Source organism: Chinchilla lanigera, unplaced genomic scaffold (genome assembly GCF_000276665.1).
Source record: "Chinchilla lanigera isolate Chin_1 unplaced genomic scaffold, ChiLan1.0 scaffold00104, whole genome shotgun sequence".
Classification (NCBI taxonomy): domain Eukaryota; kingdom Metazoa; phylum Chordata; class Mammalia; order Rodentia; family Chinchillidae; genus Chinchilla; species Chinchilla lanigera.
The window spans coordinates 928,528-1,057,014 of record NW_004955505.1 but is presented as its reverse complement, the minus strand read 5'-3'; the positions used below and the strand labels follow the sequence as shown (position 1 = coordinate 1,057,014).

The 128,487-nt window shown below is 38.7% G+C and overlaps 1 protein-coding gene and 1 pseudogene across 1 annotated transcript; both read right to left on the bottom strand.

The window, feature by feature from the left end:
- Window positions 1-44,476: 44,476 nt before the first annotated feature.
- On the bottom strand, window positions 44,477-45,418 carry LOC102003470 (annotated as a pseudogene).
- An 11,557-nt stretch (window positions 45,419-56,975) lies between these two features.
- Window positions 56,976-123,761, bottom strand: Kif21a (kinesin family member 21A; the record flags this gene model as incomplete). Its single annotated transcript, XM_013505950.1, is given in 35 exon segments — window positions 56,976-58,255; window positions 63,574-63,773; window positions 65,091-65,261; window positions 66,719-66,836; window positions 68,162-68,326; window positions 69,834-70,014; window positions 72,074-72,210; window positions 75,902-75,940; window positions 78,157-78,285; window positions 79,617-79,724; window positions 82,680-82,894; window positions 85,301-85,355; window positions 85,782-85,842; window positions 89,990-90,010; window positions 90,500-90,665; window positions 92,382-92,483; window positions 92,867-93,061; window positions 93,216-93,369; window positions 93,520-93,734; window positions 93,842-93,910; window positions 96,827-96,934; window positions 98,001-98,200; window positions 98,676-98,864; window positions 99,274-99,388; window positions 99,790-99,880; window positions 108,953-109,156; window positions 114,500-114,563; window positions 114,905-115,094; window positions 115,505-115,700; window positions 117,998-118,113; window positions 120,109-120,276; window positions 120,894-121,028; window positions 121,709-121,858; window positions 123,228-123,410; window positions 123,539-123,761. Coding segments are annotated over 35 exon segments (4,927 nt in total), but the record flags the coding sequence as incomplete, so codon positions are not given.
- Window positions 123,762-128,487: the final 4,726 nt, after the last annotated feature.

The window sequence follows — 128,487 nt, the reverse complement described above, 5'->3', positions numbered from 1 at the left end:
CTCTCTCTCTCTCTCTCTCTCTCTCTCTCTCTCTCTCTCTCTCGTACACACACATTTACATATTTTATTTGGAAATGTTTATACCAACACAGTGAAACTAAACTTTAGACAATGGATGTCATTAGCTCAGCTGTCATTAGTTGCCTCCTTTGGCTGGTTTTGGCTGCACTCCTTTCAACCTATATTTGTCAAAGAGTTGAAGGAACTTTCTAAACATTTGTCCTGCCATGGTCTACTCTGGTCTACTCTGGTGCTACCAGATCGTTTATGCTTTTCAGCAGCTTCAGTTTGCCACTAGTTGGAGCTGTTATCGAAGAGATGCAAAAGTTTATTTACTACAGCCTAGGCAAATGCTGTTATAAGTGGAAATTTTTCAATTTGCAGCTCCACTGCAACTTACGTTTATTTCTCAGACAATCCAAGGCGAAGGTATTGACTCCAGCCACTCAGGAAGCCAAGCTGACAGAGACTATACTATCTTCAATATGTGGCTTCCAGAATTTCCCAGGGCATTGACCAAGGAAAAGCAGCGGACCTTTCATAAATAATACTGGAGCCAGGCCCTTGTGTGACCTTGTCACTCTTGCTAATTGGTTGAGCTCAGTCACGTGAGTACTCCTCTTTTGGGATCAGGATAGAAAATGGCTACTCCTTCCGCGTTTATGTAGTCAAACAATATTAGGAAGCAGAAATGCCTACCTTATTAGGCTTCCTACTACAGAAAGCTTAGCTTCTAATGTGATAAGAAGTATCATCATTTTTTCAATGGGATATTCAGATTTGCAGCATTACTCAAACTGATTTGTTCATGGTACTCATTTTAGATCATGATACGATGATCTAAAGTACACTGACTTTTGTGTGCACCAGACATTTCTGACTTGCGAAGATGGAAATTGCTCAGCCCCATCTCTAGCTCAGTAGGCGCAGGCTGGGAAACCAGGCTTCCACAGGATCATACAGGCGAAAAGGGAATTCTGATGGCTGGAGCTGAGGACACTGCCTGCCAGCCGCAAGCTGAGCTGCCGCTTCCACCATGGTTTCCGGTGCCTTCCAAAGCCCGGCCTTCTTGCTTAGGAGAAGCCACGGTTCCAGCGAATGTGTGTGCGCTACAGAATTTCATCCATTTAGAAGAGGTGTTCAGTGCTGTGAATCGACATAGCAGTTTACAGGAGGACGGAGAATGGAACACTGGGTCAAAACTGTGTGGGAAACTGGGTATGGTGGCACACGCCTGTAATCCCAGCACTCTGGAGGCTGAGGCAGGAGGATTGTTGTGAGTTCGAGGCCAGCCTGGGCCACAGAGTGAGCTCACGGCCAGCCTGAACTGCGTAGTGGGACCCTGTCTCAAAAAGACAAAAAAATAAAAAAATAATAAAATAAACCCAACTTTGTGGGAGATGACTCAGCGAATAAACCCTCTATGAGCTTTTACTCATCTTTTACCCTTTAACATTTTCTGAGCATGTGTTGGGAGCCTAGACCCAAGGATGTAGAGTCACAAAAAATCCCCTCAAGCATGTAAAGTGCTGATTCTAAGTACTGCAAGGTATGAGCAAGAACTACTGTGTTCATATGTTTAAAACTTATTACAGTAAATGACACATTACCACTAATCCCTCATAAAATACTCCTCCTTGCTCTGAACACACATCCCATTGCTCTTACCCCTTTTGGAAGCAGTTCTGAAGTTCTCTTTGGGGAGTGTCTTCATCTGTGCAGCAGTGGCTGCCTAGATGTCCTAAATCAATTCAAAACGTTTACCTTTCAGAGTCATTTTGACTTTGGGGAAGAGTCAAAAGTTGCACAGTGCCACATCTGGTGAATGAGAAGGATGAGGACATGACATCATTTCCTTCACAAGTCTGCCTTTCCTCTGATTGGCTGCATTAACGACCTTTTCTATCACGCTTCATAAAGACCCATATGAAAGAAGACTTCCAGAACTGCTTCAAAAGTGGCAAGGACAATGGGATGAGTATATTTGGAGTAAAGGAGAGTATTTTGAATCTTTCACTGTAATAGATCTTTAAAATTTAAATATTTACTATATATTTTGATCACTCTGTGAAAAAGCATACATCATTTTACTTACTTTTTTGTAGCAGGAATCAAACTCAGGACTTTTCACTTGTCAGGGAGGTGGTGTGCCGCTGAGCTAAATTCCCAGCCATTTTACTTACTTTTGTATTGACGTTTTCCTTCAAAACAATTTTTAAACTTTAAGATGATTTCCTTTTGGTATCAGGAATCAAACTCAGGACCTTGAGCTTGCCAGGCAGGCACTTGTGCCACCAAGCTATAGCCCTGGCTTACAGTGACTTTTATATGGTCTTTATTTTATTAATATTCTCCCCATCTGATTTTTAACAATTTTTTAAATTGTAAAACAGATGTTAAGATTTGCTTAATGTTTTTTCTCTGATTATTGACAAGGTTTCTTGTTGCTTTTCTAGCCCATACCTCCAAGACCTGAAAATGTGATAGTTAACTTCTGACAGTTAACTAAAACGTCATTGTGACCCAAGGCATAGTGTACATCCTCTGTCTACCACTTCCTTGGCTCTACCTCACGTTAGAGTTAGGCCTTTTGAGAGCAAGTATTGTAGCCCCCCACCTTGTGCTTCAGAGCAAGTACTCAGCAGATGTCTGGGATCTAATTGTTATGCACACACTTGAAAACCTAAGATGCAGCTATATTAGCAAGGTAATTTTTGTGAGGACAAAGCTATAAACAACACATCAGAGGGCTGGGGATTTAGCTCAGCGGCATGGTGCCTGCCTGGCAAGCGTGACGTCATAAGTTCAATTCCCGGTACCAAAAAAAAAAAACCCACATCAGAAGCATCATTCCCTTTGTCACTGTGGTAAGTACCGACAAACACAGGGGAAAATGCCTCCAAATTTTGCCATTTAGAAGGAAATTGCACTAAAGAAAATACCACCATCATATGTTCTTGAGTATGACACACATGGACACTAAATACCAATACAGATATGACTCAAGCTTCCCAAAGGAAGCTGGGCAGTGCCCAGTGGCTGAAAGAACACCTGTATGCTTAGCAAGATCTCTGTAGGATCCTATGGCAGCTCTGGCCACAGCGAAGCTCTTCATAGTACTCAAAGTGAGGGGATTTGAATCTTAGTCTAACAGTACACTGATTGCTCAAAGTCTCTTTATATTCCTGAGCCTTGGTCTTTCTGTCTGTAAATGAATGCGGCTCTGTAAAATAGCTTCACCAGGGAGCTGCTTGATCACAGTTCTCTACAATTTGAAGACACTAACGTGTGTCACCAACCAACACAGAAGCTTCTAACTCCAGAGTGTCTCTCAAAACTAGATTCCAGCATCAAATGGTCAAGTGACAGAATATGGTGCTGGTTTTCACTCTCCCTTTCTAGATTGTCCTGCAAAAGGAATCATCTTGAAATCAAGAACTGTGTGGACCAAAAAAATCAATACTAATTGCTTATAACCCCTAAGTGCCCATAGTAAAATAACTAGGTTAGTCGTGCTTCTCTAGAAATATGGGATGGTTCTAGAACAGATCTAGTTTTTCAGAAATTTTTCTGCTCTAAGTGAAGGTGTTGGTAACTCAGGCTCCACATCAAAGTTCTGGTTGCTATGGAGACCAAAGGACATAAATACTACCAAGTGAAATCTAAATCAACACTGGTGATCCCAGTTAGGAAGAATATTTGTCTTTTCTCTATAAAAAATGATTTTATAATTTCAGCAGTGGAAGAAGAAAAAGAGGGCCCATAAAACTGACACAAACCTGTCCTCTGAGAGTCACAGAGCGTGAGGATGAAGCAAAAGACTTTCAGCTTTTCCCCACTGAATGTGGTCGTTTTCTGTAAATTGCCTTTGTTGTGTCAGGGCAAGTTCCTTTCATGCCTAATTGGTTTGAGTTTTTACCTCAAAAGGGCACTGAATTTTGTCAAATGCTTTTTCTTTATCTGCTGAGTTGATCATTCAATTTTTTTCTTTTTTTACTTTAAAATTTAAAAACAGACTAAACAACAATAAGATAAAATCAAAACAGCACAAAAATAACAAAAATGATGTGTGACCTCATAACAAAATGATAGACATTTACAATGGTTACTACATTTCATACTGTTATCTAAAACAAAGTTGCTCAGTCCACTGGACATAGAATGTAAGATTGATCAAACAATCAAAGATAGTAACAAGTAAAAAGATAATAATAATAATAAATAATAAAAAGAATAATAATAAAATAAAATAAAACATTGGAGATGATGCAGAGCTTCACCACACAAGATGGTAGAAGTTCAATAATGGCAATCTTGCATGCCTATATCTCATTATATGTGCAACCATTTTGAAGATGACATTGTGTAGTATAACAACCATTGTTGACATCTTATTGCCATGTTTGAAATTCTGTATCATTGTTATTGTTCTCTATGCTCTATGTTTTGCTTGTGTATTTGTTTTTGCTATTTTGGGTTTTTTTAAATGAAAAATAAAATTTATATGTATATGTAAGGATAGCTGGAATAGGTGTATTGCTGATGTCTGTGATTTATTAAAAAGTCATTGCTTACAATTTTCTTTTTTCTTGACCAATTCTGCATGCTTGAATTTGGTAATCAGGAGGACTGATCTAAAAATAACCATGTGCAGTATAAGAACCACTGTTGGGGTTGGGGATTTAGCTCAGTGGCACAGCACCCACCTGGCAAGCGGGGGGTCATGAGTTCGATTCCTGGTACCAGAAGAAAAACAAAAAAACAAAACAAAGAACCATTGTTGATCATTCAATTTTTAATAATCATTTATCTATTAAGGTGGTGTACATCAAACTACCCATATGTGTAGCACAGGTATAACTCTTATTTATAGTGTGTGATTCTTTTAATCTGCACTTGCCTTGGGTCTGCTAGTAATGTACTAGGGATGTTTACTTCTCTGTTCACCAGGCTAGTGGGATTACTTCAAGCTATAAGTGATGGTTAGTCTTATGTGTCAATTTGACTGGACCATAGTGGCCAGATATTTAGCCAAAATTATCCTATACATTTCTGTGAGAATTTTTTTATGAGATCAGCATTTAAATCAGTGGACCTTGAGGAAAGTGGACTGTCCCCCATTATGTGGGTGCTTCTCCTTAGATTTTTGAAAAACCATATTTCTGATTTGAGGGACTTTGTGACCTAAAATATTGAAATATTTGAGTGGGTTCCAGAAAGAAAAGAAGGCTGCAGCAGCTTAGGCCGCTGTGAAAGTTGCTGGGTTAGTTGAACCACGTGATCCAGGAGACCCGGTGGTGGTTGAGGTGTCAGGAGAAAACAAGAATGCCACGTAGAGCTACTGCGGAATGTCCAAAATAACAGCAGCAGGACCAGCCCTGAACCTGTAATATAATGCATTTCCCACCTCAATCAGCCAGATACCTTTAGGCAGGTTGATTATATTGGACTATCTCCATCATGAAAGGGACGATATTTTTACTGGAATAGACATTCAACCTAGGTATGCACTCGCTTCCCCCCAGCAATATTTCTGACGCAACTACTATGTAGGACTAACAGAATGCCTTCCTTAGCCACTGTCATGGCATTCTACATAGCACTGATTCTAATCAGAGGGACTCACTACAGTAACTGGTGTATAGTCACAGGCCCAAGATCATAGAATTCAGTCCTAACATATTTTCCACCATGCTGGAGCAACTGGCAGATAAAACAGCAATGACATCTTCAATATTTAGTTATATTATTGGCTATAATTGTTGAAAGATTGGATCATATCTCCAGAAGATCACATATGTTCCAAACTGGCACCAGATGTGTGATGGTATTTCTCCCATAACCATGATTCATGGTGTAATGGTTTGTGTCTGGATGTCCTCCCAAAGCCTCATGCAGTCCTTGGGTGGGCTTTTGGAGTTTATGATTGAGCCATGGTCCAATGCTGGGATTATGGGTGTGAGTGCTACACCCGCCCCAGGGGGTTAGTTTGCACACAGTGTAAGGGAGGGAAAGAGGCTTGCTCCTCGCTGCTCCTCCCTTTTGCTCTTGCTGCTTTTGCTGTCCTCTGCTGCCATGAACTGTTGCCCTCTGCCATGTGCCACCCTGCCTTGGAGCCAGCAGAGTATGGACTGAAACCTCCACCAACTGTGAACTAAATAAACCTTTCCATCCTTAATTTGGGCATCAGGTATTTTGTCTCAGCAATGAGAGAAATGTAACCAAGACATATGGGTCCAGGAGTCAGCAGGTGAAAGTGGAAGTGGCACCCTCACCATTCCCTAATGATTCACTAGAAGTTTTCCTGTCCTGGTAACCTCATGCTTTGCTTGCTTTAGAGGTGTTAGTTCCAAAGTGAGGATTGCTTCTACCAGAAGACACAACAATAACTCCCCTGAACTGGAAGTTAAGATGTCCACTCGACTTCTTTCGGTTCCTCTTGCCTGTAAGTCAACCAAGATTGAAGCTACTATTCTGGATGAAATGACTAATCCTGACTACCAAGGAAAAGTTGGATGGCTGCTCCCTAAGGGAGGTAAGCAAGAGTATACCCGGAGTAGAGAAGACTTCTTAGAGCATCTATTACTCTTAGCAGATCCTATTATTAACATCAGTGGAAAACTATACCAACCCAGTCCAGGTAAATCTGATTGCCCAGGCCCTGTGGGTACGAAGGTTTAGGTCACTCCCCCAGGTAAGAACCAGGAGCAGCTGAAGTGCTTGCTGAGAGTAAAGAGGATATGGGATGAGTAGTAGGAAGAGGGGTAGGCATGAGTAGTAGGAATGAGTAGTGGGAAACATACGACCAGTTATAGAAATGAGCAGTATAGCTGCCATGAAAATATTTCCTACCTTGTTATGAGTATGTTCGTGCAGAAAGCAGAAGTGTCTTCACGCTGTCTTTTCTTTTTTTTTAGCTTCTTTTTTTATTTGGAAGACTGTAGTAAAAGAAAGAACAAAAAAAAAAGAACAATAGCAGCATACCAACATGCAAACATAAACAAAACAAAGCAAGAACATTAAAAATGATACAGGGTTGCAAAACAAAATGATAGGAATTAACAGTGGTTGTTATATTACATATTATTATCTGCAACTATGTTGTTCAGATTACCAGATGTAAGAATGGAAGTTGGTTCAAACCATTAAAGAAAATAATAAAATAATTATTAGATAAAACATTAGAGGTAATACTCTCTGTCTTTTCTATATCCCTTTACATGTAACATAAGGTGTGTTGATTGATTTTTTAATATCAGCATTTGAGTATTATTAACTTTCACATCATAGTATTTCAGCTGTAGGAGTTCAAGAAAAAAAATAAACTTCACCAAGGAACTTTGCACCTTCTTCTGGAGAAAGACTTAGTGAGTTTAGGTTGTATGCATAGTGTAGCATCATGTTAGGCAGATGTGTACCTCTAAAAGGTAACCAGCTGTTTAACACAAACAAATCGCAAGGGACGATGTGTTTACAGTATATGTAAAAGCAAAATGTGTATCAACAGCATCACAAAGGGTGGAAAAGACAAGTTAGAAATATACAGCATTATTGTATAGGGACCTCTAAAATTATTTGGTGGTAGATAACAATGAATTCAGTTTGTTTATTATAAATTTTAAAGAAATAACTTTTTTAAGGAAAAACTACAACAGGTTCAAGAATGTAGAGGAGAATCATATGAAATAATAAAAATAGGCACACTAGGATAACTAAAGGCAGAAAAATAGGGAAAAATAAATAACATTTAAAAGAAATCACCTAGTGAAATGGTATATTTTAATCTGACTATATTAATAATTACATTAAGTAAAAATGATCTAACATGTCAATTAAATGATAGCAATTAATATTAAAAATTATAATACGCTGTCTGCAAGAAATGCATTTTAAATAAATACCCAATTGGGAGAAAAGTAAATGGATAGAAAAAGTCAGCTGGGTGTGGTGGCACACACCTGCAATCCTAGCATTCAGGAGGCAGAGGCAGGAGGATCTCCATGAGTTCAAGGCCAGCCTGAGCTACATAACGAGACCCTGTCTCAGAAAAGTTAAAAAGACTGTATAAACAAACAATGGAATATGACTCAGCAGCAGCAAGGAAATTACTACTGGTGCATGGATGATTCCTAAATGCACTATGATGAATAAAAAGAACAAGGCCCAAAAGATTACCTACTTCCATTTATGACCTTCTAGAAAACACAACTCTGTAGCAATAAAAAGAAATCAGTGATTGCCAGGAGTCTGGGGTGAGGAAAGGGTTAATTATAAAAGTGTGTGGGAGAATCTGGAAGGCAGTGATTACTCTATATCTTCATTGTTGTGGTTACAAGAACATGTGCATTATTAAAAATACACACTAGTGTACACAAAATTGTGAACTAGACGGTTGAGTGTTATTATACATAATTTATCCCTGAATTTTAAAAAATGAATAAATATTACAAAAGTAGGGAGACACAAAATAATACAAACAATACATGATTTTATGACTCTGGTAGACACTGAAGAGTCATGAGCAAGAACAAAATTTATTTCCTTTTTAGTGTATAAGGATTGACATTATTCATTTTTGCTACTTAATAATTAAAAAATGTATCATTTCAAGGTATGCTTCTTGGTCTTAATATCAAGAAAACAGATATGACTAAGATTTTCAACTTTATAATATTCCTCAAAGGTTATTTTATCTGCAAGTAAATTATAATTAATAGTATTTACATTAAATCAATTGTGTTTTTAATAATCATGAGATGATTTCACAAAGTTGTGCGGTAGGTATTTTTTAACACTGCAGAAAAATCAATAAATTCCTTTAACTGGCTGAATTTTAACAATAATTCAGAAAAGGTCTGCATCTCATAGGATTGAGGCTTATTAGTGGTTTACAATCAAGCAGCTCACTGTACAATACTGAGTTATCCAGAGGTTGTAAGGTGGGGAACCTTACAACAGGGAGAGAGAAAGTTAGTCCTAATGTTCTCTTCAGCTGGTGACTTTTGGTCCAGTGATTATGATACAAAAATGATAGCAGAAAAAGCAACTTGTAGAGAAATTTATCTTTGCTTTCAGCTACCTTAACAGTGCAAATTTCTCAAGACATAAAATGGCATGAATAAATAGGACAAAAAAGGTTAGTTTCTAAAAGTTCTGGAAACAATCTGTTTTTCTTCTCTGACAGTCCTGTGGGGGTGGCTTATCTGGTTGTCTTTCTGACCGTCTGTTGAAAAGAAGCCCTGGGAGTCCCCAGCCACCGTTTAAAATCCCAAGCTTAACCGGGTACTTTTCTTGTGAAGCTCCCAGCTGAGGACAGCACTCAGTATGTTACCTAAAGGTAAACTTCTGGTATCAAGAGTCTCTCTGGCCTGATAGAAGCAAAGGATCAAAGTATATTAGATGCATGTATAAATCTGCCAAAAAGAAACCTGTTACTTTGTATAACCAATGTGCACTTATAAAATAGATACCAAAAAAAAAAAAAAAAAAAAAAAAAAAAAAAAAAACAGAATGAATGAATGAATCAAACGCAGCGCTGTGATTGACTGTCATAATAATGTTTAGTTTGAAGGACTCTGGGTGGGGGTTGACACTTAGAGATAACTGCTGTACCCATTCCTTGTGATCAAGCATCAAATGGTTTCTGAAAGTTTTGACTTTTAAAGAGTAGGAGCAATTTCTGACTAGGCCATTGGTAGGTGGGCTTCAAATAAAAGAGCTAAAGCCAAAGCAGTAAAATAAACATCAGTATCTCTTGTCCACCTTAATTTTAGGAGGCGCAAGTAAAGATTTGCTTCTGGCCATGAAGAAAGGACAGGGATCGGGTCTGTGCCTCCGCCAACAACTAGAAAGCAGAGAAAACGTAAAACAACACCTCTCCGTAGCAGAAACAGGCACACCTGTACCCATCTGCTCCCCACAGTCAGCAGGGCACAGAATACAGGGCAGGACCCCAACCAGAGCCAGGCAATATTGTTGAGATGAGAGGACAGAGCCCAAGGTGTACCACGCAGCTAGAATGTGTGAGCAATGCCAACACCTGTAAAGGGATCTCTTTGGGTTTGTTTTCTTTTGCTTTGTATTATTTGTGAATTGTGAGTGCCTAAGAAGACTACCTGAAACCAGACGGGGAGAAAATCCCGACGCTCGCACAGGACAGGGTGGAAGTTCCTGTAATGTGTGAGACACTGAGTAGAATCCCTGAAGTTATGCAGCTTTAGTAATGAGGGTCAGTAGCCCTGACACTTAAAGCTTCTCCGGTCCTGCCTAATAAAGCTTTAAAGCAAGTCTTGAGAAGGTCCGACTCTAATGAATTCAAGCTTATACAGAAAAACCAACACTCGACTGAAACAAAAAATGCAGCAAATTTTAACATTTTCAAATTCACATGTGAGGTATGAAAATTTATGTCAGATAGAAAAATATGGCCTGTAAGTGGGGGAATCAATCAACAGAAATATATCTGGAAATTATAACAGTTATGAAACTAGATGAGGACATAACAAGATTATAATAAATGTGCTTGATATTTTCAAAAATGTAAAGGGAAGCATCAGCATGATGAGGGCATAAATGAAAGATATACAATAGACCCACTGCTAGTTTCAAAACATGGGGGAGATACCTGAAATGAAAAATACACTTCAGGTAACAGCATATTAGCCACTGAATGTGAAAAGTCAATGAGTTTGAAGCCATATCAGGAACTACCCAGAATAAAGAGCACCTGTGTGCGTGCATACACACACACACACACACACACACACACACTGAAAAAAATTGAATGGGGCAAAAATATATTTGGAGAGAGAATACTGCTCTACATGCTTTTAAAAACTGACATATTGTGCCTATTGTTTTGTTGTTGTTGAGCTATGAGAGTTTTTCGAAACAGAAAGAAGACATGGCATATGGTCTGAATGTTTCCAGGGAAATCATATCCCCATTAATGGATAAATTGGTTATCTTCTCCCACCTCTACTAATGTTCTCCCTCTCATCAAAATGGAAACCCTATTAACTCAGAGTCTGGGAACAGAAGTAATATTTCTAAACTGGGGCTTCTGGCCACTGGGGAGGAGGTGTGGGTGGGTTTCTCATCACTCTTGGTGAATACCCAGGAATTGGAAGGACAGAAGCAGGAATGTAATGCTTCCAGGAAAACAGGGGGAAGCAGACATGCCTGCCACAAGTGTATCTAACTGAATTAATTTAATGAATTCTGTGTTAGCTTCATGGGAAATATTCTAACATTAATACTTTTTAAAATTACTTCTGTCAAGACACAAGGTAGTAGAAGAACTCAGTCTCCCCAGTTGAATACAGATACCTCAGAGGAGAGGTAGTGAGCTAGAAACATATTTTCAGGATTTGGAAAATGTTTGTTTTAACTTCCCGTCACTACCCAGTTACAGTGACAACAGCCGTTGAAAGAAAATAACATATATGCTTGTGTCTTACTACAAGTTTACAAGAATGTACATTTTCTAACTGCATTTACAAGATTATTCAATAAATTCAGAGCAAGAGGAGAGAGATAGCAGACCTTTTTTCTGTTGACGTGGTTGAATTCTTTATATATTCTGGATATTATTTTCTTCAGATGAATTGTGTACAAATATTTTCTTCCATTCTGTAGATTGTCACTTCACTCTGTTGATTGTTACTTAGCTGCACAGACCCTATGTAATCTCATTTGTCAATTTTTGCCTTTGCTCTTTGCACATTAGTGGGAACATTAAAAAACTCCTTGCCCAAACCAACATCCTCCTTCATGTTCCCTTTGTTTTATTCTAGTAGCTTTCCATTTTTTATTTAAGTCTTTGATCCTTTAGGTTAATTTTTTATGTATCATGAGAGCTATAGGGCAGTTTCTTTCTTCCCCGTATGGTAGATGGATAATCAGTTTTAATATTTATTGAAAAGACTTTCCTTTTTCCAATTTATTTTTTGTTGTCTCTGTCAATAAAATGTTGACTATACACATGTACATTTATCTTTGGGATCTCTACTCTCTTTCATTTTTTATCTGTCTGTTTTTATGCTAGCACCATGATGTTTTGGTTGCTGTAATTTCATCACATGGTGTGAAGTCAACTATTATAATGTTTCTAATGCTTCAAGAGATAGGGAAAATTTGACAGTATTAATTTCTCTAACACATAAGCATGGGCTGTCTTTATTTTGTGTGTCCTATTTCTTTTAGCAGTGTTCTATAATTTCCAGTATAGGTATCTTTCACTTCCTTAGTTAAATTTATCTGTAGTTTTTGTTTGATGGTTGGTTGGTTGGCTGGTTGATTTGTTTTGGTTTTAGGTGTGTGTAAGTGTGAATCTGGTTGCTTCCTTGATTTCTTTCTCGACAATTTGTTTTATTTGCTATTTTTTTAAAAAGCTATTGATTTTTGTGTGGTGATTTTATATCCTGTGAACTTACCTCAGTTGTTTCAGTTCTAACAGTTTTTTGTGAAGTCTTTAGTTGTTTTTATACATAATATTTTACTGGTTGCAAACAGGGATAATTTGACTGTCTCCTGTCATATTAATTTTATCCCCTCCTGCCCTTAATTTGTTTCTCTACTCATTTTGCTATGGGTAAGATTTCCAATACTAAATTAAGATTGGTTTCAATAAGCACCTCCCTAATGACCAAAGAAGTTAAACATCTTTTCATGTGTTTATTGACCATTCATACTTCTTTTAGAGGGAGGGAGGGCAGGGGAAGTGGATATGTAATCATTATGTGCCATAAACACATACTAACAAAATATAAAAATTGAAAAATAAAACTGGTGAAAGTGGGTGTTCTTTTATGGCTCCAAATCTTAGAGGTAATGGTTCTACTATTTCCCTGTTCAATATTATGTTGGCTATAGTTTCTAATTTACAGCCTGAATTCTGTTGAGGTATAATCCTTCTGTACCTTGTTTTTTGAAGATTTTTTTAAATCATAAAGTGATGTTGACTTTTATTGAATAATTGAATCTACGGAGGTGATCATATAGTTTTCTCTTTTTTTATATTGATATGACATAATGTTCATTGACTTGGGGGTGCCAAACCATCCTTGCATTCCTCAGTTAAATCCCACTTTATCATGGTGATCGTTTCTTTATATGCAATTGGATTCCGTTTACTTGCATTTTGTTGAGAACTTTTAAATTTATTTTTATCAGGACAATTAGTCTGCATTTTCCTTTTTTTCTGTGCTCTTGTTTTGGTTTAGTATCAGAGTAGTGCTGGCCTCACAGAGTTTAGAAAAATGTGTCTTTCAATTAAGTGGAGTAATTTGAGCAGAATCAAGAAAGTTCTTATATAAGAGTTTGGTAAAATTCTGTGGTAAAGCTATCTGTTCCTGGACTCTTTTTTTTTTTTTTTTTTTGAACTTTTCTGAAGATTTCTTATACTGATTCGATCTCTTTTCTTGTTGCAGGTTTATACAGGCCCTCTGTGTCCTCCAAGCCTTTAAGCTCATTATGTTCAAGGATTTTTCCCTCACTGTGACAAAATAACTGAGAACAATAACTTAAAGGAACAAAGACTAACTCACAGTTCCAGAGGTTTGAGTCCATGGTCAATCATGCTTTATTGCCATGGGCCTTTGGTAAAGCAAAGCATGGCGGTGCAGCATAGTAGAAAAAGCTGCACACTTCACAGCAGCCAGGAAGCAAACAGGCTGGGAAAGAAAATTAGGAGGGGCCAGGGCAAGATATCGTTCCCAGGGTCCTGCTTCTACGGCTTAATCCATTCAGTTAGGCACTACCTCTTAAGATGCATCACCCCACACACATAATCATAAGGCTATCAAACTGTGAATTCATCAATATATTAACCCACTGACAAAGTTAGAGTCCTTGTTTTCTATTCTCTGCTCTCTTTGCCTTCTTCATTAAAGGAATCATTTCCTGCAATCTTTACTCATTGGCTTTGAGAAACAAACAACTTTACCAGTCATCCCAGCTAGGGATTCTGAGGCCCTCCCTCTATTTCTGTGTACACACCCACTTCACGTCTTTTCTTCTTGAGAGGTTGTGGGAAACCTCAATCTTGTGTATCTTCTCTCAGTCCTACAAAGCCAGGCCATGTGCTGAGGGCTTCCTATTTGCTTTCCCTCGAGTGGGACCTGAAATACTGATATTTCTATGCCTTCCCTTAACTCTGTGGCTCTCTCCACAAGAAACTTACATTTGTGCTGTTCTCCTCAACAGCAGAATGAGGACAATTGGAAATATGTCAGGTGTGACTGAAAAACACAATGAATGTTTAGATGTTTAAAAATTATTACAGGAAAAATATTGCCATTAATTCCTCATAAATATTTCCTCTCTCTTTGAACACACTTGTCCCATACTTCTTGCCATTTTCTGAAGCAGCTTTGGATGCCTTCTTTCCTCATTGTCTTTAGTTGCACTATTGGGGCTACCTCAGTGTCCTGAATGGGTTCAAAACATCTACCTTTCATGGCAACTTTGACTTTGGGGAAGAGCCTGAAATCACATGGTGCCGGATTTAGTGAATAAGGTGGATGTGGACATACTGCAGTGCTTTTATAAGCCTGCCTTCCCACTGGATGGCATTTGACAGCAGCACTTTACTGAATTGTGTATTATATTTCATAAAGATACAAAAGAAGACTTCCAGAACTACTTGAAAAAGTGTCAAGAACAATGGGATGATATATTTTAAGTGAGAGGGAGTTTTTGAATGTGGTTAATGACAAAGTGCTTTCTACTATTTTTTTTAATTTAAACATTCAATGCATTTTCAATCACCCCTTGTTTAAAAAAGAAAAGAAAGACCAAAGAACAAACAGGAAAACTGACCGCACATAAAACCCAGATGATCCTTGGAAACAAAGAATATATTTGGTACATATGTATTCCCTAAGGTAAATATAAATTCCATTACAGCAGACTCTTTAAAAGTTATAGAGAAAAGTATGGAAAGAAATGTGGCTGAATAGAAGAGCAGCCATGTTCAGAGCTACTCAGAGAAATTCAACTAAAAACACAGGGTACTAGAAGAATGGGAAGGACATATATCCTGAAGCCAAAATCTATCTGAAATAAGAGACAAAACACAGGTGTAGGACTTAATAAAATGGCAATCCAGCCCACAGGGCTGCCAGTGGGTGTCCCAACCATGGGCAGAACAGGACTGCTGTTCTAGGAAACATAAAGAAGAAAAAGAAAAAAACAGACTAAAATAGTATGACTAAAGCAAGCCACACAGTATTATAGATGGGTAAGTTAGTTCTGTGAGGTATCTAGTAGGATTTCAATTGGGATCGCATGGAATCTGTATAACAGTTTTTGGGGTAGGGCCATTTTCACTACATTGGTTCTTCCGATCCATGAGCAAGGGCTATCTTTCCATTTTCTGATATCCTCTTTGATCACCCTTTTTAGGGTACTATAATTTTCACTGTACAGATCCTTTACATTATTCGTTAGATTGATTCCGAAGTATTTCTTTTTTTTTTTTTTTTTGGATGCTATTGTGAAGGATGTGCTTTCCCTGATCTCTCTCTCTCTCTCCGTTTGTTCCTTCTGTACAAGAATGCTATTGCTGGGGCTGGGGATTTAGCTCAGCGGCAAAAGCGCCTGCCTGGCAAGCGCAAGGTCGTGAGTTCGGTTCCCGGTACCAGAGAAAAAAACCAAAACAAAACAAACAAAAAAAAAACAATGCTATTGCTGTTTGAGTGTTGGCTTTGTATCCAACTATGTGACTGAATTTGGTTGTTAAATCTAGAGATCTTTTGGGTGGAGTTTGTGGGGTCTTCTGTGTAGAGTATCATGTCAACCCCAAAAAACAGTAATTAACTTCTTCCTTTCTTATTCCTTTCATTTCTTTCTCTTGTCTAATTGCAGTGGCTAATATTTCCAGAACTATATTGAATAGGAGAGGTGATAGTGGACATCCTTGTCTTGTCCTGATTTTAGAGTGAAAGCTTTCAGATTATGAACATTTAGTATGATGTTAGCTATTGGTTTGTCATAGGTAGCTTTTGTCAGATTAAGATAAAGATCTTTTATTATAGTTTTGTATAGGGTTTTTATCATGAATGGGTGTTGGATTTTGTCAATGCTTTTTCTGCATCTATTGAGATTATCATGTGATTTTTGTCTTTGGTTCTGTTAACATAGTGTATTACATTTATTATTTTGCATAAGTTGAACCATCTCTGCATCCCTGGTATGAATCCAACTTGGGCATGGTGCAGACACTAAGTTAGGTAGAAATACTGTAGGCAGTGAGACAGGGCGGGGCCTTCCAGAGGTCAGTGCAGAAGACAACTGTGGCTAGAGGTACACTCACTGAAGGCCAGGCTTTAAGAAAGGAGGAACTACTCACTCTTATTCTTCCCCTAGGGATGAATTAGCAGTGATTGATATTCTAAATAGACATCAAGCACCTTGGGGTGGAGGTCCAAACCTCCTTAATCCACCTTTTCCAGAAAAGTCCTTGTCCCTTGTAAGGCTACCTGACTTGCTTCCCAATTTGACCCATTTAATGAACATTACCTAAGCAGCTGTACTCATGTAATCTTGTTGGTTGACCACAGTTTTGCCCCATCTCACACCCACCTTGTGACTTCCCATTGGATCAATATTACCTGAGTGACTGTACTTGTAACCTTATTAGCTGACTAGCATGCCTCCCCTCATTGTTCTGCTCAATAAAACAGCCTTGAGAAGCAGGGTCAGTGGGCAGCCCACTTTCTGGGCCTCCTTGTGTCCCTCCTAGACAGAAGCTTTCTTTCTCTAAATAAATTCTTCCCCCTCTTCACCTCCATTGTTCCTAGAATTCATTCCTAATTTTAGAGAACACAAACCAGCATTTCATGCATCTAGCATGCTGGGAGTTTCTTTCCCCTATATCAACAGGATAGACTTGGGATAGAAGGTCCTCTGCCTCTTTTGCCTTCCTCCAAACAGAGGACACTGTAGCTTGGCAGCAAATTCCACCAGCACACATAGGAGCACGTGAACTGCTCCTTCCCCAGTGAGCAGCCAGCTCTTTTTTTCCTCTTCTCTTCTCTTCTCTTCTCCTCTCCTCTTCTCTTCTCTTCTCTTCTCTTCTCTTCTCTTCTCTTCTCTTCTCTTCTCTTCTCTTCTTCTTTTCTCTTCTTTCTCTTCTCTTCTCTTCTCTTCTCTTCTCTTCTCTTCTCTTCTTTCCTTTTCTTTTCTTTTCTTTCTTACACCAGAGCACTAACTGGATCCTCTTGGGGCAAGATTAAAGACATCAGGGGCAGGTAGTGAATAGAATATCATGACCGTTCCTGCCCTATAACCACTGCCTAGAGGAATGTGGACTTAAGCAGCCTTGCAACACAGGACTGAGCAGCTTGGGCAGTCTCCACATCAGCGGCAGGAGCAGAAAATCACCCCACAGCACTTCGCCCTACCTTGCCTGGCAACCAGAGGTAACAGACTACAGCACAGGCAGGCGGTGGTGGTAGTAAAGGTGCCAGTGAAAGCACAGAGTGGAACATGATTCCCCCCACCATGTGACCAGGGCTGGAGAGATGTGACACAGTAGCCTTGCATGGCAGACCTGAGCAACCCTGTGCGTTCCCCACAGCAGCCACAGGGACAGAAAGCCAGCCCGCTGCACCCCACCCCAGCTCACCCTGCAGCAAGCAGCAGTGGCAGAAGCAGTGGGTCATGGTTACTGACCGCGGCATAGATGGTGGTGGTGATAGTGGCGAAGGTGCTGATGAAAGCACAGAGTGAAACGGTGCAACCCATCCAGCCCTGCTATCAATAGCCTGAGAGACACAAAATTTAAGGAGCACTGTGCTGCACACAGCAGTGAGTCGGAGGTTAGTGCTCCCCTCTTGGGAAAGAAGATAAAATTGGGATTGAGCAGCCTTGGATGACAGCTGCAGGAGCAGAGGGTCATCCCACAACACACCACCCCACCCACCCCACCTTGCAACAAGTGCCCTGAGAAGACAGAGATGAGCGAATGGAAGAAGAATACAGAAGTCTGTAAGGACCAGGAGGAGCCATCAACGCATGGGACTAGGGGAAGCCCCTATCTCTGCCTGAGGGCAGCACAGCACCTGGGAGAGAGACACAGAGACTAACAGGGTAAGCAGCTGGTGGGCCACCAAGGGACATACAGAAAGTACTGGCTAAAGACTCCGGCACCGGCCCCCCACATCTGTAGGCCAAGATCAGCCCCACATCCAGCATTAATGTACTGCAGGATGGGTGGGGTTGCATAGTAGTTTTGAGCTCTCTGTTGCCACTGGGGTAATTTTGGTTTCTATTATTTTTTTCTTCTTTCTTTGGTGGTTTGTTTCACTTTCCTTTGTTTCTAGGTCTTTTATCTATATTGTTGTTCTAATCTAGTCATCTTCTTTCTCCATTTCCTCAATTATCTCTTGATTTAATGATATTTTTATGCGACTGAATACTCTTTCTAGTCTTTTTGGTTAGCCCAGAGCCCATATGAGGGAAGAAATTATAAAGATCAAAGCAGAAATTAATGCAATTGAGACTAAGAAAACAATATAAAGAATCAATTAATCAGAGTTGATTCTTTGAAAGATTAAATAAAATTGACAAATCCTTAGCGAACCTTATCAAAAAAAGAAAGAAAAAACTCAAATTCATGCATTGAGGAATGAAAAGTGTGAAATCACTAAAAGTCCTGTGTAAATTCAGAAGATCATGAATATCTATTTCAAGAATCTTTACTCTGATAAGATGGAAAATACAGAAGAAATGGGCAGATTCCCAGGTACATACAAATAGCTCAAGTTGAATCAAGAAGATATAAGAATTCTAAATAACCCAATATCAGTTAATGAAATTGAACATGTGATTTAAGAATTACCAACAAAAAAAACCCCAGGTATTGATGGATTTACTGCTGAATTCCACATGAAACTTAGAGAAGATCTAATGTTATTACTTCTCAAATTTTTAATGAAGTTTAAAGAGAAGCAATATCTCTAACTCATTCCTGGGGGTAAGTATTATCCTGATACCAAAACCAGAGAAACACCCAACCAAAAAAGAGAACTATAGACCAATCTCCTTAATGAACGTAGATGTAAAAATCCACAGTAAGATACTAGCACACAGAAGGCAACAAATTATAAAGATTATACATCTGGATATGAACTGAGATTTATCCCAGGAATGCAGGGATGATTCAACGTATGCAAATCAATAAATGCAATACATCATATCAACAGAGCCAAAGACAAAAATCACATGATTGTCTCCATAGATTAAGAAAACGCTTTTCAGAAACTCCAAAACCCATTCATGATTTAAGAAAAAACCCTCCTTAAAATTATAATAGAAAGTTTTTATCTCAGTCTGAAAAAAAATCTAAGACAAACCAATACCTAACATCATACAAAATGGTCAAAAACAGAAAGCTTTCACACTAAAATCAGGAACAAGATAAGGATGTCCACTATGCCTACTACTATTTAATGTAGTTCTAAAAACATTAGCCAAAGCAATTAGACAAGAGAAAACAATAAAAGGAATAAGTATAGAAAAGGAACAAGTTAAATTACCATTATTTGTGGTTGACATGATACTGTACATAGAAGACCCCATAAACCCTACCAAAAAACTTCTAGCTTTAATAACCAAATTCAGTCACATAGCTGGATACAAAGTCAGCACTCAAAAATCAATAGCATTCCTGTACACAAACAACAAACTCATTGAGAGAGAAATTAGTGAGACCACACCCTTCACAATAACAACCAAAACATGAAATACTTAGGAATTTATCTAACAAAGGAAGTAAAAATCTCTACATTGAAAACTACAGTACTATGAAAAAAAAAGAGATCAAAGAGGATACCAGAAAAGGGAAAGGTATCCCTTGCTGCTGGATAGGAAAAATGAACATAGTGAAAATGGCCATAGCTGCAAAATTGTTATACAGATTTAATGCAATTCCAATCAATATACTATTGTCATATCTCACAGAACTAGAGAAAACATTCATAAAATTCATTTGGAACCAGAAGGGATCTAGAAGAGCAAAAGTAATTCTGAGCAACAAATGTAAGGTAAGTGGCATCACAATTCCTGACTTGAAGTTAGCTACAGAGCTACTGTGATAAAAACATCATGGTACTGGCAAAAAAAGAAGATCCAAAGATCACTGGGACAGATTAGAAGATGCAGACACAACTCGAAACACACTCAGCCAACTTATCTTTGACAAAGAAGCCAAAAATATTACTGGAAGAAAGATAGCCTCTTTAATAAATGGTGCTAGAAAAACTGGTTTGCCACCTACTGAAGACTAAAACTAGATCCATGTCTATTATCGTGCACTGAACTAAAATCAAAATGGATCGGGGCTGGGGATTTAGCTCAGGGGCAAAGCGCCTGCCCGGCAAGCGCAAGGTCGTGAGTTCGGTTCCCGGTACCGGAGAAAAACAAACAAACAAACAAAAAAAATGGATCAAAGATCTAAATATTAAAACAGAAACACTAAATCTGCTGGAAGAGAAAATAGATAGAACTCTTAGAGTGATAGGTGTAGGTAAACACTTTATGAACAAAACCCCAATGGCACAGGAAATATCACAAACAATCAACAACTGGGATATCATCTGATTAAAAAACTTTTGCACAGCAAAAGAAACCACCAAGAGTGAAGAGACAACCCACAAAAAGGAAAGTAAGTTTTACCAGCTACTTCTAAAAGGATTATCATCTAGAATATATAAAGAACTCAAAATGATCAGACCTCCAAAATTTAAAGACCCAATCACAAATGGGTATCTGAAATGAACAGACACTTCTCAAATGAAGAAGTAGAAGTGGCAAGTTAATATATGAAAAAATGTTCAACATTACTTGTCAATTGAGAGATACAAATTAAAACAACACTGAAATTTCATCTCACTCCAGAGAAAATGGCCATTATCAATAAATCAACCAATAACAAATGCTGGCAGGGATGTGAGTAAAAAGGAACACTTCTCCACTGTTGGTGGGCGTGTGGACTGGTGCAATCACTGTGCAGATTTATCAAAAAAGTAAAACCAGAAGTTCCATTTGACCCAGCTATTGTGCTACTTGGTATCTTGCTAAAAGAGTTAAAAACATCATACCACACTGATATATATCCATATATTATATATATATACATATATATATATATATCCATGTTTATAGCAGCAGTCTGTAATAGTTAAATCAACCAGTGAATGGATAAAGAAGATGTGGATTTTTTATACAATACTTCTCCGCCATAAAGAATGATAAGCTTGAGACATTTCCAGGTAAATGGATGCACTTTGAGACCATACTCTTAAGTGAAGTAAACCCAACATACATGTGAAATATCGCATTGTTGCCAGAGATAGTGGTACTGCCCATAATCCCAGCACTTGGGAAACTGAGACAGGAGGATCACTACAAGCTTGATGCCAGCCTGGGCTACATAGTGAGTCCAAGGTCAGTCTGAATTACAGAGAGAGACCCCATCTCAAAAAAAAATTGCGTTGCTTTTCTGTTGTGAAAAATTGAAAGGTTAGATAAGGACCAAAGTGTATAATAAATATAAGAAACAATAAAATGTTTACATGGAAGAGGGAAAAAAGAAGGTGGAGGGGGAAAGGAAGCAAGGGAAAAGACAAGAGAATAGAAGGAAAAAATGAAAACAAAGCTTTTCTTATGGGGAAGGGGGGCTGAAGGGAAAGATGAGTTGGGAAAAAAAGACGAATCAAGATACATCATGTTCAGGTACAGACTCCCTGTGATGAATGTGATCATTATGTATCTCTAAAATGTACCAATGATATTGACTTTTCAAAAAAGAAAATAAATTGAAATAAAAGAACAATTCAAGGGTAAATGTACTTTTAGAAAGCCTATGGGCTGGATGACACAGAGTTTTTGAATTTAGTGCTATTTCTTTAAGAATTTCCTACTGTTTTCTAGTACACTGTTTGAAATACCAGACTGAAATAGAAAAATTGTAGTGGAGAGAATAAACCATGCTTCCTTCATCTTCAAGGTATTTTAGGAGCAAAGATGCAGGTTGCTTTTTCACTCTAAAGAACAAAGTCCATCTGCTCCATAGCATTATTGACAGCCTTTCTTCTACCATATGGGTTTTATTTTATGCAGCAGCATGAAACTACAATCCTGAGGTCTAGTGTTCTGCCTTTTATTTATTTTCTTCTTTCTTTCTTGGAGGAAAGAAAACACACATGCTGATTCTTAGTCAGAGGTTGAGTTGCTACTTGTGTTCCCTTCTACTTCTTAGAGAGCAGGGTTTTTCTCCTCTGAGAGGTGTGATGGATTTCTATTATCTACAGCCACATTACCAAGCAGTGTGGCACATCAAGCACAGACAAGGTATCAGAGGTCTAAAAAAATAAAACTGCAGAAAAGAAAAAAGTCAATTAAACTCTGCTATGAATGTATAGATCACAAAAGTATTCAGATCTTATTTTAAAATATTGCTATGTAGGGTTAGAAAACAACATTTAATGGACAATATAACTCAAAAAATAAAACATAAATTCTGACACAAGACTGAAAAGAGAAGCCATCAGTAGTGGGTGTTTTTAAAAAATGGGTTTTTAGTCAACCCAAGTAAGTCTTTCAGTCAACAAAGAAAACAGTATACTTTAGGCTTGACCAAGGAAAACACTGATGGTGCTTGAGGAAGTGTGTAAGGGGCTCATTCTGCTGCTGAGAAGATAATGTTTATCTGCTGACAAAAGTGGAGGACCATCAAAGATGAAAATACTGAACTAAACACAAGCTTCAGGGCTGGGGATTTAGCTCAGCGGCACAGCGCCTGCCTGGCAAGGGCAAGGCCGTGAGTTCGATTCCCGGTACCGGGGAAAGTAAACAAACAACAAAAACCCCCACAAGCCTCTAGAGGTCTGAGATGCATGAACACACTTCTGAAATGTTCAGCAAGAGATGAAACAAGAAGAGGCCTGCAGACCCCAGTCCTTGCCTCCAGTAAGGGGTGGGACAATGTGAGCAACTGCAGTCCGAGCAGAGAGGCCGCCCCTGAATAAGGTGTTAAGGAACATTCAAACCTCCTCCCCTCAGCAGTTCTGTACTGTTCAGTGCAGGCTAATGCCCTGCTGGGGTCACAGACGGGGGTGCTTCCCTCATCTCTCTCCCACGCCTTTCTTCACGGTTCCAGTCCCCATAACGCCCCTAACCCCTCCTCCTCGCACGCTGAGGCCACCGGTGACCTCTTGCTGGCCAGATTAAAGTCCAGTTTCCGGGCTTTTCGGACATTCTTACTCAGTTACGGTTGTTAGACATTCTGTGACATGGTTTCCCATTCTAGCCCCTTGAACTTATGTCCATTTATTTGTAAAACAGCTTTTTGAGGGGTTTACTACCCATACTAAGATCTCTTGTTGGCTCTGTGGATGCAAGAGAAAAATGAAAAGGACAACAGTCTTTGGTATCATGGAAAGCACTTTATAAAAAGGACATGGAGAAGTGAAATATTCAGTGTACTAAAAATGAACTCCACTAAGAAGAAAAGTAGGGTACATGTTTAAGTAGTTTGTGGTTATATTTTTATTTTTTTAAGTAGTACATGCTGTTTACTCTTGGGGAGTGAGTGAATATACATAAGGCAGCTTAATTCTTTTTGCAATCTCTTTCCCTTTTCCTCTCACCTCCCTCCTTCCTCCTGTAAGTCCCATATCCTTATTTTCATCCTTGTTAATATTATTAATCTTATCTAAATTTCTGACATATAATGTTTACATTCATTGAGGTTATTAGGTTCCTGTGCATGGCATCTCTTTATCCTACTTACTTCCACTTTTCCTTCCTCCTCTTCTCACCTGCAGTCTCTTAGACTGCTTCCCATTTGCAAAAGGTCTGTCCGTTTGGCTCTTTTTATCCATTTTTTATTGAGCTCTTTGTACCTAGCCATACTCAAATGTGAGATACCATGTGGTATTTAAACTTGTGTGTTTGGTTTATTTCACTCAATATTATATTTTCCAGCTGCATCCATTTTCTACAAATGTCACAAATCTGTCCTTCTTTAGCTGAGTAGAATTCCATCATGTATAGCTACCACTTTTTCTTTATCAAATCATCTGTTGATGGATATACAGGCTGCTTCTATTTATCTATTATGAATTGTGCCTCTCTAAGTATTGGTATGTATGTATCATTGTAATGTGATGTCCTTAGCTCTTTGGGGAAGATGTCAAGAAGGAAAATAGCTGGGTCATATGGAATTTCTAACTTTAGTTGTTTGAGGAATCTCTATACTGATTTCCAGAAAGGTTGTACTAGTTTACATTCCTACTAACAATGTAGGAGGGTTCCTTTTCCACTGCAGCCATGCCAGCATTTGTTACTTTTTTACTTCTTGATGATAGCCATTCTTTCCAGTGTAAGATGGAGCCTTACCTTTTCCTTAATTTGCATTTCTCTAATGACCAGAGATAGTGACCATTTTTTCATATATTTGTTGGCCATTTGTACTTCCTCTTGTGACAAGAATCTTTTCATTTCGCTTACTCATTTCTTAATTCTTTGAATCTTTTACTTTAGGTGATCTAATATTTTTTAATTCTTCCTATGTACTAGATGTTAGTGTTCTGTCTGAAAAAATAGCTGGCAAAAATGTTTTCCCATTCTGTAGCCTCTCTCTTTACTCTGCTAAATGATTCCTTTGCTGTATAGAAGCTTTTTAATTTTATGTAATCCCTTGTGCTGACTCTTGCTTTTATCTCTTATGCAACTGTAGTTCTGTTTAAGAAATCTTTTCTACACTTATGAATTCAAGTGTTCTGCCTATTTTAACATCCAGTAGATTCACTGTGTATGTTTTAATGTTCAGGTCTTTGATCCATTTTGGTTTTAGTTTAGTACTTAGTGACAGATACAGGTCCAGTTCCAACCTTCTGCAAACACATATCCAGTCTTTCCAGCACCATTTGTTGGCTGTCTTTCCTTTAACATATACTTTTTGCCCCTTTGCCAAAGATCAAATAGCTGAATGTGTCTGGGAGTGTTTCTGTATCTTCTATTCTGTTGCATTAATCGGCATGTCTTTTTGTTCCAGTATGGTGCTGTTTTATCACTATTGCTTTGAAGTATTGCTTGAAGTCAGGTATTGTGAGGCCTCCTGCTTTGTGCTTGTTGCCTGAGATTGCTTCTGCTATTCTCGGTCCATTCTGGTTCCATACAAATTTTAATATTGTTTTCTCTAGATGTATGAAGTATGCTGTTGGTATTTTGATTGGACTGTATTGAATCTGTATAACAGTTTTGGTAGTATGGCCATTTTGACACTATTGATTTTTCCCATCCAGGAGCAGGGGACATCTTTCCATGTCATGATGTCTTCTTCAATCTCCTTTTTCAGAGTACTGTAAATTTTTTGAAGAAGACTTTAACTTCCTTGGTCAGGTTAATTCCTAGGCATTTCATTTTTCTTGGTGCTACCGTGAAAGGTATTGTTTTCATAATCTCCTTCTGTCAGGGAAAGGGTTAAAGCGATGACAGTCATCTGGAATGTGCACATTCACTGAATTGACCTTGACTGCATGCCTTTCTGTGGGGAGCCTGGCTACCTCCGGGCAAAGGACTGTATAGAGATACCTGTTACCATGTGACGGACTGATCACTCCCAGAGCCTAGCCAAGCCTGTGAACAGTCCTTCCAGCCATGCAGGACTGTTGGCACCAAGTCACTTTCATCTGAATACAGTAGTTAAGGAACTGAAAACTAGGTGTGGTGCTGCATCGTCTCTCACCATCCTACCCCAGAGGCTTCCCTTCGCTTTTGGTGCTGTCCCCTCTTTGTTGAGGTGGTAAAATATGATTTGGCTATGCTCATATGTGCTGTCCTTTTACAATAAGCTTACTTTCATCTTTTTAAAATCATTGTGTAGCTCTTCTCTCTTTGTGCAGATCTGAACCTCAAATTCCTGTGGCCACATATGTGTGACTCCTTGCTCTCACACCTTCCCTTTGAGTTTATTGTTAGTGTACACAATGCTATTTATTTTTGTTTGTTGATTTTGCATCCTGCTACATTGCTTAAGTTACTAAATAATTCTAAATGTTTTTCGGTGAAATTCTTTGGATCTTCTCTGTAGAGTATCGTGTCACCCACAAATAATGTAATTTGAGTTCTTCCTTTCTTATTGTATCCCTTGAATTTCTTTCCCTGGTCTGATTGCGCTAATGTTGTGAGTACTATGCTGAATAGAAGTGGTGTGGGCCTCCTTGTCTTGTTCTTAATTTCATAGGGAATCCTTTTAATTTTTCCCATTGAATATCATGTTGGTAGTTTGTTTGTCATAAATAGTTTTTATCAAATTCCTTCTATGACTATTTTCTTCAGAGTTCTTTTCATGAAGACGTGTTGGGTGTCAAAAGCCTTTTCTGCATATAGTGATATAATTTTGTGGTGTTCGACCTAGCTTCTCTTTATGTGATGTATCACTTTTATTGATTTCCATATGTTAAGCCATCGTTGCATCTCTGAAATAAAGCCTACTTGATTATGATATATGATCTTTGTGAAGATGTGCTGCGTCCTAATCATTAATATCTTTTTGAGGATTTTTGCATCTGTTTATTAAGAAGATTGATCTATAGTTTTCTTTTTCACTTGGTTCTTTATTTGGTTTTAGAGTCAAAGTGATGCTGGCTTCCATAAATGAATTTGAAAGCACTCTATCCTATCAGTTTCTTTGAAGAATTTGAAGAGTATCGGTAATATAACACCCTTGAAGCTTTTATAAAATTCAATAGTGAATCCATTAGGTCCTGGGCTTTTTTAGTTGGTAGATTCTTTATTACTGTATCAATTTCATTGCTTGTTGTTGGGCTGTTCAGCAGTTTTGTTTCTTTTTGGGTTAGCTTGATAATTTGTATGACTCTAGTAATGTGTCCATTTTTCAAAAATTTTCCTATTTGTTGGAATACAATTTTTCACAGTAGTTACTATCTTCTGGATTTCAATGATATCTGTTGTGATTTCATCTTTTTATTTCTAATTGCATTGATGTGCACCTTTTCTCTTTCACTTGGTGATTTTGTCCAAAAGTTTAGCTATTTTGTTTATTCTTTCAAAAAGCCAAGTCTTTCATTTGCTGATTCTTGGTATTGTTTTTTAGTCTCTGCTTCACTGATTTCTTATGATCTCCCTCCTTAATTTTGCTTTGGGCCTGGATTGTTGTTTACTCTCAAGTGTCTTAAGGTTCTTCATAAGCTTATTTGAGCTCATTCTGTTTTCCTAAAGTGGGTTTTGATTCCAATGATCTTTCCTCTTAGGATTGCTTTCATAGTCACAGAGGTTCCATTTAGTTGAACAGACATTCTCATTAACGTCTAGATTTTTAAAAAAATTTTTCCATGATTTCTTCTGTGACTCAATGGTTCTTCAGAAATGGTATTAATTTTCCAATTGCTTCTACGTATTTCTTCTGTTGTTGATTTATACTGATTTATGGTTCCATTGCACAGTGGGCTGATAGCACACTTGAGGTGATTTCAATTCTTTTATTTTTATTTAAGCAGGCAATGTAGACTAGTAAATGATCTATTTTAGAGAAAGTATTGTATGTTGCAGAGAAGAATGTACTCTCTTTTAGTGGAATGGGATATTCTATAGATATCTATTAAGTCCATATATTCACAGATGTGGCTCGGCACCCACATTTCTTGATTTTGTGTTTAGTGGATATAACTCTTTGCGAAAGTGGGGTGTTAAAATCATCCACTATGATTTTGTTCGTATTTATTTGATCTTTTATGTTCAGCAGTATTTGTCTTATGAAGATATGTGCTCCAGCACTTGGTGCATATATATTTATAAACATTATCTCTTTTTGTTGGATTGTTCCCTTAACTAGTATATAATGACCTTCTTTGTGTCTTCTAATCAGTTTTAGTTTAAAATTTACCATGTCTGAAATTAAAATTGCTGCCCTTATTTATTTTAAAGGGTCCTGGTGCATGAAATGTGATTTTCTATCCTTTAAATTTTATTCTCTGAATATCCTTTTGGATTAGATGAGTTTCTTGAATGCCAGACATTGTTGGATACTGTTTTTTCATCCAGTTCACTGATCTGTGCCTACTAATTGAGATCATTAATGTTGAAAGATAGTACTCAGATATGTTGGTTATTTACTATCATTACACTCTGTTATGGCTTGTGCCTACACTGGTCATTTATGAATTCTATACAGATTTTTTTATTTCAAGTATTTATATCTGATATCTTTTCAAGGATTCCAAAACTTTCATAAATTTCTCATTCATGTTGTAACCATTTTGATCAACTCTTCCAAGATTTTACTTTTTTCCCCAAGATCTACTTTGAGCATTTGAGTGACAATTCTGTCAACTTTTGGTTCATTTCCCCTTTGAATTTGCCTAATTTCTTCATCTCATCTATAATCTCTTCATTGAGTTCTACTACCTGGTATTTGTTTTCCTCTCCTTTTGTGCCTCCTTGATCTGCCTTAGAAGAGTTGGGAAACCTTGGGAGTTTTCTGCTACCTTGCTTTCCCATAACCCTGTGTGTATGTATATCCATTTTTGGTTGTTTATAACCTCCAGGCAATCCAGATATTGGCATAGAGAGAAAACCCAGTATTAACCACTACCATGAGACCTTGGCTAGAGTAGTAAGTTCAGGAATATCAAACATCAACTGGATATTGACAGACCTAGGAACGACTCATGGACAACCCTCAAGTAGAACAAAGAAGACCATGATTTTAGTGAAGGCAAGTAGTATATAGTACTTCAGACTACTAATTTCTGCTGGATTTAAGCAGCAGTGCCAGCCCTCAAACACGCCACTGAATAGTACCTTTTCAGTACCACCCCCTCTGATGATCACACCCTCCATAGCTGCTCCCCTCCACCACAGAGTACAGGTCATGAGCCTCCTGGTCCAATCCAGAGGATCCCAGGAGATCAACGCTTAGCTCTCCCCCTCTCAGCCTATCTCCCAAGGCCGTCTTTCACCCCCTCTCTGTGGCAGGATAACCCCAGTTCTGAAGAAAAACTCCCCTTGGGTGTTGGTCTCTTCTTCAATCAGGTCAGTCTGTTGGATTCAGCTCTGTTGCCCTGTGCTGTGGAGACCCCAGGAGCAGGGATAGCATCAGTTAGGGGAGGAGCAGGTGAGTCTGGGGTCCTCTGGCTCCTGACTTGGCATCATAATTTTAGATACGTAGCCAAAAAAGGCAATATTGGAGAGTATCTGAAGGAAGCAAGGGAGTAAAGCACAAAGATTTCTTCAAGAAGACAAATCTAGGCAGAGAAAACGGTAAGTGCAAAGACCATGAGGCAGGCATATGCAGGAAAGGTTAGAAGAACCTCAAGAAGAATACCATGACTGGAGCCATCTAACCGTGGAGGTGATAGGTAGGCACTGAATAAAGATACATGCCTGGGGACAGATCCTATGGGATCTTTTATGAACGTTGGAAGTAGCTTGACATTTACTCCAACTAAAGTGAGACGTTATTGGGGGATTGCATCAGGGAATTGAGGCAAGGAGACATGATGTTTTCAAAGGATAATTCTAGCTACTCTATGGAAATAAAATGGAGTTCATGGGTTGAAGTGAAAAGATCATTTGTGAGGCCATGGCAATATTCCATGTGAGAAACGTTAGTGCTTTAATCAAGATGGTGATAGTGAAGGTAATAAAAGTAGTTAGGTTCTGCATGTGTTTTCTATGTAAAGATGATAGACTACTTAATTAGGTTAAGAAACCTTGAGAATGGAATTATCATTACTAAAATGGGAACGACTGCAGGTAAAGTTAAAGGAAAGAAGATGACAAAATATTAGCCGCTTTTGCTTTTGGATATGGCAAATATGAGATGCCTCAGACATTCAAGTGAAGGTATAGAATAGGCAGTTAAAATTCAAGGAAGAAGTCTGAGCTAGAAATATAACTTTGGAAATCATAAAGCATGTGTGGTATTTCAAGCCGTGATCTAGATAATCGCAAGGAGAATAACAATAAATAAAAAAGAGAAGATCTCAAAGGCCAAAACTCTAGGACAGCCCAGTTTTTGAAATTCTGCTCCTCCTTTGGTCTAGTACTTGGGAGGGAGCTCTGAGTTCTTTCCTCACGTTCCTCTCATCCAGCACCATGTTTCAGTTCTTCGGGACATGGGACCAGCTACCTTCTCTGTACTGTTTGTGTACCCTTCATCCAAGATGCTTTGCACAAGAAGTATTTCTGACTTTGGAGTTTTATAGATCTGGGAGTATTTGCATATGGCTTACAGGCTGGGCATCTTTAGTCTTAAAATGCAAAGTCCAAAATATTCCAAAATCCAAAAACTTTTTAAGCATTATGGTGGCACATTTTAGATTTTGGATTTTTGGAGTGAGGATGGCCAATCTGTGTACACAAAAAGAACTCTCAATATTGTTTGCAAACCAGCTTTGTTTTCTCATTTCCTATGTCAGAGACTGAAAGATCATTTACCTAGCCATTCAACTCAGAAGTCTGAAAGTCAATCTACCTCTTTTTCAGTATTCATAGCCCCTTAATCAGCACATTCTGCCACTTCTCCTAGATGTCCCTGAGCTTTTCCCTGGTGCTTTTGCTTTAGTTCGATGTCTCGATTTTTATTTCAAAAAGCTTCATAATTACTTCTCTTGATTCTATCCCCTTCCCTTCAATTTATTTTTCTCATTGTTTCCAAAATAATTCTTCTGCAAAGTAAAACTGATCCCATCAGCCATGTTAGATCTGAGATCTAACATGGTTCCTTTTGCCTCCCACAGGATTAAAACCTAAAGATCAAAGCAGTCTACATTTAACAGTTTGTCCCATACATTTGTTAAATAAATTTGAGTTTATTTCCAGCATTCAAATAGGAATACTTTGCTTACAAACCTAGATTTCTAGGTTCACTTGAAAAATTCAAATGTCTGATAAGAGTGGGCACAGATTTTCACATAGCAACTCCGTGGAGCAGAAAATGGTCTGCTTCTTGTAGACTGGGAATTTTTGAGCTGTAATTCACACACCACCTCGGCTCATATCATCCAAGTGGACTATGTGACTGGATCCACGGGCCTCAAAAGTAAATTTCATCATGAGGGAAATAAATCAGACTCACATGTGTAAACATCATATTGTCTCCCTGCTATAGAAACCTGAAAGAGTAAGTAAAACTCAAACTGTACAACAGATGATAGGAAAGGGAAAGAAATTGCTGAAAGGAAGGAACAATTGAGATGAAGGAAAGAAGAAAAAAGGAAGGCCATATATATATATGTATATATATATATATATATATATATATATATATAGAGAGAGAGAGAGAGAGAGAGAGAGAGACGTATATAGAATAGCTGGGATAACTGTACTGCTGATGTCTGATGGTAAATTGAAAGGAACAGTTACTGCTTAAAATTTTTTATATTTTGACTACCTGCATGCTTATATCTGGTAATCTGAGCAACTGGTTTGAAGATAACAATACGCAATGGAACCACCACTGGTGAATTCCTACCCTCTTGTCTAGTGAAACTCTGTATTATCTCTAATGTTTATCTAATAATTATTTTTTATTCTCTATTTTTAAAAAACTCACTTTAAAAAAAAAGTAAAACTTCAGATACCCTAGCACGGGCTCTAGGTCCCTCTGCACATGCTTCTGCGGCTGCCAACCCTTCTGGATCCTCCCCTTTCACACATCACCTCTTTCTGATGCCTCTTCCTCTGGCCTGACTATATGTTTTAATAATGACAAATACTCACTGTTCCCCTAATACATGGTCCATAGCTTTCCTCCAGCTGCACACACTACTTCCTCTCTCTGAAAGCCCGTTCAACTCCACCTTCCTCCCCAAACCTACACACTCACTTCTTTTTGTGTAGTTTAGGAGAGAGCAGGTTCAGCAGATGTCCATTTGCTAAACAAGAACTGGATGATACCAGCTTTTAGGATTCACAATGGCTGCTTTTCCAACCATGTCATTTTCCCACCCATTGTTGTATGTCATGAGCATGTTCTCTGTTTCTCTTACCCTATAAATTTGTAGAGCGTACGGACTGGGAGGCCCTTTCACCTGGAATGCTGGCTGTCACATATGCAGCCTAGAACTGATGTAGCGATTGCATGTGCTCTATTCACTCTATTTTTAATGGGGTCCTCTTTTTAATAAACATAAAACACATGAAAGAACATTTGTAAAATATATGCTAAAATACTGCAAGGAATTTAATATATCCTGGGCAAGTATTATCTTGAAATTTAAAAACCCCCTGTTTGATTAGTTATATTTTGAACATCATGATTATTGATCATTAGTTTCTGACATTTTGAATTTTTTTTCTGCTTACATTGTTAGCAGACAAAAATTTCTATAAAAAAATTGAAGAACTCCACAAAGAACCACAATGTCCAGGAGCTTCCAGTTTCATTGTATGCAATTTGTACTTAAACATTATATGCTAATTCCACATCCCACCACCCACTTTCTTTCATGTTGTCAACATACTCTGACATCTCTGCCACTGTTGTCAATAATTTGTGAGCTAGAAAACAAACCACTCATGTATTTCTGTTCATTAAATTGAAATGAACTGAACATTTGTGTTCAGTTTGTGTTTGTGTGTGTGTTCCGTTTGAGTTTGTGTTTGCCATGACTATGAAATTCATATTCTGGGGATGGAAACCAAGGCCCCAAAAGGAAAGATGTCTGTGAGTGTGAAGGGCAGGGGTGGAAGCTGAGACCTCTCCAGAGCGCGGTAGCCTGGTTCCTCCTTTCCTCCTTCTATGCTGCCAAAATCTGTGACTCTAAAGGGATGACACACTTGTCACAGACAGCCGATCTTTTCTGTTTAATTTGTAATGGCTGATTAGCATTCTGCTTAGAGAGAAGAGTAGTGATAGAGCCTTGCTTCATTCTGTGTGCCTCCTCCCCTGACAGTCACACGCTTGTGCATCTGTTTTGATTGGCAAGAAATATTCCTGCCAAAAAATTCATTAAAAAATTACAAAGAAACTTTGTAAAAAGAAACAAAGGTTGATTTTCTTTTTCCTTTTTTTTATTTTATAGAAAAAAGGTAAAACAAAATTTCATAAAAAATAATAAGAGACTAACAATAGTTAATACATGGCATATTATTATCTTTAAGTAGTTAGTCAGAGTGAAAGATATGGGCATAAAAATTCTCCAGCTGGTAGTAGCACAAACCTTCCTTTTCTATGAACTAAGAGAAACTAAGCATTTCACTAACTTGCATTTGTTCTCCCCTTCCCTTCCTTCCATTCCCTTCCTCCCGTGCTAGTTCCTTTTCCCTTTTAAACAACTTCTGCCCATTTCACAATATCCACTGTACATTTTAGACTTTATTTACTCTTTCAATTTCTCACACAAGGGAGACAATATGATGTTTACACTTGTGAGTCTGATTTACTTAACTTATGAGTATGGTCTCAAGTTGCATCCATTTACCTATGAAAGTCTTCAGTTTGTCCTTCTTATGGCTGACTAGTACCCCATTGTATAAAAATACCACATCCTTTTAATCCTTTCTTCAGTTGATGGGCATTTGGGTTGTGTCTATGACCTAGCTATTACAAACTATGATGCTATACACATGGGTGCACATATATCACTGTGGTACGATATTTTTGTTTCTTCTGGGAAGATACCCAACAGAGGAACAGGCGGGTCAAAGGGGACCTCTCCATCCTAGTTTTTGGAGGAATCACCATACTTATTCCCACAGTGGTTGCACCAGTCTGTACTTTCACCAACAGTGGAGAAGTGTTCCTTTTTCCCCACAGTGCTTTTGCCATTTGTTATTGATTTCTTGATGATAGCCATTCTTTCAGGAGTAAAATGGAATCTCAATATTGTTTTAATGTGTATCTCTCAAAATGGCCAATGATTTGAGCATTTTTTCATGTATTTATCTGCTATTTGCATTTCTTCACCTGAGACGTGTGTATACATCTCACCTGCCCATTTTGGATTGGGTCTTTGAATTTGGGAGGTCCAGGCTTCTTCAATTCTTTATATGTTCTAGATATAAATTCTTTGAGGGAGAATTTGCTAAAATTTGTTCCCATTCTGTGGGTTGTTTTTTCACCTGTTCATGATTTTTTTTTCTGTTCAAAAGTTTTTTAATAAGATGAGATCCCAGTTGTTGATTCTTTGAAGTATTTCCCATCAGTTTGGATTTTGTTCATGAACTCTCTACATACACCTATGTCCTTGAGATTTCTACCAAATTTCTCTCCCAGTAGATTTAGTGTTTCTATTTTAATATTTAGATCTTTGATCCATTTTGACTTTAGTTTAGTGCATAGTGATAAACATGGGTCTACTTTTAGTTTTTGGCATGTAGAGCCAGTTTTTCCAGAACCATTTATTAAAGAGTATTGTTTTGTTTTGTGTTTTTTTTGCTAGTACCATGCTGATTTTACCACAGTGGCTTTTTAGTATAATTTCGAGTCAGGTATTGTGATGCTTTCTGCCTTATCTTTGTTGCCCAGAATTGCCTTTGCTATTCTAGATCTTTTCTGTTTCCCAATGAATTTTAGGAATGCTTTCTCTAGTTCTGCAAGGAATGTTAATTGTATTTTGATTGTGATTGCAAATCAGTATAAGAGATTTGGAAGTATGGCCATTTTCATTATGTTGGTTCTTCCTATCCATGAGCAAAGAATAGCTTTCCATTTTCTGATATTCTCCTCAATCTCCTTTTCCAAAATACTGTAATTTTCAATGTATAGATCATTTACTTCCTTTGTTAGATTGATTCCTAATTATTTCACTTTTTTGGAAGCTATTGCGAAGAGTGTGGTTTCACTAATTTTTCTCTCAGTGAATTTGTTGTTTGTGTACCAGAATGCTATTGATGTTTGGGTGCTGATTTTGTATCCAGCTATGCTACTGAATTTGGTTATTAAAGCTAGAAATGTTTTGGTGGAGTTTTTGGGGTCTTCTATATAGAGTATCATGTCATCTGCAAACAATGATAATTTAACTTCTTCCTTTCCTGTCCTGATTCCTTTTATTTCTCTCTCTTGTCTAATTACTTTGGCTAATGTTTCCAGAACTCTACTGAATAGGAGTGGTGATAGTGGACATCCTTCTCTTCTTCCTGAGGTTAGAGTAAAAACAGACAGTTTTCATCCATTTAATATGATGTTGGTTGTCGGTTTATCATAGGTGGCCTTTATTAAATTGAGGGAAAGACCATCTATTCCAATTATCTGTGTGGTTTTTATCTTGAATGAGTTTTGGACTTTGTCAAAAGCTTTTTCTGCATCTATTGAGACAATCATGTGATTTTTTTCCTTTGGTTTTGTTGATATGGTGTACTACATTTATTGATTTGCATAAGTTGAACCATCCTTGCATTTGTGTGATGATTTCCTCTTAATCATGGTGTATAATCTTCATGATTTGCTGCATTCTGCTTGCTAGTATCTTATTGAGGATTTTTGCATCTATACTTATTAGGGAGATTGTCCTGTAGTTCTATTTTTGGTTGAATCTTTCTCTGGTTTTGGCATCAGAGTAATACTTACCTCCAGGAATGAGTTAGGGAGTAAAGTTTCGAGAGTAAGGTTTTTAAAAGTAGATATTGATGATCTTCTGAATTTCCACATGATCTGTAGTGATTTCACCCTTTTCATTCCTCCGTGCATGAATTTTAGTCTTTTCTGTCTTGTTTTTGATAAAATTGGCTAACAGCTTATCAATTTTATTTATTCTTTCAAAGAATCAACTCTTCATATTATTAATTCTTTGTATTGCTTTCTTAGTCTCAATTGTGCTGATTTTTGCTCTGATCTTTATAATTTCCTCCCTTCTTTTGTTTTGGGCTTGACTTGTTCTTATTTTAGAAGGTTGACGTGTAACGTTAGATTATTTGTGCTCATTCTCCTTTCCTGATGTGAGAATTCACCACTATAAATTTCCCTCTTAGGACTTATTTCATTGCATACCACAAGTTCCAGTATATTGTATCTGCACTTTTATTTAGTTGTACGCTTGATCTTAGCCAAAAGGCCGAGAAGCAATGTTGTTTAGTTGTAAATATTGTTTAATTTCTTCTTTCATGTCATCTGTGACCCATCGGTAGTTCATGGGGGTGTTACTTAATTTCCACGTGTTTGTGGAGCTTTGAGGTTTCCTTTACCATTAATTTCCAATTTCATTGCGCTATAGTCAGATAATATGTATGGGATAATTTCAATTCCTTTGCATTTACTTAAACATGTTCTATGTACTAGTATATGGTCTATCTTAGAGAACGTCCCATGTGCAGCTGAGTTATTGTGATGTTATTGGTTGGAACACTCTTTAAACATCTGCTAAGTCCATTTGTTCACAGGTTTGGTTCAGTTCTTTTATTTCTTTGTTGATTTGGTTGTCTAGTTGACCTATCTCTTTGTGACAATGGGTATTAAATTCCCCCACTACAACTGTGTTATTGCTTATTTGATTTTTAATGTCAATTAATATTTGTCTTATATAGTTGGGTTTGCCTGTATTTGGTACGTTTATATTTATGATTGCTATCTCTTTCTCTTGAATTTTTGCCCTAAAGAATATGTGCTAACCTTTTTTATCATTTTTGATCATTCTTGGTTTGAGGTTCACATTATCTGCAAACAGAATAGCTATCCCTGATTTTTTGTGGGTTCCTGTTGCATGGAGTATTGTTTTCCTGCCTTTGACTTTCCATCTGTGAATTTCCTTTTGAGTTAAATGTGTTTCTTGTATACAACATATTGCTGGATCTTGGTTTGTTTCTTCAGTCTGTTTCTTTTGATTGGTGAATTGAGGCCATTTACATTGATGGTTATAACTGGTTGGCTTATTTTTGTCATTTATTTTGCTGTTGTTTCCGTGTTTTTCCCTTCATTTAATTACTTGCCCTCCTGGAGATTCTTTGTCCTATTGTTCTTGGAAATGTGGTCATTTTTTTTCTCTCTCTAGAATGTCCATCAGTAACCTTTGTTGTGTTGGTGTGTTGGTCATGAATTTGTTTAGTTGTTCTTTGTCATTGAAGGATCTTAGCTCTCCATTAATTTTGAAAGATAGTTTTGCAGCGTATATCAGTCTAGGCTGGAAGATGTTTTCTTTCAGAGCTTGAAATACTTCACTCCATGCTTTTCTTGACCTTCGGGTTTGTGTTGAGAAGTCTGCCATGATTTTTATGAGCTGGTCTTTTATAGGTGATCTGTTTCTTCTCCCTAACAGCTTTTAGCATTCTGTACTTATGCTGAATTTCTGGGATCTTGATTATAATATATCTGAGTATAGATTTATTTTGGTTATAGCTAATTGGAGTTCCATATGCCTCACTTAACTGTATGTCAGATTCTGTTCCCATGCGTGGGGAATTTCCTGCTATTACTTCTGCAAGTAGTCTTTTTATGTCATTTGTGTTGACTCCTGCTTTTTCATTGACACCTATCAGTTTTATATTGTTTTTCTTTGCATCACCTTGCAGCTGTAGAATTCTTATTTCCTGACTCTTTGTTATTTTTAAGAGATCTTTCATTTCAGGATCATTAGCTGCAACCCTGTCTTTAAGGTCTGAAAGTCAATCTTCAGTTTTGTTCAAGTGGTTTTGCCATCTTTCAATGGAATTTTTAATTTCCTGGATGTCTGTTTGAATCCATTTCATGCATTCTATTTCTTTCCTGCTATCATTTCAGAAATCTCGGGTATGTGTCTTACATTTTCCTCTATCTTGTTGTCTCCTGGAATTGTTCTGGGTTGGGTGGAGGTCTGAGATTGCATGTTGCTTCTACATCTTATCATTTTCTATTTCAAAAAATTTTATTTGTTTTCTGTGTTGATCCTTGCAAGTTTTTGTGGTAGGTAGCTATATCGCTATTATCAAGCCCTCTCTAGGAAAATTTTGTTCTTCATGGATGTCTTCTGTGTGTAGGAGGTTCTTGGTTTGTGTCTGTTAAGCCCAGGATCCTACCTTGCTAATGAATTAAGAGTAAGATGTTGGTGTATATTTCATTCAGCCCCTGGTCTTTTGGTGCTGAGCTGTGGTAGGTTATTAGCCCGGAGCTTCCCAGTATTGTTACAGGAAGGAGAAAAACTGATTATAAAAGATATGACATCCTAACTATAGTAGAATAATTGGCAATAACAATAACATCAAGCACATTTTAGTAACTGATAAACTGTGGTAACTAATTTTGTACCTTAAACCATAGGCACAAAATCTAAAATTATGTTACAGAACCAATCATAAATTGGGGGCTTATATGTAAAGTGTTTCCCCTTGATAGAGTGGTTTTACCCTGTGGTGGGGAAGTTTAAGAAAGACAGTAGATAAAACAAAGATAACCGAAAAGAAAGTAGAAGCCAAGCTAGAAGATGACGAATGATCATTCAAGCTTTGGCAAACTGGAAAAGGGGGCAGAAGAAAAAGAATGAAGGAGTAATCAAGGGATTATCTAAACTTGGTTTCTGTGTTTGCTGGATGGGATTAGTTTTCTGGGCTGGGGTTCTCCCCAGCTATTTAGAAAAAAAAAAGATAAGAAAAAAGAGAAAGAGAAAAAAAAGAAAAAATGGGCAGCCCCACCCACCTGCTTCTGTTCTGCGTGTCTGTTCCCAGGCACAGCCCTGGTTCACCTAACTCGCCACCTGCTGGCTCACATTGCTGCTGTTGCTTCTGACAATTTCACACCACTCGTCCCTGCGTCCATCCTGTGCACCCTGGCTGGGGGCCCTACTGTGTGTGGCTGACCTTCCCACTGGTCTCTGTGTCTTCCTGCACTGTTCACCTGGATCCCAGCAGCCACAGTGGGAGGGGCCTGCCTCTAGTCTTCCCGAGGTGCTATTCACCTGGATCCCAACAGCCAGCAGGCTCTCTCTGGGCTTTCCCATGCTGCTCACCTGGATCCCAGCAGCCCCTATTAATTCTTTTACAATTCTCATGTAAGTTTTCCCCCCAATAAAGTGAACCCTAGCATTCCCTTTTCCCTTTGCCCTATCTTTCACTTTATTACCCTCTACAAATCTACACTGTTAATTCTCCACTAGTTTAAAAATTAGCTCAGGTGAGTAGGGACTTTGCCTGCTTTTCCTGCTTTAGCATCTCCACCCAGAACCATGTCCCAAAGAATGAATCTCAACACCTCTCTTCTTTTTCTTCATCTGGATCAGTACAGGGTAGAAATAATGGAACTTTACATAAGGCCTTTCTCCCAGCTCTTTGCCTACTGAGTACAGTAATAAACCTCCTTCTTTCATAACTAAGTTCAAATTCTGTGCTGCCAGATAAAATTGGTAAAGTAGGTCAAGCTGAAAATCTCTTCTTCCACAGGCTGCACTAAGCTGTGTAGGTGCCAGTTAAGTAGTAATGGATTTTTGTTTTCATAGCACTTAGAATGTGACAGTTGCAATGACTCTGAAAATTCACCGGAGCCATCCACTCACTTCTCAGGTATGGACTATGAAGACAAATGGGGTCACAAGACATAGGGTCACACAGAGTTAGTGGCAGAGTCAGGAGAAAACCCCAGACTTGACCAGGAGGGTTAAACATCTTTCCCTGGACTTTGCACCCACTCCCTTTCCACCATGATACTTTGATGGCTCCTTGGGTCTTGTGAGGGCCGTGGCCATTGCCCTTACTCAGGAGAAATAGCATTCTTCCAGCAGCCCAGTGTCCTCTGATAAGCTAAGGTGAATTAGCGATAAATCCCTGGAGCCCAAACTCATCAGCAGTCTGAGTTCTTCAGAGGTAATTTTTATGCCTTGTCCTCTGCTCTGCGGAGTTTGCCCCTGTGGTTCCCTCAGATGCATAGTTGAACCTTGTTAGGCTGTTGGATGGGAGCTGTAAGAATTACATCTTATCGTAACAACTTTGAAGGTAATGACTCACGGTGTATTAACTATTGTTATTCTATCATTCTACTATAAAATTTTGGGTTTTTTCATAAAATAACAAATTGTTTAAAAAAAGGAATTATGACTGTTCAGTCTTAATGTAACTAGCTCAATATAAACAATTGTAGCAACTGGTTTAAGCAGTCACGCTTGGTTAGAAGACTCTGTCCTTCTACAGATGCTATCTAACCACCCTATTTTTGCTGGAACTCGGCTCCAAATCCACCCTAATGTCCAGGGGCAGTCAGAATTAATCAATTCTTTTCATTCACACCCACTTCAAGTCTAAAATAAGAATGATATATTTTCCTATCGACAGTCATCATCGTTATAGAGAACACCACTGCCCCCTGGTGGAAGTACTGAAAACGCTTCCTGAGAGGGCTGCCCTCACAGCCTCTAAATCAAACCTTTCACGGGTAAGGACATTCCGCAACTTACCCAAACAAAATTAACTTGCTAGTAACCCCCAGATTGAAAGGTCATGGGATCCCAGTGAAGATGGGATTATCCTACTTCCTTTTCCGCTCCCTAATCTCTTAACCCCGAGATCGAATTGCTTAAGCCACAGACCCCTGGTGACCCGCAGGTCTCCAGAATGGTGACACTACAAAACTGAAATGCCCTCCGTGAATGGCCACTGAGAAAGAAGAGAAACAAAAAGAGAGAAGAGTACACGCAAAACACCAGTGATGCTGTGTGAAAAAGCAAACTTTGGTATTATCATCTGAAGTTGTTACACGGCTGTAGTTTATGGAGAGCCCTGACTCATGCATCCGCTGACAGCCTGGCTTATGGGCAAACTTCCTACATCTGCAAATCACCTGATGCCTCTCCGTGTGTGGTAATCACCCAGGCACCCTTTCTGTTGAAAAATTGCCTGAATGGAGTAAGTGAGCCTTGGGCTTTTTACTTTTCCCCAGGAGTACAAGATGTAGGCGAAGAGCATAAGAGCAGCTATCCCAAAACAACCCATCCCCAAGGACCGACATTACTCCTCTGAACTCGAGGACATAAATTTCCTAAGCCCGTAAATGCCAATCCTGAATCCTCATCAGAATTGCCTGGAAAGTTGTAATGTCATTGTTATTGTATTCTGTTTTTAAAATTTTTAATCCAGAGTCTAGAATCTTTACTGAATCATGATTTCAGAGAATGGGGGATTCGATTTATTTCTGTGAGTGATGTCTCAGTAAACTTTAACTTCTTGAAAACACTATTTCTTTTGGATTTGTTATATAACTGATTTCACGGCAATTGTTTCTCTTCTCTCTCTCAGTGGCCACCATTTGACTCACACACCGTTGTCCATGGGCTGTTGCTATGGACACAGTGTACAGAGCTGGTCTTCCACATGTATAGGCATCACATGCGTGAATTTAACCAAATATGGGCTGAAAATATTCAGAAAAAGAATTGTCCCTGTACCGAACATGGAAACACTTTTTCTTATCATTATTCCATTATCTGTACGATGAACAACTGTGTAAACCTCATTCACATTGTCTCAGGTGTCCTAAGGAATCTAGAAAGATGTATGTAGGCTACCTGTTAATATTTTACATAGCGGATTTCAGTGTTCTCAGATTTGGGTACTTGCAAAGAAGAGGGTCTCAGAATCAATCTCCTGGGGATCCTGAGGGACAGCTATACCCTGGGAACAGAAGAAGTGTCTTCCCAACTGTCCTGGATGTTACTTTCAGAGTAATATCCTCAGATACCAAATGTATCCGATATCCCCTGAATAGAATCCTTTGAGGACTTCCCATGAGGCATATGATAAAACTTCCTGTTCCTTGGCATGACATACATAAGCTATGCATCAACCATAACTGACCGCTTATTGCCCTGAATGTCCCACACTGTTTCACGCTATTGACCTGTGCTTAAAGTACTGCTTGGGATACTTTTCTCACCCCTACTCATTTCTGCAGGACATACATTTGTGGCTCAAGATTCTCAAGGTTTGCTTTTTTCAAAAGCATGTCTCCTACCCCTTCCCTCTCCCCAGGTCACACTGACTACAGCACCTATGACACGTGAGGGAGGTACTTCCTTGTGCATTTCCTCTGATATACTGCAACTGCCCTAAGGGTGCCAGATACATGTCTGAGTCATTTTTATATCTAGCAGAAACTGCTGTTGAGGGAATGCTTAATTCGTGCACAATTTCAGCTTCAACTCAGTTTATCAGTGCTTCATTTCCAACCTGATTAAAAAAAAAGCTTTGTGCAAAGTGATATGATTGAACAGACTTGATTTAACAGTCAGTACTTGAGAGTACACCTCCTCTGCTGAAAGGTGAAATCCATACTATATTGGATATTTAAACACCATAATTAATAAATCATATCATTTTATTTGCATTATAATTATACCAATATTTTGCTTGCCTTAATTATAACTATCACATAGTCATCTGATGTAAACCAATTTGATATATAAATGTATATTCCTCTAGTACAGAATAGTTCAGGACCCTGGGAGGGGAACGTTTTATTACTATTTGCTGTTAAATAGAATACTCAGGAATATTTATTTTCTAACAATTCTTAACCCATTCAAGGTAGTACATGCCTCTAATCCTTGCACTCATTCCCAGGCTGGGCTCCAACTTGTAATCATCCTGCCTCAGCCTCCCCGAGTGCTGGGATTATGGGTGTGTGCCATTGCACCTGGCTTAAGGATCAAGATAAAGTAAATATTCTGGAGCCTTGTATTTAACATCAAATAATAATAAAACATCCTCCTCCCAGGTTCCTAAATACCTGGGAACATAACATGTCTGTATTGACATTCCACTTCATGCATGTGTAAACTCTCATGAGTTATGTGCAGCTTTTCATCCTTCAGATAGTCACAGCTTAATATATTTCAATAACTGAGCAGTGGATCAAGAATTTCCATGGTCCCCCTCTCTCTATGTAAAAGAAAAAGGAGAAAGGGAAAAATAAATGAACTAGAAGGCAAAGTAGTGCAGATGTTGTCCTTTATGCATATTTGACACAGTTCTCTGGTCTCTTTAGTCCTAGGATAACTTTTGCAATCAGTCAGTTAATTTTCTCCCCCAGCAATAAAATCAGATCTAGCGTTTAGCTCAAAAGAAGAAAACATGGAAATAGGGAAAAAGGGGGAAAAGGGGGACTAACTACTTGACTTTGTACTATAAAACTATCCCTTCAATTTAAAAAAAGTAAAAACTACTCCACAGTGAATATGTCTTCATCAATCTGCATAAGGACATGCAAGGGACTTTTCTTTTTTTGTTGTTTGTTTTTCTTCCAGTACCAGGAATCGAACTCATGACCTTGCGCTTGCCAGGCAGGCGCTGTGCCGCTGAGCTAAATCCCCAGCCCTGCAAGGGACTTTTCATAGGTGAGGAACAGACGCCAAGCACCCATAGGTCCATCGGTTAATTGCCTTAATGGCCCAGGTCAGATCTCATTCCCTCTAATCCCACCATTTTCCTCATTTCAAGAAACTAGGTTTCATTCCCCATCTTTCTGGGTTCATTTCTGAGCAAATATTCCAGAAAAACTTCCCCCATTCTGAGACCCTAACCAAGGACTCATCCCCCGGAGGTGATCATGAAAGACCACAGCTCCTTATGGCAGTGCTGCTGGTCCAGGAGCCTCCAGCCACACGTGGGTGAAAAACTTCCTGAAAGACACAATCGGCCCAGTCTCCACCAAGAACACAACCTGGGTAAACCTGTATTCAAAAGAAGTTGAGTCAATACTACATTAAAGTTTGAAGTGAAAGACACCACCCAAATAGGTTCACTGGTGAATTCTACCAAACACTTAAGGAAGACCTAAAGCCAGTACTGACTGCTGTGAGGTTTGTAGCTTGTTCGTAGGTCTTCATACACTGTTAATGTTTCTCTTTATTTGTGGGAAATTAACTGTAAAATACATGGGTGAACCCATACTCTTCCTTCTATTCCTATCCTATTTCATTCCGATCCTATCCTATTCCTATCCTATCCTATATTTTCCTATGTCACTATTCCTTCATTTGGTTTTTTTCTATTGATACATTAATAGTAGTCACTGTTCAAGGTTTATTTGATACTGTAGTTGGTATGACACTTGATTGCACTGCTCACAGGTAGACCTTTCCTTTTTACATTACACGGCAATGTACACTACCGATACATATATAATACACAAAATGAAATCCTTTAAAAGAGTTATGCACAAGATAGCAATACTGGATTTGTACACTGGACCCTATGCTGTGACCAACTGGGGAAAAGCTCAGACGAGGCTTGGCTGGTGAAGCTGTGTAGCAGAGTAACACATCCGTTCAAAGGGCAACCGGAACCTGTGCGGCATTGCCCGTGGTGTCTCAGAGATATTGGGCTGCTTTACATTCATTGGGCCTATACACATGCGGTATCATCCAGCATCAGGATAGAACTGCGGAGCTCTGTGAACCATTTCTATTTCTAATTTTGGGAAGCTGATGTTTTCCCCAGGCCATCTTACTAGTACTGCCGCAACCACACATCAGATAAAAAGGACAGCGGGCACAACCTCCAGCTAAACCCTGCTGCAGCCTAGACAGGGATGTGGAGACCCGGGAAGACGTTACAACTGCAGCTCCTTCTGGGTCGACCACAGGGTATCTGCGCTCTTCTTCAAACTCCCCTCTTCCTCAGGAATCAGAGTCACCTTTATAACATGGGCGATCCCATTTTGTCCCAGGACACAGGGGCACTAAGGAAGACATCACCTTTATTCCATAGAGTCCCTTAATCGTGGTAGGAATTGGATGCACCCTCCTAAGAGTCTTCGTTATACCTTCTGCCAAATCTGCCGCAGAGAGTCCAGTGGCCCAGGGCGTGTAGCCTTTCAGTTTGATCACTTCGTAAGCACTGTCAACCACCTGTTTGCGAACTGCTTTCTAAAGTTCCTCATCCCCATCAGTTCCTAACTCGGGGTGCAGATCATTCAGCGCGACACCAGCAGCATTCACTCCGCTCCACACAGGGACGCTGGGATCGCTGTGCTCCCTGAGGATCCAGCCATGGCAGCTCAGTGGGTGAAATTCCAGGTTGCTACCACTTCCAGTAACACAGTTCTTGGGACAGTCACTTATCCTCCAAGCCACATAGGTCAAGATATCCACTGCACTGGAAACAAGCGACTGCACTCTACGGCATTAGGAGTGATGAACTTGAAGATGTGCACGTTATGCTGGACCAGATTAAGACGACTTTCGCCCTCTTGCTGACATGCCACAGCTGTGATAATAACCAGCTTGGAGTTTGTGGTTCCATTATAGTCTTTGCCAGAGACAATTTTTGGTGTTCTAAGGGAAAGGCTGGCATGTTGGAGATCCATCATCTCTCCCTGCAGTTTGTCTTCCATGACGTCAACAAGAGCAAGCTCGTCTGCCAAGTCCTTCATTAAGATGCCGATGGCACAGGCCGTGCCGACAGCACCAACCCCCACAACGGTGATCTTATTCTGGGGCACCTGTTCTTCCTTACGGAGATTCACAATCAGCTGAGCCTTGAGACTGGCCATTTTGTACTTGAAATCAAGAGGAACCAAGACTCAGTGGCAGCAGCTCCGGCCCCCTTATTTGTTATTGTTTGTGTTTTTGTTTGTGTTTTTGTTTGTTTTTACATGAATTTTACATAAGAGAACACGGAAGCAATCTTCTCATAACGTATGTATCCTGGGGTGATTATACGACAGATTTTTTGATATCCTGGCAACTGGCTCACTCTTTTCAACGATGTATCATAACTTAATTAAATAGAAGAAATTAATTCATTTGAAGTTGTTCCCATTACTCACTAGCAACTTCTAATCAGAGGAGAGTGCTGATCCTTTCATTTTTTATGGCTTGACTAATCACATTTTACAATCGTTTGTACATTTCTTTTGAATCACAACTCTTCTCTTCTGATAGTTTAATCATTTCAGTGGCAAAATTGAACTTTTTCTTTAAATTTCAGATGCGTAGGGGCTGGGGATTTAGCTCAGCGGCAAAAGCGCCTGCCTGACAAGCGCAAGGTCGTGAGTTCGGTTCCCAGTACCGGAGGGAAAAAAAAAAAATTTCAGATACGTGAAACCTCTGCCAGTGCATAAGCATTGTTCTTTGTAAAATATTCAGTTCATCTTGATATTTCTATTGCTTCAATTGAAAAATATCTCACTTGCAAGGTAAGATAACACTGGCGACTATTTGCTCAAATGTATGAAGCTCAATTGTAAACATTCAATGAGGTCATGTCACCTTGTTACTCATTTTTGATGTTCTGAACCTGCCGTCTTATAAGAACTGATTCCTAGGCCCTCTGTGAGCACCTAATACCCCAACATCCGAGAGAAAATTCATGAGCCTGACCTTAAAATAAATTTGTTCTTTTTTTCAGTGAGTACATATTGAAGCCCTGCTGTGTGTTACCCACACTGCTCCATATGAGTATAGGGCATGGTGGTGACACTGTAGTATGTGTGCTGTTATCACTGAAAGCTCTGAAAGGTTTGCTATCACTGGTGCAGCATGAACAGATCAGATAGGCTTTTCTCTCAAGAAGCTGGAAGTCAAGTGGGGAAGACCCCAAACCAAGTAAACACAATACCTAACACGACGGGCGTAAGAAAAGGACCCACTCCTTGCTGTAGAAGAATCTGTACTGAATTTGGGAGCCATGAGGCCTGAGGAAGTCATCCTTTAACTAAATAAAACCAACAACTTGGAGATCAGCAGGCAAGTGGAACCGTGTACAAGGATGCTGCAAAGGGCTGGACAGAAAGGTATGAGGGCTTCGTCACAGAAAATGCCCAAACCTTTTGTCTATTCCCGGAGCACCGTGGAAATCCTCTGAATTATTCTAAACAGAATGTGACTGAGAGGGAATTTGATCTGGAAAGAATCAGTCTGGAGAGCAGTTTGGAAGCACGGTTGGAGGAGAGGAATGGGGCCCAAAGCGCACGCCCCACCTGAAAAGCGCTGCTGGGAAAAGGCTGCGTTTGGATGGGCTTAGGCCCCTCTTCCCGAAGGAGGCTCCTGAGTCATTGTGGGGCGACAGAACAACTTACAACAGGGGCTGGGGATTTAGCTCGGCGGCAAAAGCGCCTGCCTGGCAAACTCAAGGTCTTGAGTTCGGTTCCCGGTACCGGAGAAAAAACAAAAACAAACAAACAAAAAAAAGAACAACTTACAACAATGCAGGCCCCGCCCCCATAGCACCTGCATCATCCGGAAAGTATAATAGAGGTATAAATTATTGTGAATCAGACACTCTGGGGTCTGAAACCAAGCCATCTGTCATTCCACCAAACCTCCAGGTGACTGTGATGCATGCTTACCAACGTGAGACCTAAGTTCCGAGCTTTTCATGGACCACATGGGCCCTGCAGGGTAGCCTGAGCTCTGAACTGGAGTTTGAGAATAGGACATGTCTGTGCGTCTTAGGAGCTACCTCTCCTCTCTGAGTTAGACTGTACTTTTCATTATAGTAGGAAGGCTTTAAGGACAACAAGAAATTAGAGACCAGCCAGTTTTCATATGTACATTATTCCCTGTCAAAGGCTCTGCACAATTTCTAAATACTATCTATACTTTTTTTCTGCCTTCTGCCTGAGGTAGGAATCTTCAATTATTCAAATGAGCTATCACGCTGCTATTGCTTGCGCAGTGATGGGACCAGTTGGCTCTATCCCATCCCGCCCCCCAGCCAACTCCTGCAGGGACTACCGGACCAACTTCCAGGAAACACAGGAGTGCTCACGCCCTAGGTCAGTGATGGTGGAATTTCTAGAGCTTTCATGGGTACAGACAACCCACTGAGGCATGCATGCCGTAGATTCACCGCCACTGCCCTGGGTGGTATTTTGCATAAATTGGAATTGATGAGCTGAAAGAGAAATCCAATTACAGTCTTTGTTTTATTTGGGATACAAAAACAATTGTTTCCGACTGATTTACTGAAAAATGAATATCAAATACAGCAAGTAAACAACAGTACTAAATGAAAATACTCTAGACAAGGGATTACATATGCAGTTATTCTCAATCCGCACAACTGGTCATTTCGGGCAGGACATAATAACCTTAACTCATAAAAAAGGAAAAATCTGTTTTGGAGGGCTGGGAGGTATGAGGGATTGAACCTAAGGTCTTTGCACTGAGCTACATTGCCATCCATTCTTATTTTTAATTTTGAGGCATGGTCTTACTAAGTTTCTAAGTTGCCCAGGATGGACATGAACTCAAGATCCCCCTGCCTCAGCCTCCCAGAGTGCTGGGATTACAGTCTGTACCATCACTCCTGGTTTAGGGGGAAGTCTTTGTTATGCAAGGACTTGGAATCTCAGGCCCTTTTCTGGAGATTTCTTCTGTGCCTCCCATAGAAATATGAAATAGATATGTCTACTTTAAGGAGAAGTTTAAAGTAAGTGTGTCAGAAATAGGAAAATGGCCGTATCTATAATTATTTGCTTTCTGTTGTTAACATTTGTGTCAGGTCGAGGGAGAGGAAGCTCAATTTGCAGATCTCCGTCATTCACCTCAGCACAACACCAACCAGCTCTACTCTTTCAGTCAGAAAAAGAATTTGCCAAGGTCGCTGGGGAAAGTACAATTCCCAAGTGGGCAGATAGTAAGCTTTTGGGGCTCCATGCCACAAACAATGCCCCAAAATCATAGCTCACGTTTTGCTGCTTTTTTCTTCACAAGGTCCAGACCCTGCCGCTTGCACAAGGAGTCTGACACCCAAAGTTTTTCCACTGCCTCCAAGGAAAGGGAAGGGAAGCTCCACCCAGCGGCATCAGAGGGGTGTAGGGAGGCCCTGGCATTTTTAATCTCAACTCACTTCTCAGTCTGTGGCGCATGGCTCTATGGACCAAGCCTGAGTCAACAGCACCCTGGCTGGGGAAGCAGGAAGAGAAATGAATAACCGGCATCTAGAGTTAGCCTCGCAATTCATAAGATCAAAAATACCCCTCAAAGAGAAAATCGGTCAAAGATACCAAGTCGTCCAACAGGATGGCAGATAGCTCCTAGATCTAGACCTGGGAGTGTTCATGTGTCTCTGCTCAGCCTGCATTTTATTTCTGGCCATCAGGAGCAGGGACTGAGGCAAGCAAGCCCGGGAGTCAGTGCCCTGTGGCCTCCTACCCTCTTGCTGTCAATGCCAAAAGCCAGTGCCTAATAATGCCCTGCCCTGACCGCCCCTGATGCCCCTTAGATTCCGGAGGCTAGGGAGGAAAATCTGAGGCAGAATTCTGGTGAGAAATTTCCCACATTTATAGACTTATGGGGTTACTAGTCCTAGAGAAACTCTTAATATACCAACTTGCCCACATCCTTCGGTGAGGTAACTGGAATTTTATTAATCTTTCAAGAAGCATTTATGTCTGAATACATGGTGCTTAAAATTTGGAATTTTAAACTAAAAACTACATGAAGCCAGACTTTCCAGGGTTCACATAATATATTTCAGGGAAGAAAGACATTATTTTGGAACTGACCTTACATAGTAAGGGCTAATTTTACTGAGGTAATGGAGACTAAAGCGTTTGCAACCAGAGTGGCTTTTACCAGGCACAGGTACCGTTGCAGAACTCAGAAAACTCACCCGCAGGACACACCTCTTATTTCCTTAAGCTGAAAGTGTCATAGCTTTAGGATTTGCAGAGCGAGATGGTGCAGCGCCACCTGCCTTACAGGTGTAGCAATTACACAAATCTACACGGTCTAACAGTAAGTGACAACTCGCTGGGCTGTGCAGGGAAGGTCAACCCCGGAGGCTGCGATTCTCTGTACATTGTGTCTCCACGTCTTCTCCGCACAGAACATTATCTAGAATATTCTTTTAAATCATTAATTACATGGATATTTGCCACACCGCACTGCTGTGTAGAAGGATCTTGAAGTTAGTGGCTCTCTCTCACCCCACAATCCAGAGCAGAAGCTGGAAAATTATAGCTTTGGGCATAGGCTGTTTTCATACAGTCCTCAAGGTGAGGAATTATATTTACATACTTAAACAGGAGTTTTTTGTTGTTTTTTTTTAAAGCAGTATGTGACCTCAACAGCCTGAAATAATTACTATTTAGTCCTTTACAGAACAAAATTTGCTGACTTTCTAAGTTTGATTCTCTAAGGCAGGGAGGAATTTCTGCTCTACCAGGCCACAGGAGGACTCAGGCTCCTCCTACCATGTCTTAGCACCACCGGAGGCTGTCTTTCTCTCCACCCCTTCCGCTTCTCTATCACAGTGCCGAGAAGAAGGAGAAAGTGAACCCAAGCACTTCTTCAAGAAAAAAAGAGTCGAGCCACAGGTTGCAAACACTCTTTCCCTTTAAATCAGATGTCAGAACTATTCCAGCGCTCAGCCATAATTAAGGGGCATATGCCTGGGTCCAGCGGGCCCATCCCTTACTTTTCTACTGTAAATTTATGCTTTAGCATTATAGTAGCTGCCTGTGTGTCTTAGTACCTCTCCCTGAGGCGTACAGGAATCTATGTGTTTACACACTTGGTATAAGAAATAGCAAGGAGTGTGCACATATGCAAAAGTAGCAAACTGGGATTTAGATCCACCTTTATGCTCCATCTAACTGGTTTTGTGTATGTTTATCCAAGCATCACAGAGGGTTCAATAGACCCACACCACTCCAGAATTGTTTTAAAATAGTCTTCTTTTTATTTTTCTGGTAGAAATAACCCAATTCAGTACAATGGCACCTGAAAAACCAGATTTGCAAGTTTTGGAGGAGGTCAAAAGTGAATCATCAGATTGCTCATTTGTGGATAGTGAAGATGATGCATTATGGTAAAATGGAAGCTTTCATAATAGAGTGGTATGAGTGTATGATGATGATGATTTTGATGTTGGCCCTGTGAGCCAAAGTTCCTGTAACATTGAAATGGAGCAAGAATTGACTGATACAGACACAGGGAGTGCAGACCTCCTTGATTCAGATGACAAAGAAAACAGCAGGGTCAGTACATAGTTGACTAGTTGAAATGTTGCAAAATGGCCACCTAGTCAGATAGAACAATCCAATGCTAGAACTAAGACCACAAAGATAGTGAGGGTACTGGCAGGGGTGAAATGTGTTGGAAAGAATACCAGCACTGCCATTCAATGTTGGATATTATAACAGACAAAGTGGTACAGGATGCTGTGAAATATGCAAAGGCTATAATGCAAGTAAAATGATCTATATATAGCAATAGCCATATTCAGAAATATATTTATTATGACACTTCACCAGCTGAACTGAAAGTGTTCATAGATCTGCTGTACTTAGCACAGATTTCTCATGGTGATCACAGGAATGTAAAAGATTTACAGGAAAGCAATGGGTCAAAATATGGAACAAAAATTTATGCCCTGTAGATGAGAAGGATTATTCTTTCAATTTAGACATTTATCCTGGAACTGAGTCATCAGGTCCTTATTCATATAGTAATAAACCAAATGAAGTTGTGTGAACAGACTTGTTGCTCTTGTCTCGCTTTTTTTTTTTTTTTTTCCGGTACCAGGAATTGAACTCAGGACCTTGCACTTGCCAGGTAGGCGCTGTGCTGCTGAGTTATATCCCTGCCCTCCATCTCCCAAACTAATTGGTTCACCAGTTTCCAATTGATGCTACATTTGCTAACAGAGCACACGTTGACCAGTGCAGGAACTGTATGCAGGAACAAAGCAGAAATTGCAAATGAAATTTTACAATCTCAAAATAGAGAATTGTATAGTACAATCTTTGAATTTCAGAAAGATATATAACATTGGCCTGATATATGGCAAAGAAAAAGGAACTGTTACTGCTTATGTCAACATTTTACAATGATTAAAATATTGATAGGGAAACCTCAGCAAAACAGAAACCTGAGATGGAAATTTTCAACAGCAAAATTGAAGGAGTTTTTTTATGAGTTATGCACCTATCATGCCACTTGAAACACACAGCATTGGCCAATGGTTGTATTTTATTTGATTCTAAACGTGTGGTATAGTTTGATAGTTTGCAAAGGAGATGACAAGTGCAAACTATTACAGAGAAATTTTCTTGGAGGAATGGGACTGCCATTCATAGGAGATCATTCACAGCAGAGGAAAAATAAAATGTTTCTGCCCAGGGAACTTCACACAAAAAAATTGTGGAGCGCACTGGTGAGCTGACAGGTGAAAAGCACAGCATCACAAAGACCTGCTACGACAACAAGAAAAAAAAAGTGTTAACCACACACTACAATAAAGTACAGGTAATAATACGTACATACCATCAGTGTAAGCAATAGTTGTGTATGGAACACACAATTGTCATGTGTGAAGACTGCCTTGGGTGTGACATTTGAAGGAAAGCTTATTTCTGTGGTAGACTTTTGTGTTTACATTGTGTTATGGTTTGTGTCTGAGTGTCCCCCCAAAGACACATGCAGTCACGGGGCAGACTTTTAGAGTTTAGGATTGATTTATGGGTGTGAGTGCTACACCCGCCCTGGGGCAGATAGTTTGCATATGCAAGAGAGAGGAAGAGGCTGCTTGCAGCCACTTGCATTTTTGCTCTTGCTGATTTGGCTGTCTTCTGCCACCATGAACTGTTGCCCTCTGCCATACGCCACTCTGCCTTGGAGCTAGCAGAGTATGGACTGAAACCTCCACAAACTGTGAGCTAAATAAACCTTTCCTTTCTTAATTTTGGGCATCAGGTATTTTGTCTCAGCAGTGAGAGAAAAGTAACCGAGACACACTGTAGTTCACGTAGGTTTTATTTCTGATGTTCTCTTTCAGGTTTTGTAAGTACACAGCTGATGTGAAAATGTCTACTCTAAATACACGATACATATTAAGAATTTAATAATTTATTTTGATATTTTATGTTCCTGTTAACCACACACTGTATAATGTTATAAGAACCTCCTGGGCTGAGGATGTAGCTCAGCAGCACAAGCACCTGCCTGGCAAGTGCAAGGTCCTGAGTTTGATTCCCGGTATCAAAAAAAATGAAAAGAAAAAAAGAACCTCCTGACAAAACTGCAAGACCACTGAGATGTCAAGGTCAGGAAAGCAAGAGGCATGTTCTGTCAGCGTAAGCAATGCATGTGTATGGAATGGGCTGCTGTCATGTGTGTGATAACTGAAATAAAGATCATTATTTCGTAGAGTGCTATAGATATTTTCATTGTAGTTCATATGGGAATTTATTTCTGATGCTCTTTTTTAGACTTTATACTCCAAAAATCAGTGATGTTGAAAATTTTGAAACTTTCTCAGCTAAATAATAAAAACTCAATACTTTATTTTTGTGATTTTTCCTGATAAGTACTCATTGTTTAATATAACTCATAAAATTAATAATTCATCAATAGAAATGTTCTGTAAGACCCACGTTTGTGCACCTTGGTGACAAAATTAGTCTTAGGCTCCAGTGGCTACCAGTAAGAGCAGTGGGAAGGGTAACTGGCAATCTGCCCAGAGAACTTCACACACACAAAAATTGTGGCCTGCGCTGGTGAGCTGACAGGTGAAACGGCAGGTGCCCAGCTAAAATCCCGAGGTCCTATTCCTCAAAAGAATCAGGGAGGAGCAGAAGGGGTGTCAAAAGCCTACTACAGTCATCTCAACTCCGTGGTTGGTGCTCAGATATTTTAATGGTTTAAAATCTCCCAACTGTGTCTACCTCATGTTTCACAATCATTCTGTGGAGTGGTTTTCCTCTGTGGGAATTCCCTGTCAACAACAGATCTGTTCGCAAAAATGAGCAAGTGAATGTGCAGGAAGAGCTAGGAGCGGATGCCTAGGGGTGGTGGGAACACACCGGAACAAGACTCTTCAGGGAAAAGGCAAGCATTGTAAGATCCTACAGTTAATGGCCCAAGTGGCGGAAAATCATATCAGTTAAGTTCCTCAGCTGCTGCCTGCGCTTCCCAAGGAGGCTGGTGGAAGGCACTTCTAGTTCTCTACCTTTGGCAGACTCTTAGTTATAAAACCAAGAGCTCAAGCACAGGATAAAACACTACCCAGATTCCTGGTACATGCAGGGGAATCTTGCCTCCATTAAAATCAGGCTTCCTGTCACCCTGCTTTTGTTTGTTTGATATGTTTCGGAGATGATGAAAAACGCTTGCAGTTGAGGAAGAGGCATGAAAATATACCTCTGATAATCTCCACTTCACTTTCCTGAGGAAAACTCCGGACAAGTTGAAAAGCTTAAAAAGCCTGTCTATCTTAACAGCCTGCCAGTCCCAGCAGAACCCCTGCGGGCCAGCGGCACCTCGAAGGCGTGGGTCTCAGGATGGATGTGAAGTCTTCCAGGCCCAGCAGAACCATGAGGCAGCTGCACGCAGCAGACATGGTTAACACCTGGGGACAGGGCCAGCAGGTGGATTTCCCAGATGACAGTATTTATAATTCCAGGCCTACCAGAGCAGAGAGTGAGCAGGCTGAGAAAAATAACAGCATGCCTCGCTTTGGGGGAAACAAGCATCTGCAGGGCAGAAGACAAAGCAGAATCATCAGTGAGGGTTCTCTGGAAAACAGAGAAAGGAGACAACAACTTTAATGAAAAATAGGACTTCCTTTGAGCATAAAATTTTGGCAACTAAAAGGCACGGTTTTCAAACAACTGCCTACATTCATGAGAAAGAGGATGATCACTTTTAAGAGCTGATCTGTGGTCTAGAAAATGTAAATGGAAGAAATTGTCCTAAAACACAATTCAAACACAAAAAGACCTGGTGTATCTTTTAAAATCCAGTTGCAAAGACAGGAACTACTACAATGGGCTCAGCAGAGAGCAACGTGCTCTAGGAAAAGACGAGCTTACAGCAGCAGGGGAGCAGCTGGGGTGCTGTCTCCTTAGAACTCGTTACCAAGCGACTGTCACCGCAGCTTTGGCTCCGACACTCCCATCCCAGCTGGCACCCGCACAGAGGCTGCGGCATGGGCTGTCTCTCAAACCCATAGCCAATAGCCAGCCAATGCAACTGTCACCACTGCTGCGGGACAAACAAACTCCGGGACCACTGCACCGCAGCTGACGCCTCTCCGCCCACCTCTCCCCTGCACACCTGTGCTCGGCTGATGCCCGCTGACATCGGCATGGTGAAGTAAGAGTCTGAGAAAACTGGGCTTGATTTTTCTACATCGAACATACATAGAGGCGTACTAGACAGAATTGAGAGTCATAATCTAACCTCAGATAGAACATTTGTCACTATTTTTGTCTGTTGGGGAGACTCATCCCGGATACTGTATTGTACTCAGCAATCCTAGGAGGTGCACCACTTTCTCACCAGTAAAAATCCTTGAAATCAGTGCTTGTGACCATGCATGGCACTGTAGATCCCCCCCCCCCCCCGCAACACACAAACTGGCTGGCTGTTACAGTTATCTGCATAAAAAGAGAAAAAAAGGGAACAATGGCAGCTGTGATAAACAAGACGTTGCGGATCTTATCATAGTTGGGAAACAGAGGGATGGTGCTTATCTTTCTCTCAAAGTGCTCCTGTACGTGCTTGTTCCAGCAGCACACACGCTAAAAAAGAATGCTCATACATAGTACTTTGTACATTTTGTATCTGTAATTTACAAATACAAAACCCCGATTATCAGCATATCACAGTAGCTGGCAAATCAAATCCCCAATGGAAGAGCAAGAAAACAACCTACTCTGAGGTTTGAAAATAGAATTTAAAATGATTTTGAGCTAAGGTATAAGAAATGCTTGGGAAAATAACAGCTAGCAGGGAGCAATGTGCTACATGTTGATGACTTCAATTTAAATTTTTATGAAAGAATCCACATCAGCTGTGAATTAATAGGTAAACATGGTCATATGGGACATAGCTAATTTAATATGGAAAACTTTGTCATTATGTAGCAAGATTTGGATGTGAAAGAAAAAGTATACCCACCCCCCAAAAGAGGCTATCTATGTGTGCACAGGAAGAGCAGGCATATATTTAATACATAGTGAGGAATAATTAATTTAAATTTCAGAAGTACAGTTTTAACTGTCTTACAGACTTGTGTGAGCTTTCTGAATGGGTTTCTTATGGGTGCCGAGTAAACATTATGTTCTAAAATGTAAATTTTTACAGAGAATCACCTCTTTAATGGGGCTTTTTTGCATTAGGTAATTAGATTCACACTCAACAGCCTCCAGTGCTGACAAAGTGAGACAGGCCCTGGGCTTCGTGATTTGTACTGGAGGTGGACACGGAGCCTCTGGGCCTCTGGCTGTCCTCTCAGGATGAGGAACCTAAGAGCAAGATGCTCGGCCTTTCTCTGAGCACGTCCGTCCTCTTTGGGAAGGGCTGCCCTTTTCACCCCTCTCCCCTCAGTGTGGGGTTTTTTCACCTCGACCTGACCCTGCATGTGCTCAGTGAACATCTACCAAATAAACTGTCAAATTGATGAATTACTAAGGAATAGCCCTGCCAAAAGGTATGCTCTAAGCACCTTAAATCCAAAGCAGCCTTGACGCTCTGTCTATCTCAGGTCTCAGGTCCAGCCCTTTAAGGAAGGAGGCAAAATTCCAAAGTAGCTGGGTTTGCCTTTATAGGAAAAATATCTTCCTTAAATTTTTAAAAAATATTTTTGCTGTGAAACATAGCACACATCCACAGAAAAGGACTGAGAAGCACGTCCAGTTTACCACGTGTATATAAAGTGAGCACTTAGGTAACACTTAGGACCCAAGATAAAAACAGAAAGAATAGTGTCAGAGCCCCAGAAGTGCCCGCTACGCCTCCCCTCTGCGTGCAGCTCACCTCCAGCTCCCAGGACACCCGCCAGTCCCTTTCCACGACTTCGTCTCTCCAGTCAGCCAAGGTCACTACTGCCCTGCCGTTTACGGGGATAGTTCTGCACTTGTTTCATCGTTTACGTTCAGATCCCTCAAATACATCACTTGGTGTAATTTCTTTAAATAGAGTTACCATGGCTCATCAGGATAAAGTTACAGTTTAAACTTTTCAAGAATTTCATGTCTAGCGAGCAAAGAAACTGCTGAATAAAAGGTGTCTTTCCTTCCACCACACAGATCCAGCGGTTCGACCAGCATCTGCCATTTTCTTACCATTATGGAGGGAACAACAGAATACAAAGAATTCGTAGCAACACGTTTATTTAAGTACAAGCTACACTTTGATTTACAAGCAAATATTTTTAGGGAAAAAAATCACAAAAGACAATATTTTCCAATATTATACTATCTACATAAAAATTAAACTTGCAGAATTTACAAATTAATATTCTGAGCAGACAGATAAATTATACATCCTTTTGCAAAACCCAATCTACAGCATTTAAAAATTCATACAGGCACAACGCAAGATAGTCTCTCTTTACAATCTACCTATTTATATAGCATTCCCCACCACAGAGGATAGTAATTCCCATCGTAGCTACCAAAGTTTGCAAACCCAGTGTATTTAAAATATATTTAGCAGCATATAAAAAATTAGACAAAAGGGAAAGGAAATACTACAATTAAATTAAAAAAGAAACTAAAAGGTGGTAATAGAAACAACTCCATAGGAAAATAGATCAAAATATCTTTCTGTTAGGACATCAGAAATGTTTGCCATCACAGAATGTATGCACAGCACTAATAAAACAAAAAATCCAATCGCATTTTAGTCCTGAGCACAGAATATAGCATAACTGCAAACTTTGGTCAATGTAAATAAATGCCAATATTTAACACAAACTGTTAAACATTCTGTGTTAGTAGATTTGGGTCAATTTCATTTAATGAGAAATCAATAATACTCTCCTTAGTTTCCCATTATATTAAAAGAGCTTTGAAATTTGGAAACGTCCTATAGACTGATACGAATACCTGACAGTGGACCACAACTTGACAAGTATTTCCAGTATGCTTAAATACGCAAATCATCTCAACAGACCACATGCAGGAGTTCACAGCGAGCCGCGTTATATTCCAGGTGTGTTTTCTGACTGTCACAAAAGCAGACATGTTACAATTCAAATAATTTGAAGGTGTCTTTTTATAGCTAGGCACAAAAATCCAGCCACAGTGAAAGTGCGAACCAAGCCATATTTCAGTTACATGATACATATGTATTGGCAGATATTAAAGTTAAGCACACAGGATAGTACAGAGAGAGTTTTGTTAGAATATCATTTATATTTAGCAGCTGGATTCAGATACATTTTCCAGTTAATCCCATTCATAAGTTTTTGCCTAATAAATACAGGATAACATTTCCCACAAAGAACACATAGAATATTAATCACAGTATTTAGGGTATGGTTTCTCTTCACTCCTGTTTAAGTACTGGCAATATCTTCTCCCAGGTCCCCTGTGTCAGAGATCTGACCGTCTTGCAAATTGTGAGCCTTCCAAATTCTCACAGTTCGATCACTACAAAACAACAAAATTAGAACAAACATGAACAGAGGCAGAAAAGTAAAGAAACGGCTCTTAGAATTACTTATTTTTTTAAAGAGAGAAAAAAACAATAAAAACTATACAGAATTTCAAAACTCACATGATAGGAAATTAACAATGGCTGTTATACTGCATATTGTTTTGTTCAAAGTAGTTGTTCAGATTACCTGATACAGGCATGCAAAATTGATCAAACAATATAAGCACTAACTGTTCCTTTCAATGAACTAATAGAAATTAGTAGTATAATTATCTTAGCTATCCTGGGTATATACATACCATTTTCTCCTTTCTTCTCTTCTGTTTTCCCCCATCCCAGTTCTTTCCTTTTGAGCAGTTTCTTACCCTTTCATAATATCTATTGTACCTTTGGGACCTTATTTACTCTTTCAGTCTCTTACACTAGGGAGACAATATGAGGTTTAGACATGCGAGTCTGATTTATTTCCTTTATGAGTATGGTCTCTAGTTGCAGCCATTTACCTATAATAGCCTCAAGTTTATCTTCTTTATAGCTGAGTAATACTCTGTTGTATAAAACACCACATCTTTTTTATCCATTCCTCAGTTGATGACATTTGGGTTGTTTCTAAGATTTAGCTGCTATAAACATGTGTGTACATCTATTGCTGTGGTATGATGGTTTCATTTCTTCTGGGAAAATACCCAAGAGGGGAAAAGCTGGGTCGAATAGGATCTCTAATCTTAGTTTTTTGAGGAATCTCTACACTGACTTCCACAGCTCCCCACAGCCCCTCCAGCATTTGTTATTAGTTGATATCTTGATGACAGCCCATCTGTCTGGGGTGAGATGGAAACCCAATGTTGTTTTAATATGCATCCCTCAAATGACCAATAATGTCAGACATTTTTTCATATATTTATTTATTTGCCATATGTTCTAGATAGAAGTCGTTTGTCTGAGGGGCAGTTGGTTAAAATTTTCTCAATTCATGGGTTTTCTTTTCACTCTGTTGGTGATTTCTTTTGATGTGCAAAAACTTTTCAATAAGATGAGATCCCAGTTGTTGATTCTTTGAAGTATCTCCCATACAGTTTGGTTTTTGTTCATGAACCCTCTGCCTACACCTATGTCTTCAAGATTTCCACCTATTTTCTCTTCCAGTAGATTTAGTGTTCCTGTTTTAATAGTTAGATCTTTGATCTATTTTGACTTTAGTTTAGTGCGTGGTGATAGACATGGTTTTAGTTTAGTTTTAGTTTTAGTTTTTGGTACATGGAAAACCAGTTTTTCCAGCACCATTTATTAAAGAGGCTATCTTTCTTCCAGTGAATATGTTTGGCCCCTTTGTCAACAACAAGGTTGCTAAGTGTGTTTGTAGTTGTGTCTCTATGTTCTGATCTGTTTCACTGATCCTCAGGTCAGTATTTTTAGCAGTACCATGCTGATTTTATCACAGTAGCTTTGTAGTATAATTTAAAGTCAGGGATTGTGATGCCCCCTGCCTTGCCTTTGTTGCCCAGGATTGCTTTTGCTATTCTAAGTCTCTTCTGGTTCCAAATGAATTTTAGGAGTGTTTTCTCTAGATCTGTGAGGTATGCTAATGGTATTTTGATCGGGATTGCACTAAGTCTGTATAAACATTTTTTAAAAAATTGGTCCTTAATAAATGTAAGTAAAAACATACACTGCCTCATAAGAATAGCAAACATGTATCCATCATAACGACAATGATACTAGTTCATACTCTGTTCCAGGCCTTGTTACTATGTGCCTTTTCCATTCATGTTAACACATTTAGTTCCCTTTACGTACTCTTAGAGACAGGTAGGCTCTGACACACCCACAACCCCTTGTTTTCTTTTTCAGTTTCTCACTGTGTTGCCCAGGTTGGCCTGGAACTCCTGGGATCAAGCAATTACTCTGCCTCAGCCTCCTGAGTAGCCAGGACTGTGATATGATGGTTACTAATGAGTAACTGGTAGGCTAGATCACAGAATAAGTGGCAGAGATGATATGCAAATACAGTAAGTCTAACTTAAGAGCCTTGTCTCTTAATGGAGCTGTTATTCTGGAGAGCATGTTCTAGGACATAGGGCCAGCGGTCCTCGGGCACAGTACCCCGGAGCAAGGTCACAGTGAGGCATCTGGGCAGGGAGGTCAGGCTCAGATTCCCAGGGAGCTGGGGACTCTGGTACAGACAGGGAGAACTATTTTAGGTAAAAATGGCAAATAAGCCCACAGAAAAAGCTGGAGATGTGGGCTAACATGCCTCTGACTCGAATGTCAAAGATGAAAATACTTTCTGACAACCTGATGCATATAAAAGTAAAATACAAATTAGAAAAGAAAAAGTGTTTCTGAGACAATTTGTTCCTGTTCATCCAGCATGTAGATATCCAGATCAGTTATTAGACAATCATATTTCTTACCCTGTCTCTCCCAGCTTAACAGAAATACTTCTTTTCCCAATTTCAGGACAACCCCAAAGCAAAAGAAGGGTTTCAGTAGAATTTTATAGCTAAAGGGCACATCAGAAATTCCATGGTCATTCTAAGGAGAAAACCACGTAGGAATATGCCCAGTGTGGGGGAAAAATAGGCAAACCTTTGAAAGCACCAGGCTTTCTGGACTTTAATCATGGATCTTCTCACCACCCTACACACACTGCCAACAGCACAAGATGTGTTCATTCATCTACCCATGCAGTCCTTCCATTTACTCACTCAAGCAGCCACTCAGCACGTTACTGAGGACTACTCTACGCCAGGTACCATCCTAGGTGCTTGGGATACTTAAAAAGAAAAACCCAGCTCTGCTGGCATTGTAGATCATACATTTTAACAAGAAGAAACTCACAGTAAAACATAACAGATAATAACAGTAAATTAGGATGTGACAAGTACTACCGGAAAAGAAAAGGCAGCACACAGGAAGAGGGTCGGAGCACTGCGTGACAGGCACACTGTCCAACAACGCGCGGCTGAGATTCTCGCACTGAGAAAGACGGGAACAGGGTCTCAGCGGGAGAAGCATCCAGACAAAGGCAGCAACGGGCAAATGGACTAGGGCAGGAGTGAGCCTGGCACGTTCCAGGACGAGCATAAAGGTCAGGCAAGTTGCAGGACAGCAAAGAAGCCAGAGGGCACAACGCAAAGGACGTAACAGACAGATGGTCAGGTCAAATAGAGCCTCAACTCTCAGAAGTGTAAGGTTTTAAGAAAACAAATGCAACTTGACTTCCACAATTTTTATGAAGGATCAGATATGGAGCGTACAATAAAGAGATGAATGAAGAATTCACCTGAGCAAATAAAAGACAAGCCATCCACTGAAATGATAAAAGCAGTGGGATGTACAGATTTCTTATGAGAAGGATCAGAATTCAGTTTTTTGGGGGGGGAAGAATTTCAGTTGTTGGATGTGCTAAGCTTCCGACGATCAAACCTCCACCCTCGGTGATGACAGATACCATTATCAGCTCAGCCCTTGTACTGTACATGAAGAGAAAACTGGACAAAACACCTGAAACAGCCGATTCCAGACACTGGTGAGTCAGGACAGGACGGTGATCCCCAAGCAAAGGGAAATGAAGAGGATGAACTGTAGCAGCTTTGGCTGCTTTTGGAAGCATTTTCCACACTACAGCCTGGGAAAGAGGAATCCGAGCAGACAGGCTCAGAATACTGAGCTGAAGAGATAGAAAATGAAATCTAGAGTCTACAGTAGTTGGAATTTACAAAACCAAGAAAACAAGGGGAAAGGTCTCTTCAGAGAAAGCACCCTATAAATCTCCACAGGAGTCCCCAAGCCTTTGAATGTTAAGTTTCCCACAGTTGAGGCTGTAAGACCAGAAGAAAAGCAACAGCCAGGGAACTACATGCTGAACAATGCTCGGAGCTACTTGGATCTGCCTCAAAAAGCTTAAAAACAAGTCTCAAAAAGATGAATCTGAACCACAAGTAATTTAACTACCTGAAAAAGCCCAACACCTTTACAGGAATAGAACATCAAGACTCTCAAACTGTAGTCCTATAATATCTAACATCCATTAAAATTTTACTGGTATCCGAAGAAGCCAAGAAAATGTGAACAATCAGCACAAGAGAAACCAACGGATGATAGCAGAGGCAGAAATGACAAAAAGGATGGAATTACTGTGTGAGGACCTTAAAGTACAAAGGTCTCAGTTTTGCCACCTATAATATGGAGACTATAATTATAATACTTACCTCTGAAAATTATTATGAGGACTCACTTAGAACAACACCTTGCAGACAATAAGCATTGTAGAGATGGTTGACAAAAACAGGCCTAACTAATTTTAAAACAGATCCTCTGGGAGAGAGCTCAGTGGTAGAGCACTTTGCCCTGCCATGAACAAGGCCCTGGGTTTAATCTACAGCAAACTCTCCCCAAAATCCTTTGATTTTACCAGCTATTTTCCTAATTTTGAAAATTCATAGGGCTGGGGATTTAGCTCAGTGGCAAAAGCGCCTGCCTGGCATGCGCAAGGTCATGAGTTCAGTTCCCGGTACCAGAGAAAAACCAAAAAAAAAATAAAAATTAAAAAAAAAATAAATGAAAATTCATGCTAAATATATTTGCATGTGATGTACCTTGGATAAACTGAAAGTTTAGCTTAGTTCCTCGAAAGTGAGATCATATTATGAAAGAGAGAGAATATGGTTATTTCACACATCAACTCCTACGTCTCAGTGACACACAATGGTAGTCTTACACTGAGGGTCCCACTACATCTTTGAGTGTGTTATTTTCAGTATCAAGGACACACATTTCCAAGGAGATAAGCAAAGGTGGACACTTTTAAGAAAGTAGTGGATCTTGGAAACACTGAAAACAGTGAAATCAAAAGTAATTAACTCAGGAAAACAAAATTAATTTGCTTTGATGGACCTTAAAAATGATAAAAAAGTACTACTCTATTCCCAAGAGTCTGGAGCAGTGCCAGCCCGAGCGATTCACTGTGAATTAACAAACAAACGCCTCTATCAGCCCAGCCACCCACAAGAAGGAGAAAGCAAATGTTCTTATGTACTTCTACTTTAAAAGGAGGAAGAGGCACAGAGATATTTTTAAGAATTTTGTTAGAAATATGAAAAAGGGCAAATGTGCTGTCTTTCTGAAAACAAAAATCTTTAGAAATTAGTCATCTATGAATTTTTTTTAGATATTAAAACCATCAAGGAGAAATATGGCAGCAAACTCACTCTCACAAGCTCATGTTTCTAGATATTTACAACTGATAATAGTTATTAACCCTGAATACAAATAACCAATAGGGCAACATCACATGGGAAAAACTTACTCAGCTGCAGTGAACATGTGGGTGGAATTAACACACACAGCATTGATAGGACTATCGTGGCCTTTCATCTCGCCAATGGGCACACAAGTGTCCATGTTCCAGAGTTTCAAAATGCCCCCTCTGCAGCCGCTGAGCAACACGGGGTGGCCTGGCACCATTCCCAAGGCACAGACCCAATCTTTATGTGCATTCGGAACTTGCTGAGAAGAAAAAACAGAGACAGAGAGAAAGAGTGAGAAATATCATCAGCTTCATGGGAACTTCCCGAACCAGACATTTTCATACCAAATGAAGTTACATTTTCATTGATAAAGCACAACATTTGGAATGCTGAATGGCATAAAAATCATACAAGTTCATGTTCTATATAATAAATCAGGGATTTTAAGAAGTAAAACTATAATTTTCTCCCAACTTGCCTCATTAATTTCCACCAGTTATCCATATTAAAAGTCTATAAATGTTAAAAATCTATAGAACTGAAAAAATTCAGAAAGTACCCAAGATCTTTCAAATATCACATCCTACTCAGGGGCAATAATGTCTCACCTTTTCCAGGGACATATTTCATAAAATTAGTTTGAAAACTACAACCTTATATGTAGACTATGAGGACTGCCAATAAAATCATGAGTTTCAATGTTTTCCTGGAGAATATAGATGCTAAAGGTTTTGTTTTGCCTTTGCAAAATATCAGATGTAATCTATATATTTAACAATGAACAAGCAGTACTTACAAGACCATATGGCTATATTTTATGTACGAATATATTTATATGTACAATGTATAATCACAACCATGAATGTATATCTATAAAAAAAAGCTTCAAATACAGTATATGCATCTGTTTCCAAGTTTTTTCTATTACTGTTTATTCTACTTGTTCATTTTCATCTGCTGGTTGCAAGTAGGAAAGTGGTAGCAAATGCAGTGTGAACACGTGTACATATGCATGAGGATAATATGTGCAAGGAAAAGCTTGAAGTTGTGAATAATTCTATCTGTCAACTAATTCCTTTCCTGGAGAGTTAGCAAAAGTCATCAGTATTTAAACTTACTGACACAACGCTTCAACCCAACTATTGTTCAGTAGGAAATGCGCTACCACTCCTAGATATATGAAAATGCTCCTATAGATGAGGACTCCTTTGTATCACTCTTGACCTCAGCTAGACTTGATACTCTTTGGAACACAGGTGCATTAAAAAAAAAAAAATGCAAAACTGCACAACTGCTCTCCTCCAAGGTTGATTCTATGTAAAAAAACACATGTATGGAACAATTCCAGATCTTTCAACTCTCAGCAGTATCTGTTCTCCTCCTATCTAGCAGGTGTTCAGTACTGAATGCTTCCTTTCTTCCAGCTAGTAAGTCTGGTAACTGATAAACCACTCTTTAAGAGGAAGTCCTAATGAACATTCTCCTTAAGAAAAAAAATACACAGAAGCTCTAAGTTCCTATAGAAAACACTGAGTGGTTCTGAAATGCCTATATGCTACAAAAGGTTTTGCATTACCTGAAGAAGGTCTTTTTGAGCTATGTCCCATTTCTTGATTCCATTATCCCTGGACCCACTGAACAGGCTGTCCCCTTGAATAGTCAGTGCTTCTATTCCATCGTAATGAGGGGGTTCAAAGTTGTGCGTGGGACTCACAGTTCCAAGAGCCCCTTCAGTTACATCAAACATCTAAAAGCAAAAGCAGAAAGAGAACGACTGCCTCATTTAACTTTCAAGTAAGCATCTGTGTATGTGCATTCACAACAACACGTACTGGGTTGTGTTGATCTGACATGGTTTGTTTTGTTATAATCTGTTGTCATAACACTGCGCCTCCATTCTTCGGGGGCTGACGCGCTTCCCACTTTGCAGGGTTCTCGTCTATGATCTGATTCTAACTCCTCCTGCCACTTTCCTCAATTTAATGAACCTGAAATGAACAACCCTGAGGATGAATCTGAGTCCTGCTTCACACCAGTTCTGCTTGCATGGCACGTGCTTTCCTGTCTGCAGGCTTTTAAGAAAGACAACCAGATCTTTTCGTGTCTGTGTACAGAAATGATACGCTCAATAATAAAAATATTACGTATCAGCCCAGGGGAAATTCAAATCAACAACATGATTATTACTTCATCACTGTTAGGCAGCTCTGCGGTCCTGGAGGTCATCTCCTGTTTCCCAAAGCTGCTGTTCAAAACTGGGTCAACTTCTTAATTGCTCTCATCTCAACTGGCTGAAGGCCTCACATTTTCCTGGGAACGCTAGAGTGATCCAAAATAAATACATGGGCACTCCACCCGAAAAACTTCCTTTTACCGTCAAATAGCTTCCTGCCATCTTCGGAGACTCATGTGTACTTACTCTTTGCAAGCCTCACATCGGATCTAACTTCTACCCTTTCTTCGGCAGCCTCCACTTTTCCTTTGCACCGCACCCATTTTCTAGGCATGTAAACAGTTCAAGTCTTCTGAACATAAATCCTTCCCCTTACCCATTTTCAACTCGTTCATGTGTCAAGCAAAGTTTCTAGAAGAAGTGCTTGTGCTTTTCTTCCCTCTCTTTCTCCCCGTACCCTCTGTTACTACTGCCTGCCATGGGCATTCCCCCAGCACTGGCCTCACATTCTCTCTCCTTTGTCATCAACTCTGCCTCCTTGAACGTCTGCTTCTGGGATGCTCCCAAACCTGCATCTCCTGTCACAGCTTAACTCAAGCTCTGGACCAGCATTTCTGCTGGCCTGCATGTACATATCCTATTTCAACCTCAAATGTAACACTTCGGGAATCAAACTATGTGTCTTTCCCCACCTTATCTGCTAATTTCATGCAATTCTAATGGCCATGAAAAGGTGATGATGATAATAGTGGTGGTGGTGGTGGCGGCGATGATGATAGTGATGAAATTCAATTATTCACTGGAAGGCTAAGCTAAAAGATCTTTAAAAACTCTCCCAGTCTATCTCTTATAAAAAAATGGGAGTACATGACTAAGTAGTAGTGCAACCAGGACCTACAAATGAGGAAAAGATCCAAAAGAAAAACATGTAAAAAAGGAACAGGTTAAGGGAAAGGGTCCTGGATGGGTCTGAGTACTTCAAACCTATCACATAGTAGGCAGAGATGACTCAACAGCTCCATAATACACACTTTGATGTAATGATCCTTGGAGCCAGTGATGATCAGGTCTTGTCCACTGGAAATCTGATCTACAGTAAGGCACATAACAGGGCCTAGGTGTCCCGTTAACTTTCCTGTAGACTGAAACCTTTAAAAAGAAAGAAAAATGACTGAAAATATTTCTCAGAATGATGGGGGATAAGCCTCACCGTAAAAGTAACCTCTATTCTTTCATAACACTGTTCATTTTCTTTTTGATTTCAGCTCCATCCCTATGAAACTCTATTCAAATTAGAGTTTTAAACAACAGCCGAACCAACATACCGCACAATGGAAGTTTGACAGGCCTAAGTAAGTTATTCTAAAGCCGGGCAATTTCTTTTACGTAGTAAAGCAGCAAAATTCTCAACAAATGCTAACTGCTAATATGAACTCCCCCATATAAACTTTAATATGTTAAATGTCCAAAATTGTGACAGATATATGACTAATATTTTTGATCTTTGTGTTTGAAGAAAGCAACAATATCAATGATTAACTACAAAGTCAACAAAAATATGGATAGATTATTTTACTGCAGGCATGCACACATTTTTACATATACAGTGTACATATCATACATATACATGTACACACTCATCTATATGCATAAACCAGTGTACACACATATATGTGTACATCAGAAAGTAGGTGGTCCATTGTATCAATTATTATAAAGATATGAAAATGACTAGGACAGGGCTGGGGATTTAGCTCAGCGGCAAAAGTGCCTGCCTGGCAAGCGCAAGGTCGTGAGTTCGGTTCCTGTAAAAGAAAATGACTAGGACAGATATTGGACTGGAAGAAAAACATGTGATGTCAGTTGTCAGGGGGTGACAACAAAACTATTTCACACTTCAACTTTGAATCAAGCTCAGCTAAAGTGTAAGACCCCATACTTCAGTGCAAATAAAAATCAAAGAGACAACAAAAAGCCTTACCAACTTTATCTTTTCAATACCTCACAGTTTACATCTATTTCATTATTTTACATTCATAAAAACCCTGCGAGGATTTATATTGTTATTAAATTAATTTTACAAACTGAAAAAGTTGAGACAAACGGTGCTTCAATGATGTTAAAAAAATAATTCTTTCAAAGATATTAGTGAAACTTAGACAAGAATACATATTCACCTTTATCTAATACAGAACACATTTGCAGACAAATGGTAAGAGATTATAACACAAACCATTTGTATATTTCCTCCATGTAATTTTTTCCCAGCAAAAGAAACTCTAAGGAGGGAATACTGTGAGTTTGTTAGTGAGGACAGAAGAGACATTCAGGGTGGTTGTGCTGGCCAGAAAAACCAATGACTTTTACACTAACTTCTGTGATTGTAAAATTACATTCCATAAGAATAGTATGGTAGTAATGTCTGGAGTTTGTATTTGTGCTATGCAAGAGGTCTGTTTTTTTAAAAGTTCTACCTTTTAAGATCCCACATTCTGACAGCATTTCCAGAAGCCGCATAGAGGAATGTGCCCGTGGGGTTGAGCGCAATTTGATTGATTTGGTTCTCTCCAGAAGGAATAGCTACGATCCGGTTTGTACTTGCTGAACAGACATCTCCAAGGTTAACTTGACCAGAGGACCTTCACAGACACAAAGCAAAGCAAAACAAGTCCATTTCCATACATGAAGCAGGCTCAGCGTCTTGGATCCCTAGGAAACTGGCTTGTAGGCCACAAGAAGAACTTTGTCCATTTGTCACCAATTACACAGAGAACATACAAATGTCTGCTGACTAAGGAAATGAACAAAATAGGACGACATGGTTTAAAACTCTTACTTTGATGCCTATCACATGTTGTTAGTAATGACTAAAATATCATTGAAAAAAGATTAGTTATAAAAGATAAAAACTTAGCAAATGATATAATTCCATAAAAGTGATTTGCTTTCCTATGGTTTCAGAAGTTCTCTGTGGACTGGCCTTACCAAATTCCTTCGGTGTATAAAACTTGCCTTTTTGAATTACAGGCATTGGGGACTTTTTAAGTTATTTACAAGGGGCTGGGGATTTAGCTCAGTGGCACAGCGCCTGCCTGGCAAGCGCAAGGTTGTGAGTTTGATTCCTGGTACTGGGAAGAAAAAGTTATTTGCAGTTTTTCTTACTTTAACTCAAATACAGATAAGTATCTACTATGTGTTAAAGTCTTAACCATAGCTTATTTCTACTACTTCAGATAGATTCTAGATGGTATTTTAAACCATTTTTAAACACTTTCTCAGCTAACTTCTAAAATATTAAGTTACAACCAATCTTTTCAAATTTGATTCTAGTGATTCACTTGAATTGGTGAATTTCTAACATTATATATTTATATATATATTTTTTGGAAGGTGCTCTCTTTCTATATATATAGTTCTTTTCCTACAAAACTTCTTTCAAGAGACTTATATTCAATATGGTAAATAATTTGTAGTTCTCTAATTATAAATTACTCAAAAGTTAATAGTCCCTACTATATGAACTGTACAAATTAGTAGAAGTTAACCTTTGCAATTCTCCCATTTACTCATTTACAGAGCTCACTCAATTTTAGTTATACAAAACGATTCTCCAATCTCATGGCAAGAAGAATCACTGTTTTAGATTTTTAAACACGTTTATAATAACACACAGTGAAAAAACCTCATTCTCCAATTGTCCAACACAACCTACAATTATGAAATTTGTGCCAACCTCAAAGTAGTCTCAGACCTAAAATTATACTCTGTCATTCAATACCTCTTAATTAAAGGTTACAAGTACTTTTTACAATGGTAATTATAGACATTTTACGAGTTTTGCATTTATTTGAGGCTAGTAATATAAACCCCTTATCCAGTGGTAAATAGTACGAAAATGTAATATCTTCATATCTGAGAGGGAGAAAACAAGAAATGTGTATTTAGCAAATCAAATACAGTTAACCTCTTCCTGTTTACCGTGGACTCACTCTGTCAATCTGTTTTTTTTTTTTTTTTCTCATTTTATCTGGGTTTTATTATTGTGAACGCTTGCAACAATCTGTGATGCATCCACAGCTCTGTATTTTCCTGTTGTTTATAAAATAACTATTTACCCCTTATGCTATTAGTTTTGAAGTTACTTACGTCAGTGTTCGAATGCACTTCGCTGAATCTCTGATGTCCCACACCTTAATGTAAGATGTTGACACCGTGAAGACCAAGCTTGTGTAGTTACAGTATTTTACAGACACAACATTGTTGGGATGACCCCCCAGGGACATGATCTCCTGCCCCGTCACTAGATTCCACACTTTACAAGTGCGATCTAAAACAGACAAAAAGAGAAGAACACTAGTAATATGAATGATTTATACATTCTCTTAATAATAAAAAATATTTAAATAATTTCTCCTGTCTGAGAAGAAAATGAGAGTAAAATAGTAATTATTCAATTAACACGTGTCAGGCTTCTTCATCTCACCCATGAGACTCTGTGGCAGGTTTATAAGTAAGGTAGGTGTAAAAGATCGGTGAAAGTCACGGATTTTGGTTTACACCTCACACACTATTAAAACTATAGGTGTAACAATTTTTGAAATAACCGTACAAGTCTTGCCTCAAATTATCCTGAATTTAAAATGCCCGTCTAGAATCAGCTTCTTCAAAATACTGCATTCTGCTTCGAGTACTCCTCACGACCCACTTTTATAAACACATATACCTTTTTGCCCTCAGGGGACTGATGGATTTTATTTTTATTCTGACCCAAAAAAATAATCACCAAACTTTTCTATTTTGTTTTTCTGACATGTTGAGTAACTAAGTACTGTGGAAAGATAAATCTGAATCTCCAGAACAGTATATTTTCATATAACAGCTTTGTTTCATTGGAGAAATTTCTTGTCATTATTCTCAAAGTTCTGGTTTGTCATACTTCCCTTATAAATAACGAGCAACAAATGTTTGCTGATTAAAATGAATCTTGCAATATCACTAAATTCTAAAAACTTTTACTAGCTTTTTAAATTCTCATGCATGGCTTCATTTTTATGACTCTAACCACCCTGACCACAACTTCTCTTGCTTGTATTCTTCCTTGTATTCTGCCTGGTATTCAGCCCAGCTGGACTTCATTTCCAAACATACTCTATTTTTACTTCCACTTCTGCTAGTTTTATTCTGTTGTCCTGATCATCAATTCTTACAAATCAATATCCAAATCACCCCATAAAGTTCATCCCAAATGCCTCATAGTCAAAGCCTTCCATGGTTCTTAAAACTACACATGATATCTCCCTTTGCAGAACCCCAAGTCCTTTATTCTAGAACTCTTTGAAGTTGTTTATAGCTGATTTCTAGTTGCTTGCAATTGTACCAAAGGTTTGAAGAGTGCAGAATTGGAAATGCTGGTTTTTCTACTTACCTAGCTAAATCTACTTGAGAAAATTTAATGTCTTGAATCCTGAGTTTCTTCATCATTAAAATGAGGGTAAAATATGTAACTCGTTGCAGTTGTTATGGAAATTAAGTGAGATACATCTGTATAGTGAGTGCTTCAAAGTCTCCCACACAGTACAGAAATGGTGCTTGCTACTGTCTATTCTTTTTAGCAGAGTATATATTTTAATGGCTTTTTGCAAATCTGATATTAACCTGCATTATAAAATCTAGAATCTTACATTCAGTAAGGGCCCAAATTGTGGAGGGAGATGCATTCTCTCACCACTGCACTCACCAAACATCAAGAAGTTCTACTTTCTTCCTAAATATGCATTTGTTTTTGTTATGGTTGATACACTGTGTCAACCTGGGGAGTCTACAGGCTTGGCTAAGTGACTCAGCAGTGCTACATCCTGGGGTGACAAGGACATGCCCTTGCTGCTCTAGGATGTTGTTCACTGTGTCAGTGTGAGTTCAGAAGGTTAACTATGTGATTCAGCAGGGAGCAGGGTGCTTACTTTGTACTCATCCTGAGCCTGTGCAGGAGGAGGGCATGGAGACGGTGTGAGTGCTACACGCGCCTTGGGCGGGGTAGCCTGCTTACAGCATAAGGGAGGGAAACAGGCTTGCTCCTCTCCCCCTTTTTGCTCTTGTTGCTTTGCAATCTTCTGCCACCATGAACGTTTGCCCTCTGCCATGCGCCACTCTGCCTCAGACCCTGCCAAGTATAGGCTGAAACCTCCACAAACTGTAAGCTAAATAAACTTTTCCTTCTTTAATTTTGGGCCCTGGATATTTTGTCTCAGCAACAAGAGCAAGGTAACCAAGAGAGTTTTATATTTTATATAATTCAGAGATTGAACCAATGATCACATTCTTAAACAGCCTGTCAAAAAGTTAACCTTAAAACAACTATCAAATATTAGCCTTATAACTACTGGTACCTTTTGATCCAGTGAAGAGAAGATCATCAGTAGAATCCACACATAGCACAGCTTTTGTGTGTCCTTCGGCTATGTGAACACACTGCAGCGGAGCTGCTCTGATTCCTTTTGAAGCGGGAAATGGGTTGATTATGCCCCTGAGGTGCAGAAACAAACAAACCAACCAAGATTCACTTCAGTGGCTCTATTATGGGAATAGGTTTCCCCTGGTTTTAGAAAGTTTTTATAAGTAATTAGTAATAAAAGCTAGACTGATCTCTTGGTGCTTTTGTAGGGAAAAGGACAGAGATGAAGTGTGAAACAGTGACAGCACTGATGCAGTGCCTCGACTAATTAGGCACCTGCTAGGAAAGCTGATGAGATATTGGGGTTTTTCCTATTAACAGCTTCAGCTCTCCAAAGCTTACAGAAGCAATACTGGCAGCGATTTGGTGCATTGCACTCTGACAAATTAGGAAGAAGCATAGAAGATGAGCACCGGGAAGACATGGCTCTGTGTCACGCTGGAGTGTAAATCCACGTCAAAAAGAACATGATGGAGAGCATGACACACCGCCACTGACACCACTACGAAAGTAGTTTTCAAGCAAAAACTGAAGAAGACACTAGAATTACAGCACACAGAAAATACAGGGAGGATTATTCAAAAAGATAAGAAACTTAAAGGAAAAAACTCTAACAATCTCAAAGAAGATTTAAAACTAAGAATTTTTTAAAAAACATAGAATTTCTTTTAATTTTTTTTTTAATTTTTTTTTTTTTTTTTTGGTTTTGGTTTTTCTCCGGTACCGGGAACCGAACTCACGACCTTGCGCTTGCCAGGCAGGCGCTTTGCCGCTGAGCTAAATCCCCAGCCCCAAAACATAGAATTTCTATAGGGTACTTTCCATAAGCTTCTTATTGCTGGAATTTCTGCTTTGTGGCACAGCTTGTACTATGGGGATATATATATTATCAAAATATTGTTCCTCCCCTAAAGAAGCTTAAAATAGGGTCTAAGTTAAAATAATTGTATCAGGAAGGCTAAAGGTGAAAAGGAATTAGACATGGTAAACCTACAACTTATAGGAAAAAGAAAAATTATGTTGAAATACGTCCATATAAGGCAGATGGTGGGGCTGGGGATTTAGCTCAGTGGCATAGAGCCTGCCTGGCAAGCACGATGTTGTGAGTTCGATTTCCGGTACTGGACAAAAATAAAATAAAATAAAATAAAATAAAATAAAATAAAATAAAAAATAAGGCAGGTGGCATAATGCCAGTACAAACATAGGATAAAGCAGAGCTAGTGTGTTTCTGCCTTCTTGGTGAAAGAATACTCTTCAGAAGAAAGGGTGAGGGACAGAATAGAAGACCACTAAGAAACAGGGAGCTAGCAGGGGCATCTGGAGAATGAGGCGGAGGGGAATGAAGGTGACCGGATGGAACCCCAAGCTGAACGTGGTCACTGTGTATGGCAAATGTGCTAATAAAAACAGAGGCAGTGGGCAGGGGCAATTAAGAAGAAATACAGGCTCAAGACAAGTGAGACCTGACAGTGAGTGGATCCTTACTCAGTGAGTTCAATATTTGTTGTTAAACTACTATGTCATGGGGTTTTGAAAGGAAATGCCATGCTAGAGGCAAAGTCATTGCCAGCACCCTCAGAAGTCACAAAGATCACTAAAGGAGCAGAACACATAGACCTGATTTTCTAAGAAGCAAGAAAAAAAGATGTTACAGCTGACAGACAGGTAAAGCTTCTTGCTGAGTCTGACAGAGGAAGATAATAAATCATTATAAATACTTCAAAATATATACTCATGGGGATGTGGCTTGGTGGTAGAGCGCTTACCTAGCATGTATGAGCCTGGGTTCAATCACCAGTACCACACAAAAATAAAATATTTTTTAGAAAAATGTTCATTAGTAAAAGAAAATGTAGGCTCACAGATTTCATGGGGAAAGTTTTTTTATAGGGTTGAAAGGCAGCAAATTAGGGAAATGTCACAGTCACAATATAAGTGGACTCCAATAAAACCTATGTGATAAGCTTTTCGAGTGATACCTTTGAGGACAAAGTAAACATGGCAGTGCTGTAGTAAAGTGATTACAAAGCTGGCTGAGGGTCACAGCTACGGAAGGAGTCAATGTCATTGTCAACTTGGAAACTCTTCTGTACCTAGCCAATCTCTTCCTGACCTGACATATTAAATGGATATATGAAAGAGCTGGACACTGTACTGTGCTGCTGGGGGGGAAATATTACTGAAAAAAGTTCATTTGCTTTACGTACCTCCTAAGCACTCAAATAATCACTGCATAAAATTTAAACTGAAGATTTTAATCAAAGACAGAGCAGAATGCTCCAAGTAGGGGACAGAGTCATGAGTGACCTAAGTCTAAAATATGAAAAGGGCTTTATTGTTGAATATAAGACCAAAGAACTGACAATTTACGCTTCCTCCATCAACATTACACCACTTCCCAAGGCCCTGGGCTCAGCCACTACTGCTCCTAATGACAGTAACAGAAACACAGACACTGGGAGTCATGGTATTTCACCCTCTACCAACATTAATCCAATCAGATTCTGAAATATAAGAACGAGCTTGAAAATAGGTTTTTAAGTTAAAAACAAATATTACAAATTTGAACAACAGACTGAGCTGAAGGGGGAAAACGCTTACTTTTGCTCCAGGCCGACCACTGAAGCAGTGTACTACCGAGAATAGGATTAATTTCTCTCCTTCCCCCTGCCTCCCTTTTGGACGATGTTATGGTTTGTGTCTAGATGTCCCCCCCCAAAGCCTCATGTAGTCATAAAGAGTTTTTTTGGAGGTGGTGAATCTAGTGTGATTAATTCATAGTGCATTGCTAGGATTAAGGGTGGATGACTGCTGGAGCAGTCAGCTGATTGGACTGACACCTCCCCAATCCCGGTAAGCTATACAATATAAGAGACTGAACGAGGCTTGTCTCACACCCTCTCTTGTTGCTTTTGCTGTCTTCTGCCACCATGAACTGTTGCCCCTCTGCCATGTGCCACCCTGCCTTGGAGCCATCTGATTATGGACTGAAACCTCCACAAACTGTGAGCTAAATAAACTTTTCCCCTTTAATGTTGGGTGTCAGGTATTTGTCTCAGCAATGAGAGAAAAGTAACTGAGACAGAAGGTCTGCTTATGATCAGCAAACTGACAATAAAACAAGGGAAACAAGTGAAAAATGGGGAAGAGATGGAAGGGTAAGTGTGGAGAAGAAACAAAAGAGAAAAAAAATTAAAGGCCTTCTCAAAATCTAGGAAATACCACTATTTTTAAAAAAATGTATGTATTAGTGAAAGCTGTTTTTGGTAGTAAAACTCCTTTAGCTTCATTTCTTTTTTCTATTTTTTAATATGATAGTGTCCTTTTCTATAGTATACCTTTATCACATGACATTTTTATTTAAAATTGCTAACCCACCAAGAAAAAATAGCTTACCTACCCCCCATACTTAGCAGCAACTGAAATACTTAACGAGTGAAAGCAAGCCTTCTTGATACCAACATTCAGAAAGCCTGATTTGTTTTAAAGAAAACATTTAGATTACAGAGAGAAAACACATACAACATCTTACACTATGATACAGTTCGCCAGTGCTTTATCTGTAAGGTATGATCACAAAAATACATTAAAATTAATACATTGTAAACTATGAGTGCCTTTAGATTACAGACAGACATTAGTGCACTACAGGCTTATAACAAAGCATGCAACAAAAATGAAACTTGCTCAGAATTTCTAGAAAAGGCATTTGGGGACACAAACGAGATGTTAGAAGGTAGGAAAGATAGGAAGAAAGTACCTGTGTACCTCCGACAGAGAAGAGTCACTTTCATCAGACCTACAGCGAGAGAGTTAGAATTATGAGGAGAAAAGATACGGATGTCAACAGGTACAGACACGGACACAGGACTGCAAACCAACAGCAGGAAGACAGAACAGCACACACTTCCTGCACGGTGCGCTGCTTTGCTACTGGCACCAAACGTCAGCAGGTCTAAGTCGGGAGACCATCTGACTCACGCATCCTACCACAGTGCAGGGGGCCAAGCTTCCTCTCCATTACTGACCCACACAGTCTACTGTATCAGCACTTCTAACATCTCCATCCTGGAGAGGAACAGAACCAAGTACAAGGAGTACACCACTGCAAGGTTTCTCCCGTTAATGCGACTAATACTTAGGGGAAACTTCGTCTCAACAGTGGCTTTAATTCACCTTGGTATTTGTTACTGCGGGTGGAGACTCTCCGGTCGAGGTTTCATAAACACACTGTATGTCTGCGTGGAAAGTAAACCATTTAAAATTGTAATAACCCTAGTTTAACTCTAAGCAGGCCCTCAGTAGGCAAGAGACTCCTATTAGCACTCTTGGTGGTGAGTCTGACCACGCTGAGCTCTATTTAGAGTGCTAAGAGGCTCGCGCAGAGGAGGGCAGGCTGAGTGCTGGCCTGGAATGCGAGCAGCACAGGAGCGGGGTGGAGCAGACTCAAAAGGAGCTCCAAAGAAAGAGACACAAAAGACATGAGTTTTTGAAAGTATTAAGTCAAATATTCTAGGTGTTAGAGAGAGGACAATAGAGGCAAGTTATTGATAGTTCATAAAATATTTCAGTAAAAATATAAAACTATGATAGGTTGTCAAGGTTATCAAAAGACTGACCAAAAAAAAACCAAAAAAAAAAAAAAAAACAAGAAAAAAGGGCCAGCACTATAGCTCAGCAGCACAGCACCTGCCTGGCAAGTGCAAGGTCATGAGTTTGATTCCTGGTACCAAAAAAAAAAAAAAATCAAAAGACTGACAAAATTTTGTTAAGTACTATTTATGCATTATAGATGAACTATTATAATTCTTGATATAACTAGTAAAAATGGATTTCCCCAAAATATTTTTAATATCCTATTTTTCTGAATTAATGAGAGAAATGATTAAGTATTATTAAAAAGTATTTTATTTAATGATACGCAAAAATGTTTACCTCTCCAGATCAATTTGAAGAACACGCCATCTACTGATTAAATTATATCAATGTCTAATGAAGAATACATAAAAGAATTGATCCATACAAATTACTTCAAAATGTTAATTTAAGTTTATAGCGCTTAGCACAGTCTAAACATGCCAGAGAGATCTTAAAAGGCATCTTATAAATTCCAGAGGCCTTTGATATATACAGGGAGAAAATAGCACAGAAAACAAACAGGCCTGGGAATGCAGCTCAGTAGAAAGGCGCTTGTCTAGCATGCACGAGGCCCTGGGGTCAATCCCCAGTACTGCAAACAAACAAAAAAAAGCAAAAGAAAAAAGTCACAATCAGGGTGGGGAGGACGGGCCTCAAGCACATACAGCCACACGGCAGTACTCAAATTCCAGTTAGAGTTAATGACTACCTTGTGGCAATACTGTTAGTACTGAATTCTTGCAAGAGAGATTCTGGCTCAAGGTGGGGTACTTTTAACATCTAATTTAATGAAAATGACATTTTCCACATCCCTCCAACCTCCCCTCCCCTACAGCCTCCTCCTAGTCCCCCCCCCCCCCCGCTCCATCTATAAAGGTGTTCTTTTTTCCAAGAACATCATTACTGCTGTTTTATGGTGTATTTTTATAGAAAAAAAAATATCAAATAACACATTACATATATAACAGTGGTCTCTGAAGGTGTTGAATCTACCAAAAGTACAAAATGTGCCTCTGTTCAACTCAAGCTATCAAGAATAGAAGTGTTTGTAGGTTCATAAAAGCTGAAGAATCCCAAAAAATTTAACCTTCAAGTGGTCTCCGAGGTTTTTCCATTCTAATTTCCTTGCAAAAGAAAAGGTAAGACAAGTGGTGAAAGTATAGCAATGCAATCTATCACAAAGAATAATGCTCAGCAGGAGAAAAATTTTCTCTCTTGTGGACTACATGGTTCCTTTCCATTAGATAAATACATCAAGTATGGCCTGCGTGCACAAGTCTCACTCCATCTCCCACACTGAGACGGCTCGAGCTTTCAACAGGCTGCATCGAAAGGCTCAGAATGTTCTGGAAACAGTCATTTTCCATAATGACTTACTTATCCTGCTGAACTGATGTGTTTCCCTGAGAAACAGTAAGACGATTAAAGACATTCAGTTCATTACGGGGCCGGCTTGGTGGGGAAGAAGGAGGCGAAAGACTAGCCTCTGAGGTTCCAGAATCTGAGCTACAAGAAAAAGAACATTAAACAGGTGGCTTTAGTTGGTTACACTTTGTTAGGAAGGTTACAGGAAACATGCTTTTTTCTTTTTTTACAGGCTTTTCATTAGAGAATTCCTTCTTTTCTTCCTTTCTTTCTTTGTAAGACAAAATGCTCTCTGAACAATTTCATTTAAAAAGCTTCCCACTGGAGTTTGCTACACTGGCCACAAGACAGCACGACAGAAAGACTCTGCCTAATGAAATGGGAAGGCCAGCAGTGAGGCGGGCCAAATTTAAAATTACACAATGTCAGACTTCAGAACAAACTGCTCTGCTGACAGGTAAGAAAACGAACTCAGAGCTTGAGCGCAATCTGCATCCTCAGTTGATTCGTTCATTTTGTAAAACTTATCTGCTCCATTCTCCCATTTTCCAATGATTCTTGAGACAGCCGATTCGTTAGAAATAGGCAAATAGAATCTTTAAAAACAGAGAAAGCCAGGATGAGGAGAAGGATCATTTCTATGACATTCAAGTCAGCTGAGTCAGTGGTCAAGGCAGAATACGTTTTTGGGCTCAGGGCGTGAGGAGGTAAGATCGTCCACTGAGGTACAGAAAATATATCAACACTTCTTATGTTTATTTTGTATTAAAGAAATGAAGGAAATGGCCTTACTAATATTTACAGGTAGACTGAAATCGATGCTGTACCTCACAGCCGTGTCTGAACTCTACCGTCACACGGGACACGTTGGGTAATCTAACGAGAAGCAAGGGAACGGTGATTCTCATGCGCTAGACTTGTGCATACTGCTGTGTTGCAATTTATAAACGCCCAGTGAGGTGGATCGTTAGATCACATCATGTATTGATAACCACACTAACCCTCCCAACACAAAAGAATTAACTGAGGCTAATTCAAAAATCCAAACTTGAAACCAGCAAGACAATGACACAGCTAACACACCGCATGAGTTATACTAGTTTTTTGGCCCACTACTTTAAAGAGGTAAAGTCAATGTCAGATGGCATTCGAAATTAATTTCAAGTTTCTATAGACAAGTTTAAACTGTAAATTTAGTAAGCCTCAGTCCAAGTGCATAGTCACTCTTCAGTGACATCCAGAAATAACTGAGAAGTTCGTGGACATGAACAGGAGTAAGTACTCAGATTCATTAACAGGCGTACATGGACCAGACAGTCACCTGACCACACCGATGGCTGACTTGATTGTCCTGATTAGTCACATCAGTCATAAACACAGCCAGGCTCGATTTGCAAATTAAATCCACTACTCTCCTGGAGCATCTGTGCGGCAGACACTCCTACAGCCTCTTAGGGAAAGGCGTTACTTACTGCTTTTGTTCCTTGGCCTTTGATTTCTCTGCTTTCTCATAGGCCTTTCTCCTAGTTCCCGGGGAAGGCTCTGGTATTTTCTTTTCTGGTAGAGATGACTGTCTGGAACTAAAACAGGAAAAGGTTTTCGAATTACCTTGTTATATTAAGATATATATATAAGCCTGGTAGTCAGTCCAGAATTTTAATAGATTAATGACTGTAATGAGAGAAAGATTATTACTTGAGAATAAAAATAAAGCTCGAATAGGAAAATATTATGAGTTAATTTCAGTTGATACAAGCTTGATAACTATATTCAATTTAAAATTTTTAATAGATTAATAACTAACTTAAGATTATTACTTGGAGACAAAAAGTAAAATATGATAGGAAAACATTGTATGAGTTGTTTTTATTTGATATAAACTTGATAGCTATAAGTTTTTAAATTGGCAGTCCAATTAAATACATGTAAACCTATCATCTCTGAATGTAAATATCAATACTGTACTGGAAAGTAATAAATATTTTATTTGAAGTATAAATGTTAAAGCTTTATGGAAAATTACTTCTATTGAAGAAAATTTACATTTATAAAAGCTTACAAGAACAAAAATATTAGGATATCAGAATATAAGAAACAATGAGATTTAATAAATTAATATTTAAACAGTCACAAAATAGTCATACAGGTAATCATACACAAAAATGATAGCATTATTCTACTGAATTATTATTTAGGTAAGAATTAGTAGGTACGTATATTTTAGTAATAAAATTATTCCTGCCTTGTAAGTTTAAAATGTTGGGGGCTGGGGATACAGCTCAGCGGCACAAGCGCCTACCCAGCAAGTGCAAGGTCCTAAGTTCGATTCCCAGTACCACAAAAAAAAAAAGTTTAAAATGTTGAATATCTATTATATAATTAAACATTCAGGAATATGATTTTTGTATATGATTGTAATGAATTTTAAGTGCAAAAAAATATAACTTTACTATTCCTGACTAGTTATAGTAATTAAAAAAAAAACACTAAGGAATTGGAAACGAAGACCCCTAGAAAGGCTTTACATGACCCTCACTTAAAAGTGAAAATTAGCCAGGTATGGGGCACATGCCTTTAATCTCAGCACTCTGGGAGGCTGAGACAGGAGGCTAAAGAGTTCCAGCCCAGCCTGACAACTTAGTGACTTAGCAAAAGTAAAGAATTCTTTACTTGTCTCAAAGTAAAGAATAAAAAAAAGCTGGGGAATGTAGCTCAGTGTAAAGGCCCTTGGTCCAATATCCAAAGGTGGAAAAAAGAAAAAAGTGGAAACTAAATATAGGTAGACTTCACATGCCTGATATCTCTAAGCTGAGGAACTCACATTTTAGAAATTCTGCATCATGCAAACCATACGGATTACCAAAATAAATTATTTTACTTTATGGATAAATGCTGTGCAGTAATGGTTTATAAGAATTATAATTATTATTATTATATAATATAACAATTATATAATAATTATTATTATATGCATTACGCATATGGAGCCAACTCCTAACACCGCAAAGAATCACTGGGTATGGTGGTGCAGGCCGGTAATCCCAGCACTCAGGAGGCCAAGGCAGGAGAATCATGGCAAGTTCAAAGCCAGCCTGGGCTACAAAGTGAGTTCAAGGCCAGCCTGAGCTACATAATGAAACTCTGTCTCAAAAAAGACAAAAAGATTTTTTTAAAAATTCAAAGAATTACAGACTCCTGACTTTATGAAAAGATACTTCCTACAACCTGTCAAAAAGGACATATATTTTTAAATGAAAAAAGAAAACAAACAAAACCAGTATTACCTGAATCTGGATTCCAGGCCACAGATTTAGTCTTGAAGTTCCAAAGTCTCTGTTCATCTGTTTGACTAAATGCTGAGCACATGCAAGTCCCTAAAATCTATCCTCAGTTCAATATCACTATTTTCACCAAAAGTATTTCATCTACTCTCATTTTATCACAAGAGCAATGAAGCCATAGCTACACTGGTTAGCAATAACTGATAGTTAATTATATAAGCCATGTCAAGCACATGCAAGAAAATTCTGTCATCATTAAAATTAATTTTGGAAACTAAGGTGGCGATGAAAGCTAATGGAAATGTCTTCATGAAAAGAAGAGCATTACAGGAAACAGACATTCAAGGGTGTAGACTTTGTTATTTTTGTATTATTTGCAGAGTCTTATACAGTATGTGCCACTTTTATAGGAAATATTCCTCAATTCAGAGATCTATTTATTCCAATAAAGCACTTGCTAGACTCTATGGGAGATGCAGTTTGGAAAACATCATCTAAAAAGTTTACATGTGAATGACCTAACTTTAACATAACTTTAACCAAAGTATAATTTTGTTAACATATTTTAACCAAAATATACACGCACACAAGTTATACATACTCGCCTGTGTAGGAAAGTCTTTCTTTGCTCTCAAAATAATAATGAAAAAAATTGTAAGCAAGACTTGTTTTGAATAGCAGGTTTCTTGCTCAGAATATCAGATGGGAGACAGGATATTCCCTCCTTCAAATCTTTAATAATCCCAATGAAAATATTTAGTACAAGTACATAGTCACGTAGTATGCTTCAAGGTAAAGAATTAGAAACACTGAAAATGTATTAATTTTGTGTAACTGGTATTTCTTTTTTCTTCAAAAGGGTCAGCAAAGAAAGAACCAGGATATAGGTAATTTAGATCAAATCTGAGTTATAAACCTTCTATTTATATAAAGTATAACTTTAACCTGTTTCAGGAGTCCCTAAATAAGTTTTATCTGTAATTTGTATTTCAGTCTTTGTGCAAATTACAGTTCCTAAGAATGACCCTCAAACTTGGAGAAAAAACAAAACAACTCAACAAAGAATATCTCACCTTAAATTATTTTGACAGTCAAAAAAGAAAAAAATAGCGGAGATAATACCTAACAGATACTATTTTGAAAATGAGAGATCTCCCTTACTTAAATTTTTTTAAATAGAAGTAAGAAATCAGCAACATGCATGTTTTTTAAAAGCCAAAAGAAAGGAAGTTAGTGTAGCCGGGCCAGACTTACATGCTGCCTATCTTAGAAGGTAAGCCAGACGGGGGAGGAGGCTCTTTTTCCCTAGCAGCAGTGCCACTGGTCTCTGCACTCACTCCAGTCTCTCGCCCTTCGGCCGCAGGTACGAGAGGGCCAGGCAAGCAGGCATCTCCTGCACTAACGTCTGACGCTAGTTCACTGCTATCTGCATACAGCAGTTCCATCTGAGTGGTGGTTCTCCTTCGGGCCTGGTCAGGAACGGAAGGAAAAGCAATCAGGAGCAAACTTCCGCGTAGAACTTGATTAGGAGATAGAGACTTGCATTAGTTTGAAACAGGTTAAAAACATTTAGCGTGTCTTTCTCTAGCAGGTATGTCAAACAGAGCACGTGAGACAGTGACAAGCCAGAGACAGAGCCGGAAAAGGCCTCTGGAGGCCATAGTAACCCCAACGGGCACCGTACGTACGTGTCAGGCACAGTTCTGAACACTTTACTACAGTAGCGTGTAGACAGGAGATATCATTATGTCAATTCACAAATGAGGAAACTAAAGCAGAGGGAAGCTAAATAGTTTGCCCAGGGTCATAAAGAGAGTACGCTGCAAGGCCAGAATAAAAGGCAGACAGTTTGTCTGCTCTATTGCTGTGTGATCCCACAAGTGGCTACTCCTTTGATATATTTTTTAAAAGAGAGAAAAAAAGAAAAAGAGGGAGAAAGGAGTGAAATAAGGCAGTCAAGCGACAATTACAGGGATGTCAACTACATTCTGATTTTTCTCCTGTTTCAATGCCTTTTCATGTACATTTCTAACTTTTTTATTTCAATTTTGATGACCCTTCTTTCTCATCTTTAGTCTGCCCTCTGGAATAATTTAATACCAGGCTACACCAGCTTTGGGCAATACACTGGGCTGATGAAGTTATTTTCTTAGAAATTAAACTCACTAGAAGCATTCTGCGCTTACTCTTGAAAACCAAGTGAGTACACCATCACCGTTCAGAGCTGATTACTGGGATCTCTGACAAATCAGCAGATGAAAGTGCTGACCAGATGACAAGCCCCCAGAGGGCAGGCGTGTCGTTTTATTCAAATTTACGGCTCCTGCATGTAACACAATACCAGTGTAGACCTACTTCAAATATACAATCAACTTTGTTTTATACATGAGTGAAAATGGAATTACATGAGATCTTATCAGCATCTCTGCAGTTCAAACCAAGTAGCAGGTAGCATTTCAGAACACTTTTGGAAGGAGACTGCCCTAAGCCATCCGTGATATTTTCAACACTCTCCACAGCCAAGATCCTAGGACAGAAAAGAATTTTTTCTTGGGTATCTCTAACTAGAGTGATTCTTTTGGGAAATGACTTTCAGGTCATCACTCCGTGTATCTCTCTGACATCTCTTGGGCACAACTAACTAGGCTTCAGCAGGGCCTGAAAAATAAAAGGCACCTTAAGAGATTCTCTTCTCTGCTTAGGACTGGGTTCAAACCTTATCAGAATGTTTTCCTTGAGGTTTCATAACCTGCTTGGCCACTCAGAACAGTGAAACACAAATCACATGTTGCCAAGCCAGTAGCTCAAAGATAATACAAACAGGGTATGGAGACGATTTTGGATTAGCTTTCCCAGTGTTTAAAACATAAAGGAATACTGTACAAGAATGTATATTTAAAATTTCTCTTGAAGAAACGGAAGATCTGACTAGCCTAAGGCTCCTATTCCCCTGTGGCAGCAATGAGCACGACTTTCTGGTGGCTATGTGCTTCAGATGGGCATGTACTCTTCGAGGAATCACACGATCCCCCCGCTGCCTCCCATTCATGATTTTACAGCCAGGCCAGGCAAGTATTACTTTTTCAAATCATTCCATAAATATTTACTAAAAACTGTAAGAATTCCTAGTTACCAAACATCTGAAGATCACTAGTTAATGCATCTAGTATCAAATGCAATCATTCTCAATCTGAAATGTATGTGTGTCTTACACATTTAACGGCAGGCATCATTTATACTAACATATTTTTAAAGCCCCACAAAAGAGCCAGGCATGGTGGCACATGCCTGTAATTCCAGCACTGGGGAGGCTGAGACAGGAGGATTGCTATGAGTTCTAGGCTAGCCAGGGCTGCACAGTAAGTTCAAGGCCAGCCTGAATTACAGAGTGAGACCCTGTCCCCCTACCCCCCAAAAAAACCCTATAAATATTCATTACAGCCTCATAATTTTTAACATAAAACTTTAGTCAAACAACCTCAGAATACTCGTTAAACAAAATAAGTAAGAACTACCTAAGAACATAACAGAATGCTAAAATTTCAAATCTCCTACAAATTAATCATTTTTATTGTATGCTACAACTTGGTCTGCCAGGAGCCTAAGAACCGGCTTTTGTAATTACATTTCACCCAGTGAAAATTTGCAAGAATACAGTAAGTTCCAAATTCTAACAAGATTCTTCAAAAAAACTTGTTAAAGAGTCACTTAAAGAAGAATAGGAAAAAAGTAAATCTTTTATAAATGGAAGATTTTTGGGAAAAATATGCCTACTTGGTAGTACGTTAAGAGCCAAATCTGAAACCTGTGTGCTGAATAACAGCAGTAATGAAGAACCGGGACAGATGTTTGCCGGCATCTGCAGTTCTCCTTACCTTGTTTTTTGGTCTCATTTCACCGCAGAGCTTCATAAGGTCTGAAGACAGACTGCTGCACACAAAAGGAAAGTGAGCCACAAGATTCAGTCATAGCTTATAGTCAAGAGCTGCACGCTTACCGCTCTCTGTTCACAGCTATGAAAAGATGGTATGGGTATGGAGAACACAAGAAGGCGCTACTTAAAGTCAAAATAAATTCATTAAGAAATAACGCATTCTTTAAACGCTGGTGTTTTTATTTTAAAGTGATTAAAGTGATATAGTGCTTAAATATGATTTAGTTTAATCTGTATTAAGTGATTAAAATGATATGGTGATTAAACATGATTTAGTTTGGCTCCCATATTATTGTTTCTACTGCTATTCATTAGCCATAATATTCACAATTATTTGTTTTCTAGCAATTGCTACAAGATAAAAGCATGAAAAGCCTTACAGGAACAAGTCAAACCTATTCAGTCTCTGAAGGCTTTCTTACCTTCCTTCAGATCCAGGGCTGTTTAAAGGTGCGTCTTCATCAGAACTCTCCTCTACATTTTCTACGTTAAAAAAAGAGTCCAAAATGCGTTAGCCACATGTCAGAAGCGGTGAGCACAATCCCTATGCTACAGAAACATCAGCTCAATACCTCAACACGGGCTCTGTGGTCTTAGTAGGTGAATGAAAATAGAACTGTGGAAAAATATTTCTAAGAAATTCCTTGATTATATGTTCTGAGGGAAATGTGTTTAAAACAGGAAAAGCGTAAATTTAAATAATGATACATGGGAGAATAACATATTTATAAGATGGGACTGAAATAATGTATTTACCTGAGTATGTGTAATTATATAAATATACTTTTTCAGGGTCATGTATTTTTATCCTGCACTATCCACATGGGCAAAAATCTGATGACTAAAAACACAAGGTTAAAATAAATGCTGCATGAGTTTCCTTTAAGGCCTGAGTCAGTCATTAACACTACATAAGTGAAGACACAGTTGCTACACTTAAATATTTATCCTTTTTAATTTTTTAAAACTTTTGCCTTCAAGTAGAGAGCGTACGAAGGTACTCAGAAGTCACACATTAGCATGCAGCCGTTCACATGTACACAGAAGACAAAAACAAGAGGTTTGCATGCACAGTTTTATAAACTAATACAAGCAAACCACTGCTATTTCAGAACAACTGTAGCAGACTAGAAAAAAAGGGGAGAACAAACATATAAAACAAGTAGAAAAAACATTAAATGAAACAGTCACAGAAGATAAACTATTTAAAATGTCAGCAAGCTCCTAACATAACTTTTTAAATATACACATTTTATTGTAAAATCATTCCACGAAACTAAAGACAATATTATGAGAAACGTATGTTAACAAAATATACAGGATTCACTTTCTTTTAAAATTTTTAGCATGCAGGTGAAATCTGGCAATTCCTAGCTTTCCGTATGGTCTGGCTCTGTGCTGATTTCCCAGGCTGGTGCCCACACAGAGGGAATTTGCCTTCAGAAGTGAAATGTGTAACTCACAGCCCACCATTCACGGGATAATTGAGAGTTAAGGTGACTGAATTTGTTGATAATACAAACAGTAAGGTTATAAATAACCTCTGTTTTCCTCTGCGAAAGCAGGCTGAGATTTGCTGGTATTTTTCTTGCAGGGTGGGGCAAAGCCAGCCAGAATTCTAAGCATTATGGGAGTGCTTAGGAAAAACCACGGAACTCCTCCTTGTGTATCACGCCTTCTTTAGGGATAATTATGTCTTCACATAACCAACCTGGCCAGACCAACGCGGGCTCACCCTGACAGTCAGCAGCTCAGACCCAACTTCAGGACGGAGATGGACCTGAAGTACTGGGATTTTCTGGGCAGTGGCCATGCCATCGCCTCACTACTGTACTCCCACCTCTGAGACATGAACTGTAGCCCCAGGCCAGCAGCTGTTCTCACGATAACAGCTTTCCGCTGAAGGCAGAAACAAAATTCCCACATGTCCTAATATTGATCTACATCAGGATAAACCTTCACAGTCTAACTTCACTGGAAGTTAACCAAACCGTGTTACACATATATTTATGTTAAAAGGTAAAGAAAAGACTCTATAGCAAGGCTGGGAGTTCTATCTTTAGAAACATTTGCTTGCAAAACTACACTTTGGCTGACATACGAAAACTTAACTTTCAGAGTCCCCGGTCAACACATAACTAATAATAAAGGCCGCTCACTCTGCCTAGACCATGCCAACAACGGAGCCCACGCTGATGCTTATTTTCCTTCCGGAGTCTAGAATTCTGGTATGTGCTCAACAAAGGACAGCAGTGAAAGCCCTTGGACACCGAATGCCTAAAGGATTTCCCTGGCAAAAAAGTCACACATATATTGCTGCATTTTTCTTCGGGAGGAAAGACTGAATTTTGTGTGATCTCTCAGGGGTGAGAAAGACATAAGAAAGCTTGCGCTTGGGTTCCTGGAATCTCCATCTACGTCATTTCCCCTTTTGATCCCGCTCTGGGTCCTTACCACACTCTCATAAATCTTAGCCAGAAATACAACTACATGCTGAGGCTCATGAGTCCTCTATCAAATCTCCAGAGATAGGGGTGACTTGGGGGACCCCAATAGAACTCGGAGAAACAAGGAGAAAAGGTTATGAAAGTGCAAGCCTCGTGGCAGGGGTGTTGGCCCTGGCTCAGCCACCGGGCTTAAATGCCATCCCAACCTGTCCTGCGCTTGTTGCTCCAGAGCGGAACCCTGTTTGTAGGCATCATGCACAAAATATCACAGTGACATCTCCATGTCTTAGTCATGCTGCCCCGCCTCCTGGAATGACTCTTTTCTGACCCCCTTCAGCATTACCTTTTAGTTCAAATGTCACTTCCTCCAGAAAGCCTTCCTCAGGACCTCTATTCTTTCCTGTGTCCCATTCCTCCCTGAGTGCATCTCCCTCCCTCCCTCACTGTAACATCACAGTCCCTTCGCCACCGGCTCACTCAGCATCAGGTCACTGCAGACAGATTAGAGTCTCACTCATCTCTGAATCCAGCACCTTGGCAATAAATTCGAGAGCTAACTGAAAGTTTTTAAAGCAAGGTATCTACGACTAACTTCTGCGGGTGTAACTTCCAGCTCCTCTGGTCTAGACAATGCCCCCAATCTCTGGGGGAAAATTCTGCCGTGAGTCACAGGTTACTCATCTGAATGGGTTTGTACTCTGCTTCCTACTCTTCTTCAAACTGTACACTGAAAGTTGTTTGCAAGTTGCAAAAAGCAGCACTGCTCATCAAATTAGCAGCCTCATATTTTTCTGCATAAAAGGACGGCAAAGAATTTTTCTTCCAAGCTAAAAGAGATCACAGATTTCTATCAATGGAGACACTAAGAAAAACAAAGAGGAGGAGGAAGAGAAGGACCAGCACAAGGAGGAGAAAGGAGAAGAAAAGACTAAGAAGGAAGAGAAAGAAGAGGAAGAAGTGTAGGAAGAAAGAGAGAAAAAGAGGAGGAAAGAAGGATGGGACCGGGAAGGAACAGAGTAACAGGGAGGAAAAGGAGGAGAAAACTTGCTTGACAACACACAGAATGGCAAAAATGCTGTTTATAATGCTAGGTACTTGAGTAGCTTAACACAGTTCCTTTTAATCACTCCTAAGTGGTCTTGTACTTCTTTACCATAGCTTGAACAGATCTGCATATGCATATTATACTATACTACACATACAATGCAGGTGACCTCAGGGAAATACTAATTTGGTATTAACGTGCAGTGTAAAAATCAAATAGGTCTTATGTTTTATTTCTCTGACAACTTATCCTCTAAAAGAAAAGCAGATTCACAGATCATGTTCATTCTAATCACTCAAAGAGATGACTACACTTATATTGCTTTATCTCTTTGAAGTGTAAGTACTTAGAAAAGTTCATAGCTGTGTAATTTGGGGAAAAGTTCTGAGCAGGTTTTTAAATAATTTTAATTTTTAAAAAACTTCTCTAAAATAATCATTCAAAATTATCACCAGTAATAAAATTTCCCCAATACTCCTGGTCCTAGCCATGCATCATCACGAAGGGGAGGCCGAGATGTCACCAGTGTGTCGGGGTAGTTCACGCAGATTTTGGAGAGTAAGGAGAAAATGTTAAAAAGAAGCCTCTAAACTCAGTGACTTCTAAAGCCCCTTCTATCTTGAAATTATTATGCTTATGATTATAAATACGGTATACTTATATAATTTTATTCAATTTATAATATCAAGTGTGCCTAATCTTTTTATAAAAATAAAGAGAATCTAGCAAATGTATACCAAAGATATATATAAAAGAACGTTATTTGTGAGGTTAAAACAACAGATGCAAGTTAATATATACAGATATATACTTAAAAATCAAACAGAAACACTTATTCTGTGTTTTCCTACAAGAAAGAGAAAGAGCTCACAAAGTTTATGAAACTGGAGCCCAAATACTAAAAGAGACAATTAACTAAAACATTCTCTAAACACCTGAAAATTTTAAAATCAGGAATGTTTAATAAAGACAAAAGACGGTATGTTTGTGATCATGGATACATTTCAAAAAAAAAATCATGCACAAAACAGTTGGCTGTCAATGAAAATTTTCAATATAAAATGTACCACCATTAGTGTACATGAACAATTAGTAATTCATGCAGCTGTAGGGTACACAGAAAGCTAGACATACTTACCTAATGGTACGCTATCTAGATCTGTATCAATAACAGCAAAAGGAAACAAAAAGCAATACTCCAATCAAAACAGATCCAATGTTAAGAACTCTCACATAAAACAAGATTATGTAGCATTTATAAGACATACGGAATAGATGCCATAGCAAACACTTATAAATTTATTTTAGGGCAGTTAGATATGCAGAGAAAAGTAATGAAACTTGGTTAATCTTTTAAGCTAATTAAATAACCAATTCATTACCTTGGTTGGTCTTCTTTGTCCATAAAAACCAATTGCTTAATAAGGTAAAATAAGCCTTTTTAAAATTGGTAATCTTCTTGGAACTATAACAACTACTTCCCCCAAAGTTTCCATACACATGCAAATTAAAGAAAGAATAATTATGACAAGCATAAGTAAGTATAGCATCTATTCAGGCAAGCCATAGAGGAAGGAGATACACTATAAGCATATTCAAAGAGTAATGCTATCATGCAACTTGTTAGTTAAAACTTCATCCAAATTACCTTGTAAAGCATGGCCTAGTAAAGCGTCCAGCTCAGGATTTAATTCTGCTTTCTCCTTCAACATGTGGAATAGGAGCTGGTTCTGCGTAGCACTGGTTATTTCAGTTTGTTTGAGCCGACCTTCAAGTACTTTGATTTGGGCCTCTTTCTGGGCAGCCTGAAGACCCTGCAGTGATGACCACAACAATGAATTTCTTAGGTCATACAAAATGCCATCAACCACACAAAGATGTGCACTGCAGAGCAAATGTATACAACACATGGGCTTTGACCTCAGACACACCTGGGTGCATCTGGGTTCCTTACTTACAAGCTTAGAAACCTTGGACAAGTTTACCCATCAAAACGTTATCCCCTTGAATCTGTTTCCTTACATAAAAAGACACGAACAATACCTATGTTCTGGCACTTGTGAAGATAAAATGAAGGAACATAACATTAAATGTCCAGCATACTCCCACAGAAGACAAGGGAGTCAGAAGTTGTTATCACCTTTACTGGTAACATATTAGAATATTCACATTTGTTTTTCTGTTTTGTTGTGCTTTTTAAATTTATTTTAAAAATAAAAGAAGAAAAACATACTAACAGACATCCATTTACAAAATAGCATAAGAACAATACAAGCAATACAGAGTTACAAAGTGGTAGGAAGCTAACAATTATTGCTGTATTATGTATTGATATCTTCAAAGTGGTTTCTCAGGAAAACAAATAAAGACATGCAAGATTGATCAACTAAGTAATCATTAACTGCTCCTTTCAGTAAAGCGACAGAAGTCAGTAGTACAACTATGTGAGCTATCCTGTATATACAGACATACATAATTTCCCCTTCTTTCGTTTCTCTGTTCCCTCACCCCAGTTGCTCTTTACTTTTCAGCGTTTTCCTTTCGTTTCACAGTGTCTGTCATACCTCCTAATTTTTATTCATTCTTTCAGGTTCTTACACTAGTGAGACAATGCGGTGCTTGCACATGCAGGTCTGATTTATTTCACTTACGAGTATGGTCTCTAGCTGTGGCCATTTACCTGTAAAAACCTTGAGTTTATCTTTCTTTATACTTGAGTAATATCCCATTATATAAAAGTACAACTTTTTTATCCATTCCTCAGTGGATGGACATTTGGGTTCCTTTCACATTTTAGCAATTACAAAGTGTGCTGCTATAAACATGGGTGCACATGTATCGCTGTGATATGATGTTTTCAGATCTGGGAAAATACCCAGAAGGGGAATAGCTGGGTTGAATCGGACCTCTAGACCTAGTTTGTTAAGGAATCTCCAAACTGATTTCCACAGTCGTTTCACCAGTGTGCATTCCCACCAGCAGTGGAGAAGAGTTCCTATTTCTCCACAGCCTGACCAGCTTTGTTATTGGTTGATTTCTTAATGGTAGCCATTATTTCTGGGGTGAGATGATAGAGCACTCACATTTGAAAGAGGAGGGAGTACCACATTTTTTCCCAGCTGATCCTCTTTCTAGTTGCAAACAATCAGTATTAAGTCAGTTATGACACCAAACTGTGGACTTTTTCTTTGTTAAAGAAAAATGTGAATTATTCTTCAAGATGTTTCATCTGTTCTAACACACAAGTATAATATCTGAGGAAGTTAACCTAGATATTGTTGATTTTCTTAGCTCTAGAGAAAGGATTTAAAAATATTTCCAATTATGAATCTTCTTCTTTATATTACAAAGTTTACCAAAAAGAGAAGCATAACTACAATGAATTGATCAAGACCTGCGTGTTTTTTTTATTTTTTTTTTGATACCGGGAATTGAACTCAGGACCTTGTGCTTGCCAGGCAGGCGCTTGTGCTGCTGAGCTATATCCCTGGCCAAAGACCTGGGTTTTTAACAGGACAGGTAAAACTTACCTTGCTGATGCCCATTGCGAGGAAGTGATCTAACAGGTATCGAGCTTCTGTAAGTGTGCAGGCGTTAATGACGGCAGTGACGTCCAAGGTCTCACCTTCCTCCTGTATCAAACCAGTGTTTCATAATCATTACTTTGATCTGGATGTATTTAAGAGAAGGCAAAAGCCTAATGTACTGACTTGATAGCAGTGGAACAGAAGATGAGACTGCTCAGAAAAGTATCACGTTTGATCTCTATAGCAAGCAATATATAGCGTACTTGAAAAAGAACACATTCACAAGTTCAGAATTCAACACTAGATATAATCAATGGTACATGGGCTGTACAAACAATCAGCAAAAATCACAAAATCAGCAAAGAAATCACGAGAGCAGATAGAGAGTAGTTAAACTTGAGAATCAGATTTCAAAGTGCTTTTAAAGATAAACAAAATAATACCAAATACTTTGAATTAAGCAGTTAAGCATTCGCTACGTTACAAACCTTTGCTTCTTCCATCTGCATGATATTGGCTTGACAATCGGAAATACTGTCATTGATGTAATCTATGTTCGCGGTCAGCGACTCCATCTCCTCGTTGATGTTAATCACGTTCTTATCCCCTTCGCCGCTCTCCTTGATCAGCTTCTCTCTTCTTCTTGAAAGTTTTTCTCGTCTTTTTGTGAGTTCTTCCCGTTGCTATGGAAAATGCAGGTTATAGTGTAAGCAGCGATTTTCAGCTCCTCGTACACAGTACAATGAAAAATAAGTCAGCACCCTGGTAAGCATTCATCGTACCCAGGGAACAAATTAGGAGGAGCACAAGTAAACGTCCGCCCAGGCCGCTTCCCACCTTGAGCAGCCTGTCCATGTCGGCCTCCATGTTGGAAATGGTCATTTTCTGCATGATGATGTCCGTGACCCTGCGCTCCAGCAGCTGCCACTTCGTGCGGGCTGTCTTGGAGGCGGACACCCGGCCAGTCAATCCTCTCCTCTGGTATTTTTTTCTATAATCATATAAGAATACATACACATAATAGTCACGCACTTCTCTGATGGCACGCTGCCCACCCATGAGACCTGTTTCACTTGTGCACGGCATTCGGTACCAATGGCCACAAAAATCACGGCAGGAGGAGCGGAAGAGTCATGCAGACCTGGTGCCGTTTGCTGTGGGCGCTGGTAAGGCCTGGACCCTCGCCACAGGAACTCGCACTTTCTGCTGCATGCCTGCCCTTGACATCTCCATCTCCACAGCAGCTGCACTGGAAACTGTGTCCTGACCGGGGGCTTCCAAGGAGCTCGGCTTCCGAGTGACCCTCCCAGCCACTCTATCAGACACGGGCCTCACTTGCCGACGGAGAGCTGTAACCTGAAACAGACCGGGATCGTGTCCTTCACTCAGCCCACAGAAATACATCGCTTATTTCAAAGCCGGACTACACCGACCCCTCCCAGCGGCCAACCTGCTTACTGTACCTCTTCAGTTTTGCGACGGAGAACCACTTCTTGGTTTCTTTTTTGGGCCTCCAGAAGTCTAAGTTGATGCTGTAAGATAAATGAGTAAGTTGTAGTAGGAAAGATACAAAACTTCCAATCCTATGCTGACATATTGCCCCATTCCCCTGGAAACTAAGAGCTCTCAACAGAGTCTGAGTTATCTCTGCTCGTACAAACACAGCTCTCTCATTTCAAGAAACATAAACATATACTGATACAGCCATCCCTGCCTTAAAAAATGAGGTTATCTCTACGCCTATACTTCCATTTAACAAATGCTACAGTGCTTACTATGTGCAAATACTTTTTACTTAGGAAATAATTTTGGACTAAAAACAAACATGGATCCTAGTTCTGGTTCTATCATTTATTCAATTGCTCAATCTTTGCCAAAGTTTAGGAATTAGAGTTGGCATGAACATCCCTTCCGGCACCTAAAGTATGTTCTATAACACCTCGTGTTTGCACCCCAAATCCAAATGGATCATTCTCTTCCTGTTTATGCATATTCCTATCTCATCAGATGTCAACTGAGAAAAGGATTCTGTTTCATCACTGCCATAACCACACTGTCTCCCACGGTGATGGACACAGAGCAAAAATTAATAAATATTTTTTATTAATGAACTATCAAAAACTAAAACTATCAAAAACCAAAATTAATGTATAGCTTGAGACTTGTTACTACATTAAATCTTCCTAATTAATACAAATCTCAAGTTACTTCGTACTTTTGTATGGTATACAAACACCACACTTTGCGTCATATTCAACGAATTTGACCAGCAACAATTCAGAAAGCAGCCCAAAATGCATACACACAAGTGGGAGACAGGTCCAAGTATTAGCATCGTATACAATTAGCCAGTCTCTTATCTTTATAACAGAATATCGGCACCCTATGTTCAGATAAGCTTCAAGAGTTCCATCCTCAGAGCGAATTGTTCAGTATTGATCTCACACAGCTCAGATGAATTAGTAATAAAGAAATAGTACAATTATTCTTGTCACACAAAAGATTTTATTAAAAACAAAATAAATAAGTAGAAATACTGTACCCAAATTTCCATCAATTAATGAAAGATTTTTCCAAAAGGTGCTCTACCACATAGCCATAAAAGAAAAGAGGACTGGTGCATGATACAAGATGGCAAACACTGAAAATACCACGCTAAGTGAAAGCCATATAGAAAAGGCCAGATACTGGCAGGATTCCGTTCCCATGAAATGACAGATGGGACACAAGCCATAGGTACAAGACGTAGATTTGTGGCTGCAGGGAACAAGGGCCAATGGGACAGGCTGCTGGGTGGACATGGGTTTCTTCTTGGAGTAAGGAAAATGTTCTAGAATTAGATAGTAGAGATTTTGCACAACTCTAAATACAGTAAAAACTTGAACTATACACTTTGATGACTTTTATGATACGTAAATTATGTCTCAATTTTTAAAAATAGCCAAAAATAGGCAATATGCTATGTTTCTACTTGCTTTCAATAGGAACAGATTACATAAATCTAGAATACTCTATTCAATACTCTAGGATTGAGTATGACAACTATACTAATTATTAAAATAAATTGCTAAAAAAAATATATATATATTGCTATTCTGAGGGGCAAAAAGAAAGAAATACAGCTATCAATGGTCATTTGGCCAAAATATATGTCTTTCCACCTCGTAACTCTCTCCACTTTGTCTAACTGTTCTCTTCACATCTCCAAGCAGGCTTCCCTATTCCACTTTCTAAAATGCACGATATGACCATGTTTCTCCAGAGAGGATTCGGAAAAACACTGAGCAGCAAAACAGGAACACTGCCTGAATATAATGAGCAACGAGCTGGGTGGGGGAGTAATGTTCTCGTGTCTAAAAAAATTACAAATACATTATTTCACTTAAAAATAATTGTATTTCCAAAGATTCCAAAAGAAAAACATCAGGCATAATTTGTAACCCTGACACAATTACCATCGGCACACTGGTGCACATCCTTCACCTCTTCTCATTGCTGTAATCACGTATACATGCATGAAGTACTACTTTCCACTTCATACTAGACTGTCCTCATTTTTATAGAACGATAGTATTTCCAAATCTCAATTTTTTTTTCCCCACACTGGGGATTGAACCCAGGGCCTTCACACATCCCCAGCCATTTTTCTATTTTGAGACCATGTCACTAAATTGCTCAAGCTGAGCTTGAACCTGCAATTTTCCTGCCTCAGCCTCCCAAAGTGCTGGAACGACAGGAATGTACTACCACGCCCAGTTTCTAAGTCTGAATTTTTAACGGGTAAATAGCAATCCACTAAGTGCAATGAACTGTAACGTATTTGCCCGTTACTCCTGCTGTCAAGCAACACTGTTATGTTTTTCACAATTGCACATAATGCTAAACAGCTGGGCATGGTGGAGCCGGTGGAAGCTGAAGCAGGAGGACTGCCGTGAGCTCAAGGCCAGCCTGGGCTACAGTGAGACCCTGTCTCAAAGAAAAACAAAATCAAAAAAATAATCCTCAAGTGAGGGTTTTAACAAGTAGATTTTAGAGGTTTTTTTTTTAGTCTGAATTCATAGAAGGAGAATTCCTAAGTAAAAGGGTGTGAAAAATTCTACAGGACTGATTATTATTCCAAAAACATCTGTAAAAATCTCTAGTAAAAAAATTACCTTGAAAATCATCCTGAAATTACTATCTTAAATAATACTCAGCCCAGTTCCTTGACCGTTCATCCCTTACCATTTCTATCATCAGTAAGAAATACACCTCAGTAAGACTTATCATACTAGTTTTCCATGAATCTTCATACAGAATTACTATAATCCACATACTGTAACGAGTAACATTGTATAAACTGACGCTTTTCTATGATCCTCAACCTGCACCTACGTTAGGGACTTCCTCCATTTATGACGCAGTCTTGTTCAATGTACAATAACCTGCATGAGAGTTAGTCCACTCACGTCTCTTTTACGCTGATCCTTTTTCAATTGTGCGATCTCTCTGTTTCTTCTAGATTCTGTCAGTCTAGCTTTCTCTTGTTCTTCCTTCATTTGTTTCATCAGGCGAACCTAAAATTAAACATGTACATTTATTGGTATTACTCTATCATGACATTAATTCAATAAGCTACAGGTAGGGAAGGAGGTTCTTAGAATTCTGAATACTTAACAGGAAAACAAGTGGAGTAACATTCAGTGCTTCTCATTTCTGCATGATTAATACATTGCTATTTCTATGGCATTTCTACCAAACTGCTTACTGCTCTATGCTCTTCATACTCGATGTTCAATTGTTCTATCACTTGAAGGGGATTTTGAGAATTATTATCAGTAGATGTGTGATCCTGAACAAGTTACTTTACCTCTCTACACTCTGAGGTCCTCATCTGTAAAGTGAAAATAGTATTTCCACAACACCGGACTATGGTCAGAATTCAGTGTACCTAATGGTGATTATAAAAGGGCCTCGTACATAGTAAGTACCTAACAATATGTAGCTATTATTGTTTTAACAACTACACAATATATTTCCTAAATCATTTCCATATTAGTTATTTTAAAGAAACTACATTAACTGTCATTCCAGATCTTACATACAAATGGTCCCACAACAATAAAAGGTAAAAGATCAGGATTCATATACTCTTTTTTGTCAGAGGAAGAAAACTTATACTTTTCAATGCATGGGATGGAAAAACAACAAATTCCAGATAGTAGTTACCTCTTAGGGAGTGTGGAGCATGATCAGAATGATATACACAGGAGGCTTAGGATCTGTTTATAATATTGTAAACTGGGTAGCAGATACAGTGTTTACTTTGTTATCTAAGGTTTTTTGCACGTAGGAGGTATTATTGTGTGCTTTTTCTGAACAATGTAGAGGAGTTTTAAAATAAGAAAATGCATCAAAGACTGAGAATCCCTGTTGACCACATTGTTTTCAGCTACTTCGAGGAAAGGCTTTGATGACGAGTGACTATGGGGCAGGGGGGACCTTCCACTTGCCAAAAGGAACTGCATTATTTGTAAGGCAGGGTTACTTTGGATCAAATATAGAAAGAACCACAATAATTTTTTTGCCCCAAATGACACAAGCATCCCTAACATCAGACCTTAATGAAAAAATAATCAATACCTTTGTTTTTTTCATTTCCATCACATCCTGCTGTAATTTCTTCAATTGCTTTTCGTACTGAGACTGATTTTTGAGCAACCTTGCGTGCTCTTTTTGAGCTGCCTGAAGTCTCTGCAATTCTTTGTTCATGGCTTGGAGTTTCTTTTCGTACTCAGACTTAATTTTTTTTGCTTTTTCTTCTGAGTAAGATTCCACAGAGCCTAAACGACCAATAATATTTAGACATAAATTCTTATTTCACAAATTTACAACTTATGACTAGAAAATAGTTACAAGTGAGATACCCCAAACCCTTAACTCTAGGATATCACTCAATCATTTTCTCTTAATTACCTACAAAACTTTTTTAAAATTATTAAAGTTTTTTTTAAATTTAAAAATGACCCAGGCATAAATCTAAACATTAAAACAACACACTTTATAGAAAGTGAATATAACCTAGACAGATATCAGTATGAAAAAACAAAATAGAGGCCAATATGAAAAAATAAATAATATTTAACATGAGACAAACTAATATGTAATATATAATATTAAAGCAAAAAGCACACACTTAAGACTTGAAAAACAATTTTAATGTGGCTTCTCATTCTTCCTCCTAAAGGAAGAGAAGATACAAACCCACACAGGTGCTGCAGTTTGAACGCCCGCCCGCACTGCACGCACGGCTCTTACCTAAGTTCTGAAGCACCTGGTCTCTCTCCAGCTGCGTGTCCCGAATTTTATGCTGCAGCATCATCAGCTTCTCCTCATACTGCTTCTTCAGCGTCTGCAATCTCTTCTGGCTGTTTTCTAGTTCGTCAATCAGCTTTTGCTTAATTGCAATTTCACAAGTAATATTTGCTAAGTCTGCTTGGTAATTGGCTATTTATAAAAGAAGAAAATAAAAATACTGAGAATAGGCCAAGATCGTATAATTCTAGCTTTTACAGAAAAAGGTGAGATCCATCGTCCACGGTTATGTATTCACGTGGCAGCTGTGAGGGGTATCTCCTGGGTAACCCGAATTCTAAAAAGGTGAAACAGACAGTGCTCGCCTTGGTCAGAGCCACAGATGCCATTTGTACTAGAGAAGAATGGAAATAACCAAATGGCTAAACCCAGTAAGCGAAGGCGCTCACCTGCTCCGCACACGGGCCTTGCAGGGCATAAGCAGCTCAGCAGCCATGGAAGCTGCCTTCATTAAGCACGCAGTGGGGAATGTTAAGTTCTCTATTGTGGTTCAAATAAGTTCCCAAAATGAATTTCTGCCCTCGTACAAAACAGCAAGTACCTTTTTCATCCGAATCAGAATCTGACTCGTCAGAGCTTTCCCCTCCTTCCATGTCATCTTCTTCTTCTTCCTCCTCTTCCTCATCCTCGTGATCACTCACTTCCTGACTCTCCTCCTGAAATGGGATTTGTGACCATGGAAAGCACAGCGTCGGTGAAACGAACCGACTGCCTCCCTAAAAGACTGCTGGATGACAGAGTCCAGAGGCACGAATCTTCACTTTTCATGAGTTCAAAAAGCACCCCAAGACTTTAAGGTCATTATATAATAATTTTCCTTCAAAGAGTACGTCACTCCTCCTAGTATTCTATCACCTCGTACAGCTCCTGCTTTCACAGCTCACCAGATCAGAGTTGCCCATGCTCTACGGCTCACACTTGAGAGGAACAGTAGTCCCGAAGGAAACGGTATACACCGGGTGTATGACAACAGTTCCTTTTTCTACATATAAAGGTACGGTTTTCTGCAACCAAAAACCTGTGTCTAAAATTTCCAAGTTCATTCTTCTACACTTACCACTTCTAAGTCATTGCTTTCTCTTTCAAGAGCACCTTTTTCTTCTTTCTTCTCTTGGTCAGTGTCTGCATATTCCTCTTTACCGGCCAAACTAGAAAAGAAAGTAAGGGTATGTTGTTAAACAACAGAGGGAAACTGTTCACATTTCTCTCTCAGTTTTTTAAAAACTACTAACTGTCGATAGGAACTAAAACAGCTGCTCAATTGACTAAGCAAACTATCCTATCTGATGCTTGAGAGAAATACAGAAATCACCATTCAACCAGTAACACAATGATTTTTTTTTTCACAACATGACTGGAGAAATGCTCGTTTCCTAGGAATACTGAGAAGCAGATTACACCCTGAAGCATAAGATCTGATGAGATATCTAAGAACTAGTCAGAGGACAGCCAACTGCCTACAATGTAAGGCAATTTCAATTCAAAAGGAAAAAAACTTACACTTTTGTTTTCTCATGTGAATACATAAAAGTGTGCTCATATAAACACAAGTCTATAAAAACTTCATTTTTATTAATACATTAATGAGGCTATGAATACATTTAAAGATCAAAATGAGCTATGCCCTCAATGAGTCTATCTGCACTGGCTCTGTCCATCCTAGTGCTCGAGTTTTATTAAACCATCTCCACAGCACAGAGCTATTCCTTACTACGTTCTCGCAGAACGGGCCTTTGCATGCCAAAACTGAAGTTCAAGCTGCCCGCTGACTGAACTGGAAATTCCAGCACTGGCCCAAGATTCTCCGTACACTTGGAACCTCCTCTCCTGCTGTCTAATGTTTACAGCCCTAACTGCACACAGGTTGGTGTGAGATCACAGTTAGAGCTAAACTACTTCAGCCCTGATGGTCCCGAGAAAGACAGAGTACGCAAGCTTCTGCACACTGCAATTATTCTGATCTTTCTGGGGTTCAGGAACCATGACCAGCTATGCGCAGAGGCTACCCTTCTGTTCACTAGACTTCACACTTAAGTTCAGCAGTACTAGGACTGTGAACTTGAAATGAATCTCCATGCTTCTGAGCTATTGCAACATGTTTAAATCACTACAAATAACAAGAATATTTGGATGAGGCAATGTTCTCCAAATAAAATTCCTCTAGAAAGAACTTCGAAACTATCAGAGTACATTCGTAACAGCTATTATCATTCAGCTCTTCTGATATATTAAATAATGTTCCAAATCTGTAGATTTATGTTTAGTTTCTAGACAAAATATTCCATCCCATTAGGCCCTGTTATATTATTTAATGCTGCTTAACCCTAGGCTTCTATTCTCATGTATTTTTGTACTTACAACAAAATGAGTATGTTTCCCTTACAAGTGCTTTCTAGAGTCTGTAATTTACGTTTGTGGGATTTTTTTATTTGCTATCTATTTCCCCCACTAGACTGAAAGGTTCATGACAGTGAAACCATCGTGTCCGTGTGGTTGAGCACTGTACCCCCAGTGTCCAAGGCCTGGCATGTAATAATTTTGAGTAGTATTTGCTAAATAAATCAGTGCCTATGACTGTGCACAAGCACCTCTGTTTGAACATGCCTGTGCTTCACACAGTAGTTAGGTTGGAAAAGAATGAAAGGTTTCAAAACTGCATGGAAAAAAGCACACCTCTGGAATGGGAAGAAAGTACCAGTAACAGTACTAATAAAATGGTCTTAAGTGCAGTCAAGTAAATTGTCATATGGTTTCACGAGTGTTGTTAAATCATTTTATTACAGAAAAATGAACTTGAAGAAAATGAGGAAACATCCTGAACCTTTATAATAAATAAGAGACAATTTTACATGATATAACAAGTGCCTCTTTAAACTGATTGCAATATACTAGGACTGCTGGTTTTCTACTGACGACAGTTCAAGCTACAAATCTAAAAAGAAATTCCCGCTTTGTCCAATCATATTAAAAGCCCAGCAGCACAAACTCAGATACCTGAGGTACAGGTCCAGCTTAGGGCTAGGCAAGGAGAATGTGTCAGGAAAGTCTCCCACATCCCTTCCCTGATACAACCGTCATAGCTTTCAATTTTTGTCACAGGCTCCTTCACAGCTTCAAGTTCTACACCAGATACCCCTTCCTCAGGTCTGTAGCCCTACGACCACTTTATTCCAAACGCTTGACTCCACACACCCTCCCGCTGTCCCAACTCACCAACACCCAGTGTTAACAAATACCGTTTCACTGCACGTTAGATCATATAAGTTGTTCATACCATTTTAATGCAAAAACATTAGCACTTATAACTACATGATCAACTTAGTTTTATCAATACTTTTAAGGCTTAGCTTTTAAAATGCAAGTTGATATTTGTGGTAATTATCTTCAAGTATTCAAGTTTTCCTCATTAAAATGAAGTTAACTGATACCTAAAATTTCTAAGCACCAACATGAGATATTTAAATTTGCACCTGACAGAATCAGAATCTTGGGAGCCAGAAGGAGTATTAGCAATAACCCCTTCATATGACAAAGGAAAAAGCAACTGTGGCCTGGGAACTTGACCCATTCATCGTGGGTATCATCGCGTGTCCTAGCTGCCAGGCTAATTCAGTATTCATAAATTGTGCTCTCAAAGTTCATCGCGGGAAGGGCATGGTCAGCGCATGCCTGTAAACCCAGCATTCAGGAGACTGAGGGAGGAGGATCGCCATGAGTTCAAGGCCAGCCTGAACTGACTGCATAGCAAGATCCTGTCTCCAAAAAAAAAGCTCATCGCAGACCCGAAGCATCTGCATCACAAGAGCCTGTTAGATATGCTGAAGGTCCACTTCTCACTCCTGCTGTCACAGTCTTTATTTTTATCAAAACCCCAAGAGATATGTACGTATGTATACACAGGGTTGAGAAGTACTGTCTTGGACACCCAAGTACTATCCTTTTTGGTATCATCTAAAAGTTGAAAACAAATTCTATCTACTACGTACATTTATTTAAAGGATTTGAATATTCTGAGGTGGTAAAGTCTTCCACATATAACTTTAATAATACATCTTACTTTGATCTTTCAAAGGAGAAGAAATTTCAAAGTTGTAATGCTTTAATTCTAATAATAAATATAGTGTCCTAAACATATAATGACTAAGTGAGTTCTTGTGTTACCTATAGCCAATTAAAACTATATTCCAATTACAGAATATCTTAAAGAAGTTATAGACTTACAGAATATAAACTGGAGAGTTTAGAATACCATATAATATATAGGATACAATTATGAAATGTTTATTACAAAATAATTTAAAGAACATAAAATTTGTAAGCTTTAAGATATTTTAAGTGAATATTCACTTAATTGAATAGTAAAACTCTGAAATTCTCTAAGTAAGAAATGAATTCTCTAAAGTAGTACCTCAAAAGTACTTAAATACTATTTTGAAAGTAGTTTTTTCCTAATATAGCTATAAAATCTGATGACTTATTTAAAAAATCTATTTAGAAAAAAATCTAAGAAGAAAATGTTTAATAAGTAAAATATTACTTGGTCTTTGCTTAAGTAATCATAATTCTAAATCAATACAATGCAAATTTTCATTATAAAGAGTTCAGAAACACAATTCTAAATTTGCTCAAGTTCCAATACAAAAAAAGGAGACTCTCCCGATTTTGAGGCTCACTTCAAATAACATTTTAAAAGCAAAAATTGCTTTTCTAGTTCAATCTTAAGAATGCCTTGCAAATTTTATCTGTATTAAGGCCACAGTTTCCTTTTGCTTTGTTGCCATTTTAATGTTGTCTGAAAAGAATTTCAAGAAATAAGGAAGAGAAGGAAGGCCCGCCCACAGGTTAGCATGCACTGTAACAAACTACCAATTCCCAGCCAATCAACAATCCCAACCTGCTCACAAGTTTCTGAAAAATACAGAATCCTTGATTTCTTAAGATCAAATGGTAAGGGTTCTATTTGGTCACTTTTACACTAAAAAAAGTTAATCGTAAGTAATTACGATAGTTCAAAGTCATATGAAATTGCCTAAATTTTGATTCACCTAAACATGAGGGTTTTACTCTTACAAGGTACTTTTAAAACAGTTTTGGAGACTCTGTTTTTTTTTTTTTAAACCGTCATCACTCCTAGGAGTATACAACTAATCTAGTCTGAAGCAATCTATAATTCTATAATACATTTACTTGTTAATGGCAACTAGGTAGTTAAATGACATTTTAACAAAAAACCTGGGAAATATTCCAACCTTCTTTCTTCTCGATTGCTTTCCTCAAGTTTCTGTAGCCTTCAAAATCACGAGGCACAGTATTGGGAGGCCAAGCCAATGAAGGACAAACCAGACAGTGAAAGCGAAAGTGATAAGAAGGTAAAAATGATACATGAGCTTGAAGACTTCAAAATAAATTTTAAAAGATATCATTAAAGACAATACACAGTAAAAAGGCAATACATTTTGTACAAATAAAAAGTAAGTAGAAGTAAAGTAGCATTTTATGTAAGAAGACGATATAACCTATAAATTGAAATTATTCAACAGTATAATTGCTTAATTATACTGTACAGTCTCATTATTTTAGTAAGTTGATAAGTAGTAAGAATGTTTGCCATTGCTTTTTGGTCTGAAATTGCTTTTTTAGTCCGTTTTCTTAATTCCTCTTACAAAAAAAGCCCACTTTCAATAATATTCTTTCTTATAAATATTTACCAAAAAAAACTTTTTTGTGGTATAAAAGAACTTCCCAGAGTAATGCCTTTATACCACAATATGAAAGTACTAATGCTACATGCTAAAATACTATGAAAAATTTGTTTTTCTTTTAATATAAAGTGAATATTATTAAATCTAAATTTAAGAAATTCTATATTAAAATTTTACATGAAATGGTATTACAGGCAATGAATATGGTTGTTATAATATCAGTAAAAAACTAATTGTTTAATTGAAAACAAAATGTCATAATATTAGGATTAAAAAATCTTACTGTAATAATTATTATGAACTAATTACCAAAGGGGCATATCTAAAGCAAAAGTGGAAAATGAAAATGTAGTACTTTCCATTAGTAATATTTTTTTAACCAGATAAGTATAAGAAAAACTATAAACTTGTAGACATAGATGTGGAAATATAATTTAAAGAATGCTCCATACAGACTTGGGGATCTTTACTCAATGGAATGTACTGTATATGTTAACAGTATTTGTCACAGCAATAAAATAAGAGGTGCGCTAGGCTCTGGTTAATTACATAGCAATCTGGATATATAACACACTTCTTCCAAGAATTCCAAAAATGTATTTTGGAACTATTACGTCTTAAAATGAAAAGAGACCGAGGTATAAAATTATTTCATTAAGCCGGCTCTTTTCATTTTAATTTTATGTGTGCTTGCATATGAGTTTTATTTCTTAATCAAAGATTGTTTTGTACCCATCAACTGCTATTACAAGATGAGACCAGCAATCTTTGGGAGGAAAAAAATCTACAGAGTGATACTGACTAAGGATTAAATGGCTGAGAATAGCGACTTAAAAAAGGAAAGTAAAGCCATCACTTAAGAAACCTAGAGTTTCAACCCAATACCACTAAGTACAGACATAGTGCAGTCTGAAGAATGGGTGTAGCTTTTTATATCTCAAGTCATTTAAGGCTAGATATCCCAAAATATGAAACTAAATATAGAAATGATCATTTTCTTCTTCCATATATGCAAAAATGTCAAACAATTTAAATCTAATCTGGGCTTATACTGATGATAATGAACAACAAAGCTCAAGAGGTATGTATGTTCCCTGGTGAAGAGTCAATATTTTCTGTCTGTGTTATAGTTCATTTTTGTCTATCTTACACAAAAGAGCTGTATTAAAAAGTATGGCAGACAGGCACCAATGGTAGATATACTTAAAATGTCTTCCAAATTCCTTCTTTAAAAAACATTGTAATCAGTAGTTCAAAAAGACAGTAGAAACACTGGAAATAAACTAATAACCCAACAACATTTCTGCATATTTTAAAGGGATTGATCTTTTTCTTTCATTTAGTTCCATTCCAAGGGGAGGAGGGGTCTTGCTAATAATTTTAACATTTGGGTAAGTGAGAAATAGGCAACAGAGTCTACTCAATTATTCAGAAACCAATAATTTGGTTAGTAGGGCATCTATGAAATGTGACCCTCTCCTATTTTCTTACTATCTACACTTTTGGGTTATTGTATAGCTCAACAGAAAATAAGCACAAAAGGTAAAAAGCAAACCTGAAAGCGCTGTGTATTAACTATATGTTATTGCTCTGATGAGCCTAATGCCAAGAAGGTAAAACTTTAATGTGAAACCAGATTTGTGCATCCTTCTTGAACACAAATGGCAGCTTCTGCACAAAAATGGCCTGTTACCACTCCTCCTGCCAACTCCTACACTGTCAGAGGCTCTGAAGCTACTAAAATTAAAAACCAGCAATACAAGGTAGAGTACTTAAAAGAGATGGAACTTACAAAGAATTTGTCGTTCCTGTAAGAGGCAGGGCAGTTCAGGAGAGCCTAACCCAAAGACCAAGCCTCAGCTAGGTTTTAGGAAATAGCAAGAGCAAAAAAAAATCCCTACTTTGTTTGATTTTTTAATTTAGATCATACTGCCTGCACTTTCACTGTCTGGACAATGTGATCACTTTCAGAAATACAAAGGCCCCTACAAAGGGTGTGCACTGGTTATCAGTCACTTCCACTGCTAGGAATTCCTTTAGTGGAAGAGCTCTGCTCCTGAGTTTGAGCTCAAGGAGATGAGCGAAGGAGAGAAAGTGATTTTGAAGCCGGCCGCAAGGCCTGCACGGGGACAGGTGGACAAGGCAGCACAGGGAGACGGGATCAGCAGGATTGAATGGAAAAGCAGGAATGCATGTACTTCCCCAGATATTGCCCCTGCCCAAAGAACATTTTTCCTTTTTTGTCTTTGGCCACTCCCTCATGAATTGCTCTCACCACAGTATAAAATGAGGAAGAAATCATTTCATGTGTGTGAACTAGACATTTTATATTTATAAAACATTCTAGAGAAAAAGTAACCCCAACTTTCAAACAATTAAATTCTCACTGAACTGTATATGTAAGTTAGGCAGAACTCACATTTCACAATGCACTCTCTGGCAAACAAAATAGGTAAATATGAGGCCCTTAAGGCAACGGAACTCGAATGGATAAATCTAGACAGGAGTTATGCCCTCAGGGAGCCCCACGGAAGACTAATCCCTAGCTTTAGCAAAGCTGCAGTCATTGTAGGCATGTCTGGAATTCTTGGTTTATTGTGTGCTTGTTTTGTTTCAACCCTTTGGCTAAAATGAGAATTTATATTTTTCAAACAGGAATTTATAACGCATACATCTAAAAGGAATTGGGAGCTAAATGTGATGAATACAACCTTTATCAGACTGTAAAACATTACTGGTTTCCATAATTTAATCCAAAACTTTTGTCCAATAACCTGGTAAAATAAATTTCATTAAATTCTGTAATTTTGTAAACATAGTAATATGAATTCATAAAGGCTCTCAAGCCTTTTATAATTATAGTGTTTTATAGTACAGAAAATATACTTCCTAGTTTTACAAACCATATAGATATCAGCTTTATAAAGATACACTGGAGCGTGCATGTGAAAATACTTTATAAAGCACTTTTTCTAAAGCACTGTATATAAGTGTTTCAGGAAAATCCCAGATCTTCACACTGAGTCACATCCCTATCCCTTTCTCACTCAGGGGCTAAATTACCCAAGCTGGGCTTCAACTTGCAATCTTCCTGCCTCAGGCTCCCAGATTGCTGGAATTAAAGGCAAGCACTTCCATACCCAGCTAAGAAATACTTTGTCTTTCTCACTGTAAGCTTTTACTTCTTGTCTAGCTCTGATTTGGGTTTTTTTTGTTTTGATTTTTTTGGGGGGGGGGGCTTTGGGGGGATTTTTTGCTCACACACATGTTATCTTCAATTACATCTGTATTTGTTAGGAAATAACTTATTTTTTAATTAAATTTTTATATTTAAATCCAGTTGTCTGGTAAGACCTTATTTACATCTATCATCATTATCATAACAACTCTTATTACATCTATGGTACTGAATTACAAATTTTCAATTTGAAATAAATGATACTTTACTTAAATTTTGCTTATCTTATAATGGTTAGGAATCCTACTATAAAGAAGAACATATCTTAATAATAATGTACGTTTCCTATAGTACTGTTTGTAAGTCAAAAGTGTTTATTACCATGCATTATTACAAAAACAACATAAATCAAAAATATGAATGCTGGGTACCCATCATCATTATAAAAATATCAAAAATAAAATTGTATTGACATCCCTATTTATTTTTCACTATTCATACTCAACAAATGATTAAACCAACATCTTTAAATTTAACTTAAAAGGAAAAGGCAGAATCTGCTAAGTAAATAAGATGGCTTTGCTTCCTTTCTGAATATCTAGCCAAAAATGCTCAATTTGATATGTTAAAAATGTATCTCAGCAAATAATTTGACTGCACTGTAGAATCAATGTGTGAACATGTAAAGAATTTATGAGTATTTAACTATAAGTGGTCAAATTTTCATTTTCTTCCTCTTCTTTGCATTCAGTTTTAGAGGGAGACATTACCATGATGCAAAGAAGAGAAAGCCTAGAACACTGGTAAAACGCTAAATAACTCCTTGGAGGCAGATTCAGAAAACCTAAAATAGCATGAATAACTTTCACACAATGAAATTAGAAGCTCTGTAGAAAATACTTACAAGACCAAATGACATTGGATGGATTAGTTTAGCCTTCAGTTAAACTAATCAGATAGGAATTAGAATATCCATGAGACTATTTAATTGCATTAGAAAGGGGAGAAAAATGAAAACATTGAGCTGTAATGGCACAGCAAGCTTTGCACAAAGCAGGATGAATGGGATGCAAAAGCAGCTATTTTAGGAATAATAAAATAATATCTAATGGTAACTTTGCCTTGTCATAGTCTAAATAAGTTATTCCATATTGTTACGACTAAATTTATATTCTTATATATTAAAAAGATAATTCATTCAAATGTACAGTTACAACTGTCAGCCAATTTAAACATTTATTTCCTACATTAATGTACTCAGACTATGTACACTCATTGTAATCACAAAGTAAAATACCCTGAAAAACACAGGGATTCATGCCACAGGAATTTTATACTACCTTTTTTTCTTCTTCTTCTCTTTCCTTTTCAGCTTCTCTAAATCTTTCTTAGCTAGATCTATAATTTCAATTGTTTCTTTGTCCGAAGAAAGTATACTGGAAGAAAAAGCTGAGGACCCACTGAAATACGGTGATCTTGATGTGGCTCTTGTCAAGTTTTTTCGAAGGTTCTCATTCACTGCTTCGCTTTCCAATAATTTTGCCCTAAAGAATAAAAATATATTTAAGTAGGGAACAGGTTCTACCATGGTACAACACACACAACGTAGAATTTCTTGCCGTAATCATTTGTAAGCAGATGGTTCTGCAGCACGCCACCCATCCATCCTGTTGGGCAATCACCCTTACCATACATCTCCAGACTTTCATCTCTCCTCGCTGAAACTCTACACCCATTAAATACTAATTCTCTCTTCCCCCTCTACTCCAGTGCTGGGCAACCACCACTCTACTTTCTGCTGCTCCGGTACGTGTTTGCAGTACATCATGATTACAGTTATTGTGAAGAACACAGAAAATTTTCAATGTAATGTTTTACATGGTAAAGTCTTCTCTGAAAAGCATTTCAAGACTGCTTGATGGTAGAGCTCTTCAATACAAATATGCTCACAAACATTCATGTTTAGGACCTTTTAAAATACCTGAATGAGTAATTATAAATCTGAAGTCACAACCTTGGGTGGTCAAAAGAGTTCTACACCTACAGATACCAGTGGGTGATTATCTCAGTCCTGGTCAGTGGGGACCAGTGGTCCTTGCCTTATAAACGCCTTAATCTTAAAATATACAAAGAGCAGCATCACCTCAGCTTCAGTTCCTCTTTCACCACAAAATAATAACATTTCTAAAACTCTGAAAGCTGTAGTTAGTCAAATTTGCCCCTCACCGGCTGATAGACATCGGGTTCCTGAATATGGCGTGGGAAAGATGTTATCTCCAAGGGAACCTGAGTTTCATAATTGAAAAAATTCTTTTGTCTGCCCAAGCGGTTCTAATAATGACAAGAGCATAATATATACACTGTCAGTAATACATGAAAGCACATAAGATTCTAAAAGGGCCAGGACTCCTAAGACTAAAGGGATTAGGAGAGAACTACAGGCCAATCCCTGCACTTTTATTTCATTTAAACCATTATTAACACAATTATCTATTTCAACATAATGAATTTACTTTGGCACAAGAGCGAGCAAGACAGGGCTCAAAGAAAAAATGCTACCTGTCTCTGTCCCGGCACTACGTACTAAGCACTTCTGAAATACACTCAAACATCTCAGAGGAAAATCCTAGAATACTTGCAACCACTAAGCTCTGAAAGACAGAAGTCCACTCTGTTTTTTTCACTGTCTACAAAACTATTCATGATACTCTTGAAACCAGTTAGAGACAGAGTTTACATAAATCAGTGAATGTATTTCAAGTCCATATCCCTTACATGCTGAAAGGAAACTGTTTGATGAATATGCCTGATGCCATGTGTGCAGAATAACAATTATGGTATTTTTGAATTCTTAACTAGGGGCAGGGAGTGCTCGTCTGCACTACAGCATGTGTGAGGCCTTGAGTTTGACCCCAAAACCAAATAAATAAATATAATAAGATGTTAAATAGCCAGGTAGCTTCATTAAATGACTTCAAAATGGTCTTAAATTCTAAATATAATGCTTTTTTTAATCTCAAGAAGGCAACCTAAATATAAAATTTCAAGTGAACTATAAAAATTCAAGGTCAAGATTCATGATTCTCAAACAACAGGAAAGTATAGGCAATGTCTTATAATTCTCTGTGTTTTCAGTGTAGCACGAATCACAAACACTAAGAATGGATGAAAACATAATCAGTCAGCTAATAATGACCTATATTTAACTCTGTCCATTATTACACAGTGGTAGGGGGCTGGGGATTTAGCTCAGCGGCAAAGCGCCTGCCTGGCAAGCGCAAGGTCATGAGTTCAGTTCCCGGTACCAGAGAAAAACAAAACAACAACAACAAAAAAAATTACACAGTGGTAGCTCAGTTCGTGAACTTAATTTTTCCCACAGTTCCGGTTGCAGAATCTGGTCCACAAATTCTGTGATCAGAATCACGGCAAGAATTAAGTTTGTGAACCGAGGTACCAGTGTACGATAAATGACAACTTGTGGTTTTGTGGGGGAGATTACTTGACTTTGAAAGTCTGCATTTGGTAGGGACATATTCAAAGTTTCTTCAATCCTAGCACTGATAAATGTGGAAACTTTAGGGCTCACCTAAATAAATCCTGGCCCACATGAACAGAAGATGCTTTCTGTATAGACTGCAGAGAGAACATCTCTCTCTTTCCTCCTCTACTTCACTTCCTCTTCCTACTTACACACCCGAATGCCCACTTGCTGCTGCCCATGGTGACTATGAAGCCAGACACAAGCGGAAGCTCACACGCCCCTGGGAAGGGGTGGCTTGAGGACTTGACCCTCACCCGATCTTGGACCATCAGTTCCCACTCTTCCCTTTATAAAACAGAGATGAAAATAAAACTTTTCCTATGACTGGTGAGAATCAATGATATAATGAATTTAAAACCTGCCTAACCGATACTACATCTAACAAATGATAACTATGATCGAAAAATTAGACACACTATAATTATCTAGGGTAGGGGATTAATAAATCAATTACAACCACAAGATGGTGCTATATGGACCCTTGCAAAATTCATTTCAGAAAAATATTTAAAACATTGAAAAATGCTCCTAATATGTTATCATACTCCAAAGAACAAATAGCAAAGCAACATAAGCATTCTGACGTTAATTTTGTTGAAGTATATATTCAAAAACTGTTGAAGTCAGGCATGGTAATCCCAGCACTCAGGAGGCTGAGGCAGGGGGATCACTGAGTGTGAAGCCAGACTGGGCTACACAGTAAGTTCAAGGTCAGCCTGAACTACATAGTGAGACCCTGTCTCAAACAAACAAAATGACTGATAAGATACATCAAAATGTTAACATTAGTTCTTGGAATAGTGGGAATACAAGTGATTTTAAATTTCTCTTTTTATATTTTCTGTATGTTCAATAATACCTATAAAAATTTTAACATCCCAGAAACATAAGCATTAATTAGTGATTTTTTCACAAAGGCTGTGACATACAAATTTATTTAAACGTAACTACTATTATTTCACAGTTAGAATAAAACATGGAGTATTCCCAAGTGGCAAGAGATCAATATAAATTTGCATTACATTCAAGGAGCTACAAATAGCATCTTCCGGGGACCAAGTTTTGTCAGAAGTATGGATGGAAATAGGATTTTGTAGGCAGCAATAGAATGTGAGAACCTGAATCCAAATAATGATGACTTAGATCTTTACAGTACTTTTTCATTTCAGAAATTTCTACCCTATTCTTTTATTTGAACCAAATGATAACTCTATGAGACTAATAGAAATTACCTCATTTTTACAGATGAACAAGCTAAAGCTCAGAGGTGACAGGTAACTTGGCCAATGTCAAATACCTTATTACTAAGTAAAGGCTTAAATTTCAACCCAGGTAATCCAATTTGAATATAGGTTTCATGCATGTATTGTATCTATAAATTGTTCTTTTCATTGTAGATTATAATCTTGAGATGCTAGACCACTCCGTAGGCGTGGGACACATCAAATTGAAGAACCATTGAAGTTGGGAATCTGAAACAAGGTATTAATCTATACTAGGAAAGATCTGATCTGAGATTGAACTCAGAACCTATGAGTCAAACTCTTCTCTAAATGGCTTAAGGAATGGCCTTAACTCAAAACCTTGAAGAATGAAGTTCTCAGATGTTGCTGTCAGCCACCCGCAAGAGTGGAACTGGCTCAGGCAGTTTCTAGGAAGCAGTGACATTAACCACGCCATCTGCCCCACAGTGTAATCAAGCCTAGGTGCAGCCTTAGAATAACAGGGTGGGGTAGAGGAAAACAGGCCTCATGAACCAGAACGTGCAATCAACCTCAGTCATGGACCAGTGCCAAGAAAAAGAAAAAAGAGCTAAACAGATGCAGCCTGTGGATGGAAGAGGATCTTTGGAAAATTAAAAATAAAAAAAAGAGGTATCAGTGTATTTCAAAGACTGTTAAAGATGGGGTCTACACAGGGAGGCTCAGATTATCAGACACAGGCACGCCACTACTCTGAAGACGACAGTATGTAAGACAGCAACCCTTGTTAATTTCCTGTCCTCTTTTTTTGGACTTCTGCACTGTTTTTATTGTTTTTAGGTTGTTTTGTTTTTGTCCTTGTTTTTGTTATTTTATTTTTGTTCTTTTCTCTTCACAATAAAAAAAGTAAATAAAAATAAAAAGTGAGTCTGAGCAGTGGACAGGGAAGAGCATGGCCAGGCCACAATATCCGGAAGGGCTTTGCCAAACACACACACGAAGGTATATTTACTGAAATAATTTTATCTACTATCATATTAAGATGTCACTTGTTTTGACTTGTGAAACACTGACAGGACCCCCTCCCCATGACTAGAACTTTACTTCAAGGGAAAACATAGCAGTCCCCTGGTTCACAAACGCTTTTGTTGCCAACAATCTGGCTGGCAAACAGAAGCATTTGACCAATTTTGCTTTTGTCTGCAAACTCTGCACTGGGTGACAAACAAGACCATGGACGTCTTGCCCACAAACACAAACGTGGGCATCTTTCCAAAAGTCATGGAACAAATTACATCTATGAATTGAGGTGCCACTGTTCAAGCATTAGGGTAAACCATGGGACCTAAAAATCTTACAGACATGATTAACATCCCTGACTTTATTTGCCTGAATACAGAACCTCTGTTCCCTCCATCCCTCTCCCGAATCTGGGTTCTGGAGTCTTCACATTTCCGCACCAGGCATCACATGATTCTTTTCCTCCATCCTTTCACTGCATTTACTGTGCTACTTTTTATGTGATGCTCGCCCCAGGCCCATGGCAGGGTATTGGCACACAGTGGGCATTGGTGGGATGTTGCATGAAACACAAATGGACATGCCAGAGAGAGGCAAAAAGACTGGCAGGGAGGCAATGGTCACTCATAAGCATAGCTGAGTAGTTTCAGGGAGCTGTGGAATAGGAGATTCAAAAACTTGGTGATGAGGGCTGGGGATATAGCTCAGGGGCACAAGTGCCTTCCTGGCAAGCGCAAGGTCCTGAGTTCAATTCCTGGTACCAAAAAAATAAAAACTTGGTGATGATTTATAGACGTTGCAGTATTCTTAAATGATAGGCAGGTAACATCATCAACATTAATTATGCCTTCCCATGTATCACCTTAGATAACTACCCAACAAGAGACACGATAACAGCAGCTGGGTAATGCAGGAAGGTACAGTGGGAGAAGAGGGGGGGTAGGTGGCCTGTAATTGATATCATGGGAAAGGCAGCTGTTTCCTCCCATAAAATTAATATGACTAAAGAGCTTGAATATCATTAGGAAGAGCTACTGAACAATAAGCCCAGCAATCAGAAATACTACAACACTGCAAAAGCCAAAACATGTGCATTAATATATTCCAGAAAAAAATCATACCTGAGGTCTTCGATTTCTTTGATATAACTATGAATCATATTACTGATCTCTTCATTCCCTTCACCTGCAAGAAAATATGAAATCAAAAATCCACTTTAAAGGAACACAGCAACAAAACAGGTTTCAAAAAGTTTGAAAGCAAAACAATATTTTTTTAAAACATAATTCTTATATCTAATTTTCTCCCCTTAGCTATGTGAGCAGACTACAAGATAAGCTAATACAAAGGGCACATTCTGTTTATGTAAGTATTATTTTTTTCAAATGCAGAACTTAACTTAAAATCACAGACTGTGTACACACAGTTTGGCATGACTGCTTCAATTCTTCTACGGAATTAATGAACACAAAGGACGAGCCCTGCCCACAAATTAATCCCTCACGCATCCCACTCTGCACGCACACCTGCTCTGGCGAGAACTTGGTTGGCTTGATCACTGACAAGCTGTGTGATTCTGGCCCTCAGTGCATCCACTGTCTCTTGCATGGCTTTGATTCTCACACGCAGGTTATTGTTTTCAGTCTGAAGCATGGCATTCTCATGAAACATGTCGTTGATGCTTTCCACGCCCTCCTCATCAATTATCCTTTTACCCTAGAAAAGGAAAATAGGTCCTTGTTGGTGGAAGTATCTTAAGTACACAGAGCTGTGCTTAAAGATACTCCAGGACTATTAAACTCTGTAGCCAAGAGTTCTTTTATCTTATGAGCCCCACAGCAAGAGGTCCTTTTCCTCTTGTACAACCCTCCATGATACACTGGTCTCTCAAAAGCTGATTGAATAGGAAGCTTTTTGAACAATAATTGATTAGGTTAGACTGAACATCATTCATACTACCAACAAGGAAGACTAGAGATCCTTACTCAAAAACACCTCCACTATTCTGACAACCAAGAGATTCCAGAGACACACATGAACAAGACATCACAAAATGGCATCATGGTATTCACAACACACGAACCTCAGGTACATCACAAAATGCAAAGTCACCCCCATTCGCTTACTGTTTTGTATTCCATGAGCTCCATCTGAAGTCGTGTGATCTCATTACGGAGTGCATTGATTTGCTGGCTTGCTCGGTCCTGGTTGACCATCACCTTGTTCTTGATATTTCTAGCTCGATTGGCGTATTTCAGAGTGTTTAGCGTTTCCATAAAATCTCTGTCTGATGGGCTGACACAGGCTATCATGATTGTTTGGCTGAAAGTTACAAATAACAGGTTTGCAGATAAAAGCAAGTAAAATTCTGAAATAATTATTTTAAAAGTCCTGCCATTAAAAAGTCTTTTCTCTTTGAGATACCAAAAGATTAGTGTTACTAACTTAAAAATAAAAGCAATTTTAAAAGCTTACATGCCTTAAGACTGTTGACTGTCTATAATCTTTAAGGAAAAACAGACACTGAGATAATACTGGGGAAAATGAATTTATATTATCTTTCATTGAGTCACAATATCTTGAAAAAATACAAACATGTATGTTTGTCTCTCATTTCTTTATAAAAAATTTTTGAAGCAATACTTACTACAATATTTAATCTAATTATAAGTTGAAAATCAAAAATGATTGAACTATTTACTTATTTCTCATTTTAAAATTGTCTTCCTTTAACCACTGGTAAATTGACTTTAAAACAGCAAAGAATATTACATACAATTAAAACTCAAACAAAAGGATCATAGAGTACATATATCCTTATGTTTCAAAGAATAAAAAAAAATTTGTGATTGATGATCAAAGCTCTAGAATGGTTGACCAGATTACACAGGGGGTGGGGGGGGAATATATTCTTTAGAGACAAAACTGCATGGCCATGATAAATTGCTTTACCAAAAAAAATATAGGGTAGCCACTGCCTCGTATGCCCCAGCTATTATGTCTGCCCATGAACCACAGGGAAATTCTACTGAGCACTCACAGTCTGACTAAATAAAGCATAGAGACTGCAACTAAAAACTAGTTTCCTTGCTCTAGTAGAAAATCAGTGCTCAGTAATCCTACTCTGTAGCCTAAGTAACCTCCTGCGTCAACTAGTTTTCCTCCTGTAATCCCAACATGGTACCATGAGTAGCCCTTTGAAAAGGTAACCCCGACACCTTTCACTCTTTTACAACTGTTGTTCCTCCCTATTCTTGCTCTTACTGTCATTTAACACTCAACTAAACCACTGTCTAGTCCCAGAATCCAACGCCCCATCGAGGTGTAGCTTTTTCTTTTGCCTCCTCACACCCTTCCTGTATCTTTTTTATTCATTATGATATAAGACCCCAATTTTTAAAGTAAATCCCTAGAGGAGGAACCATCAAGTTTTATTCGTAAATGTACCTCTAAACATATAACACTGTTTGGACCATAGTAGGTCATTAATAACCGTGGTGTGCGTCGTGGACACACAGTATTCCCCAGGGGTCAGCAGGTGGAGATAATTCATGCCTTTCTCAGCTCCCTCTTTTGATGAAGAAGATCAAGTAATCAAGTAAGAGTGACAATTTACTGAAAGAGCACAGGGCAACTTGACGTGCGATCCCCAGCTCAGCACCATTCTGCAAATTATATATGACTGCTCTACCAAAAATACAGAACTCGAGGGCCATCGCTTTAGAAGTTTTCACACTTGAACCTCCTGTGATCACTGAACTCATCTGACTGAATAGAGCACAGACAGTTCAAGTGCTTTCAAACTCACTCAGTGAGTCACAAATGGAGCAAATTCAGTACAATCACGCACAAAATTAACCCTCCCCCAACTGTGGAGGAAAGCGAACTCGCTCTTCACAAATATTTGAGAAGCACTAAGATCAAAAACTTATTAAGAATGATGAAAGTCAGGGATGAGAAGAGCTGGTTAAGACTACTGCACAGGGAAAAACAAACAAAACCCAAAAGGTGTAAACTTCAAAGCTGATTTGTTTATGAAAAGCTCAAAGAAAAATATAATAACTGTCTAAAGTTTACACAATTACTTTTTGTTTTACAGGAAAGTATATAATTTAAGTACACTGTATATGTCTTCTACATTAATTTACATTATTCATCTGGAAGAAAGTATAAAACAATGTTAGCAGAAGCTACAGCTAAGCCAGGCGTGGTGGCACATGCCTGTAATCCCAGCACTCGGGAAGCTGAGGCAGGAGGATCACTGTGAGTTTGAGACCAGCCTGGGTTACAAAGTGTGCTCAAGGCCAACCTGAACTGCATAGCGAGACCCTGTCTCAAAAAAACAAAAAAAAAAAAAAAAAAAAAAAAATTTTAAAAAGCTACAGGTAGGTCAGAGAAATGTAACCGATTTTTATTCCTGATTTATCATCTTCTGTGTCTTCCAGAATTTTTGATATACACTTGTAATGTTTCTTTAAGCATCATAGGGCTAGGGATTTAGCTCAGCGGACAGCGCCTGCCTGGCAAGCGCAAGGTCGTGAGTTCGGTTCCCGGTACCAGAAAAAAATAAATAAATAAATAAGCATCATAAATAGATAAAAGCCAGTTAGATTCCATACCTGTTCCCCCCCAGGGAGTCCTGCAGGAGTCGTGTCAGCTTGGAATCCCGATAGGGGACATGGCTGGCCCTCTTGCTCTTGTCTCCTAATGCACTTATCACATTGCCAAGCGCCAGCTAAGGGAAAGAGATCACATGAATTCACGAGTTATAACACACATCCGGATAATGAAAGGCTACAGAAAGTAAAATGGAGGCACGACAAAACTGGGAACGTCTGTGTTTGGTCTTATTTTCCATTCGTATTTTCAAGTGCAGATAAAGTAAATTTCCAAGTTTCCATATTAAGTACTAGTAGCTGGTATTACCTAGAGTTCAGTACTCGGCCCCAGTGTGAACGTGCATGTGTGTGCACTGGCAACTTTTTTTATTAGTACATATTCGCAGTATATTATCATACTCATTCTCGAGAGGGACACACATACGGAATATATCTTAACTTCTAACCATGCCTTCAGCAGCAGCTTGTATCTGCAGAAAATTATCAATTCACACTGAAAATTCTCAACTCAGTGAAGAAATTAAATGTTTAGTTAATAGTTTCAAGAAATTTTTATTGTACAACAGACCCCTGACAAAACTAAAATCTTTTTTATCCACCATAACAATACCAGTAAGATTTGTCTGAAAATCTTTGTACAAGGAATTCCTTGTACAAATACAGCTTTCCTCATACACAGAATGAAACTGTGTGCTAAGCCTTCATTTTTTAAAAAGCTAAGTCAAATTACAAAACCTTCTGCTCATGCCTCCTTGCACTCTTACTTTTTCTCAAGCCTCCTTCGCACTACTGTCCGTAATACAAACATCTGCAGCCATGTGGTTGAGACCAAAGTGTGCTGTTAGTAGCGCTAGGATCGCACCGTGTCATGGTCCTTCTGTCACACAGAAACTACAGCCTTAAACACTGGCCACACTACAACTCCACTAGAGGTGTCTCAACACGCTGCCACAACCTAAACAGGAGCACAGAGTGGTGGCTTTTGTCTTCCTAGGAGCACAAATGTAAATACCACCATGACTTTGTCCTTTAAGAAATTCGAAACTGTACCCGAAGTCCAGGATCCAGCTCACGCTCCTTTGTACAGCACTCACACACGGCAGGCACTTCGGGTTGGTATCGTTAGTGGGAGGCCCACAGCTGTCCACTCAGCCTCACTTGATAATCCCTTTACCCCAGAAAGGTCACAACGATACAAAAGCACATACAGGGCAGGGATTTAAAACAGCCTAGGTTTGAAGCCCTCTCAGCTGCAAATGGGAGGAAAGCAAAGCAAAAAGCGCACGACCTGACGTTGGCAGCGGCACAGAAATGTAGGCATGCTGAGACTTTTATGTGGGAGCAAACGCCCAATCGTAAAATGAAGACAGAAAGAAAAGATTCAGTATGCAAGAACTTGCTCTAAAACAGCTTCTCCCACATAACAGAAGCTTTTGCTTCTGTTCGCCAGGTATGTTCCATTCAAAATACCACTAGGCGGCAGGGAATTACAGTTAATTTCTAACACAACCTATAAAAATTCTCATTAAAAAAGTAATCACTAAATACATTTTATTACAATCGCCAAAGTCAATAAAATGTTAACAAAGCGTCACTTTGGGCCTTACCCCATGAAACACTTAATAATAAATGTTTACTTTGCATATGCTTAAATGTGGAAATAAGTTCTAAAATAATTTCTTCTCAATATGAAGATTACATATATAACCTACTGCGCACATACAGAGACTATATGTGTATATGTCTATCCTATCTACCTACCTATATGGCAGATATCATAAAATTTAATCTAACTACACATGAAGAAACCCAATAATGTAAAAAAAAAAAAAAATCGCACACTATGAGGTCAGATAGCCACTGAATTACTAATTAAGTTTACTGCAATTTTTCCTTCTCAATTCAGCGCATGAAGGAGCTCCTGGAGGTATGCCATGTGCTACAACAGAGAAAAGGAGAACAGAAAAGACCTTTTTTTTTTTTATTTTTTTTTCTGGTACCAGGAATCAAACTCATGACCTCACGCTTGCCAGGCAGGCGCTGTGCTGCTGAGCTAAATGCCCAGCCCCGAAAAGACCTAATATATCGCCAGCACACAGCGTTAGCCTTACAAGTCCACAGTTGATGGAAATGCCTTCTCTCGCCCTCTCCCCGGTAGCGCCGGTTCGTTTCAGTCTTTCTGATCCCGCCAAATCTACAAAATGGAACTTCGCGGTCAGGGTTTCAAACTCATTCATTTGTGATGATTCAGAAATAATCTTATTATCAGTCAAATTGTCCTGCAGGTGAGGAGAAAGGGGAAAATACTTTATTAATGTGATACCCAATATGCTCTAACCCATCCTTGTTTTCAGCCCATGTGATATATAGGCACAGGCAAAGAAACAGGCATGAAGTCAAATAAATATAAATGCAAAACTGTCAGCCGCAAATTGGAAGCAATGTCAAAAAGAAGCTGGAAGGTCGGAATCCAACCACCTGAGGCTTTTCTTATGTTAAAAGCAACTGCAGGTAGCACACGGTCCGCCAAAGCAAAGGGTCTTAGGTGACTACACCCAGCACCACAGGCCACACCGTGCTGTCTGGGTGCTGCAGATACGTATGTTCATGTTTTAACTTCAAACTGTAACACGGTTGACTAGCTTCCACAAATAAGGTCAGCAGAAGCAGGTAGGAAAAGTAATGATTAAACAAATAGAATGTGGGTCAACTGTGCTCCTAGGGTTGATGTGATTTTAGGGAGATAGAAACTTGATCTTTTTTTTGTTTTGTTTTTCTTCCGGTACAAGGAATCGAACTCACAACCTTGCGCTTGCCAGGCAGGTGCTTTGCCGCTGAGCTAAATCCCCAGCCCCAGGGAGATAGAAACTTTAAGAAATGAAATGTGATAACTCACGGGCTCTACTTGGGGACACACTCGGGTTTGACACACATGAATGGTGAAAATGGCGTGCGAACGGGAGCTCTGAACATTCATCTGGGTGCTGGCAGTGGTGCGGGATAAGGCGCCCAGCTTCAGACACTGCATCATCTGGAAAGGAGGAGAGGAAGGACTTAACTGAGCAATGTGTAAGCAACAGCCAACAACCCACTCCCCACCAACCCGTGTCTGAACTAACGCCGAAGCCCCGCACAGCAGGGCCTACGACAGATGCGGATGTGCACATTACTATTTTAATTTCAGGCACCTTTTGAGCTGGACTTCTCAGTGGAACGGTGTATTATTTTTTAAATAGGAAAAACGCCGAGATTCCATTGTTTGCTCTTTGCTGACATTTGTAGCTTTCATTCCCAAGCTGGCACAGGAGACTACTCTGACACACACTGAGCAGTAATTGAATTGCTCAGGCTCTTCTCTATCTTCTGTTGAAATATTTTTTGCCTTTTGCTTAATACTCTCCCTTCAAGAACCAAGATACCATTCTAGATACGGTACAACAAAAAGGATGTATCATTCTTTCCCATCAACGGCCTAACCCTCTTTATCTGTGAAAGAAAACTGGATCTGCATTGCCTTAATTCTTTTGATGTTTGCTCTTATCACAGCCCTGACATTCATACTATCCTATTTTTAAAAATACGAGGAAAGAAAAAAAGATTTTAATTTTGTAAAGCTTCAGAATACTCTTATCTTGATCTGAAGAGGACAATCAGTCAGGCTCACCACATAAAAGTCACTATGCTATATTTTACTTGCAACAGAAGTGTTACCTCCGATTCTGTATTCACAGTACGTGTTGTGACTCCCACAGTATAAATTCCTCCAGTGGAGTCTTCATGAATTTTTATATTTGATTTTTTATTTTTTGCATCAATATCACGAGTAGTATCGAATAAGTCAAGGACCTCTTCATTATAAAGCTATCAAAATGAAATATTAGAAGTTTAATGTGGGCAGAAATAGCCTTAAGAGTGTCATAACACATTATATAACGTTATCTTCCACATGTATTTTAAAAGACCTTCACAACGATACCCCTCTCTTCACAATAACAACTCTGAATGAGGCAATTATTATAAATGTACGTAAACGCCACATTTATCTACAAGAATAAGAAAAGTAAGTGACGTTGTCATGACGAATGGGTTCAGCACTAGCTAAAATGATCTATTAATCCTTTGCAAGAGAGTTAAAAAAACACAAATACAAGCGAACTTAAATGAGTACGTATTAAATGTAAACAAAGCCTAAGTTTAAAGATTTTTAATTAGACAAATCCTTAGGTTAGAGATTTTTGCTCCTTAAACTGAAAATATACTTCTTTTTGCCCCACAACTGTTTTATGTGTCTAAAAATGAACACAGCGTTTTTGTAAGGTCAGCAACAACGTCTGTGTTTCTGAACCTATAGTGGCTGACAGGATACAGCTCCCTCCTTAGAAGACAATACGGACAGCTGCTTTCCTGTTGCTACGTGGAAAAGTCACAACACCTAGCAGTGCTGCGGAGGGTGAAGAGAAGATGGAAGGATACTCTTTCTTCACCACCACTTACTTTCCTTTTGGCAAACACACAATGTTATTCTCCTCAGTTTTTACTAAATGGAGATGTCTCTTTGAACCAGAAGTGTATGATGTTAATCTGAATTGTGTTTTATTTTTTGCTAAGTAACGCTAAATAAAATATCTCAATAACCAAAATGGAAAAAAAAAAAAAAATAACCAAAACAATTAGCTTCTGGGACACACGATACAGACAGGAACACTCCTTGGGCCAAATGCTCAGCATTATAATGCCATAGTCCACCTAACCGCCTTTCTCAAGTCCTGCATATCCCCTTACTATCATAACCGTCCCTCCAGATAGTACGGTCCTCAATTACTGCACACCTGCTGCACCCCCGGGACACCACATACCGCATCTCCTGATCTCGGCACAACTCCCAGCCTCTGCAGCCAGCCTAGTATCGTTTCTCACGTTCTGCCCTTCCTTCCCACCTAAGTCCCTGTGTCCCAGCACTCGGTGAGGCTGTCTGAGTCACTACGGTAATTTATCTTTATCCCCTGATAAAGAAAGGCTCTGAGATGAACAATATTAATTGTATTCTAGTCTATGAACATTAGTCAATTGTTTATTATCTTAAATGCCAAAGGTACTGGATATAAGTAAGGAATACATATTACCCACTATACATAAGGCACTATATTAGCAGCCAATACTATAAAATCATAAAGGTTGATGGTTGAACAATAAAATTTGAAGGAAATTAATGATATAATTAGCTTATTACCTCCAAAAACTGGGCATTCACTTTAAAATCTGGAGGAGGAAGTCCGTTTCCAATTGCTGTGTGCTTTTTTTCTTCAATACTCTTGAAAAGATGTTTAACAGCACGGGAAATAATACCCTGCTCTCCCTCGGTGATGTTAACATCAAATCCTGTTCCCATTGTATATGTTTTGCCAGCTCCAGTCTGAAAAAAAGAACACAGAACAATGGAAGTCCAACCTTACTATAACCACAAGACACAAAATATCATGGTATAACTGGATGGACAGTTCTGCAAAGTTATAGCTCCCATGAAAACAATATGGTACTTACTTGTCCATAAGCAAAAACTGTAGCATTGTATCCTTCAAAACAACCTTCAATTAGCTTTTCAATACATTGAGTGTAGATCTGCTCTTGCTGGGAGTCTATGTCAAACACATAATCAAAAGTAAAAGCCTTGTCTTTCCCTAGGAAGACCTGGGGCTCTCCTGGAGTGACTGATGTACAAATATGGCATCCTTCAATCTTTTCTTTGGCAAGCTGCGGTCTTATTCTGCAAGAAATAATCAGTGGGGGAAAAGTAAGATAAAATAAAACACCCTCAAGAAACAGGATTTAACAACTGTTGGCCAATGTTGTTTCCAAGACTAGCGTAATCACCTTCTGCTTCTTTAGTTGAAAAGATTAAATAAATCAAATTGTGCTGAACTCATTTCAGTATGTGAGATGACTTACTTAACAAATCCCAATGAGTTACTTCATAATCTCCAAAGTCATGACAAGAGGATAAAATTCATCTTAAAATTAAATACTTATCTAGGAAAATATTTTCCCTCAGTTCCGCAAGAGGTATACACTGTGTCAAAAGTGCTCTTTGCTGTTTTTATTTTTTTTTTTTGGTTTTTCTCCGGTACCGGGAACTGAACTCACGACCTTGCGCTTGCCAGGCAGGCGCTTTTGCCGCTGAGCTAAATCCCCAGCCCCCGCTGTTTTTATTTTAAAAGTCATCTCTTTATTTCATTATCGGCAGCACTACATCCATGCTGCACTCATCCCCACGTACTTCTACCCAATATCTTTCTGTTCTATTGTCTCATCCTAATCTTACAACCTACTTTCAAAGAAGGAAAGTAAGTATACTAACAGAACGAACCAAAATCTGGCTCCATTCTCTTTACTCTATGACAAGGAACATCCTGGGCAACTTACTGGGTTTTTAAAGAGATTTCTACTTGAGATAAGAGTTTTTTTAAAAGATAAGATAACCAGCGATGGAAAATATAAAATGTAAAGACAGAGAAAGGAGCTGGGCATGGTGGCGCAGGCCTGTAATCCCAGCATTCAGGAGGCTGAGGGAGGAGGACTGCTGCGAGTTCGAGACCAACCTGGGCTCCAAAGTGAGCTCAAGGCCAGCCTGAACTGCACAGCGAGACCCTGTCTCAAAAAAAAGGAAAAAAAAAAAGAGAAAGGAATGAATTTTAAAGGAATCTGGTCCTACATACTTATTTTTTGAGATAAAACTCAGGTCCACATAGGTAGAGTGAGTTCACCTATTTATTAAAGATAAAGCCAGATATTGTGTAGATCTCTTGACTTTTAACTTTCCAGTTCATCAAGATGGAAGATGAATGAAAGGACAGGAAAGACGATACTGAAAAGGAAATGAACTGCTGCAACACCGGTTATCTAAAATAGAACTCTGACCTGCTGAAAAAATGTAAGTAAAGGACATATTTATGCAATCCTTTTCTTTCCTCTGTGATATCGTTTTTCTTTGATCAAGCCTTTAGCTGTGTCTATTTGCTCTAACGGAACCAGTAATCAATGTGATGCTGGCAAGGTGCTGTGGAAAGAAGACCCAGAGACTACCGGAAGACCTTTGTTCCCCTGCTTCTGTGGGACGGATGCTTGCGGTCTCTCCCAAAGAACCAGCGTCCTCCACTGTGGAGAAAAACGGTAATTTTCAAAGTTCCTTTTAGATATAATGCTATTTAACTGTGGGCTACTATTTTGCTAAAAAAGATAAAGAGGAAACTAATATTTATGTGCTGTTATAAAATGATAGTGTAACAACAAAGAGTTCTTCATAATAAGCTACGTCCACAGACTGTAAAAACACCCCAAGGTAGCACTGGCTTCAGCTCCCTGGTCTCACATGTTGTTACTAAGTGGTATTTCTCAAAATTAATATTCTCTTCTTTCCAAACTCCTCCTTCCTTCATGCAGTTATGGGGAAGAAATTATTGCAAAACCACAGTTCTCTTCAGGAAAATTACTGTCTTGATAGTTGTCAAGTAAAACATAAAACAAGAAGCAACCTCAAGTGAACATCAGCTCCTCCTTCCTCTCTATTCCATTTATCGATCTCTAAGAGCTATGTATTACTTCTGACACAGCTCTTCACTCCATCAAGTTCTCTCTTCCCTCATCCACATCATCCTATGCAACACCATTATTTCCTACTTAAATATTACAAGTCTCCTCACCACTTCAGTCAAATCTTGCCCTAGCAATCTGTTCCCCGCAGTGTGATATCAGTGCTATTTGTAAAATATGAAGTTGATCAGATCACTTGCTCAAAACCCTTCAGAGCAACTTTCTGCTTGATTTTTGCATGAGTTTCTACCAGTGACAGTAGTACTGGTTTATTTTCATTTCACTCACAAGTTATGCTTTCTCATGTTTCTGTGCCTTCAAGTCCATTGCTTCCTTCTCTTGGAGACTCTCCTCCACACTCAGTGTCAACCCTCTTTACTTGTTTAACATGTCACATTTTCTATCTTTTTTGGTGTCACTTCACTTGGAAGCTCTCATGATCTTCGCAGAGCTACCTCACTCGTCCCAGGTCTCTGTCCTCCATCACCTCCATAGCTGCTGCATGATTCTGTAAATTATAAGCTAACATCTTTGGCTATGAAGATGCTTTTATTTCATTTCAACATAACAAAGAAATATTAGTGCCATATGAATTACAAATCTAACAATGGCACTCTGAATGTCTTTAACCTCCTAACCTCTACTCATCAGATTATTATCTTTGCTAACGGCAAGTAGGCAAAACTATCTGAAACATACACAGTGCTCAATTCCATTTATTTCCTGGGTGGAGAAGGTGGAACGGTTTTAAATGGCAGAACCCTTTTCTACTAGATCTGGGCCATGGCAATTTCCTAGCAGGTCTGAGTTCCCATTAAGAAGAGATGGTCCTCACACATGCAGATATTTGGAAGCTAAAGTTAGGGAATGACTTTCTTTTCAATTCCCCTTTAAAAATTAGTATTTTAAACTCTCCATGTCCCTAAATTTATACGGAAATCAAGAATTCTCAGATGAAGTCCTATCCCAAATCAAGCACCTACTTAACATGTGAAATATGAAACGTACTCAGCTACAAAGCTCAATTTCAAAACTATTATTTGAGGTTATTTAGACACAAAATATACCAATTCTTCTGAGAAAAAAGGAAACTAAAAAAAATGTGACATTTATAACTCTGAATTTTTTTTGTCTTTTTGAGACAGGGTCTCACTATGCAGTTCAGGTCAGCCTTGAGCTCACTTTGTAGCCCAGGCTGGTCTCAAACTCACAACAATCCTCCTGCCTCAGCTTCCCAAGGGCTGGGATTACAGCCGTGAGCCACCACACCCGGCTTAACTCTGAATTTTTTAAATACTTTCTTTCCTAGTATTTTTACATAAAGACAAAACACTCATTTAATCCCAACATCAAGAAATAAGAAATAACAAAGCCTTGCAGACTTTTAGAATTGTATACTCATACACTACATATATTTAAACTGCCTCTTAAAGAAAAATGATTTACATAAAGCTTATGCCATACATATTTATGGTAACATTTTAATATTAATCAGCAATATAAAAGGCTCTTGACAACATATATCAACATACAACCTATCACCTATCTACACCTACCTATAATTACCTATGATTATCAGGTAATTATATACACTTACACTGCCTATAGATAAGTGTAATTATAAAGTGATAAAAATGTGATTTGTTGCCTTTAGTTTCTACAAGTTGAAGGCTGCAAACATAATATGATATAAGCTGTTAGGTAACTTAGGAATGAAGAAATATAAATGAACGCTGTCCTCATTTTCTTACCTCTGAATGCCTCCCTCAGTACGTGCAGCCATTTTTCTCCACTCTCGCGCACTACTGAACACGTTCTGACAAAAAAGCACCAACTTTTTATTCCTCTTTTAGTCTTTTCCTTATCTGAGCTCGCTTCAGAATTTGATCGTATATACAGCCCATATTTCTCAAATCTCCACTGCAGTTGGCTTTTGAGACATCTTTTCTACTGATTCTGACTTCTAAATTGGTATCTTCCCTTATACCCCAGGTACCCACCATCCTTAAAATGTCCATCTTCCCCTCACTCCTAAATGTCTGCATTCTTAGCCTGGTATAAGAATCTGTCTAATTGGGATTCTTCCTGTCTTTCCATCTTCAAATCAAGTCATCCTCAGCTACATCTCACCTTTCACCATTTCTTGATCAACTGACATACCTCCAGTCATCAAATAACTTACAGATTTCCCCTAAATGGAGAATGGTAGTTCTCCACTTCTCTACCTACACATCTGTTTGTAATTCTTTAAGACCCAGCTCAAATAGCACCTTCATAAATCTTTCCCTCTACCACAAAGATAAATTATTTATCCCTTCCAAATTAATCAGTTGTCCATGATTTTAGAACAGTAAGTATGAAATTGAATTACTGCTTCCCCTCTAGTAAATGAGTCTGGAGACAGAGAATATATCAATTCATAAAGCATTTCAAGAAATGTTCACTGATTGGCTTCTCCAAACTACACTAGGTAAGACAAGAATAATTACAATAACCTAACATAGCCTTGTTCTGACACAAGAAACTTGCTCTTGAACAAGTACTTAGTCATTCTGCATCTTAATTTTCTAATTTATACAATGAGAAGCCTGGATTTCATATTTCTAAGGTTCTTTATATGAACAAATTCTATTTCAACTAATCTTCTTAAAAAACAAAACAAGTATTTCCTATGCCAGTTTTTAAAGTGGCAGCCGGGCGTGGTGGCGCACGCCTGCAATCCCAGCACTCGGGAGGCTGAGGGAGGAGGATCATTGCGAGTCTGAGACCAGCCTGGGCTACAAAGTGAGCTCAAGGCCAGCCCGAACTGCACAGGGAGACCCTGTCTCAAAAAGGCAAATACATAAATAAATAAATAAATAAAAGTGGCAACAAAGGACTTTGTTTTCCCCTTGCCTGGGACC